At 40.2% G+C, this 144,179-nt stretch overlaps 2 protein-coding genes and 1 long non-coding RNA gene across 3 annotated transcripts in view; 1 reads left to right on the forward strand and 2 right to left on the reverse strand.

Annotated features, from left to right (window-relative positions):
- The window catches only part of ca11.S (carbonic anhydrase XI S homeolog), a 133,873-nt gene extending 128,212 nt beyond the window's left edge, over positions 1-5,661 (reverse strand). Inside the window, exon 1 of the mRNA XM_041571559.1 lies at positions 5,261-5,661. Coding sequence (XP_041427493.1) covers positions 5,261-5,324 — 64 coding nt within the window. The 5' untranslated portion in view covers positions 5,325-5,661. The remainder of the gene's footprint in view (positions 1-5,260) is intronic.
- Positions 5,662-16,838: 11,177 nt separating this feature from the next.
- LOC108697747 lies at positions 16,839-87,291 on the reverse strand. Its single transcript, XR_001932476.2, has 5 exons — positions 87,187-87,291; positions 44,230-44,407; positions 23,779-23,899; positions 20,246-20,318; positions 16,839-17,062 (listed from the first exon to the last, which is right to left on the reverse strand). It is a non-coding gene; the product is annotated as an uncharacterized LOC108697747 (long non-coding RNA).
- Positions 87,292-87,416: 125 nt separating this feature from the next.
- sult2b1.S (sulfotransferase family 2B member 1 S homeolog) lies at positions 87,417-106,361 on the forward strand. The gene is made up of 7 exons (XM_018228084.2): positions 87,417-87,500; positions 96,062-96,219; positions 100,724-100,932; positions 102,480-102,606; positions 103,924-104,018; positions 104,782-104,962; positions 105,956-106,361. The coding sequence occupies exons 2-7, from the start codon at positions 96,069-96,071 to the stop codon at positions 106,057-106,059; spliced, it is 867 nt and encodes a 288-aa protein (XP_018083573.1). The 5' UTR covers positions 87,417-87,500; positions 96,062-96,068; the 3' UTR covers positions 106,060-106,361.
- Positions 106,362-144,179: the final 37,818 nt, after the last annotated feature.

Below are 144,179 nucleotides of genomic sequence, written 5' to 3' on the forward strand. Positions count from 1 at the left end.
CAATATATATATACATTTATAACTTTTAAAAACATTTAAAAATAAATAAATTAAAAGCGATAACGAAGTCAGTGTTATGTCTCGGAATCCTTACCAGATGTGAAAATATAGCATGTGCAAGAGAATGTACAACTGTCCACAGCATTCCAAAAATAATGTTTTTTAATTGAAAACTGTATCTTGCGATGGAAGCCGGCCTTCCTGCAGATTATAAGGGATAATGTACCCCCTACTGTAAATGATAAGGATATTAGAAGTCACTGAGGGGTTGTTCTGTGACCATATAAAGGCACAAGGCTGCAGGCTGAGTTATACAGGGAACTCTGAGTATCACTCATGTATTATAAGGGATAATGTACCCCCTACTGTAAATGATAAGGATATTAGAAGTCACTGAGGGGTTGTTCTGTGACCATATAAAGACACAAGGCTGCAGGCTGAGTTATACAGGGAACTCTGAGTATCACTCATGTATTATAAGGGATAATGTACCCCCTACTGTAGATGATAAGGATATTAGAAGTCACTGAGGGGTTGTTCTGTGACCATATAAAGGCACAAGGCTGCAGGCTGAGTTATACAGGGAACTCTGAGTATCACTCATGTATGATAAGGGATAATGTACCCCCAACTGTAAATGATAAGGATATTAGAAGTCACGGAGGGGTTCTGTGACCATATAAAGGCACAAGGCTGCAGGCTGAGTTATACAGGGAACTCTGAGTATCACTCATGTATTATAAGGGATAATGTACCCCCTACTTTAAATGATAAGGATATTAGAAGTCACTGAGGGGTTGTTCTGTGACCATATAAAGGCACAAGGCTGCAGGCTGAGTTATACAGGGAACTCTGAGTATCACTCATGTATTATAAGGGGATAAAGTACCCCCTACTGTAAATGATAAGGATATTAGAAGTCACTGAGGGGTTGTTCTGTGACCATATAAAGACACAAGGCTGCAGGCTGAGTTATACAGGGAACTCTGAGTATCGCTCATGTATTATAAGGGGATAAAGTACCCCCTACTGTAAATGATAAGGATATTAGAAGTCACTGAGGGGTTGTTCTGTGATCATATAAAGACACAAGGCTGCAGGCTGAGTTATACAGGGAACTCTGAGTATCACTCATGTATTATAAGGGATAATGTACCCCCACAAGGCTGGAGAATCTTAACATATTTTACATTAAACTAAGAGATATCGACACCAGAAATTAAACTCTTTTACATCTATCAAAATATTGCCTTTGAAAGCTACTTATAACTTTGCCATAAAGTATTTGCACAATGCTGTTACATTACCTGTCTGATCCCCTATGTTCCTGTATGAGGGGGCTGCCATATTTGTGCAGCAGGAGTCTGTTAGCATTAGAAACTTTAACTGACAGGCTGAGATGGGACAGTCAGGTTGGCCAAACAGTCAGGTTTAGGAACTTCAACTAACAATAATTTAGATAAACAAACCTCTCAGCTGACCTATAGGTAACTTTTAATGTACATTCATATTTTAAAAAGTCGTTTTTTTAGTGTCAGTATCACTTTAATTACACTTACAATAAGTGAGAAAGGCAGCTCTTTATGCACATATTTTTTTGCCGTTTTACCCATAAGAGTGGATGATTGAAAGACCGTTGCGTGTTTACATGTGGGCTGCTTTGATTTTTTTGCCCAGGCTGCTTTTTACTCCCAGTCCGGCCCTGCCTGCTACCGAACCCCACCCAGACCTGCTAAATGGCCACCCTGTCCCCACTACCTGACCCTACCTGTCCTACTCTCACCTTTAACCCAAACCAGAAAACCACAAAACTGGAAGTGACGTCACCATTTACTGGAAATTACAACATGACATCACTCCAGATGAGGATCAACCAGGCCGGGGGGGGGAGGGGGTAATATTTTTTCACTCACAGAGGTGGGCAGTGGTGGATTAATGACATATGGGGCCCCTAGGCTACATCCACACTGGCCCCCCTTCTAAGCTACTGAGTGTCCAGCAGATCCAGGCACTTGCACACCCAAGCTCTCTACAATTGGAAAGATTCACCAATAACGTAACTACCCTCCTCACCCCGACAGTTGTGTGGTTTCCTTAAGGCGTTAGAGTAGTCTCCAGCGTTCCCAAAGGGGAGCGAGCCTCCCGCATCCCTGGTAGTTACGCCACTGGGGTTTGGAGTGCACCAGTAACATCACTGGATCTGCAAAAATACGGGAGCACACACCCAGTGCACCCTGCTAACTTTTCCTCCCAGCAACTCAAATAAAAATCAATATTAAAAGAAAAGAAAATAGATATGTCCCTATGATCACACTGGGCCTCTAAGCTCCAGCCTAGAGTAGTCTATGCATTAATCTGCCCCTGGAGGTGGGGGGGGGTTGCAACCTGCACCTGACCTGTGTATTAAAGCAGGGTACCCATGGACTACCTGCATGGTTAGGAAATAGGGGTTTTTCGATCTGTAACCCGACTGTGTGCCGATAAAAAGCAAAGATGGCAGCTTATTGGACCTTGTGTGGGGCCCTCCGATGGGCTTCCCCGATGTATATTTGGCCAAGAGTCAGGCAGATGTTGATCGGGCAGGGGTTGATTCGGTCCAGCGATCCCACTGCCCATATAACTCACAGCATCCCCTTGTCAATGAAGCTATTGTGACTTAGGGCCCACAATTGGATCAGCTCTATATCGCCCACCTCAAGGTGAGCATATCGGGGAGAGAGGCGCTCGTTTATCGATATCGCCAAACGAACAGATATCGATGTGTATGGCGACCTTAAGAGTTTCAGAGCTTATAAATTCAAGTTAACTCTATAGATACCTAATAAGCGGTTCATCAAGATGGCATGTACCAGGCTTTTTACCCAGTGTTTTCAATTTCCTCAGGCGTCTCCCTTACACCTGAGGGTATCCAAACAAGATATCAGGCTGGGCAGTATTTCAGTAACCAGACATCTTTCTCTGGTTAAAGTGTGCATCAAGAGAAAAAGAACATGCACAGTGTTGGAGGGAGGTACAGGCAATATTGTTTGAGTAGGTTAAGGGATTTCTCTGGCACCCAAAGGCTATAAAGAACAGTAGCTATAATGGAATGGCAGGAGGGTGTGAATAGCACAGTTTCTGCACTTTATTTATTTATAATCATTTTCTGCACAAACAGGAGACATCTGCAACGTGGGAATATCAAACACCTGAAATGCCCAGGCTGCCATATTGCTCTTTTACTAACCCACGTGGCTAATTGCAGCTTTGTGCTCATTTGTTTCTGCCTTAAATTGATACTGTCATGGGCAGGGCCGGAACTAGGGGTAGGCAGAAGAGGCACCTGCCTAGGGCGCAACGAAAGGGGGCTGCTGGGCAGGTAACTGACTTTTGCCTACCCCTAGTCCATGTTCGCTGCTCCTCCCACTTCTCCCCACCTCCCTCCCCTCAAGCGCTTTACCCCATCTCCCCAGTCACTTTCCCCGCCTCTCACCACTCCCCTCGGTCGCTTTGCTCTGCTTACCTGCCTCCAGCGATGTAACGCTCTCCCCTCCGGCGTTGTGCGCATATGTGCGCACAATGTTTTCAGGAGTGCGCACGTCCGTGCGAGCGATCACGGAGGAGAGCGTGGAGGGGAGCGCGGTGGCCACCCGGGTCGCCTAGGGCGCCCGGTTGGCTTGGCACGCCACTGGTCATGGGAGAACATGTTTTTTTTCAAAACGCATCAGTTAATAGTGCTACTCCAGCAGAATTCTGCACTGAAATCCATTTCTCAAAAGAGCAAACAGATTTTTTTATATTTAATTTTGAAATTTGACATTGGGCTAGACATATTGTCAGTTTCCCAGCTGCCCCAGTCATTTGACTTGTGCCTGCACTGTAGGAGAGAAATGCTTTCTGGCAGGCTGCTGTTTTTACTTCTCAATGTAACTGAATGTGTCTCAGTGGGACATGGGTTTTTACTATTGAGTGCTGTTCTTAGATCTACCAGGCAGCTGTTATCTTGTGTTAGGGAGCTGTTATCTGGTTACTTTCCCATTGTTCTGTTGTTAGGCAGCTGGGGGGGGAGGGAGGGGGTGATATCACTCCAACTTGCAGTACAGCAGTAAAGAGTGATTGAAGTTTATCAGAGCACAAGTCACATGACTTGGGGCAGCTGGGAAATTGACAATATGTCTAGCCCCATGTCAGATTTCAAAATTGAATATAAAAAAATATGTTTGCTCTTTTGAGAAATGGATTTCAGTGCAGAATTCAGCTGGAGCAGCACTATTAACTGATTCATTTTGGAAAAAAAATTTTTCCCCATGACAGTATCCCTTTACGATTGGGCACCTGGATAAACAGATAATCCCAAGGACATTACCACAAAAAAAAAACAACAGAGCAATTCAAATAAAATTGTAGTTCTTACATATCCCTGTATATGGCACTGCACTTTTATTGTTTCCTTAATGTATAAAGGCAAATTGTATGGGGGTATATGTACAGTGTGTTACACTCTTCCTGGATCTGTAGTGCTAATAAAAGCAACAGTTGGGCTCTCTGTGTAACAGAACTACAAATCTCAGCACTGATACAATATCTTAATTGACAAAGGGATGCTCTGGGTTATAAACAATGATGATGGAATTAGCATCTGTTTCTGTATATAATCCCTGGTTCAAAGGGCTTGCAATCAGTCAAGTAGTTGGAAACTCTGCTTGCAGAATAGCCAACCTGGGATAGCTCAGCTTCATTGAGAGGCAGGCAAGCTAATACATTTAGTTCAACAAGGCTGGAAGGCTGAAGGTTGGGTGCAAGGTGTGTTTTTCTTTCTTAACCAGACCTGTTTGCAGGACAGTCAGTAGAGATGAGGCCAGTCCACTTCAGCCTGTGAGGGGCACAGTAGTTGTTCAGCATGCAGCCAGATGTAGTTAAACTACAACTAGCAGCACCCAGACAGCAATGGCGAGCAGCTGTAGTTGAACAAAAGCTAGAGAGCTCGCACAATGCTGGGTATCAAGTGTCCCTGTAGGCATTTATTCCTCCTTATTATGCCAAAGGCTATTGCTCTCCTTGCTGCTTACCCACCCAGAAATAAATGTATTGCGCGCAGGGGAACTTGTGCTTGAAGCTTTAGTTCCGCGGGGCCCTGGGAGGAGCGAGATCCGCACTGTACTTGCCTGAGGCTCCGCTGCGCTCACAAAAGTTACACTGCGCTCCTGCCTACCCCCCCTCATCATCATCTCATTAGACTATTTATTATTAATTAACAGAGCAGAGAGGTGGGAGCACTTACCTGCCGTGTAGATGACAGCGCTCGCCTGCAGGATTAGCAGCGATCTCCAGAGGATTCCCGGCATTGTGTCTCTGCTTATCCCTTCATCTCCCGAGTGCGCCGCTCACAGACAGCCGGTTCCTCATCCGCACACTCTACAGCCTCTAGTTCTCCCTCTCCGCGTCTTTTTCAGAGAGATCTGCGAGGCTGATAAAACTATGGGATGTTCCTGCTGGAACAGTGAGCTTCTCCCATCCCCTCCCCAGCCTGTCCCTATCAATCCCGTGACAGCTCCTATGTCTTAGTGCATCTGCCTCCCAGTTTGATTTCTTTGCTTTTCTCCTCCTGCTTCACCCCCTCTTTATTTCCCTACTATCTTGGTACCTTGCACCCTCCCCTTATTCAATATGCTCCTTATCTCTCTCTCTCTCTCTCTCTCTCTCTCTCTCTCCCTCTTCTCCTCTTGCTCTTCCACATACATCACACAGGGATTTCCCCCCATTACTATAAATTACTTTTCCTGCTGCTACAGCCACTAAAGGGGATGTAAACCCAAGGAGAACACATGAAATACATTTTAATTCTTGGCAAATTTTATACATGAATTACATGTATAAAAAACACACGTCCATCAAGTTCAACTTTTTTTTATCCTATATATAACCTGCCTAACTGATAGTTGATCCAGAGGCAGTGTCGGACTGGCCCACCGGGATACCAGGAAAACTCCCGGTGGGCCCAGGTGTCAGTGGCCCTCATGTTGCTAAACATTTGGCCTATTTCATGGTCATTTCCCATTCCTTTATGGTAAAAAAAGAAGCTTAAAAATGGAAGTATAGTATAATAATAATAATAATAATAAAATATAGTAAGTAGACATAAAAGACTAGAAGAATTGACTTCAGAGAGGAGGAATAATAGTTTGGAAAGTGGGCCCATGGTCACAGTTTACCGATGGGCCCACCATCTAAAGTTTTCTGGTGGGCCTCCCAATAGTAGAGAGATGAGGAGAGCACACTTTAAGCATACTAATGCTGTGGTTATTTGTTTATTTGCCGACCACCAGTACACGACATGTTTCGGACCTGTGTGTCCTTTATCAAGTGTAACATACAATCAGAACGTGTAGGCTTTTTAAAACACTCCCCTACCATCCCCACCAGTGTTAAAGTGAGTAATTGGATCCAAAAAGAAGGTGGGCCCTTGGCATTCCAGTCTGACACTGTACAGAGGAAGGCAAACCCCCCCCCCCCTAATTTGAAGTCTCTCCGATTTGCCTCAGAGGGGGAAAAAATTCGTTCCTAACTCCAAAATGGCAATCGGACCAGTCCCTGGATCAACTTGTACCATGAGCTATATTCCATAACCCTGTATTCCCTCACTTGCTAAACAGCCATCCAACCCCTTCCTAAAGCTATCTAATGTATCAGCCTGTACCACTGATTCAAGGAGAGAATTCCAATCTTCACAGCTCTCACTGTAACAAACCCCTTCCGAATATTTAGGCGGAACCTCTTTTCTTCTAATCGGAATGGGTGACCTTGTGTCAGCTGGAAAGACCTACTGGTAAATAAAGCATTAGAGAGATTATTATATGATCCCCTTATATATTTATGCATAGTTATCATATCTCCCCTTAAATGCCTCTTTTCCAGCAAGAACATCCCCATTTTGGCCAGTCTTTCCTCATAGCTAAGATTTTCCATACCTTTTACCAGCTTAGTGTACCCTCTCTAATACAATAATGTCCTATTTTATCAGCTACAAGGACTCCAAGGTCCTTATCCATAATGGATTTGCCTAGTGCAGTCCCATTAAGGGTATAAGTGGATATTTTTACATCCCAGGTTCATGACTTTACATTTATCAACATTGAATCTCATTTGCCACTTAGCTGCCCAGATTGCCAGTTTGTCAAGATCATGTTGCAAGGATGCCACATCCTGGATGGAATTAATTGGGCTGGATAATTTTGTGTCATCTGCAAACACTGATAACTTACTTAGAATACCCTCCCCATAGTCATTAATGAACAAGTTAAATAAAGTGGACCCAATACTGAGCCCTGAAGAACTCCACTAAGAACCTTACTCCAGGAAAAAAATGTCCCATTAACAACCACCCTCTGTACCCGATCCTGTAGCCAGTTTCCTATTCATGTGCCAACAACTTCATTAAGCCCAACAGACCTTATTTAGTTTCAAATGCTTTGGCAAAATCCAAATAGATTAAGTCTACTGCTCCCCCGCTGTCCAGCATCTTACTTACCTCATCGTAAAAAACAATCAAATTTGTCTGACATGACCTATTCTTCATAAAGCCATGCTGATTTCTGCTCATAATGCAATTTACTTGGACAAAATGTTGAATGTGATCCCTTAACAAGCCCTCAAATAAATTGCCCACCACAGATGTCAGACTTACTGGTCTATAATTGCCAGGCTGAGATCTTAATCCCTTTTTAAATATTGGAATGACATCAGATTTCCTCTAATCCATAGATACAATACCAGATGAAAGTGAGAAAATCAGAAATACCGGCCGGTGCAAAGCTGAACTAAGCTCTTAGTACACAGGGGTGTTTGCCATCTGCCCCTGGCGCTTTGTTTACATTAATTTTAACGAAAGCTTTATGAATCATAGTCAGCTATTAACTAGATTGAGCTGAGCCAACAGTGCAGCTATGAAGTGGGCCTGGGGACACTGACTCCTATATTGTATACACTGAAGAAAAGAACCGATTTTCTGTATGAAACACTCTCAACCCACATCTTTTTACTATTAATATACTAAAAATTTTGGGGTTAGTCTAAGCCTCTGCCACAATGCACTCCTCATTTCTTATCTTTGACTTCCGGATTGCAGTTTTACAACATTTATAATAGTGTTTATATTTATTAAATGCAGCTTCTGTCCCCACAGCCACATCATGCTGCCAAAGAAGCCAACTGATTCATAGACCTATGAAGAAACATGCAAGAATTCTGCTATATTGTGGCAAGAGTCAGAACCAGCAGTGCAGTCAGAGACAAAAATATGTTGCTTTCAGTAGAAATATGGATGTTTTCCTTAAGCTAAACCAGGGTTTCTCTACCCAAGAAGGGATAGGACACTTATGCTTGTGGCCCTAGTTCTGATGTGCATCCAGAACCAGAATAAGTTCACATCTTTAGGGTCATGGTGCATCAAGCTCTTTAGGGTGCTTTCAGACAACTGCAATGTCTATGGGAGGGGGGCTGTTCCAGGCACTTTAAGGTCATGTTTTTTGTCTACTTACAAATGTGGAGCTTTAGGGTAAGGAAACATAGAACCTCCTTCTTTGTTAAAAAGAATGTCCAAAATGCCTTCCTATTGCAGCATAAACAATCACTGTGTTGAGTAATTATGTGCAAATGCTAGGCAACGTGGAACTAAATCCATGGAAGCCTCTTGTCATAGTTAATAAACAAGGGTATCCAGCCTACCACCCTCCAGCTGCCAAACATTTTGGGGATAAAGCACTTTGCATACTACCCTAAATATAATGGACAAAGGCAGAGTCAGACCGGGCCTGTGAGGCACTTGGAAAAACCCAGCAAGTCCTACCAACCCAGATCTGCTCACTGCCTGCAACTGTGGGACACTGGGAAAAACCCAGCAAGCCCTACCAACCCATGCCTGCTACTCGCTTGGGACTGAGAGTACTGCCACTCGCACTCCCCATCTTCAATCACAGCCATAAAGGGAAGCACATGCTCATGTGCATGGGACTTGGGTGAGGAGCCCCTGAGGTGCAGCAAGGGTGGGCCCGCAAACACCAGCCCCATATTTTTCTTCAGAATGGAGGGGCAGGCTGAGGCTTGTTTGTGGGTATCCCTTTAGAAGTTGCTGAACTTGTCCATCAAACATGCAAACTAGGGAGCACCAATAGGCATAGAATAACAGGTCCCTGCATTTACCACCTGTCTGTGCAGTTCTGTATATGGCTGTACAAGTACAAGTACAAGTGCCGGCTGCTCGTAAGTCCCTGAATGCAAGTGCTCTGTTACTGATGGCTACTGGACATCTGGGCAATAGATACTATACCTAGTTGGCCAGTGTGCCATTTTTCTGTTTATCTCTATAATTTATCCTCCCCCTGCCCACATATTCCAACCTTCTTAGCCCCCTAGCATTTCCAACTTCTCTTACCACCATCCTTGCTACTCCCTGCCCAACAGTGAATCCCATGTGCCTCATGTGTCGATAATGGATCCCTTCCGTCACCCCACACGCTTCCTTGATAATACAATTAGTGCAAAGTGTCTCTGTGTTTTTGTGCAAATTGAATAAATCAACACAAAATGAATAAAGCAACTGCCATAAATCAATTAGCTTCCCTGAAAATAAATGAACGGAGAGAAAATAACCCTGGAACCTATAATAATGAAATAAATCTGTTTAACGTGTTCTGAATGTGATTTAGCTTTACATTGTGTTACATAGTGTTATTATCTTGGCTGAATTTCATTACTGGATAAGCTGCATATTACTGCCTCTACTCCTTCCATATCACTCCTTGCTGTAGGTTAAAGGAACTCCCCCCGGTCTCATGAGACAGGAGAGAAGGGCTGTGCTTAAGGTGGATCAAGACTGCCACGTTGTCAGTTCTCTCTGTTATAGAGCACAGATTGCCAAATGAAAATAAGCTAAACATGAGAATACTTCACAATCATCCACTATGCAGTGACATCACAAGTATGATGTCATCACGCTGCAGAGAAGGGAAAATCTTTAATTGTTGTTTTTTCCCCTTCCAAATAAATACACTTTGTGCAGAAAGAGAAACTAGTTAGTGGTGAAAAACACAAGCGTGCTCCCTCCTAAACTTACTTGAGTTAACCCATGACAATCAAAGCAACACAAACCCTCTTTCCAAATATATCTCCAATCACATAGTTATTGCTATAGATGCGCAGACTAAGGGCCTGGATGAAATGAGTATTTGGATGGCCAGAGGTGCCAGCTTGGATCTTTTTGTCTTTATTTCTGATTACCTTCCCTTGTTCCTGCTCAGCAAGCAGCCCAGACCTTTGGGAATATTTGTATTAAACTTCTTTGCCAGTTCTTTGTTCTTTGAGCAGATTAAAGGAGATAAAAAAAATGTCTATGTCACTTCAGAATATCAGACTTTATTTAAAAAACACATCATAATTTATAATGCAATCTCTGAGATTCACAATTTCACCATGCAGGTGTCAAAGAGACTGATAATGTTATATATAGTTGTGCTGATATGGTTGGTCCCCTCTAGAAAGACTGTTTACTGTCTCCAGGCTGTGCAATATACTGTTATTTTTCTTTTTTTTGGGGGGTGGGGGAGTAATGGATCAGCACTAAAAAAAAATATGTATTTGGTGTAATGTGACTGCAATTGAATTGTCTGATGCCAGAAGAATTTTGCCTGCTTAAAAGCAGCATCAAAGTGTCCAAAATGTATCTGCCCATTATCTTCTATGTGAATCACTTCATGTGCTAGTGTTCATGGTAGAATGACATATCATTTTGCACACAGGTTGCAGAGGGAGTCACTTTTCAGAGTTTTGAGTAGAAGACATAAATGTGCTATTAGCCTTAGGAAGGTGTGTAATTTGGACAACAACCCAGTTGGAGCCTCAATGACTAGATCAAGATATGTCCACAGATTCCTCAGTTGTCAGGTTCACAGATAATTGGTTCCTAGTAAAGCCCACAATCACATAGGAATGGAAGTCTTCTGTGGTGGCCATATCTCATGTAATTGCAATATCTCTTACCTTCAAAGATATACCACCTTCGGCTACTCTAGGTGGCAATAGGCAAGAACCATAGTAGGACCACCTACACCTTTACACCCCTTCTGAGATAAGTAGAACTCTGTGAATGACACCTAAAGCTAAAGCTAAGGGAGCAATGTTTACCATACACGGGTCAACTCGTTGCGGTATCTGCCACTGACCAAATGGACAGACACCCTTTGACTTACCAAACAGGTGGATGGCAGCATTCTATTTTTTCATTTGATGTGGCTAGCAAGAAATAGGGACTAAAAGAAGTTTTGAAGATCTCAGGATATGTCAGGGGCCCTATAATGAATTTTCTGTGGGGCCCAGTGACATCTAATTATGCCACTGAAGCCTAACATAGTAGTAGCACATAGCATTAGATCAAGAAAACAATAGCAACTACTGTACTCTGATGTTAACGTCTATAGGTGACCAGCAAATAACTGCAGATTGGTTGCTATGGGTAACTAGAACCAGAGCAACCACACTTATCCTTAACATCACGGCTGTGTGACCTGCTGCCGGCATCTGCTATTACAATATCCTTCGACATTTGGCAGCTTTGAGGGAATGGCATTAGCTGTAATTCAGCAATGTGAGCAATGTCTGGAGGGCTGTAGATTGCATAGCCCTGGTTTATATAAATAATTTGACTCACTCACAAGGTGTTTTGCCCTACCATAACTAACACTTCTTTGTCACAGGGGTCGGCAATGTATGAAGCAGCGGTGCTCTGCCGACCCTTATGGCAGCGAGCAAGTTAAGATCTGACTCTCTGCTTCAGCTCTTTTTCATTTTTAATTCATGTCATTTCAATTTTGCAGGTGTGGATAAAAATTAACCTCTATACCCCAGAGATCAGCCTAAAGGAGAAACAGGTTGAAATAACAAGCCCCATTATTGTGACCTGCGGGAAGGTGACAGGAAAGAATGTGTCATCGTATTATAGAATTGCAGCCCTGTGCACTTTATATAGATCTTCATGCAATGATTGCCCTCTTGGGTAGAAATCCTGAAAAATACGGTTCCATTTAGATTGATAAGTCGAAAAAAAAGTACAAACTCCCACCATAGCTGTCCCTCTGCCAACCAGGGCCAACCATTAGAAATCACAGGGCCCCGTACAACAACATTTTTGGGGCCCCCTAAAGGTAAGGGCACAGGCTACTATTTTCGGGGAGATTGGTCGGCCAGCAACAAATCGTTTCTTCTTCGTGTGACTAATCTCCCTGATCTGTCTTCCCACCGGCTAGAATCTAAATCGCATGCGGGATGGCAATTCATTTTCCGAACTCGCCCCAAATTGCCTCACGAGAAAACTTTGGGCAACTTTGCGCAACTTCGGAATGCTGAAGCAATCCGACTGCCATCCTGCCAGCGGGAAGGCAGTTTGGGGAAATTAGTCACCACAGGGTGGTCCCAATCCCACACTGTGTATCTTTTGACCTAATAAAGAATACATAAATCCTTAACCCCCAAAATTTGGGGATTTTTCCGCAAAAAACGGGACAGTTGGGAGGTATGCAGTAGGGCCGCCAGTTTCTTTCCCACCAGCCCAGTCCGACCCTGCTGCCGCACCTGCCCTCCAGTCCCCAGCTACTCCTGCAGCGGTAAATGGTGGTGGTGGTAGGGTTTTCTAACAACTATAGAGGAAGCAGACCCCACAGTAATTTTGCACCCCCCCAGGTCTAATACCTTTATAGTTAGGTCAGTCCTCCCAGGCTTGTAATTTAGAATGCTATCTGTCAGCTAGGGCTTTTTTTTCCCAGCATCCAGGCAGCCGCCATAGCAGTTTGTGAGTTACTGCAGCAACCAGACAGCATTTTCAGTTGCGGGTCTGAAAGAAGCAGAATATGAAGTTAAATTAATCAGAGACAAGAAGAATATAAAATGAAGGGCTACTGAAAGCTGAATAGAATGGATTAATCAACAATGAACCAAAAGTTAATCTGAAGTTGATTTTCGCTTTTAACTGCTTACCTACAGCACCATCTTTTAATAACCTGACTACCAGCACCATAGATTTCCTGTGTCCAAGATGCCCTTTGCCTGCTGTCAGACATTAAGGTGGGCAAAGGTTTGAACTGCAGTACTTGGTGCATATGCACAAGTCAATACAAAACCCACCTGAGCATGTCTACTTGTTTTCATTTGTTTACCAGGCAGCTTTAAAATACTGTAAGTCTCTCATCATCTCTCAGCCTAAAAAGGTCTTCTATCCGAAATTGGTGATATTCCAGGGCTTGATGACAATTACTTTTCATAAACCCACCTTTTTCTTGGCCAACTAACTGGGGGGGGGATTACATAGATAATGCTAAATCAATAATTGCAGCAAATTAAAAATGTGTTTGCTAGACATTTGCTGAATATCAGTACACTGTACAGTTAAATCTCTATATGCGGCTCAGTAACTCTTGAATGTATTTCCCATGCTTTTTGTTTTTGAGTTCTCGGTATGTTTCTAACAAATGAGCAAAATACTGATTTATTATACGCCGGCTCAACATAAGCCATATCTTTGTGTATTTCCTCCTGTGCGCTGACTGCTGCCTCTGAAGCCCACAAAACTGTCAACTTTCTATTGATAAATAACTTCAGTTTGTGTGCCTATATATCCTGTATGTAACTATAGGGATTCAGGTAAATGAAGGACATAGTTGCCATTCTCCATGCTTCAGAATGAGCCCCCCACTGACAATCTCAACCCATGAAAAAGGACCCGGCCCCTGGTATGTGAACAACATACTTTAATAACTTAATTGAACTCCACAGAACAAAATACCTCACAAACTAGCACTCTAAAGTTACTATATGGTTCCCCAAATATTAAAAAGTGAACTTGCAAAAAATAAAAGGTTAAACATATAGTTTATTTCATATTTTTTTAACAATCTTGTGTTTGGTAAGTTTGATAAAAGGCTATTTGCAGCCTGAAACGTTGCTTATCCAGGTCCTGACAAGTGTTCCTAAATAAAGGCATTTTTATTTAACAAGATTGGTGGTGCTGTACTTCAAGAATTTTGATGCAAGAGGATTGGACTGTGGCCATCCAGGGTAAGTGCACTAGGATTCTTATGCATAAAGAATTAGGATCTGATTTAACAAACTAAGCAAGTTGCCCTTAATGCTCCAACACTTGTTCCTACCCACACACACAAAAAGAGTGCTTTTGAACTAGCAAGTGTGGATTTCCTTGCTTGCTGCAAATTTTAGCCATGGCAGTATTTTCTTTTTACCAAAATATAAATTCAGTGACTAATACTATACTCTGGATGCTATATTGTCTGGGTTTTTATACTCTTATACTCTTCAGATTAGGAGAAATCTTAAACTACCCTAGTTAAAAGTTATTGGAGGGCTTGAGGTACTGGTTTAGGTTAATTTTCATTAATAGAACCCTTCTTCAATAGCAATGTACAGTGGCAGAAATGCTGGGGGTGCAGAGGATGCAAATACACCAGGGGTCCTGCTGGCAGTTCCCACACACGTGAATCTGCTACAATGTTTGATTCTTGAGGGGGGTGGGGCACCCAGGGTAGTTACATTACTGTCAATGTCAACAATTCTTCCTTTCCACAGATAGTGCTGTCTTTTTGTGATGTGCAGGTCGGGTTTTTCATGACCCACACCCGTACCATATCAGCCTTTCCACCACCCAACTTCCGGGTTCCTCTTATAGACCCCGGCGATTTGCACCATTGATTACGTCAGAAACGGGGCAGGCCGAGCAGGCATGTGGCCATAAAACCCGTGGTTATCGGGCCGGACCGCACATCACTACTGACTTTCAATTTGAAACCTTCTGTATGCTAAGATACTTTTAGTAATATATATGTTACATTTAAATGTTGGCAGCAATAATGTTAATTTTGTATCTAGTTTGGGCTAAAACATAACAATAGCTAAGGGGCAGATTTATCAAGGGTCAAATTTCGAAGTTGAAAATACTTCGAAAATCGACCATCGAATTGAATTACTTTGACTTCGAATATCGAAGTCGACATTTTTTTTCATCGAATTTGGGTATCTTGCGGTCAAAGTAAAATCGTTCAATTGAACAAAATCCTTTGCATCGAACGATTCAAAGGATGTCAGCGATCGATCAAACGATTTTTCTTCGATTTCAAAAAACTTAGAAAACTGCTGTAGAAGGTCCCCATAGGCTAACATAGCACTTCAGCAGGTTTAATTTGGCAAAGTATTGAAGTCGAAGTTTTTTTTAAAGAGACAGTACTTTGATTATCGAATGGTCGAATATTCTAAATATTCTAAATATTTTACGAAGTCGTAGTATCCTATTCGATGGTCGAAGTATCCAAAAAATTACTTTTTTTTTTTTAATTGAATTTTCCAAATAGGGGAGGGGAATACAGAAAAGAAGGGAAGGGGGAGCAGACAAGGGAAAAAACAAAATCACAGCAGCAATTATGACCTCACATTCTGTGTACATTCAAAGACCAGCAATGTTTGTATCACACATTTATGGCAAGGTTAACATATGTATCTCCATCCAAACACCCCATATCTTTTCAAATTTTTCAGGTTGTCCTCTTGCCTCATACGTCAACTTTATTAGCGGCAGCATCTTATTAACATGGCCAGATTTCTTTCTTGGGGGGAGTAGGAGAGAATTTCGGATTTTTTTACTTCGAAAATTCCTTCGAACCTTGATAAATATGCTCCTAAATGTGAGTAACTTGATTTGATTAACATTGCTCTAGCAGGCCCATGAAGGGCAGTGCAGAGGTGAAAGTGAATAACAGATTGAAAGATTTTATTGACTTTTAAAAGTCCTTGCATTGGAAATACCACGAGATAGGGATTGTCTGGTGGATCAGCTTTGCCCCCATTGAATGAAGATTTTAGACTATGATGGCTGCACATCCTCTCAGCAGTGTTTGGTTGGCCAATCAAAAGAAAGGAGGGAGGGATTTAATGTATTTAAAAGGTTGTATCACTGTGGGATTGCATACACTTGATAAAGTGAAACATGTTGTGTTGTGAATAAAGACTCTTTTTGCAGCAGCACTTCTGAGCCTCATGGTATTTGTACCCACACATTGGATTTATTGATTAATTGCTCTGGATGGAAGCAAGGGTGTATGATACCAGAATTGAGCACATTTACTTAGCTTGAGTGAAGCATTAAAATAAAAAATACTTTGAATTTCGAAGTATTTTTTTGGCTACTTCGACCATCGGATTGGCTACTTCGACTTCGATTCGAACTAAAAATCGTTCGACTATTCGACCATTCGATAGTCGAAGTACTGTCTCTTAAAAAAAAACTTTGACCACCTACTTCGCCACCTAAAACCTACCGAGCACCAATGTTAGCCTATGGGGAAGGTCCCCATAGGCTTTCCTTGCAATTTCTGATAGAAGGAAAATCGTTTGATCGATGGATTAAAATCCTTTGAATCGTTCGATTTTTCCTTCGATCGTTCAATTGAAGGAATTGCGGTAAATCCTTCGACTTCGAAGTCGAAGGATTTAACTTCGTAGTAAATGTGCCCCTGAATGTCAACAATTCTATAGGGACGCGCAAAAAACAAACCACTGGTGCAAATCCTTCAATAAAGTAAAAAAAAAGTGTATTATATGCCAATATTATTGTTTCATTTCCTTAAAGTGTAAGTGGAAATGTTTTTTTCTATACAAACACAGGTAGGTGTAAGTTGATCTAAATACCACACTATGTCTGAATCACAAACTCATCAGATACATGTATAGCCAGGCCCAACATCAATCTCTCATCAGGGACCTTCTGTGTATCCTTTATGGATATCCATTGAAAACAAAATGTGCCAAAATAGTGTAATAGCATTTTAATAAGAAATAAATAGAAACCAAAATGAGATAATTACAAACAGATATTCATAAAAGCATGAAATCAAAAGTCTTTAAAATCCTGAAAACTTCTAAAATCCTCTACGCATTTCACGTGGCACACCACACTTCCTAAGGCAATGGGCAAATAAATTCGGCAGGTGTGAATTCTCCGCGGCGAATAAATTTGCAAAACTGGCGTGAAAATCTGCAGAAAAAATTTGTCTGTGTCAAAAATTTTTGAATGCATGTCGATCGTATCAAAACCGTTGCACGTCAACAATATTCGGACGCCCATTGACTTTGACTTGGGCGTTTCGCCCAAATTCCCCCAAATATTTAATAGGAGATCCCGGGGTGTAGGAGTCTTTCCCTGATAACTGTTGGATGTTACCTGAGACCACCAAAACTTTTAAGTAAGACCACTACCCAACAGGCAAATGGTAAGGCTGTAGTAGAGACTATGGGGTCAATTTATCAAAGAGTGAAGTTCCGCCACTAGAGTGAAATTCCGCAGCTCTCAATTCATTTCTATGGGATTTTGAAAGGCGTATTTATCAATGGGTGAAAGTGAAATTTCACCCTTTGATGAATACGCCCTTAAAAATCCCATAGAAATGAATGAGGAGTGGCGGAACTTCACTCTTAACTTCACTCTTTGATAAATGTACCCCTATATCTATATATACAAATGTCTGGAGGCACAGGGACCACTAATTAATTTGTGTCTAGTTCTGTTCCCAGTAGTATAATAAATAAATGTAACCCAGCCGAACACTGAGGTTGTCGTGTTCATGTTATTGTTCATTATTTCTCTACTAGCAATTACTGACACTCTTCTAAACTCTGTGTACGTTACATCTCCTTCTGGACAGCGAGAAAAGCTCTTCAGTTATAAATTTTTCCAATATTTTGTAATAAACTTTACCTGAGGATGTTATTAATTGCATCCCGGGCAGTGGGGGGTCTCATCAGCACTATTGGAATTCAATAGCATCTCTTTCATTTGCTGTGCAAACAACAAGATCCTGTAATGCTACCATGTCGTTTTGTTAGCTAGAGACTTGTGAGGCTGTGCACTGGCAAAGATAAAATGTCCCACTGCCACCCAAACTGTCCCTCTATGATTATCTCCTGACAGCAGCGAGTGCTACGGACCCGCCATTGATCACTTTTGATTCATTTTGCAATATTACCCAGTTTACCCGACACTTTTCCCAGAAGAAGAGAAAACTTTCTTTAGCAAAGATTGTTCTGAGTGCAGTGCTAGCTGGGCTTGAATGACCGGTAATATACAGAAATCCAGAGGTAGTTGTGGGAGCACGTCAAGACTAATGAAAGTATAACTAATTGTATGTGCGGCTGATCCGGTCAAATTGGTATCATACAAAAAAAAGATTAATTCATTCTCGTGCCCTAGAAACAACCAAAACGCATTAGAGGACTTAACTCCCAGGTAACTGTTATATCATCCACCGACAGTACGGTATGGGATGCGTTATCCAGAAAAGCGTTATCCATAAAGTTCAGAGTTATGGAAAGGCTGTCTCCCATAGACTCCATTATAATCAAATAAGCCAAATTTTTAAAAATGGTTTCCTTTTTCTCTGTAATAATAAAACAGTCCCTTGTACTTGATCCCAGCTAAGATATAATTAATCCTTATTGGAAGCAAAACTAGCCCATTGGGTTTATTTAGGGGCATATTTACTAAGCTCGAGTGAAGGATTCGAAGTTAAAAAACTTCAAATTTCGTAGTTTTTTTTTGGGTACTTCGACCATCGAATTGGCTACTTTCGACCTTCGACTACGACCTGGACTCGAACTAAAAATCGTTCGACTATTCGATAGTCGAAGTACTGTCTCTTAAAAAAAAACTTTGACTACCTATTTCAGCACTTTAAACCCACCGAGCATCAATGTTAGCATATGAGGACCTTCCCCATAGGTTTTCTAAGCTTTTTTTGAACGATTTTTCCTTCGATCAAAGTATTTGTGGTAAATCCTTCGACTTCGATATTCGAAGTCAAAGGATTTTACTTCGATGGTCGAATATTAATTAACCCTCGATATTCGACCCTTAGTAAATGTGCCCCTTAATGTTTAAATGATTTTCTAGTAGACTTATGGTATGAAGATCCAAATTATGGAAAGATCCGTTATCCAGAAAACTCCAGGTCCCCAGCATTTTTGATAAAGGGTCCCAAACCTGTTCAATGTAAAAATAAGTAATTATTAATCTATATCATAATATACCAGCACAATTAAAAACACCCAAACCCATAAAAATAATGGCACTGCAGATTTGGTTTGAGGGGCCCCTATATAACTCAATATTTGTTGAAAAAATAAATGCGTCCATGTAGTTACGATATTCCCGATGTCAACAATTGTGGGCTCCTCAAACTAAACCTGCAGTGCCATTATTTTTATGGGTATTTTTAATTGTGCTGGTATTTTATGATGTAGCTTAATAAACTGTATTTTATTTTTACATTGTAAGTGGACGATATTACAGTTACCTGGGGGTTAAGTCCTCTAATGCGTTTGGTTGTTTATACTGTACAAAATGTGGACACCCCAGGTCACTGTACACATTTTGTAATTACCAAAAGGGATTTTCAATGAGGATAGGATTGTATTCATATTCCCTGGTACCCTGTTTTACTAGTACAGGTATAGGATCCGTTATCCGGAAACCCGTAATAAAAATGATTTCCTTTTATTCTGTAATAATAAAACAGCCCCTTGTACTTGATCCAAACTAAGATATAATTAATCCTTATTGGAAGCAAAACCAGCCTATTGGGTTTATTTAATGTTGACATGATTTTCAAGTAGACTTAAGATCCAAATTACGGAAATATCCTTTATCCGGAATACCCCAGGTGCCCAGCATTCTGCATAACAGGGAAACAGGGAAGAATGGAAAACTATTCTGCAATGGTAGTTATTTATTTGCATTTAAAAGTCATCCATGAAGCCATCCATTGGAATACATAGGGCTAAGTCAATTGTTTGGATTCATACACTTTAAGAATTCATGAGCATTGATTGCTTGATGGTAGGTCCATATGTGACCAGTTTAATAAGATTTTTTTTGTAATAACTGCATTTTGTACTAGAGCTACACAGAACTGTAGTTGGAGGGCTTGCTTTGTGCTTCTCTAAAGTGGACCTGTTGTGTTGAAATATTTTTTTTCCTTTATATCTGAATTTTATATTCTATGACTTAATCCTTAAAATTAATTTTCTGGCACCGATTTCCATCATTTTCCGTAAAAAGCTTGGCACGGTTCTCAGGAGCTCCTGTGCTAAGCAACCACATGAAGCAGCTGAGCCCCCGTTTGCCCAAAGAGAGATAGAGAGAAAGGCATTGGTAATCTCATACCTCTGACATTCTTTGTTTGCCGAGCTGGAGTTCACTTAAGAGTGACTGCCTCAGACCCCTCTCTCTCTGAGACCTGCAAAGAAGCAGCTGCCATTATGCACAGAAATCAACCTCATTGACTAGTAGCTGAGATGAGAGAAATACCAAGGATAAATATTACCAACAAAGAGGCTGCCCAATCAGAATTCTCCAGCCAGTGGCCTAACTAAAGACAGTTGGGTCCAGGGGACTGGGGGCAGCATTCCATTGTCATGCTTTCTCCTGCCTTCACCACACCATTAAATCCATGTAGGTAGGGCAACATGGAGGGAGACCCCAATTTTTTTGCAATAGGGCCCAACATTGTCAAGCTTAGGGGTCCGTTTACTAAAGTGCGTTAAAAATATTCGCACAATATAGACAGAATTTTCGCCAAATATGTTATCGCCAGTTTACTAACCCGCGGTAAATATAAATTTGCGAATTTTCTTGCGCAAGAATAATTGTTCGCCAGTGTTGATAATTTTATTGCTATGACCTCGTTATATGGAAGGCAAAACATCGAGTTAAGGCTATTTCAAATAAAATGAGGTTTATTGAGTTTAACAAAGAATTTTTAATGGTTTTGCCTTGGGAAAATGATCATGTTACACCGAAGTGTCCCACGAGCATTTTGCCAAAGACACTCCACTTTTCACAAGCTTTTATAGATTAAAATGGGAGTACACATACATATGTTATATAACTTGAACCCTCCCAAAATGTTGGAAGAGGACTGATGTTCTTAACTACAGATATTGCACTGAAAATAGTTTCCTGCTTACAACTGTCCCTCAGCCTTGCAGTTCTTTATCTGTTAAAAGCAGACACAGGGAGGAATCAGCAAATGAAGAAAACACTTCTATAAAAAGGGGCCTCATCTAATATCTGCTGACACTCTGAATTCTGTCAGTAACTTACAAAGTGACCTCTCATCACTGGGTGTCATTAATAAGAGAATAAATAAATGGGGGAACATCACCCATCCCTTCACCTTTCCTGCCTTGGGCATGTGGTTATTGCTGAGTCAGAATGATAGGGGCATTTGTTATTAGACTTTATTGTTCTTACACTCTGACACATAACCATTTGTCCGTCATTGGAATAGGCTGTTCTCATATAAATGTGTTCATATAAAAAATATATTATCACCAGTTATCGCATTCGCTGAAAATAACGATACGTACACATTAACGCCTGGTTTACTAAACAGCGAAATGTGCTAAAGACAAAATGAACGCCAGAATCTTCTCGATACTTTTACCGCCACCTATGTAGTGGCGTAAAAGTATTTTTTTGGCCAGAAAATTCTCAAGGGGCAGGAAATATCCCATAGTACTGTTTTTTTTTACCCATCATTCTTTGCTGACAGGAGAGAGATCTGTAGCTATTGCTGACAGCATGTTTTGGCTTCTGCTTCTATCTGTTGCAACAGCAGCAGTTTCAGCTCAGAGGCTTATTATTGGCAGCGGCCATCACAGTCCAATCAGCCTCTTCACTTTTTTGGTTTCATTGTGATTGGCTACATTAAACTGTGCATTTCTATGAAGCAAAGAGATTGACTGGTATCATTTCTTGTTCCTATGATTCTATTGGCAGAAGGGTTTATATGATGCAGACATGTTTGGTTGGTGTTACTCTGGTAATGTTGTTGGATGGTATAATCATCAGTCAATAAAGTTTGAGTTTTGAAGGTGCATTTCTGGCCATAAATGTCACAGTAAAAATTGCCATAATAACCACCATAAAACAAGACTATTTTATAGCACAAATATTCACAAAAACTTAATTTTTCGCCAGAAAATTCGCAACTCGCTAAAATTACCGCTAACGTAAGCTGGTTCCTTAACGTAGTTATCGCAAATGATCGCAATGACTTCTGAGCGCATCGCTGTTTAGTAAACTTAGTTCGCTGCGAATATTCTGGCGTAAAAATATTCTCAGCGATAACATGCGGAAACTTAAAGTCAGATTTACCGCACTTTAGTAAACGGACACCTAAGTCACTGCCTAAAGCTGTTTTTGAAACTCAGCATAATTGTCCAATACCAACTAGACAACTGTGCTTGGCCTTGTTATTATTATGCTATTAGTGGCAGGGGTTAAACAAGGTGTGTTTTTCTTGGCCCCGCTGACATTAGAGAAAGGTATCTGGAAACCTATTATCCAGAAAGCTCTGAATTACAGAAGAGCTATGTCCGATGGAAATAATTCAGATTTTTTAAAAATATTTTCCTTTTTCTCTGTAATAATAAAACAGTACCTTGTTCTTGATTCCAACTAAGATATAATTAATACTTATTGGAGGCAAAACAATCCTACTGGGTTTAATAAATGTTTAAATTGTTTTCATTAGCAGATTTTATTTATAATTACGGAAAGGTCCCTTAGTTGGAAAACCTCAAGTCCAGAGCATTCTGGATAACAGGTCCCATACCCACACTTACAGTATGATGGATAGAAGCCTCTTCAAGCTCTGATTAGAGATGCAACAAACCCTCCAATTCAGCATTAAAGGAGAAGGAAAGTTTTCTTCCACTTGGGGGTGCCAAGTGTTAGGCACCCCCAAATGATTGTATATACTTACCTGAAACCCTTCTGCTTTTCACTGTAATGCGAATGCGCAGCCGCAAGAAGAAGCCGGAAGGGGATCACTCGGTGGTGCTCGCTGGAAGAACCCCAGGCCGGTGCAGATTTCTGCTGATAGGAGCATTGGGTTGGGGTTCTTCCACTGAGCACCACGGAGTGATCCACTTCCAGCTTCTTCTTTCTTCTCGCAGCTGCGCATGCGCATTACAGTGAAAAGCCAAACTTTAACTAAAAAGTTGGCTATTTCGTTCTACTGTGCATGTGTCTGCCCTGGGAAATTTGAAGAAAGAAGAAGCAGGAATAGGATTGTTCCATGGTGCTCGCTGGAAGAACCCCGGCCAGTGCAGTTTTCTGTTGATAGGAGCACCAGCCTGGGGTTTAAGGCAAGTAAATACAATCATTTCTGGGTGCCAAATGTTAAAAGAAGCCTTTCCTTCTCCTTTAAGCCAAATCCCTGTATCCTACTTAACAAAATACAAACCCTCAGCGCCTGAAAATGCAGCCAATTGTTTTGCTTTATACTTTGTTTGGCTAGGCCTTGGATTCGGCCCAATCCTGGCTGGACTTTGCTGAATCACTAACCGAATCCAAGATTTGGTGCATCCCTAGTTTTGATTGACCCATTCATACACCAAGGAATGACCTTAGTAAGCCATGATAGGGCACAATGATGCTCTGCAACTCTGATGGAGAGAAAACAGTTACAGTACAGAAGAAAGTACAATCCAATGTAATAAATTGCATAACTAACAATGGGTAGATAGTTAAAGGTTTCAGTGCTTATAAAATATAAATGTAATGGGATGAACAGAACACCTTGCTGACTGTTCTTGATTATAAAGTACTGCATATACTTTATTAAGGTTTTTATATAAATGTGCATAAATGATAAATTACACTAGTGCTTGGAACATAATGCAACTTACCAAAAAGGTTGTATAGGTCCCCTGTCTCATCAGCTGCCTATTGGTCCCTTCCAAACATTCTACAGATGCAGACATGGATATTTGCATATATTTTCATCTTTACTGTTGCATCTTGGCTCTGCTAATGAAACCAGGGCAGCCATGATCAGAAAGGGATTGTACATATACCGAGTGTATGACATAGAGAGTGGGCAGCAGCAAAAACTGCAACTGCATCTCAGTGTGTGTTGGTTATTTCGTAAGTGAGTTGTGTGAGACAGCAGCTGCTTCCTGATTATTCCAAGTCCCGCAGGTTTGGCTTTCTATGAGCTGCCCAATACATGAATTCATTACTGTAGAGTGCATGCTCTGTGGTGCACCATATTTACAGCCTCACACTTAATAAGCTCTGGGCTCCAGGGATAGGCACCTTTATCTACAGTCAAATGTTTATATCTTGAGAACCATGAAATTCAGATGTAATAGGATCCACAGCTTTCTTCTTATCAAGTGAGATCATTCAGATCTATGCAGGCTGATAAAATAAATAAATAAATAAATAAATAAAATAGGGACACAAAGAGGAACATACAAAAATTGGCCGATTGATTAGTACATCACACATCCCCTTGATTCAAACAGAATAAACACCAGGAGGAATCATCTGTGTGCTTATTGCTCAACAGGTCTAGTGAAATACACAGCAAATCAAGATAATTGATAGAGGAAGCAGTTTGTGGCAGGTGAAGAATGCTAGAAACAAGGGGCGCTGCATCAATTTGGATGGTGGAAATCTGGAAGGAACTCTTCCTTATAGAAAGGACTAGTGATGGGCAAATTTGTCATGTGAAAATTTTGACGCACGCGTTAATATTGATGCCGGTGTTAAAGTCAATGGGCGTATGAATAATGTTGACGTGCAACGTTTTTGATGCGAGTGACGTTTCCACTGCCCATCCAAAATATTGTGACACCGGTGAATCTTCACGAATTTATTCGCGGGTGGTGAAGCATGTAATTTTGCTGCAAATTTGCGCCTGGCGAATTTATTCACCCAACACTAGAAAGGACAGATACATGGAATACAATATTGCCTATAAAAATCTATTATGTGGAAGAGGTCGTGCCACTTTTTTTAGCATACTGTTTCTTTTATGGCATAGGGCCACTGGGCATGGGAAGCAGCACATCAACCAAATCCGAATTTGCATATGCAAATTGGGGGAGTGAAGGGGAAAGCATATGCAAATTAGGATTTGGATTTAGTTCGGCCGGACAGAAGGATTCGCCCAAATCTGGATCCTACTGAAAAAGGCCGAATCCTGTCTGATTCCCGAACCAAATCCTGGATTCAGTGCATCCCTACCAAGAAAGATCTAAAAAATTAAATTCAGCAGGTGAATACAAGTCCTTTCCTACAATGGCAAGCTTTCACCCATCTACAACAGCTGTGGCAAAAGAAAGCCTACCCCAAAGAGAAACTTTCTAACCAAAAACTCAAAAATGAATAGAATAGAATAAACCTAACTATGAATCATTTGCCTAGGGTACAACGCCATGGCCTATAACTCTATTTTAACCTATCTCTGACTATCTTCTTAACCATATACAGGGTGGCTATATTGATATAAACAAAATTGTCCTAGGATTTAAGTGGCCTTTAAGTCAAAAATAAGATAAGAAATGAGTGAACAGAGATGATGGTCCAACCACCAGCACAAATCTCTAGTAATACTTTAATGTTCTAATTATAAGTAAGTCAGACTTTGGGTATCCTTAGGACAGATTACCCCAAAACTTTTTTATTCGGTCTTAAGTTTTCATTTAAATGAGAAAAGAATTATAATTAACAGAAGTAGTAAAAATAACAAAAACAGTTTCAGTTCTGTCTAAGTACATAGTACTGTAATGTACTGTATAATAACAAAATGTTGCTATATGACTAAAGTTAAGTATTAATAGATAAAACAATGTTTGAAGAATTGTTGTCATGGAAATAGATGAAACAATCTGTTTGTAGAATAAATCAATGTTTCTAATGCTAAATGAGTAGTTCATTAGTGGTTGGAGCTTAAATCATCTTTGGAAACATAGAGGTATACATTAATCTTCTCTCTTTCCTCTGTCTAAAATATGTAAAAAAAACAAATTCATTTGGAGGTTGTTCACCTTCCAAACACTTTTTTCAGTTCAATTGTTTTCAGATTGCTCCCCAGAAATAAGGACTTTTTTTCAATTACTTTCCATTATTTATTTTTTACTGTTTTTTCAAAATCTAAGTTTAAAGTTGAATGTTCGTGTCTCTGGTGTTTCAGTCTGGCAGCTCAGTAATTCAGGTGCAGATTCTGAACAGTTACAATTTTGCAACATTTAGTTCATACATTTCTCAGCAGTATCGGTGGAATATTAGCAACAATTGTATAAATTCTAACATCTGCCTCTAATGACACTCAGGGATTCTGCACAGCAGGGACAAAGATAAGATATTTATCAACTAAATGTATCAATTTAGAACAGTTTACAGGATCGGCGACCCCCCCCCCCCTCCCAGAGCTGCTTGAGAAGGTGAAACATGACACTTTACACTTCAATATTAGAAAAACGGTCACACATAGAAAATAGAAAGTAATTGGAAAAAGTCATTATTTCTGATGATCTATCTGAAACCAACTGGTTGTTTGACGGTGAATAACCCGTTTAAGTGAAAAATTATTGTCCATTCTCATAGGGAGTCCATGTCTTGCCCCAGTTTCAAAGGCACCCACAATATTCTCTCTCTCTCTCTCTCTCTCAAAATGCAAAATATAGGTTTATTGGAACCACCAATAAATCGACATTTTGTTTGCTGAAACCTTTGCCTCAAAACTTCCTTGGAGTGCTGTCAACTCACCTTGGAGATATATATATATATATATATATATATATATATATATATATATATATATATATATATATATATTTATATTATATATTGAGCCTTTGATATATTTGTATCACATAACCCCTTTAAGTGGTTATTCATATTATCAAATCTATGACCCTCCCAACCTTTGATATCCTCCCAGCCAGTTATTTATAAACATATTATGCTTAAAAAAAAGGAACAAAACCTGCATTGTACAAGCATTTATAGAGAGGTGTGTTTATAATGATATCATGTAATGTCAGTTCTTTAGCAAAACAGAAAAGTTGTACCAATAGGATAGAATAGACACAGCTTGCTCCTGTCTCACTTATAAATTATTGCCCATCTGCCAAGCTGAAGTATGTAGCAATGCTGATTAGGATCCACTAGCATTTCACTGGGGAAAGTCTCTGGCAGTATTCATGGCTGGGTGTTTGAGTTGACACTTGTGTCACTGCCACTACAAAGCCTCGATTTTCCAGCAGCTGTAATTAGCACAGGGAAAATTGCCTGTCTGGCTTAGTTTTTAATAGTAAAGACAATGGCTCAACCTGTATGAGACTTTAATGGTGAATTGCTGCTCAACATGGTGCAGTGTTTCATAAGCCCACCATTCCCGTTAACTAGAAAAATACATATGCCATGTTCCCCAGTAATGTGCATAACCTGCCTTTATAGCTGGCTTTCTCTATATTCATATGAACACAGCGGGTGACATTTTCAACACCATCTGAAAAACCAAAAGCAATGTACAAAAGGTGAAGAGGAATGTGAGTGCAGGCTTGCAACCTGGATTTTAGTGGCACAATAAGGCAAGCTTTTAAAAAGTGCACCAGGCAAAAGTTCTCGAAAAGACAAAGTTACTATTATTCAATAATTACCCTTTAAAATGTATAATTCCCCATTTAGCAACCAGTGGAGGGATATATTATATTAAATAATGATAATACAGATGTAACCAGCGGTATCAAAGCATTTGATACAGTGTCACACAAAAGGTTACTGGTTAAATTAAGGAATGTTGGCCTGGAACATAGTATTTGTACCTGGATAGAGAACTGGCTAAAAGATAGACTACAAAGAGTGGTGGTAAATAGTGATGGGCGAATTTATTCGCCAGGCGCGAATTCGCGGCGAATTTGCGCGATTCGCGGCAGGCGAATAAATCCGCAAAACGCCCGTGAAAATTCGAAAAAAATGGGCGCCGGCGTCAAAAACGAGACGCCGGCGGCGTTTTGCGAATTTTTCGCCGTTTCGCGAATTTCGCAAATTTTTCGGCGAAGCGAAACGGCGCAAATTCGCCCATCACTAGTGGTAAATGGAACATTTTCTAATTGGACCAGTGTTGTTAGTGGAGTACCACAGGGCACTGTACTAGGTCCCTTGCTTTTCAACTTGTTTATTAATGACCTGGAGGTGGGCATTGAAGTTGGAGAACTGGGCAAGAAACTGGAAAATGAGGTTCAATGTTGATAAATGCAAGGTTATGCACTTTGGCAAAAATAATATAAATTCAAGTTATCCACTAAATGGCAGTGTGTTGGGAGTTTCCTCAAATGAGAAGGATCTAGGGGGTTTTGTAGATAAAAAGTTCTGGGCAGTGTCATTCTGTGGCTACTAAAGCAAATAAAGTTCTGTCTTGCATAAAAAAGGTCATTAACTCAAGGGATGAAAACATAATTATGCCTCTTTATAGGTCCCTGGTGAGGCCTCATCTGGAGTATGCAGTTCAGTTTTGGACTCCAGTCCTTAAGAGGGATATAAATGAGCTGGAGAGAGTGCAGAGACTAAGTGCAACTAAACTGGTTAGAGGGGTGGAAGACTTAAATTATGAGGGTAGACTGTCAAGGTTGGGGTTGTTTTCTCTGGAAAAAAGGCGCTTGCGAGGGGACATGATTACACTTTACAAGTACATTAGAGGACATTATAGACAAATGGCAGGGGACCTTTTTACCCATAAAGTGGATCACCGTACCAGAAGAACTTTCATTTGAAGCAACGTAGGGGGTTCTTCACAGTCAGGACAGTGAGGTTGTGGAATGCACTGCCGGGTGATGTTGTGATGCTGATTCAGTTAATGACTATAAGAATGGCTTGGATGATTTCTTGGACAGACATAATATCAAAGGCTATTGTGATACTAAGCTCTATAGTTAGTATAGATATGGGTATATATAATTTATGTGAAAGTAGGGAGGGGTGTGTGTATGGATGCTGGGTTTTCATTTGGAGGGGTTGAACTTGATGGACTTTGTCTTTTTTCAACCCAATTTAACTATGTAACTATGTAACTATGATATACAGTATGCTAAGCTACATCCCTAGTAGTAATGAGTGAAGTTTAAGTATCTGAATGATATGAACAGCCTTACGCATTTCATATCATTCAGATACTTAATCATAGGCTCTATCTGAATGATTTGAAATGCGTAAGGCTGTATCCTTGTGTACCAAAATAAATTACTTATGATTTGACAAGTCTGCCTGGAGGATTGGTCTTTGGAAGTGCCTGCTCTTTTTTTCTCTACATTGTGGTCCTGTGAGGATCCGCTTCCACGTTCCTTCCGGCGCAGGCGCAGGCGCGCTCATCAGGGAACCGATGCGCGTCAGCGCGCAGCGTTGGACGCCGGCGACGGTCGCCGACGCAGGGGCGTCAGCGACGGACGCCGATGACGGACGCACTGACGTCAGCTGTGCGACGCCAGCGTGATGACGCCAGTTTGGCGCCAAATAAGCTCTATTTAATCCTAACCAGTACTGTGACTCCTTGCCTGGTTATTAGGTTATTTGACTGAAACCCTAGCATTGTATTCTACTGATCTTCTGTGTTTGACCTCAGCTTGTTCCCGGATTGTCTATTGCCGCCTGCCCTGATCTTCTTGCCTGACCTCGTTTACAACTCTTCGCTGCCTGCCCCGACCTCGGCCTGTCTGACTTCGCTTCTGCCTGAACCCTCTGTACTTCGCTTCGGTTAGTCTCATTGGCTACTCGTCACTTCACTTCTCCCTGTTCCACTCCAGGTGGGTTAGTGTTGTGCGAGGCGCTTGTGGGTTCGTGTTCTACAAGTTCCTGCTCCTTCTTCGTTGGATTAGACGGTAAGCCTGACAGGTCCGCTCCCTCAGCTGAAGGTTCGGGGCAATGCACCTGGACCTCTTCTCACTAGGGATGGGCGAATTTGACCCTTTTCATTTCGCCAAAAATTCGCTGACACCGATTAAAACCTATGGGCGTCAAAAAAATGTTGTTGCGCGGTGAAACTTTTTTGACGCGCATCTTTTTTTTGTCGCACAATGCAATACAAGTCTATGGGCGTCATTTCTGCGGCAAAACAAGGCAAAAAATTCGCCCATCCCTACTTCTCAAACTTGAACCACATTCAACTGTAAAAAGAGTTGGGGAGCAATACAAGCATGAAAAAGACTTTCTGGGTGGTGCAAAATAAGGACTGTAATTGGTAATTTTCTAGCCCCATGGGTTCTTTTTGGCAGCACACCTGGGTTTTATGCAACCAAAACTTGCCTCCATGCTTGGAATTCAAAAATAAGCCCATTCCTTGAGACCATTGATAGCAACATCCAAGGGGTAAATAAAGGATGCTCACTAGCCACTGCTTGGGGATCACTGGCCTGGAGTGTATCTTTCAACTAGCTTTTCTAAAGATGTAGAAGCACTTGTTCCTGTAGCGTATGGTATCACTGATTATAACTGATATTAAGATCATGGCCAGTTTGTCAATCACACTGTAACTGGTCATAGGCCCTAGAAAACCATTACCATTATAAATACCAAATTGGAGAACCACAGCAAAAAAAAAAAAAAAAAAAAAATGTAAAAAAATTGGAAAACCACAAAAACGTTAATCTTATTGCTATTGTAAATGATCTTACAAAACCACAGTTCACATCATAACTAAAGTTACCAAATATGTCTACATCGGAATAACATTTTGGCAGTAAAAGGTCTTTTTGCAATTAGTTTTAAAACATTGATCTATGATCATAATCCTGTCAAACGTCCTGAAGCACATTTCCACTAAACTGCCACAAGGTATTTAATTTAGTGATTCACATAATATACTACTACTGCGGCAGAGAAATAAGTTATTTTGAAGAGCACTTTGCATTCTGGCAGTGATAGAGGAAGGGACAGCCGTCTTTGTTAGGGAGAGGTGAGGAAAAACGGTTGTGCCGCTGTCTACCTGTTATGAAGGAATCACAGCAATAAACTTCAACTGTTTAAGAGAAAGTCTTCCATACCTCATGTCTTAAGGTTATACATTAGAAGATCTTAGAGTTATACATAAGCCCTATAGATCATAATATAATAACAGGCATAACCTTTGCTCTAGATATAGTAACCATATCAACAAATAAGATATATGCAATATGACCTGATTGTTGTCCCCTTGGCCAACAGTAACTGTAGATCAGTCCAATTTGGCTTTGTCAAGGGTGGCCAAGGTGGATATTTGAATGTATGGTAAATGTAATGCTTTTCATATGCCTGGAGTCTCACATTGGGGGTGATTTCCATGGCTGCATAATGACAGTCACTCATGGCATAACCTTTTATTTCAGACTGATCAAAACAAATTGCTTATTTTTTGGTATTGGTAACTGAGTTGGTGCAATTTTGGAACATTAATAGATCAGTCCCTTTTTTGTGTGCCACCATAGTTACATAATAGTTACATAGTTAGATAAAAAAAAAAGACCAAAGTCCATCAAGTCCAACCCCTCCAAATAAAACCCAGTGTCCATACATACACATATTGAACCCTCCATACACTCACATAAACTATATATATATATATATATATATATACTAATACATTAACTACACATTTTGGTATTACATTAGCTTTTAAAATTATGTCTGTCCAAGAAATCATCCAAGCCACTCATAAAGGCATTAACAGAATCAGCATCACCCGGCAGTAAACTCCACAACCTCACTTTCCTCACTGTAAAGAACCATCTACGTTGCTTCAAATGAAAGTTCTTTTCCTCTAGTCTGAAGGGGAGGCCTCTGGTGCCATGATCCTCTTTATGGGTAAAAAGGTCCCCTGCTATTTGTCTATAATGTCCTCTAATGTACTTGTACAGTCTAATCATGTCCCCTCGCAAGCGCATTATTTTCCAGAGAAAACAACCCCAACCTTGACAGTCTGCACTATACCCCAACCTTAAGTCTTCCATCCCTCTAACCAGTTTAGTTGCACGTCTCTGAACTTTCTCCAGCTCATTGATTCTTAAGGACCGTAGTGCAAAACTGCACCGTATACTCCAAGTGAGGCCTTACCAGGGACCTATAAAGAGGCAAAATTATGTTTTCATGCCTTGAGTTTATGCCTTTTTTTTATTCAAGACAGAACTTTATTTGCTTTAGTAGCCACAGAATGACACTGCCCAGAATTAGACAACTTGTTATCTACAAAAACCCCTAGATCCTTCTCATTTAAGGAAACTCCCAACACATTGCCATTTAGTGTATAACTTGCATTTATATTATTTTTGCCAAAGTGCATAACCTGCATTTATCAACATTGAACCTCATTTTCCAGTTTGCTGCCCAGTTTTCCAATTTTCAATGCCCACCTCCAAGTCATTAATAAACAGGTTGAAAAGCAAGGGACCTAGTACAGAGCCCTGCAGTACTCCACTAACAACACTGGTCCAATTAGAAAATGTTTCATTTACCACCACTCTTTGTAGTCTATCTTTTAGCCAGTTCTCTTTCCAGGTACAAATACTATGTAACAACAAAAGGCTTAGAATACTCTTAAAGCAATGTCTTATGGGAAATATATTTTTGCTGGTCAAGGCTGATTTTTGGGGCTGAAACAAAGAGAACCTTGGTGGCGCCTATTAATTATTTAAATTAAGATTATCCAACATCTCACAAAAACAGTTAGGTAAAAAACCATAAAGTAATATGAGACTATTGGATTGATTTTAACAATTATATACTATATTTTATTATTATATTATTATGTACAATACTCCAATACTTACTTCACTTGTATGGGTATTTTTCAGAGTATTTAATGGAACACATTTCCATCATCAAGGGATATACAAGGTGAATCACTGGCCATACATTAATTCACATGCTCCACAATCAGTGGGTTCACACATGACTGTCAAGGGTACATTTTACAGTGAAGGTTCATATTTTTAAGGTCTCAGGGTCAGCTGAAACAGAAAGTTCTCATTAATATCTAGAAGTAAAGAAAGAAAAGAGCAGAATGGCAGAAGATAAGAACTTGCATATTAATGTAACTAATTTCTTTCTGTTTATCCTACAAGTGATATCTGAAGAAGAATGTACCATTTCTATAGCAACACAATAGATATCAACAATTTTGAAAGAGGTTGAATAGTTGCTGCCCAGATACCCGGTACAACAGTCACAGACATGGTGAGATTATTTACAGCCAGTATAATTGAATTCTCAGAGCTAATAGACCCATAGTCACATTCTCATCTCCTGTGTTTTAAGTTTAGAAAGCATGCAGCCCCCCCAGCCTATTATCAGGTGATAACCCAGAGCATGTATTATAAAATTAAAGCAGACGCAATAAAAATAAATTACATTTTCTCACTGCAAATTAAATTCCTTTGCTCGCTGTTCTATAGTTACGGATTTATTTATATTATAGTGTGGCCACACACAGACATGGTAGTGCAGTAACCTGTACAGCTATGTTATTTTGCTTTTTGACACATTGCTTGTACATTTTAAGATTATTTACCATGAGTGCAGTGAACAGGTCTTGAACATACTTTTTGCCAATTGTTTTGGTCATGAAAAATCAAAGGTTATTTCTTGAGCTAAACACTGCAAACAGGGAAATTGAAGCTACTCCATGTTTGGTTCTTGCGAGGTAGATGATTAGATTAATAGTGCACAATTGATTCCTGCTAACAAAACTGTCACAATAGAGAGATAAGGAAGGAGATTGTATTCTTGTAAACAAATTATCTCCATCTTTCTCCTGTTTAGCAAAAAAACTTTGCCAGGAAACAAGGGGTGGATACAAGGCCTAAATGGTCAACTTTAAGGTGTGGCTTGTTAATAATAGTACCTGGTTCGGCTTGTTCCTCATCCCGTGGTGCACCTGATTCTTGGATCTGAATAACAGCAAATTGTCTCAAGTGAGGCTTAACCATTAGTAGTATCAGGCTACATGGATTGGGGTGTCCACAAACTAACCAATATTAGATACAAAAACCAAAAGGGGCTTTAACGCCACAATACATGTGCCCAAAACGATCTAATGGTAATATTGTGACTTTGCATTTATTATTTTCAAAATCCTTCAAATAGTCTTCTCATACTAATGGGTTAATGTTTTTATTACACACTGGCATGCAATTTGTCCTATACCTGATTAACATAATCAGCTAATGGGGTTAACTATCCATATAGAAGGGTTCCCCTCCTTTCTCACATGCGTCGCTGCTTATTTTTAATGGTTTTAATTTGACTAATATGGCATGGTGGTGAATAAAAATCGCTTTTTATTTTATTTTGATGTGTAATTACTTATATTACCATTAGATCGTTTTGGGCACATGTATTGTGGGGTTTTTGTATCTGATGCTTGGCTCTCTTTTAGCTTCCTCTGACCCTTATAAGTTGTATGTGGTTCTGAAAAAGTAATACATTTTGCCTAATACAATTTTCTTCTTGTACTTCATTTTGGTTCCAAAATCTTCTTGACACAAATCACTGTCCATTTGACCAATCTAATAAATAACAGGGTAAAGTCAAAACATTTATATGGCCTCCTGTTGTATCTGCTCTATTTTTGGGTGCCAGGCAAATGACTTGAAACAGTCTTTAAATAAGTGGTATATTCATTTGCAAAAGTATTAAAAAGTATAAAATAAAAAGGGAACAGACTAAGATGGAAGAAAGGGAAATGTACAATGGAAGGGAGAGGAAAGTGCCTAACTAACAAAGTATTTACAAATGCTCTTTATATACCTGGGGAAGACAATTCAAACAAGCATTCTACTCTTTTCCCAGGACAGTCATTCCCAAAAAACAGTCCCAACTAATCAGGTTGATGTTAACTGTTTTTGGAGATGATTCATTCTCTTCTTAGACAGAGTCAAATCAAGCTAGAATTTACTGTATATCAAATCCCAGGGCCGGATTTCGAGCTGCAGCACCCCAAGGCCGCATGGTCTCAGCACCGGCCTCTTCTGTTACGCACCCCCCGCCACTGTCGACGATACATGGTCCTAGCGCTGGCTGCGCAATGCACGAGCGTGATTTCAATCACCGGAGCACTGTGGCGGCTTTGAGTCCCCAGTGCTCCTTAGGGATGCGACTGTGTGGCATGGCACCCCAACATTTTTGCCACCCTAGGCCCGGGCCTTTGTGGTTTGTCAAATCCCATATAATCCAATGCTCCAAGTATCCGTGTAAGCAACAGTTGGCATTATTTTGGGGAAGAAATGAAGTTCTACTAAAGATGATGTTGACCCTACCTTTTCAAACAAAATACCAGTCAATATTGTTGCTCTTATGGGAAGGCCTATTCACCAAATTCAAATTTGTGAAGTTTAGGTTTTTTCTTTTGAAATTTCAATAAACTTATCAATTTTGATTTTGTGCTTATTTATGGAAAAAACTCCAATTTAAAAAGATGGATCAAATAAAAATGTGATTCACGTTCTATTAATGATTTTAAATGGGTTTACATACTCTCAAAAATAACTAGAAACATTCAAATTTAAATTGAAAAAAAAAAAACGCTTAAATTTTGCCTCTGAAAACTCCCATTGACTTCTACATGAAGTCAGCATCTTCTAGATGCCAACATTTTACATTCAAGCTTTTCAAATAATAATACAGGTATGGGACCTGTTATCCAGAATGCTCGGGACCTGGGGTTTTCCGGATAATGGATCTTTCCGTAATTTGGGTCTTCATGCCTTAAGTCTACTAGAAATTCATTTAAACATGAAATAAACCCAATAGGCTGGTTTTGCTTCCAAAAAGTATAAATTATATCTTAGTTTCGATCAAGTACAAGCTACTGTTTTATTATTACACAGAAAAAAGGAAATCATTTTTAAAAATGTGGATTATTTGGATAAAATGGAGTCTATGGGAGACAGCCATTCCGTAATTCGGAGCTTTCTGGATATTGGGTTTCCGGATAAGGGATCCTATACCTGTAATTATAATAATAAATCCTTAAGTCTTCTGCTGTATAGTCAGCAAACATGCAATTACTAAATGCCCTAACACCCACAAACAAAGGATCTCACACTTTTCTTGCACACTGAAAAACCAAACACAAACTTACCAATCCTATATAAAATGTAGTCATTTGGCCATGTTACTATGTTACAGTTTATTGTTAATCCATAGGGGCACATTAAAGGAGAAGGAAAGCTACCAAGGCAGTTTATTGCTAATAGATTAGCCACAACAGTGCTAGAATGAGCTAGAAAGCCATTTTTATTCTTTAGAATGCTTCTCCATACCTGAGTAAACAGCTCTAGACACTGTCTCTGTTTGTTTACGATAGCAGCTGCCATATTAGCTTGTTTTGACATCACTTCCTGCCTGAGTCTTTCCCTGTTCGCTCATAGCTCTGAGCTTAGATTACAGCGGGGAGGCAAGGAGGGAGGGGGAGAGGATTAAACTGAGCATGCTCACGCTTGGGGCAAAGAGGTTTAAAGGAACAGTAACACCAAAAAATTTAAGTGTTTAAAAGTAATGAAAATATCATGTACTGTTGTCCTGTACTGGTAAAACTGATCTGTTTGCTTCAGAAACTCTACTATTGTTTATATAAACATGCTGATGTAGAGCAATGGCGGAAATTGAAAAACAGCTATATGGCACAGGTTAACGAATGGATAACAGATAACACCATTAGACAGACAGAGTTATCTGCTGTGTAACTTGAGCTTTTTCACCTTTGAATGGCTGCCCCCATGGCTACACAGCAGCTTATTTATATAAATAATAGTAGAGCTTCTTAAGCAAACACAACAGTTTTACCAGTGCAGGGCAACAATGTATTATATTTTCATTACTTTAAAACACTTTTATTTTTTGACGTTACTGTTCCTTTAAGCTGAAGGCAGGAAGTCTGATACAGAAGCCCATGTGTACACAATAGAAGGAAACAAATGTGGTGTTTCTTTTGACAAAGGACGCTGAGCAGCATTACTTTTAGGGTTTACTAGTGTATTTATATAGACCTTTCTGATAAAGCTTACTTAGTTTTCACCTTTCCTTCTCCTTTAAGGAAGAAAATTAAATTTCTGTACAAATTCCATTATTATAGGATAATGCACAACGCTGCACCATGTTGGTGATATTTCATTCAAATGGATTTTATCTTTACAATAACTGTGACCAACAGCCTCAGCATTAAAGCTATACAATCTCATAGTAAGATATAAGAGTGATGTGTAGTGGATGAGTAATGCAATGTAGGAGTATCTTTCCATTTGTCATTGTACTGGAGATGATAGTTAGGGTTACTGCAGTATTGAACTTTTGGCCTAACAGAACCCAAAGATTATTGTGTTGCTGTGTGTGATGTGGAATTTCAATGGCATTCAGTGGCTGCGTATAATGTTATGATGTAGTGTTGTAACGCTGCTGGAATCAAAATCAACTCGTCTATCCCTCTCCAAGAATATACTGCATTGCACAAAACAAAAAAAGGTTAATTTCAGCAAGAAGGGGAACATGATGACATTTATTGCGATAAATTAATAATTTTAAAACTCGGGAGTCCTTGAATTCTCATCAACATTTTAGGTAAAAAAAAAAAAAAAAAGAGGGTGGAAAAAAAAATCAATGCATAAAAATAATATGCATGGAGTTCTGCCAATAAATACGGCGATTTTCATGATTTAATGCACGACAGAATGATTTAGTGTAAATACGAACAAAACACTCTCAGGAGTGAGTCAGAGAGAACACTGCGAGAGTCGATTTCTGCCAAGAGAAACATAAAATGTGAATTTGATGATAATTTGGAAACAGAGAAAAATGGAGCGGCTGCATAGGAAACAAGAACAAGTTACACTGCAGTTTGTTACACTCAGTATGTGTCCAGCTTTACAGCAGTGCTAAACTTTCCAGACGTGTCAGGCTTTCACACTGTGCAAACTCAGCACTACAATTCTGTGTTAGCTTCTCAAACTGGGGATCTTCAGTAGTGTGCCAGGCCTTTATATTCTGCACACCCAGCTCTACAATGGTGTATCTGGTTTTTCAGACTGGGCATCAGTGTGGGATTGGCCCACCAGGATACCAGGAAAACTCCCGGTGGGCCCAGGTATCAGTGGGCCCTTTTGCTTCTAAACATTTGGCCAATTTCATGGTCATTACCTATTTCTTTATGGGAACAAATGCATAAAAATGGAAGAATATAGTAAGCAGATATAAAAGACTAGGAGAAAAAAAGTGGTTGAGTGAGGAGAAGTGGAATAATAGTTTGGAAAGTGGGCCCACGGCATCCCATTCCGACACTGCTGGGCATGGCCAGGTCTGCAATAGCATGACAATCTTTCACACTGTGCACACTTAGTACTACATTACTACGTCAAGTTGTCAAATTGTACCTCTTCAGTTGGCAGCAGTGTGTCAGGCTTTTTACACAACGGCGTGTCAGGGTTTTAAACCCAACAACTCCCTATATTGAGCACAACAGCCTGAAGTGGATAATAACTGACCAACTGCTTGAAGATGGGAAACAACTTAAGTTTATGGGGAAAGACAAGCAAGAAATAATTTGTACTTCAGAAATAGCCAGAGAATAAACCTTGCTGGCAATGTGACAGATTTTTATGAGCTACAGAAGTCTGATGCTTTATAAACATGCCCCTAAACACACAGTTATTACCTTTTAATGACACTGTATATATTCTCATATATTTTCACCACGCTCTGCCTCCACCTCATTACAGATTGCTAATTTAATTTATGATCATGTGTGCCTGTGGTTTATTATGGACTATACCATTCAGTCATTTCCAGTGCTCACAAACTGCCGTCCAGCAGTTTCTATACAAATCTTCTTTATCTCATTGTGAGAGCTGGGCCTTTTCTGCACGTTTACATTGTTGTATAGTTATGTTGGGTTGAAAAAAAACCCCAAAGTTCATTCCAATAATAGAAAAATTTTGTTGATGTTTGATTTACTTTAAAGACTTTTAATAAATTCTGGATTTTGCTCTGTGGTGGGTAGCCAAGCTGTATGGGATTTACCTGTATGCATGTCATATAGTTATAATAATGGAACAAAAGTGATGGCAATTGCACCAGGCAGCTTTGGACTGAGGTTCTAGAAAATCATAGACCATGGGATCACTCTCAAAATTATCTATCCCTCTTTTAATTTCTCCTCTTTGGGTATAGCAGCGGGTGACTTCAAACCAGCAATTGTGAGAAGGAGTGGTGTCAGGTGCAATATTTGTTTTGTGTGGCCTTCAGCACCCTTATCACTTAGCCTGGCTCTGGACCAGGGTCGGACTGGAGCCTTGAGCCTGCAAAAGGAAGGGCCCTCCTGGCAGTCCCTGGGGTCCCCTTCCAACCTCCAATTCCCTTCCCCGGCTGGGGCAGCTGGAGGAGTAGGTCTGGGCCCATGAGTGCCGGGCCCCACTTGGTTTTTTTCCCGGTGCCCTGCCAACCCGGTCCGACCCTGCTCTGGACAGTTTTGTAGTTTGCAGTTCTGGTAGGCCAGTGCAACAGTGGCATATGGTCTGCCCAGAGCAACAAGATATTTGACCATCTGCTTTTCTTTTCTTGAGTAATACCATACAAAATTTACAGCACCATTGCCCTTAATGACTTCTTCCTGTCTGTTAGGTATAAAGGTACAGTAGTTAATGTGATAAATGTCACAAAGTTTGCTCCAAGTCTTGTAACATACAACAACCAGTTTGCAGGCGCCATTTGCTGATACTATTTTTGAAAAAGCAGTAAATGGTAGTTATGGGTTACTAGCCCTAGAACATGCAGATTGTTTTTACTATCACCTCATAAGAGACAGATAAGAGAGGCTTGGATGATATATTGAACAATCATACTAACCAAGACTAGTGTGATCTTAAAATCCATATATATGAGCCTATAGAAAGATCTGTATTAATGTGTGTATATACATGCACTGGGTGGTAGTTTTGCATGCTACAAAAATGTCCCGCGAGTGGCAAAAAATGCCATGCGGAAAACCAAAATTTTTGTAGTAGACAAAAAAGTCGCTCATGGACTCTAATGAATTTTGCAAATTTTTTACTGTTTCGCAAGTTTGGTCATAGTTTTTGGGCGAAACAAAACGGGACAGATTTGCTCATCACTACTGAGGGGGTCATTTGGAGGAGTTGAACTTAATGGACTATTATCTTTTTTCAATCCAAATTAACTATGCAACTATTTAAAGGAAAACTAAACCCTAAAAATTAATTTGGCTAAAAATGCCATATTTATATAGTGAACTTCTTGCACGAGGCTAAAGTTTCAGCTTGTCAATAGCAGCAATGATCCAGGACTTCACACATGTCACAGGGGGTCACCATCTTGGAAAGTGTCTGTGACACTCACATGCTCAGTGGGCTCTGAGCAGCTGTTGAGAAGCTAAGGTTAGGGGTGGTCACAAATCAAGCAGAAGATTAGGTTGGCTTGTAATATAAGCTGATGCTACAAGGCTGATTATTAAAGGAGAAGGAAAGTCTTCTTCCACTTGGGGGTGCCAAATGTTAGGCACTCCCAAGTGTTTGTATTTACTTACCTGAAACTTTGGGCAGGTGCTCCTATCAGCAGAAAGCTACACCGGCCCAGGGTTCTTCCAGCAAGCACCACTGAGCGATCCTCTTCCAGCTTCTTCTTTCCCAGGGCAGACGCATGTATAGTAGAACGAAATAGCCGATCTTTGAGTTAAGGTTCAGCTTTTGGCTCTACTTCGCATGCGCAGCCACAAGAAGAGAAAAGAAGCCAGAAGATGATTGCTTTGTGGTGCTCACTGGAATAACCCGGGCCCGCTGCAGTTTTCTGCTGATAGGAGCACCATCCCGGGGTTTAAGGTAAGTATATACAATCACTTGGGGGTGCTTAACATTTGGCACCCCCAAGTGGAAGAAGACTTTCCTTCTCGTTTAAATTCCTATGCTAGTTGCACTGGTTTCTGTGCTGCCATGTAGTAATTATCTGTATTAATTACTAATCAGCCTTATATTGTGGCATTTCTATTCTATGTGTACTGTATATTGTGAGTGGGTCCCTAAGCTCAGTAAGTGACAGCAGCACAGAGCATGTGCAGTGAATCAGCAGAAAAGAAGATGGGGAGCTACTGGGGCATCTTTGGAGACACAGATCTTTACTGCTAAAGGGCTGTGGTTGCCTTGGGCTGGTACAGAAGCCAAAATATAATATAATATATATATATATATATATATATATATATATATATTTATATATATAATGTACAACAAATTTTGCCTACTTCTTTAGTCAAGCTTTAGTTCTCCTTCTCCTTTAAAGGAATTGTTCAGTGTAAAAATAAAAACGGTGTAATTAGATAGGCTGTGCAAAATAAAAAATGTTACTGATATAGTTAGTTAGCCAAAAATTGTAATGTATAGAGGGTGGAGTGACTGGATGTCTAACATAATAGCCAGAACACTACTTCCTGTTTTTTAGCTCTCTTGGTTTGCACTGACTGGTTACCCTGGTTACCAGGCAGTAACCAATCAGAGACTTGAGGGGAAGGGCACATGGGTCATAATTGTTGCTTTTGAATCTGAGCTGAATGCTGAGGATCAATTGCAAACTTACTTAACAGTGAATGTCCCATGTGGCCCCCCTTCAAGTCACTGACTAACTCAGAGTTAGAGAGCTGAAAAGCAGGAAGTAGTGTTCTGGCTATTATGTTACACATCCGTCACTCCAGCCTTTATACATTACATTATTGGCTAACTAACTATATTAGAAACATTTTTTATTTTGCACAGCCTGTCTATTTACCCAGTTTTTATTTTTACACTGAACTGTTCTTTTAAGAGGGCAAGGTCTATGTCTGAATGCCACTTGTTACATATATTATATATAGAGAGAGCTGCGAAATTTACTTAGATTTTTAAAAAGAAAATGACCAATGCCCACTGTGCATGTAGGTTTAAATATGAACCATTTGCAGGTATGAAATGTACCCAAGTCTGCCCTCTATTGGCTAAAGGCATTCTGAGTAAGGGAAATGATGTGGCTCTCTGATAGATAATAACAGTAAAGCTAAAGTTTTTCCATGTGCCGAATCATTTTGTTGTGTGGATGCTCCGAGGGGAAGATTGCACGGTTAAGTCAAAAGAACAATGCATTTTCAGCTTGGAAATTGCATTTTCCCTACCATTTTTCTGAGTTGTAGCCCTGTTTCCTAAGGCTTGCATCATCCCTATCTCACTCATCTATAAGATTTGATTTTATCTCTATCCGTCTGTCTGTGTTACAGTGACACCAATAGCATTAAGGTCACCTGCTCAGTGTCGGACAGTTTCCTAACCTCCCATTGCTTGTATTCAATTCACGAATGCTAGGCGTATAATATTCCGCTCATACCATGCTGATCTCAAGCTATTTTTTTTGTGTCTGAATCCACTTTGTACTGCAAAACATGTTATTGTTAGAAATGTATTTTCCTCTGTAATTCCCTTTTGCTTCAATGGTTGGAAAGAAATATGAACATTTGGTATGAAAATGGTATCCTTGATTTTAAGCAAAACACTTTCATTACTGAGCTGTGCAAGCATACTGCAAAGTCAATGATTTGCACACATGAACTTTTATTTTACCCACAATGCAGCATGTTTTTAGTCTTTCTACATTGTTATACATATTGATGACATGGTTCCTTGCATGTTTGTGTGCTATTCTGTAAATTAAAATCTATCTTCTATCTATCTATCTATCTATCTCTCTCTCTCTCTCTCTCTCTCTCTCTCTCTCTCTCTCTCTCTCTATCTATCATCTATCTATCTCTCTCTCTCTCTCTCTCTCATCTATCTATCTATCATCTATCTATCTATCTATCTATCTATCTCTCTCTCTCTCTCTCTCTCTCTCTCTCTCTCTCTCTCTCTATTATCTATCTATCTATCTATCTATCTATCTATCTATCTATCTATCTATCTATCTATCTATCTATCTATCTATCTATCTATCATCTATCTATCTATCTATCTATCTATCTATCTATCTATCTATCTATCTATCTATCTATCTATTATCACTCTCTCTCTCTCTCTCTCTCTCTTTATTATCTATCTATCTATCTATCTATCTATCTATCTATCTATCTATCTATCTATCTATCTTCTATCTAAACGTTTTGACCCAGTGAGCCCATGGGGTAATAGTAGCAAATAGAACAGAGGCTAATGATTTTTGCTTGCAGAACTGGCACTAATGAAAACATTAGAGAGAAACTTTATTAAACAATGTCAGCTTTTTTCTGCTGGAGACTGAATTTTTTTCTCCATTAGAATGTGGAAGTCCCTGTTGTTTGATAGCAAGATAGGCATAGTCAGTTGAGTAGTTTGATTACTTGGGTCACTGCAATATATTCATGGGGCACGGAGTTGATGCAAGAGGGCAGGTGTTTGATGCAACTGAATTTTTTAATTTCTCATTACAGTGACTGATCAATCATCAATGGGCACTCTGGGATATCAGCAGCTTTGCAACACAGAGCATGCCCTCTGCCTATGCTGAAAACCATGTGCTGAGGTTTTGTTCACAATTGCACAAATAAAAAATGAGAATGTTAACAGCAAATTAACTATTCCATATCTTTCAGTAGTTTAACGCTATTGCAAATGATTGGGCTGGGCAACCTTTTGCCCTACAGATATTGTTGGACTATGGCTCCACTACAGTTGCCTAACCCTGCTTTGGAGCAGAAGCCTTTCATGTTTACAGGACAACAAAACCCTTGTTAAACCCTGCAGAGGCCTCCCGAACAGCACCACTGTGGATGCCCAACACTGTCCACTTTTCTCTACTGGTCATAAAATGAAGACTAGAATAATGGTATGAACAGCATATCTTCTACCTCTTGATGCCCTCTTCTCCCTGATCACTAACGAGGGGCATGTGAAGTCTTAACTGGCTTCAACTACACATGAATAGGACATCAAGTCACCCCTCAAGATTAAGTAGGCCTGTGTATTGTGACAAAGATTTTGCCCAACTGATATTTTGCCTGGAATCATCAATATACCCATTAGACAGATGAGGACCTAATCCTGTAGGGGAGGCCTTTTCAATGAGTATAATCCAATCACTGGCATAAGGGCCAAACGAGCGGATGTATTTTTATGTATCACTATCTTTAGCACGCAATAAGTTAAGAAAGCTAAGCAAGAAAACGCAAAAAACCCCAAAATCTCCAGCAGTTTGTAGAATATAACTCCATGTATTTCATTAGGGAAAATTACCCAGAGCTTATTTAAAGAGCAAACAAAATGTAATATAACACCGACACCGGCAAACTGGAAATCAACAGATTGTAGAATTGTTTTTTCTATTACCTGACCGTGAAGCAGCACACAGAGCCCGAGCAAGTCTAGCGAGCAGTGATGTTATATAAGCTTTGGAGACAACAAAGATGTGTTCTTCAGTCGTGACAGCAGCCTGGGATGCCTAGAGAAATGTAGCAGTGCCTACAGAGAGAAGGCTGTTATCTGGACCAGAATGTGTATCAGCCACCTGTCAACACACAGAAATGCACTTAAATTTCACTAAAGCCCATGCATTGCTTTAATTACTAAACTTGCTTTTACTAATTACATGTAAAACCCCTATGCAAATAGCATTTTATTTGTTCTCCATACACAACGATACAGCAGCCAAGAAAAGACTTGGGTTCAAAATTGTTAATGACATTAATTTAGTCTTCCCTAAAGGGGGAGTAAATTGACTACATTTTTAGACTGAACATAGTGCATTAGTAAACACTACTGTTCCCCTGGCACAGAACTCTGGGGCCCAGCTGCACTCTCCACCTTATGCCAGATACAAAATCTGGTGTCAAGGGTGACCCGTCCTGCCCATAATAAATGAACCCCATGCGCTTAACAATCAATATAATAGTCAGTTAAATTCTATAGGTATGGGATCCGTTATCCGGAAAGCTCCGAATTATAGGAAGGCCATCTGCCATAGACTCCATTTTATCCAATTTTTAAAAATGATTTCCTTTTTCTCTGTAATAAAAAAACAGTACATTGTACATTATCCAAACTAAGATATAATTAATCCATATTGGAAGCAAAACCAGCCTATTGGATTTTTTAACGTTTACATGATTTCATACATCATTAAGATATGAAGATCCAAATTACGGAAAAATACGTTATCCAGAAAACCTCAGGTCCCGAGCATTCTGGATAACAGGTCCCATACCTGTACTAATTTCCCTTCACCCTCTGCCCCCATCTGATGTGACTGGCTTCCTTGGAAGGGGCAACTCTTCAGTTTGGTAGTAGGGATGTCGCGGACTGTTCGCCGGCGAACTTGTTCGCGCGAACATCGACCGTTCGCGTCCGCCGAATGTTCGCGAACGTAACGCAACGTTCGCCAATTTGGGTTCGCCTTAGCTGGCGCTTTTTTTTGCCATTTCTCCCCCAGACCAGCAGATACATGGCAGCCAATCAGGAAGCTGTCCCTCCTGGACCACCCCCACACCCCCTGGACCACTCCCCTTCCATATATAAACTGAAGCCCTGCAGCGTTTTTTCATTCTGCCTGTGTGTGCTTGGAAGAGCTAGTGTAGGGAGAGAGCTGTTAGTGATTTGAGGGACAGTTGATAGTAACTTTGCTGGCTAGTAATCTACTTGATACTGCTCTGTATTGTAGGGACAGAACTCTGCAGGGATTTGAGGGACATTTTAGGTTAGGTAGCTTTGCTGGCTAGTAATCTACCTTCTACTGCAGTGCTCTGTATGTAGCTGCTGTGGGCAGCTGTCTGTCCTGCTGCTGATCTCTCATCTGCATCTGTTCTTCAAACCACTGCCACCTAGCTGTGTGAGCTTTTTCACATTCTGTCTAAATATCAATAATAATACCGTCTCCAGAAACACCACCTGAGTGACGTAGTGTGATTTCTGCCCTTTACAGCACAAAACGCAGCGCTGTGTCAACAATGGATTTTTTAGAAACATATTTGCCCTTGATCCCCCTCTGGCATGCCACTGTCCAGGTCGTTGCACCCTTTAAACAACTTTAAAATCATTTTTCTGGCCAGAAATGTCTTTTCTAGCTTTTAAAATTCGCCTTCCCATTGAAGTCTATGGGGTTCGCAACGTTCGCGAACCGTTCGCATTTTTGTCCGGACGTTCGCAAACATTTTCGCGAACATTTTTTCCGACATTCGCTACATCCCTATTTGGTAGTGACTTCCCTATATCCATGGACAATTAAATTAACCAAGCCTCACAGGTTTAGATTGTAAGCTCTATACAACAGGGACTCTCTGCACCAAAAAACATTCTACATATGTAGTTCAAACAGCTGCACCCATTTCCACAAACTTTCAGTTAAATGAGCCCCATGAAATTATGGAAGCACTGGAGGTAAAGTACATGTAAGTATGAGGAGCACTTTATCCAAACTACTTTGTAATTTGCTTTGACCACCTTTTTAGATGAACCGTTGACAGTGCAGATTTGCATAAGTGAGGACAAAGCTATAGAATGTAAATCAGAGGAGAGAGCATTAGATGTTGTTGCAGGGTGACAAGTGTATCAAATTCAGCACTTGAATCTAAAGGTATATATTATATTTTGATTGATCAGTGTAATCACTGCGATCAGGAAGCGCTCTAAGAACTTTGAAAACTTTAAAAATATACTCCGTTAACTAATATGCTCTTCCATTCTTCATTTAAACATGCAGGAGAAGCCCATTATTTAGCTCAAAAATGGGTCTACCAGAATTGTAATTGTCAATAGGGCAAAGCAAATATGGAGATTTTTCAGTATTTAGAACATAAAACCTTGAGATGATCCACCTAGAGGGACATTGTACAGTTGTGTTCAAGACAGTCGTCAGCGAGAAGGTGACACCACCAGAAGGTTTTAGCTACACAACTTTAGTGTTATGTTAATATGCCAACCACTGGAAAAGAAACTGAGGGTAGAGAAATATATCCTAATTATACAACAACATCTCTGGGTTTTATGTAATGATGGGCGAATTTGGCGGGTTTCACCAAAAAATTTGCGAATTTCCAGTGAAATTCGCGAAAACAGCGAAAAATTTGCAAAGCAGCACCGGCATCTAGTTATTGACGCTGGGGAATTTTTGTGGCAGTTTCGCAATTTTATTCGCCGGCGGCGAATCACGGGAATTCGCTGCGAATTCGCGCCTGGCCAATAAATTCGCCCATCACTAGTTTTATGTCATATTTGCCTGTAAAGTATTTTTGAAAAAAAAAATGTTCAGCCAAATACCCTTCCTGCACTAACAGGTGCAAAAACAGGTCTAGTAACCCACAGTAAGCAGATGTTTGCTTTCAAGAAGACCTGTATATAGTTCCTGATGATTGTGATTGGTTGCTGTGTGGTTACAGGAACTTGATCATATTTTTCATTTGTTATGATTGCCTGGTATTGTGCATAGTTTGATATGTTAAACTGAGAGTTGTGGAGACTGGATCTCCATAGATACTGGAAAACTCAACTATGGATACATAGATGGTAATATAATAACAAGAATGGTAAAGTAAAGTTGAAGGTACAACACTCTATGTACACTGAAATTGAGGGTGATGATTATTATTATTATGGTTGAGTACATTGAAAAATAAGCTGATACCTAGACATAAAAGATGAGGAGTGAAACATTTCTCTGATTACCATAGTAAACATGGTGTAAGTCCTGGGAACCTGAACATTCTGGTACCAAAAAAGGTTTAATTGATATTAAATCTATGGCTATAGAACCCAAGTTTTAAATGTAATAAGGATTCAAAAAGAGAATGCTCTGGTAATTTTAGTATCTCATATGTAGTACTAATGTGTCTCATATGTGATTGTTACTAATATGTGGTATGAATTTGGGTGCTCAGAAGAAATAAAAATATGATTAGTAGAATAATAGAGGAAGACAATTAAAACATATTTGAATTCAAACAAGCCAACTGAACAGGTTTGGACTAAGGTTCAAGTAGACTCTGGCATTTCACAGAGACCCAGACAGCCCCCCCCCCCACAGGTCCATATAACAGTGTCTATGGCATCTTACAGCAGCCCCTCTGTCTATGGCATCTTGCCAGTCTGTGCCTGCCACTGACTGTTTAAAAAAAATAAAGGGGTTACCTTCAGATTTAGTTAGACTACTATCTCTAATTATAGAGAGCTGATGTATTTATTTAAGCTGGTTTCAAAATCTGCCAGGAAATTATTGACCAGTAGGTCTGACCCCAATAGCAGGGGAACTTTGTGAAGAAATATGAACCTAAACAAAGACCAGAAATAGGGTAGGAATAACATCATTGTTGCTAACTGGTCTAATACTGATTATATTCAATACTGATAAGTCCATCATTATATTGTTTCCTAGTGAAAAAAGGAAAGCTATTTACACATGCTAACTACAAACCCATTTCCTTTAGTAGAAGTTCTATGGTACTTGGCTACTGTCTGGAAATAGAGCCACTGTTCTCTATAACTGCTTGTCCTCTTCTGCTGGCATATGCGTAATGACAGTATTTAATTGCGTTTTAAATTTATAGACATTATGGGGGCACATTTACTTAGATCGAATGAATGATTAGAAGGAAAAAAACTTTGAATTTCAAAGGTTTTTTTTGGCTACTTCGACCATCTAATTGGCTTCTTCGACCTTCGACTACGACTTTGAATCGAACGATATGAACTAAAAATTGTTAGACTATTCGACCATTCCATAGTCAAAGTACTGTCTCTTTAAAAAAAACTTCGACCATCTACTTCTCCACCTAAAACCTACAGAGCACCAATGTTAGCCTATGGGAAAGGTCCCCATAGGCTTTCCTAGCAATTTGTGATCAAAGGAAAATCGTTCGATCAAAGAATTAAAATCCTTTGAATAGATTTTTCCTTCAATCGAATTGTGGTAAATCCTTTGACTTCGATATTCAAAGTCGAAGGATTTAACTTCGATGGTCAAATATCGAGGGTTAATTCGACCCATAGTAAATGTGCCCCTATTTGTTGCATTACCCGTGCATCATCATTTTCAATTACCTACAGACGACAGGTTCTATGATATATGTCTATAATAGTGGTATGTGGTTGTATATTTGATACAGGTTGGCAGCACCAAAACCTTCCCTCTGTTTAGCAGAAGCATACAGCACCTTGTTCGATTAAAATGCGTTAATTACCAGCCTGAAATGTCATGCGCTTCTTCTCTACAGTGTATACTAAGGTCTTTGGCCATTAAAAGTAAGTGCAATTTATACAGTATAAAGAGGGATTATAGAGCTGACTCTGAAGTTTACAACATTCCTTCTGTATATCATAACTTGTTGCCAGTTTTGACTTTCCTCCAGCTTTCTACCACCTCCACTAGTTTTGGAATCCCCTTACAAACCAAGAAAGAATGATCCCATGTCATTATGGGAGACATCAGGCATAAGTAGCAGAAACAGCCTGTGCAGACACATTCTGTCCCATTAAACTGTATATAACGGCTCAGTACAAAGCACAATTCACCTGGATTATAGTAGGCCTTTTATAATGAAAATCTTATTCATGAAAATCTAAGAAATCATGGATTTCTCTGCAGGCATACATGAGTTATTTATTTCCATAATTTTGGAACTAAAAATTACATATTGGTTATACAGTATAAGGCAAACCTGCCCAGTAATGCTATGTTTATTTCTCCATATCAGGTCTTACTTCTCTATTTGCTTGAACATACAAAAAAAAAAAAAAAAAACAAAAAAAAAACACCCTTGGTTCTTCGCTCAGCATTTGCTCAGAGCTCATTAATGTTTCTTGTGTGTACAGTCAATTATTATTTTATTTATGAACAGCGAGTGGAAATTCCTCCAGTGCCATCTGCCAAATGTAACCATAGCTGAACAGTGTGTGAGATGCAAAGAACTGCTTGGGGTACACAGTTTTAAGGGGAATAGTTTTCTATATTTTCTATATTGCTTATCTACAGCCCTACTGTACTGTATAATGTCTGCATATTTCTGTTTCACTTCTCCTTCTCATCTTTACTTTATATCACCACAAGGTGGCAGTGTACTGCTATATACATTAATAAACCTAGCAAAAATCACCAATAATGAAGCTTGCAAGAAAGATGCAAAACAGATATTTCTCCCCTAAGTTTACTCATTATTCCTCTTTATTTAAGCTGTTTATTCAGAAGGATGGCAGCAGACTTACACTAAAGGGTTGTCATTTGCTTTTCCTTATACTGTACGAGAGCCAAATGCTAGAATTAGTAATAGTAAGCATATTTTTCTATTTGCCAAAGTAATTCTCCTTAAAAAGCCTTTAAACAGTGAACACATAATAGGGATGGATAGTTACTTTTATTTCAGAACAAAATGTAATCAGGCTGCTGGGCTGGTGCATAATAATAAGGATGTTGCTCTAAGTGCATACTACTTCCAGACTTAAACCGTTAAATGGGCACAGTTATACCACTGCTATTTTATTGTGAGCATATCTGGCAACATGTTGAAATGACAGGTGATTTATTATCTAGGAGACTATGCAAACTTTAAAAGGAACTGCACCCAAATGAAAATTGGAACGATGAAATAAACTGTAATTGTAAGCATTGTTCCAAAAGGCTTGTATATAGCTCTGCTATTGAAATCAATATCTGTCTTGGGACCCAATGACCCACCTAGGGAAGCAGGGCTTGACGGGTCCTAGGAGAAGTACCACTCCCCACCCCTTTGTTGTAAGGGGTGTTTGTTGTCGCAGTTAGCAGAGGGTACCTTTCAGGTCCAGACTGAGAATTAAAATAGGCCCTGGCATTTCAGGTACACAGAGGCCCAACCAGCCCACATAGAGGCCCAAACAGCCCCCACCAGCCCACTAAATACTGACTTTCTATGGCACCTTATAGCAGCCCCTCTGGCATTTGCCAGAACCCACAGATTGCCAGTCCGGGCCTGGTACCTTTACAAAGAGCCCCAGGGGAAGTTAAAAATGGGCCTGGGTCCTCATAGGAAGGTAGGCAGCCCGGTTTAGGGCTCAGGTAAAATTGAGCAGGAACCAATCTTGCCAGTTGGGGCACAGTCACCCCCAAAGGTTGGGTAAAAAAGTTAGTTATACAAACGGTTTGTTAAAAGTTGTAAATGTTATACATGTTAAGTATGATTATCGCTTTGGTAAATAAACAACTGCGGCCATCTCTTTCCAAACCAGTGGTGTGTGTGTATCATTGGGACAGGAGGTATGGGGTTGGGATAGAGGGGAGGGGGTCAGTATAGTTGTATGCATAAAATTGACGCGCGTCAAAATTATTCGGATACCCATTGACTTTAATACATTTGGACAAAACAGTCACGCATAGAAAAATTGTTGCATGCTTCAAAATTGTCACACATCAAAATTATTTTGTTGCCAAATGTGTTTCACGGATTTTCCTCATTTTGCCCAGATTCGCCCATCACTAGTTCTGTCTCATGTGGCCCCCTTTCAAGTCGCTGACTAACTCAGAGTTAGAGAGCTGAAAAGCAGGAAGTAGTGTTCTGGCTATTATGTTACACATCCAGTCACTCCAGCCTTTATACATTACATTTTTGCCTAACTAACGATATTAGAATTTATATTATATTATATTAAATTAGAATTTATTTTTACACTGAACTGTTCCTTTAATACCCTGCTGGACTCCTGCTGTGCCTGAATCTCACATACCAATATAGAAAAAAATGAGCAATGCACGGGCACATTTCATAAAAACCTCACAGATGCTGTGCATATGGGTATAGGCCTAACATTACAGGCACAAAAAAAGACTCATAACTCTGCACCAACATCAACCAGGTATAGGACCTGTTATCAAGAATGCTAGGAACCTGGGGTTTTCCAGATAAGGGATCTTTTCATAATTTGGATCTCTATACCATAAGTTTATCAAAAAATTATTTAAACATTAAATAAACCTATAAGGATGGTTTTGCCTTCAATAAGGATTAATTATATCTCAGTTCACATCAAGTACAAGGTACTGTTTTATTATTACAGAGAAAAATTATTATTTTTTTACACTTTAATTATTTGATTAAAATGGAGTCTATGAGAGATTGCCCTCCCATAATTTGGAGCTTTCTGGATAATGGGTTTCCGGATAACATATCCCATTCCTGTATAATAGAAAACAATCTTTATATAGAATTAGCCATCAGGGTCGAACTGGGCCAGCGGGAAAAACCCGGTGGGCCCCCGGCTCTTGTGGGCCCAGGTCCGCACCCACATGTGGCTCTTAATGCCGCGACCCCCTTTGTCGGAGGACGCAGAAGAAAACTTTGTGCATGCGCACAACCAGGGCTCATTCCCCCAGCATTATGTCTCACTGCAAATGTATAAACATATAAATGTTTGTAAGGTTTTGAGGGACTAGTGGAGCTCATGCCATTACATTGGGGTATAAAAGTACAATAATAACACAAAAGCTAACAATGGGCCAATTCACCCTGAAAGTAATGTTCAAGCAAGCTGTAACCCTGTCGACACTCCTTCGGTCATGTTACACTCGTCTGGCGCTAACCTGATGGCAATGGATAAATCTGAGCCATTCCGCAGTGGTATTGGGAGAGACTGTGTACTTGGTACTTGTAACGCAGTGCCTCCACCTAGTGGAATCCGGGAATGCACCTACAGGTGGCCCCACTAGGAAAACAGTAATAATGCACACACAGTAGTTGGTAAGTAAAAAACTGTTTATCTAAAATAAATGTAAAAGGCAGCTAATACATACTGTACATGTGGTACCCCACACTACACCCCCCCCGGGGCATGCTCCCCATTAAGAGGCTGGGTGCCACCCATAATAATTTGTAACACCTGTATCTAACCATGCTGTCTTCTTTGCAAGATTGGTACAGTCTTGGACAGTTTGCATGCTCATAAGGGCCTTCAGCAAGTTTCATAACAAAGAAGGTATGCAGTCCTGGGCATTATGGTTCATTGCCATTCTCAATAAGTTTTCATGTCATAAGGGCCTTAAATAAGTTTGGTACAACACCTAGCAAGCTCATTAGGCCTTTCAATAAGCTCAGAACAATAAGGGTATGCTGTCCTGGACATTAGGTTCACAGAAGGTCTGCCGGTTCTCTACAGTTTACATGCTCATTAAGGCCTTCAGTAAGTTTGGCACACCAAAGCTATGCAGTCCTGAACAGCTTTCATGCTCAATAGGGCCTTCAGTAATATCACTACAATGAGGGTTTGCACTCCTGGACAGCTTGAATGGTCATTAAAGGGTTACTGTCATGGGATTTTTTCAAAATGAATCAGTAAATAGTGCTGCTTCAGCAGAATTCTGCACTGAAATCCATTTCTCAAAAGAGCAAACAGATTTTTTTATATTCAATTTTGAAATCTGACACAGGGCTAGACATATTGTCAATTTCCCAGCTGCCCCAAGTCATGTGACTTTTGCTCTGATAAACTTCAATCACTCTTTACTGCTGTGCTGCAAATTGGAGTGATATCACCCCCTCCCTTTCCCCCCCCCCCCAGCAGCCAAACAAAAGAACAATGGGAAGGTAACCAGATAGCAGCTCCCACAAGATAACAGCTGCCTGGTAGATCTAAGAACAACACTCAATAGTAAAAACCCATGTCTCACTGAGACACATTCAGTTACATTGAGAAGGAAAAACAGCAGCCTGCCAGAAAGCATTTCTCTCCTAAAGTGCAGGCACAAGTCACATGACCAGGGGCAGCTGGGAAATTGACAAAATGTCTAGCCCCATGTCAGATTTCAAAATTGAATATAAAAAAATCTGTTTGCTCTTTTGAGAAATGGATTTCAGTGCAGAATTCTGCTGGAGTAGCACTTTTAACTGATGCGTTTTGACATGTTTTCCGATGAAACATGTTTTCCGATGACAGGATTCCTTTAAGGTCCTCAGTAAGTTTGCAATAATCAGGGTCTGCAGTAATGGACAAGCTTGCATGCTGATCAGAGCCTTTAGTAAACTAGGTACAATGAGGGTCTGCAGTCCTAGACAACTTGCATGGTCATTAGGGTCTTGCACATTAGAACCTTCATTGAACTGTACATTACAAGGAGGTGACAATATGCATTGATCACTACATGGATGCATACATGGTCAGAAATATATAAAAATAAAAAAAGCAAAGCAAATGAACTTTACTTATAGTTTGAATAGGACTGAAGACTGTATTTTTGTAACATATGTTTCCCCCCTGTGCAAAGAACACATTGCGCCTCTTGTGTCTCTTTTAATAAACAGTTCCTTCATTAGGCAGGAGCTGTAGAAAAGTGATTGGCAACTAGAAACCGTGAGAAATGGAAGGAAGAGAAATTAGAAGCATAATGCCCACATGCAGGCATTGAAGGGAAAGACAATAACGTACAAGATGAGAGTTGATTTGTAGAGGCTATGAAAGAGGTGAGGAAAGAGATCACACAGCAAAATGCGTGGGAGGATGAAGGCCAGATAAGTAATCAAGGTAGAGGTTATATTCAGTACCTTTATTATATATTTCTTCCTACTGAAAGTCCATGCTGAAATGATTTCTCTCTCCTATTAATATCTTTAAATCCAAGGGGGGGGTCCCTGTCCATAGAAATGTGTCACAATGGAAATGTAATTTTCTTCTTACTGTTTAAATTTGTTTATCTTGCACAGAACAGTGGATTGATGTTCCTTTTATAACTTAAAAAGGTCCCGTACCTTCAATTATAGCTCAAGAAGAAAACCCCTGTTGTGATTTACCCTGCTACAGTTTGGGGTTATCAAAATTTCTCTTGATTAAGGGTTTCTTTTTCATGTTTTATGCATTTCTAATTAGTGCTCAGCATTTGCTAATTTTATACAGTTTTCAACCCCCATGGAGCTTTCTTCTTTTGCCTCGATAAGCTTTCCTATGTCAATCACTGTGCTGATAAACAGTAGATTACAGATAAGCTATCAGACCAGTGTAGAGTGAATTATAATTATTGCTTTGTAGAAAAGACGGAGACTGAAAAGGTTAGTATACAACTATATACACCAAAATGAGCGAAATAAATAGAACTTATGCTAAATGTACTTTCCTTCCTATTCTTTTAAAGGAATAGTTACACCAAAAAAATTAAAGTGTTTTAAAGTATTTAATATACTTAGAAGAGTATCTGTTTTTTTTACAAATAGAGGGTTAACTTACCAAAGTTAACAGGGATCCGGGTACTCATGCCCGCCTAGACCATCAGCTTAGGGATGTGATGAACACATTATGGGGCAGATTTATCAAGGGTCGAAATGAATTCAAGGGAATTTTCGAAGTAAAAAAATTAAAAATTCAAGGTAATTTTTGGATACTTCGACCATCGAATAGGATACTACGACTTCGACTTTGAATTCGATTCGAAGTAAAATAGTTCAAATATTCGACCATTCGATAATCGAAGTACTGTCTCTTTAGAAAAACTTCGACTTCAATACTTCGCCAAATCAAACCTGCTGAACTGCTATGTTAGCCTATGGGGACCTTCTAGAGAGTTTTTGAAAGTCGAAGTAAAATCGTTCGATCGTTCGCTGAAATCCTCCAATTCGTTCGATTCGAAGGATTTAATCGTTCGATCGAACGATTTAACTTCAACCGCAGGATACCCAAATTAGATGAAAAAAACTTCGATTTCGATATTCGAAGTCGAAGTATTTCAATTCGATGGTCGAATTTCGAGTAAAATCGTTTGATCGTTGGCTGAAATCCTCCAATTCGTTCAATTAGAAGGATTTAATCGTTCGATTGAACGATTTTACTTCAAAAGCAGGATACCCAAATTAGAATAAAACTAATAAAAACTTCTACTTTGATATTCGAAGTATTTCAATTCGATGGTCGAATTTCGAAGTATTTTTAACTTCGAAATTCGACCCTTGATAAATCTGCCCCCTAATGTTCAAATACAGGCTGGCACAAACCAGGCATCATTTAGAGAATGGTGCAGTTAAAAAAGTAGTTTATTTAGGAAAACACATCTCAATATACAGCCTTACGCGTTTCATGCTGTGTGAACACTTGCTCATAGGCTGAAACAATACTGAACATGCATTGGTATTTAAATAAAAACACTCCAATCACCGACAAAAGGAGTATTACACATTTTTTGTTAAAAAAATTGTTTAAATTGCAATTGTGAGACTTCAGACAGCTTAACAAAAAATGTGTAGTACTCGTCCTTCAGCCTTGCGCCTTTATATTGTCACTCCTAGGGGTACATTTACCAAGCGGCAAAAATTCGCCAGGTGAAAATTCACTCCGACAACGCTAATTCACTAAAATGTGAAGTTGCCTCCAGGGCTCCGAATGCTGGCAAATTCTCTCTAGCGTTACTTCGGCAATGCGAGCAAATCAAAGCAAAGATGCGGTAGCGTTCAATTCTGCCTAGCGCAACTTTGTTAGAGGTCTTTTCTCAGGCTGATTTGCATACGGCAGGATATTTAAAATTGAATGGACGTATATGTTGCAGCAAATACATTACATTACACAAGTCCAGAGAACCTTAAAAAAGAAAATAGAGTTGTTATAATGCCCTACAAATGAGCCCACTGTATAGTTTATGTTCCATATGTTAGAAAATGCATGGGGGAAGCCGGTTAGCCAAAAGAAAATTTGTAAGGACTTTTGCAGCCTATCACTCTGAAAAAAGGAAAAGACGCCAGCGTTTTTTGGACTTAGAAACTTTTTCCACTAAAAAAATATAATGTAAATGAGATTGAGGAAGATCTATGCATTCTGGGCTGAGCTGGTGAAGGCAAGTCTGGCGAAAGAGGTAACGTTCAGTAAAATCCGCATCTTAGTGAATTTGCGGAGTAACGTCCATTCGCCAGAGTGAAAATTCGCCAGGCGATAAGAGTGCGAATCACCGCTAGCGTCTATCTCCTTCGATAGCGAAGTGACTTCTGAATCTGCAAAATCTGCAAAGTCCCTCAAAAACGGTAACGATGGCGAATCTTCGCCAGCTTTAGTCACTTCGCCCTTTAATAAATCTGCCCTTAGTGTATTTAATTAATGTGAACATTTTGTAACTTTTTTATGCAAGCCAGTGACTAGACTAGAGTACAGGTCTTCATTGCCAGTGTACTTTATCTACTGTCCTGTGGTTATTTCCTTGTTGATAATGATAATTTCAATATTTATAGGAGAACTAAGACTTAACTAAAGAAGTAGCTAGAAATGTTGTACAATTTATAAGGGGCAGATTTATGAAGGGTCGAAGTGAATTTGAGGGAATTTTCAAAGTAAAAAAATTCGAAATTCGAAGTAATTTTTTGGATACTTCAACCATCGAATAGGATACTATGACTTCGAATGTACTTCGACTTGAAGTAAAAATCGTTCGACTATTCGATAATCAAAGGGGCAAATTCACTAAGCGCCGAAGCGCCGAACGCTAGCGTTACTTCGCTAGCGTTTGGCATTTTCGTTACTGCGCAAATTCACTAACGAACGCTGGCGTAGTTTCGCTAGTGTTACTTCGCACCCTTACGCCTGGCGAATTTTCGCTAGCGACGTAACTACGCAAATTCACTAACTTGCGCAGTGTACTGAACGCTACCTTTTACGCTAGACTTCCTTCGCCACCTCAGACCAGGAGAAGCGCTATAGAGTAGATAGGGAATTCTTCAAAAAAGTCCCAAAAAACGCTGGCGTGTTTTCTACATTATGGGTGATAGGCTGAAAAGATCGAAAAAATTTTAGGGGCTCCCCTCCTTCCCCCCTACATTTCCTGACTCGTGGCAACTTACCTAGACAGTGGGCACATGTGTAGGGCAAAATAAAATTTTTATTTGATGTTTTGAAGGTTTTCTAGGCATTTGTAGTGCTGATACGTATTCCTCTATTGAAATTTGAATTTGGCGCCGTATGCAAATTAGCCTTCGCTAGCGTAACTTCGCTTTACTAAGCGAGTCAACGCTAGCGCAACTTTTCAACCTTACGCTACCCCTGAGCGCAACTTCGGATTTTAGCGAATTTGCGAAGCGCTGGTCGAAACTACGCCTGGTGAAGTGTGGCGAAGTGCATCGAAGTTACGCCTGGCGCAACTACGAATCTTAGTGAATTTGCCCCAAAGTCTCTTTAAAAAAACTTTGACTTCAATACTTCGCCAACTTAAACCTGCCGAAGTGCTATGTTAGCCTATGGGGACATGCCAGAGCATATTTCTAAGTTTTTTTTGAGTAAAAATGATGGCTGATCCCAATCTTATTTATAGGGAAAAAATATAAATATATAGGAAGGCTGGTATTTTTTTCCAGATAAGGTGGCAACCCTAGAACCCACTGAGCATGTAACACTTTCCAAGATGGTGACCCCCTGTGACAAGTTTGAAGTCCTGGATCATTGCTGCTATTGACAAGCTGAAACTTTAGGCTGGTACACAAGTTCAGTATATAAAACATGGCATTTTTAGCAACATTCATTTTGAAAGATATGTCTAAAGGTATCAATACAGGAGCTAATATTGGCTGCCACATTGCTGCTTATTGCCATGGGAAAGGAGCCAAACAGGATGATACTGAGCCATACAGTTCTTCCCTATGTGTTTATTATATACCTTGCATGAGTATTAATTGACAGATGTAGGATTTACTTCAGCATAAGATTACAGTTATGAAACTACCGTATGTGATACAGGTATGTTCCCAAGAACTATCAAGGATTTCCGTTTCAGAATGATTGGAGATAAAACCAGGAAATTCTCTTCGGGGAATATACAGCCCATCTCTGTTATTATCAGTTATTTTCCATCAGACGTGGTACAGAGTACAAACACAAGACTTTGAGGCCAACACACTACAGCAGTTATGTACTTAAAACACCCAGTGGTGTGATGATTCTAATGTACAGGGTCAGTATGAGGTTTGAAAAGCATATCAGAGATATAGCAAAATATTGACTGTGTCATTGTCTCCAGATTTATAATGATTAGCCAGTACTTATTTACTATTCTATTAATAATTTCTTTATCCTGTATAGATTTGCTTTATCGTTTGATCTGTTGCTTGTTATCATGGTTTCTTCACAGACCCTAGGGAATATCTGTTTTTCTTCAAAGTTAGAAACGACAATGACGCAATAAAAGCGTAAGTGATGATAATCTCCCTTTAATGACAATGGCCTTTTGGCGAGTTGATGCATGTTATGATGCACCAGAGATACCCTTTCATTTTATGCTGCTTTACATTTAATCAAATGTTATAAAAGGAATAAACGTATGAAACTACAGGGGTGCTTTAGGGGCAAGGCAAACCTTGATGCTTTTTTTTTTATTTTTTGATGCTTTAGGGGCAAGGCAAACCATGCAGAATGGCAAGGGCATCATGCCTGTCTAGGCATTAAAGGGATCCTGTCACCAGAAAACATGTTTTTATAAAAACGCATCAGTTAATAGTGCTACTCCAGCAAACTTCTGCACTGAAATCCAATTCTCAAAAGAACAGATTTTTTTTTATTCAATTTTGAAATCTGACATGGGGCTAGACATTTTGTCAATTTCCCAGCTGCCCCTGGTCATGTGACTTGTGCCTGCACTTTAGGAGAGAAATGCTTTCTGGCAGGCTGCTGTTTTTCCTTCTGAATGTAACTGAATGTGTCTCAGTGAGACATGGGTTTTTACTATTGAGTGTTGTTCTTAGATCTACCAGGCAGCTGTTATCTTGTGTTAGGGAGCTGTTATCTGGTTACCTTTCCATTGTTCTTTTGTTTGGCTGCTGGGGGGAAAAGGGAGGGGGTGATATCACTCCAACTTGCAGTACAGCAGTAAAGAGTGATTGAAGTTTATCAAAGCACAAGTCATATGACTTGGGGCAGCTGGGAAATTGACAATATGTCTAGCCCCATGGCAGATTTCAAAATTGAATATAAAAAAATCTGCTCTTTGGAGAAATGGATTTCAGTGCAGAATTCTGCTGGAGCAGCACTATTTACTGATTCATTTTGAAAAAAAATGTTTTCCCCATGACAGTATCCCTTTAAGTACTGGGCTCTTTTTGTACCTGTGTGTCTTGTGTGCTTTATGAACATTTTGTTATATGTGCATTTACTGTATTAGTGACCTGTTAACTGACACAATTTATTGCTGTAAAATTGTAGTGAAATTGAGAGCTGTATTTTAGTAAAATACTGGATTGTGCCTCTATGGCCCTATAGCTGCTATGAAAATTTGCCTCCAAAACATGTGTACAAGTTATACTAATACCTATAAAATAAAGGTGATGTCAGAGCCCCAACATAAAAATCCATCTAGGTTGCATGACATGAAGCTCCCCTGCAAGTATATCATTCTGCATGCAGGATCTTCATTTGAGTGTCTGTAGGCTAACCTTGTTCTCATCTGTGGGTACCTAGAATTGGCATTGTTTTTATGTAAATCATTGAAAAAGACCTTTAGCACCTGAAATGTGAAAGTTAAAATATCCTGAACATCCCACAAAAATCTTCCTCATCTTGTTGAAAGGCAACTGGGTTTCCAGCTGTAGCGCCATTTGATGTATTTTTTAGTGGTGAATGGGATGTCAGGCATGTGTGCATGTGTGTGCATGTGTGTGCGTGTGCGTGTGTGTGTGCGTGCGTGTGTGTGCGTGTGTGTGTAGCAGCTAATGAATTTTGGGAAGCAAGTAAATAATTTACAACATCTACTGTGGATATGAATGAAAAGACTTTTCTTGCAGCGTTAATTTGCCCTGGAGACAGCTGATAAATTATACATAACAGAGTTTATTTTATTTATTTTTTAAGGCTAAAGATATTTTTTGTATTTCCTTTGTTGCTTACAGACACTGACTTTTTTCCTTGCATTTTAGATGTTTATTATTTATGTGGGTGCTGGCACCACGGCTGCTTTATTTACTTGTGGAAAGGAAACCGAACAGGGGCCTCTAAAATGCAGTTCTTGATGCCTAGATGTATTATTGACCTCATTATTTTATGAACAGCAAACACATGGGCAACCGATCGTCTCTCATCTCGGCTATGGCTCGGCAAACACTGTATCAGGGCTGTACTATTTATTGTTTACAGAATTATAGTATGCCCGTTTACTTAGCTGAAGTAAACTCAGCTTAAAGGGATACTGTCATCGGAAAACCATGCAGAATGGCAAGGGCATGATCCCTGTCTAGGCATTAAAGCATTAAAGGGATCCTGTCATCAGAAAACATGTTTTTTTAAAAACACATCAGTTAATAGTGCTACTCCAGCAGAATTCTGCACTGAAATCCATTTCTCAAAAGAGCAAACAGATTTTTTTATATTCAATTTTGAAATCTGACATGGGGCTAGACATATTGTCAATTTCCCAGCTGCCCCATGTCATATAACTTGTGCCTGCACTTTAGGAGAGAAATGCTTTCTGGCAGGCTGCTGTTTTTCCTTCTCAATGTAACTGAATGTGTCTCAGAGGGACATGGGTTTTTACTATTGAGTGTTGTTCTTAGATCTACCAGGCAGCTGTTATCTTGTGTTAGGGAGCTGTTATCTGGTTACCTTCCCATTGTTCTTTTGTTTGGCTGCTGGGGGGGAAAGGGAAGGTGTGATATCACTCCAACTTGCAGTACAGCAGTAAAGAGTGATTGAAGTTTATCAGAGCACAAAACAAACTGTGTCCGGAGGGGGGTGGGGCTGCATGGCTTACACCTGGGCCCAACGCAGCGTTACTGAGGCTGCCAGTCCACATAGGGGCTTCCAACCAGCAAATCACAACACTTATTTGGCACCCCCAGGTAGCTTTTCATTTCTTTTTAGATTTGGAAGTGGCTCACATGTATTAAAGGAATGGGACCCTCATCCTAAAGTGTGCCTTTTGTGTGAGATGGATGGCCTGCCATCTTATCAATGTCTATGCTATCTACAACTGCTATTTAATTACTTAAAAAAACTATATTGCTGCAATGAAAATCTAGTTGAGCTCAATCAGTTAGTTTTTGGAAGAAACAAGTTAATGATGTATTACCTAAACAGAAGCTGATCTTGATGCCATTTGGCGAGTATGGCTAAATGCCTAACCTCTGTAAAAAGCTTGCCATGCACAGCCTCCTTTCTTTTTTTCTCTTTTTATGTTATCATGAACAAAACGTCAATAAAAAATGATAAAAACATTTGGTGCAACATGCAGAGTGCCACCCTCTTAGCCTTAATGGAGCCCTGTACTTAATACCTGCCATAAGCACATTGTGTTGGTAGTGTTCTCTACTTGTGCATCCAAGGGGAAGTTGACGTTGTTTCCAAAATAAAAAGAGATTCTCTAGGAACAAAAGAATCAACTACATTTGTGATTGTGAATATGCACTTATTGTGCCTTTCCTCACTATTGTTGCTGTTGAACCTTTTCTACAGAATGTCTTAAATTTTGCACATATCATTCTGGCCTTAGGGGTAGAGAACCAACAATCATGGCATTTATTAGCCAAAGTAATTAAGTCAATAAGTCAAAATTTACAAAATGATATGCAAAATGCAAGTATTTGCCCTCCATTTTGCCTGTGATTGATGCGACAATCTTTGGGACAGGGTACAAAACATGGTGTTTTGTACCTATTTTCTTTACTTAGTAAAAGACACCCTATGAGGATATGGTAAAAACTAGTGATGAGCGAAAAATGTACAGATTCGCCAGCAAAATTTTTGCAAAACTGTGTAACAAATTTGCCACATGCTTTGTTTCGCTTTGCTCGACAACACAAAAGCAGCCCCAAAGCAGAAACAAATGGCCATAGACTCTAATATAGTTTGCTACAAAAATGACACGCAGCAAAAAAATATTCACAACAAAAGATTCACAAATTTTTCGTAAATTGTCGGGTAAGCAAAATGGGAGAGATTCGCTCATCACTAGCAGAAACATAGACATAATTTGCCTTGCACAAAAGATCAATAAACATTGACTGGTCTACTGCAGTTACAAATTAATATTAAAAAAGCTTAATTTTATCACATAAATAGTCGATAAAATTGAGAGAAAATCAGATTTTTTTGCCGAATTGCTCCATTTTTTAGGACTTTTCACAAAAAGCCAGAATTTTTCAGATTTTTGGCCTAAATCCAGCGCAGACCCCAGAAACTTCCAAATAGGATAGGGGCCTCTCCAATTGACTTATATACAACCACGACAGGTCTGAGATGGCAGATTTTTGAATTCTGACTTTTTGGCATTATAAAAATTCTCTAACAATTTGAATTTTTTTTCCACTAAAAGTTCTGTTATTAAGGCAAACTTTACATCATCCCAGAATCTTGTGTCTGCGCCAGAATAGGGTACCTAACGTCCATGGCCTTGCAAGGCTACACAGTTATAAACAGTAGGCAGACAGGGGACATTACCATTATATTAAAATCAACTATGTATGTATATTTTTATTTGTATGGCGCTCCTTAAGGGCAAAGCACTATACAGCACAATAATAAATTAGAAGTAACAAACAAGTGGTCATTGAAATAAAAAGTAACAATAAGTGCATTATTAAAACTACAATTCACGTAAATATAAAATAAAATTATAATACTGATTAAGTGCTCAGTGTCAAGGAGACAAAAGGTTGGAGGACCCTACCCCGTAGGGCTTAAAGTCTAATATTTACCCAAATGTAGTGCAAAAAAACAGAGTGACTTCCTGAACTTGCTCAGTTTTTCTGCACTTAATTGCGTGAGTTTGCTGCAAGTAACTGGTTCCACAGTGTAATGGTTTTCTAAGGATTCTAGGAGTCCTTCAGGCAGGGACTGATTATGCTCACTGGAGACAAGGGATGATAAAGGAGCAGGATCAAGAACAGGGTGATGTGGGCAAAGAATCAAGGTCAAGCAGGATAGGGACAGTGAGAGCAAAGAGAACAGAACTGGAACAGAGCAGGTGGAGACCCACTGACTGAATGGAGCAGAACAGAGATTGGAACAGAACTGCAACAGGACTGGAACAAGGGAAGGACTATGAACATGGAAAGAAGCAGGAACAGAACAAGACCAGGAAAAGAACAGGTTATGGTGCAAGATAACAGCAAGAGCTGATATAGGGCAGAGTCAACCAAGCAATAAAGCTGGCCATATGTAAAGATTTTTAAAAGATCTTTTCGTTATCATGACACCACGATTATCTTGAAACAATCATTAAAATGTACAATTTGTCCATCAACTAAAAAGACCATTCAAGTGATATTGCCAGGAAAACTGAGGCTAGCTGCCTGCTTGGCCCTGCAAACATAGATAGATTGCACTGGGGGCGATACATTTTTTTTTAACCTGGCTGATAAATGTCGGACGAAAAAATTGTAAGATGCGTGATCGTTCGATTCCCACTAACTTCACGATAATTTGACGGATTGCTCAGACTGCGCTGAAATCCATCGTTCACCAACGAAAAATCTTTGCATCTATGGGGACCTTATGGCTGCGTTCCCTGCCCAGATGTGATGATAAGCAACCAACAACCAGGATGTCCCAGGTTCAAGCTCCAGCAGAGCCTCACACACAGTTTTTTCCCATGTTGTATCATATAAATATATTGAGTATCTTGTAAATATTAATAAAAAATATTTGTAAAATGTTTTCTTACAAAAGAAAAAGGGTAGCAAGCTGTAGTACTGGGAAGTAGTTGTTAGACACTATCAGATAAAGTTAAACATTTAAGGCCAATTTTAAGAATGTTCTTAGTACAACATGGCACCGAAAAATACTTCACTGATGAGTTCATTAAATGTGGCTAGATAAATAAATTATAGTAAGGTGATTACGTTGCTAATCAAGTGGCCTCTGTTCCATGTAATGTAAGCAAAGTGGTGGCAATAAGTTACACAATCACTGATCAATAGTTACTCTGCACAGCTTCATGGTCATCTACTGTAACTGCACCATTCAATAGAGTGTTCTACTTGTAGATCTTCTGTTCTCCTACATTTTTCTTGGTGGGAAGGCAATGGGACAGTTTATAATCTAACAGTTGACATAGAGCCTTATTTATAAAGCATCAAAATGGTACTTCACTTATTTTGCCCCAAAGAAGTTATTTTTCTATCTTCCATTGGTAAATAGGATTTCACCAGTCTAGTGAAATTCCACAATCTACCCAAAGAAAGCATCTACTGCCTCTGCAAGCACCAAGGGAGGCACTTTTTTTCTTTAGTACCAACATCCAGTCATAGTGGCCCGTTTTATGTTTTGAATTTGCACTGTAGAAAGGCAAAAATGGAACAATAGAAGAATGAGGTCCCCACCCTGCCTGGGGCCACATTTGATCTTAATCACTCTCTTCCTTGCTCTAACTCAGTTATCCCCAACCAGTAGCTCATGAGTAACATGTTGCTCTCCAACCTCTTGGATGTTGCTCACAGTGGCCTCAAAGCAGGTGCTTATTTTTGAAATCCAGTTGTATAAAAACAAGGTCAGACTGGGATGTCTGGGGCCCACCGGGGCTGCTGCCTGGGGCCCCCCACCCCAGTCGCAAGTGCCACTACCACCCATCGCAAGTTGAAACACCCCCCCAGCACATACCTTATGCATGCCGGGTTTGTATGCGCCAGCTCGGGCACTGGGAGGTGCTAGGCAAGAGTGCCACACTTCCTGTATAAGTTTCCAGCAGCGGACCTGGGTCGGCAGGGGCCCAAGAGGGCTGGGGCCCACTAGGTTTTTGCCCGGTGTCCCGTTGGCCCAGTCCGACGCTGTATTAAAACCAGGTGCACTGCCAAACAGAGCCTCAATGTAGGTTTGCAATCTACATAGGGGCTACCAAATGGCCAATCAGAGCACTTATTTGGCACCCCGAGAACATTTTTCATGCTTGTGTTGCTCCCCAACTCTTTTTTCTTCTGAATGTTGCTCACGGTTTCAAAAGGTTGGGGATCCCTGCTCTAACCCATCAATATTACCAAGTTGCTGAGGCAGTAATTATTGTTTGACAAAGTGCTGTTAGTTTCTGATTTCTCTGTATGCTAACATTTCACCTTAGGTGTTTGCCAATATACAGTATTTGTTCCTTTCCCCTGAAGAATAACAATGACGGGGGTTGTTTATCCTCACAGTAAGTTTTGCTCAGCATGTCACAGTTATTAAGGATAAACAAATTGTGTAATCACTCTGGAGTCAATGGAAATGTAATTCTCTTGCACTGATGCCAGCATAGGGAAACAGACTTTTATAAACATGTTCATGAATTTAGATGAGAAGCTTTAGTTCTCAGACTAAACAACTGTATAATATACCCTTTTTAGAGAACTCCAGGCTGTATGCTTCCATTGGAAGAAGAAGAAATGCAAATGAGTTTGTGAGTCGTGTTGAGTTTAGAAAAAATTGATTAAAGAACAACCAAAACCAGAAAAAGAATTAGGCTTGAAATAGTGTATACTATGTTTAGGGTAAACTCCAACCCAGTGATATAGCATTAAGTACTACTATATGGTTTAAATGCTAAATAAACCCAATAGGATTGTTTTGCCTCCAAAAATGGTTAATTATATCTTAGTTGGGATCAAGTACAAGGTACTGTTTTATTATTACAGAGAAAAAGGAAATCATTTCTTAATATTGTAATAATTTGATTAAGATGTAGTGGATTGGAGATGGCCCTTAATTCGGAGCTTTCTGGCTAAAGTGTTTCTGAATAACAGATCCCATACCTATATATCATTGTATTAAAGACTCCCAAGAGTAGGGATGTAGCGAACTGTTCGCCGGCGAACTAGTTCGCGCGAACTTCGACTGTTCGCGTCCGCCGCAAGTTCGCGAACGTCGCGCGACGTTCGCCAATAGGCGTTCGCGTCAAAATCGTTCGACCATTCGATCGCTAAAATCGAACGATTTTCGTTCGATTCGAACGAAAATCGTTCGATCGAACGATTAAAATCCTTCGATCGTTCGAATCGAACGATTTTCGGATGTTCGAAGTTCGCGAACAGTTCGCGAACTGTTCGCATTTTTTGCCGGTGTTCGCGAACGGCGTTCGCGAACACATACTCGGCGGTTCGCTACATCCCTACCCAAGAGGTCTGTGGCCATAAAAAAAGTGTAAGGCAGCAAGCAAGTGCATTTATACAAGTGCATTTATACACAGCACCCAGGGGTGATTTTTAATAAACCCTTGTCATTCTCAGCAAGATGTAAGTACATAATGGTTTATAATACACAAATAAAAAGTTTTGGAGACAGTGGGGCTCATTTATAAACTTGCGCAGTGCAGGATGGTTTGCACTGTGAATATATTTGACCTGCTCATGGTTATATTTATAAAGCTGGATAAGAGCAGTATATGTAATGTGCAAACAGAATTGTGAATTTTTTTTCGCACTGGGAATGTCCATCAGAGCTTTTTAAATATGGCAAAAATCACAAATTGGGAATATCTATGCCCACACTCTGCAACTGAGTTACGCCACGACTTGGTGATGATGATGGAAAAAATATTCACAAAACAGTTTTGCAAATTGCAAATTTAAATGACTGCCAATGCTATTTTCATGCACAACAACCTCGCACAGCGGGCGCACTCACGCAAACACCCGTCTCATTTGCAAGCTATTAGCAAACATTTCTGCTCAATGTGAATTCACAAAAAAAATGGAAAGACAGGCACAGCAGTGCAATATCTTAGCGCTCAAGAAAAAACATGGGAAATATAACGATGCACTGTTACTTTATAACTGACCCCTTGTAATTTTAGCCAACAGTAAATACCTAATAATAAAGTGGCAGGCAGTTAAGAGATATGTTTTTATTATTTGTATTGCGTTCCCTAGCTGTTGTGCAGTCAGTATGGGGAGAACTGATCTGACAAAGATACAGAGAAAAAGAACAGTTTCCAAATCAGCTGTTACGTTCATATTCTGTGCTGGGAGAGCTAAGAATGACATTTTTATACAGTAAGTGCATGTAGTAGTTATAGGGTTATTTATTCATGCAGGTACAATTGATTTCAGCAGGCAGATGGGGGTTGTTAAATTATGCATCTTTCATTTAGTTTTCCACAAGTTTCTCTTATTTTGTATTTTCTTAAAGTCAGTATTCGTGAAACCCACAGGCATCTGCACTGACAATGCATAAGAGTAAATAGCCCGACACACAGCAGGTATGGCTGTTCTACTACAGTGTGGTTCATACATAAGTGCTGTGTGACTGTGCAGGTGCCACTGCATATGATAAGTGTTTAGAATAATGGCACACAACGTGACTGTCCATATGATTTGTAGCTACATGGATCTCAATTCCCCTCCCCTATACACTTTGAATGTAAATCGCCTGGTTTAGTAGGTACCGTTATCCACAAAGATACACTCAACAGTGTAAAATCTAAAATTGTAAGACACAAAGTAAAGATGCAAGTAGGACATATTTATCACGTTAGTAGGTTTTTCACAGGCCTGGCTAGTAAATGACCAGCTAAATTCATGGCCAGTTTTGGAGTAACTACCATACAGCAGACCCTGAAATTGGGGAAAGGGGGCCCAGGTTGACAATGGGGCAGACCAATGTCAGACTGGGTGTAGGGTTGCCACCTTTTCTGGAAAAGAATACCAGCCTTTCTATTAGGGATGCACTGAATCCAGGATTCGGTTCGGGATTCGGCCAGGATTCCACCTTTTTTAGCAGGATTTGTATCCTTCTGCCAGGCTGAACTGAATCCTAATTGGCATATGCAAATTAGGAGTTGGGAAGGGAATTCGCAGGACTTTTTCGCAAAACAAGGAAGTAAAAAATGTTTTCCCCTTACCACCCCTAATTTGCATTTGCAAATTAGTATTCGGATTATGTTCGGTATTCGGCTGAATCTTTCTCGAAGGCTTCGGGGGTTTGGCCGAATCCAAAATAGTGGATTCATGCATCCCTACTTCCTATATATTTATCTTTTTTTCCAGATGGCAACCCTAACTGGGGGTTTGGGGTCCACAATCCTCATCCCCTTGATGAATTTCGCTCCTCCAACTCCCTTTTGGGTACCTCCTCTCAGGTCCGGACTGAGAATTAAAATAGGCCCTGGAATTTCAGGTACACAGAGGCCCAAACAGCCCCCACCAGCCCACTAAATGGTGACTTTCTATGGCACCTTATAGCAGCCCCTCTGACATTTGCCAGAACCCACAGATTGCCGGGCCTGGGCTCCTCTCTCTCTCTAGGTATCCTAGTTAGTGGAGGGGGGGTGGAAGCTGACCCCCAGACTTCTAATCTGTGGCCCCTAGTTAATAAGGTTAATAAACCAATAAAGTAGCAGGAAATTGCAGGAAAATCTATTAGTAACGATAAAATGTTTCCAAGAAGAAAGTGGATCAAAAAAAGCTTAAAATCAGCTTGGTATGAGCGGAATATTATACGCCTAGCATTCGTGAATTGAATACAAGCAATTGGAGGTTAGGAAACTGTCCGACACTGAGCAGGTGACAGATAGTGAGATTGACCTTAATGCTATTGGTGTCACTGCAACACAGACAGACGGCGAGAGATAAAACCAAATCTTATAAATGAGTGAGGAAGGGGATGGCGTGAGCCTTAGGAAATAGGGCGACAACTGGAAGAATTGGCTGGGAAAATCCAATTTCCAAGCTGAAAATGGATTCTTCTTTTGATTAAACTCTTCAGCCCACTGCTGGGAAGCTTTACTCACACCTTGTCATGTTTCCTAGAAATGTATTAGTGGAAAAGTTTAATTACATTAGTTGCTAAAATGAGACATTTAAAAAAAAATCTAAAATGTCAAGAAAAAGGGTAGCAATTCAACGTCATCAGGACACACAAGCCCTCTGCTATGGATAGCGCTGTCAGTATACAGAGCAAACTCAGGCCACGGTGCTTGTAAGGACATGAAGAATTCATTGATGTAGTAGCAAATTAGTACTGATTACAGCATAATGTATGTACACCTGTCTTACGTATTCACACATCCTTATAAGGATGGGCCTTGGAATATTTGCCCTTGCTTTATATAGATACTTGGGGGGTGCATAGCCAGCCCCACTGGAATACTCTCTCTCTCTCTTTGGGGGCAGATTTACTAAAGATCGAAGTGGCTAATGCTAGCGACTTTTCACCAGCGTTGCCACCCGTAGTGACAAATCCAATTTACTAATAGGCGCAGGTGCCAATTCGCTAGTGAAACAGACCGTCGATAGCAGTTATTCACCCTCTACCGCCAGGCAACTTTTCACTCTGGCGAATGGATGTTACTCCACAAATTCACCAAAACGCCGATTTTACTGAACGTTACCACTTTTGCCAGACAAACTTTTTTTGGGTAACCAGATTTTTTCCACACATTTCCTAACATATGGAACATTCGTTTTACAGTGGGCTCATGTGTAGGGCATTATATTAACTCTCTTGCCTTTATTAAGGTTCCCTGGACATTTGTAATATGAACCGGTAACTTAAACCATTTGCAGCAACATTTATAATAAAGACGTCCATACAACTTTAAATTCCCCGTCCTATGCAAATTCACTGCATGATCACTAGCGAATTTTCGTTAGGCACAAATGAATGCTAGCGCATCTTCGCTATGACATGCTCGCACAGCCGAAGTAACACTAGTGAAAAGTCGCCATCGGTCGACGCCCGGGACGAAACTTCGCATTTTAGTGTATTTGCATATTCATATCATATTTTCGCATGGCGAAGTGGTGCAATGGGTGTGAAGCTGATGCTGGTGAAAATTCGCCCGTTAGTGAGTCTGCCCCTTTCTCTCTTCCCTGGACTCAAAATGCTTTACAGCAAAGAAAGCATTATAGGCGCACAGGATCACAAGGAATGAAACCAGGGTCTTTAGCATGAGATCCCACAGACACATCTGTTTGTCACACCCTGCATTGACTCAGACTGGATGACCTACTGTCTTCTATGGAGTTTACTTGTCACTGCTCTATCTGAACAGACAGATGGGCTCTTAGTCTATGCTGTGGTCAACTATAGTTTCTAGGTAGGTATAGTGATTTCACCTTTGGTCAGTTTGGCCACAGGTGCTCAGAGTTCACCATTTAACAAAAGGTTATCTGGCCTCTCCCCCCCACTACCTTGCCTTTTAAGTTTTAATCTCCTCCCCTCTGATACCTACCCTGAGCCAAGGGGAGTGGGTTGAAAACAACCAACTAGAGAGACCCTCAGCAACAACTAACCCCAAGAACAATAGGTTTCACCATTATGAGTTGCCACCTGGCCGGTAATCTGATCCCAGCCTCCCTCCAATCCACCCTCAACCCACCTTCTTTCTTCCCTTTTTAGCTACAATACCTACCAAATCATCTCATGATTCCAAGCTCCACATCTTGGCAACTCCCCCTCATTGTCACAGTTCCGCCCCGTGACATCACTTATCTACCCATTTATGTCACAACCCGCCCCCTTACCTGCCCTAGCCAGTAAAGCAGTGGCAACCCTATTTGCCATCAGTGTGGCTATAAAGACCCATGCCTTCCACTTACAAATATCCCATTCAGGTCAGGCTCGCTTACTTACTTACCCACTATGGTTATAAATTCTCTACTGGCTCCTTCCCTGCTATACTTTTGGCTCCCTTGCTTGCCCCTATGGGAGTTGCTGGATTTTCGTGAGGTAAAAAACTTGGTGGAACCCAAGTAGCTGAGGGCTAGGCCGGAGACCAAAGGTGGCTATTATAGGCAGAAGAGCAGGCAGAGACCAGAATCCTTGCCACTTCCCCTGTGGTTTTGCCATACGTGAAATTGTTGGACTAACACAGCCAGGGGTCATTTATCATGTTTAAGGCAATTCAGGTTTCTCTTAAATGATCTCCAGCTTCTCTCTCCTGACTTCAAAAGCAGTAACAATGTTAGCATTTTATATCACAGAGAAGTCATAGTAACCAAAAGCCCTGAATGAAATCCCCAGTGAAAATTGTGATTTATTGAGAGAGTACTAAACATGATGAACAAATAGGCCCAGCAAGCAACCATGGCCCTCTGTCTCCTGTCCCACATGCTGCGAGATACATATTTATTTGTGTTCAATGCAAATTGTATCATACAAGCGTTTATAAAGGAGCCACTGACAGAATTAAATATTTTCTTACTAACCTTTAACCTATTCTCAGGAATTTAACTGGAAAGATTTATCATATGAGAAGATAAATATGAAGGGATTTAATTAAATGATAAGGCAAAGTAACAAATGTATGGGGCCAACTGATATTTCATTGCTACTGTCTAAGTCCCTTCAAGTTTTATGGTTTCAGTGGTGAGTAGAGGAAGACCTTGGTACAGTTGTCTTGGAACTTTACGCAGCACAGAGATGGGATAAGCCAACAGGCGCAAAGTTTATCTAGAGAATATCCAGGAAAAGGCAGGATGGTGTCTGCATACCAATGTAGTCTGCTGTTTATTTGCTTTTCTTATCTCAGGAAATTACAAAACAAAAGCTTGTGCTTGCTATATGAATACAGTAGAACCCCCATTTTACGTTTTTCTGGGTACATGGGGCAGGGTCGCTACTATAATGAGGCGGCCTGAGAATCTTGCCTCAGGCAGCAAAAATTGGGTCAACACAAGGGGCGACAGTTGAACCACTGTTATATCTGCAAAGTACACTACGAAATGAAGTTTGGGAGTTGCGAAAAAGAAAAAAAAAGGTGCTTGTCCAATATTAGCGTTTGCAGATTTGCGCCTTCAGTGGCCTCCTGCCGCCCTCGCTTGTTTGGCTGCTTGAGAGAGAAGAAAGCCAATCGGAGAGCTGCTCGGTGAATCTGCATGCGTACGTCATCTGTTCCCGACGCTACCCACACAGCAATCTCATGAATTCTTCACCAGGGAATTGGTGATCTACAGTTACACGGAAATCTTCCTCCTGTTGGCAGGTTTTATTTAGCAGCGACCATATCTTTAGGTACAGAATTTATCTAGAGATACTGGTTGGGGAATAATTTTATACTTGCTACCTGTTATTTCTCTATTGTGTCAAAACCCAAATAAGTATAAAAGTCATCACTTGCCCATATATTGTGTCTATATACAAATGTACAAAAGTACTACTAATGTTTTGTATAATATTACCAAAATAAAATGTTGGCTTTTGTTTTTTTTTTCTACAAACGAATTAATAAATAATTGTAGCTTAAGTTAAATAAAATACACACGTCCTCTGGTCCATCCATGAAGTTCAACCTTTTTATGTCAATAAAGTCAACCCTAACTGCTAGTTGACCCATAATTGAAAACCCTCTCTTCAATCAGATGAAAGACAGGTGAAAATGCACCTTTAAATAACTTTTAGTTTGATGTAGAGTGATATTCTAAGACAATTTGCAATTGGTTTTAATTTTTTATTATTTGTAGTTTTTGAGTTATTTTATTCAGCAGCTCTCTAGTTTGCAATTTCAACAATCTGGTTGCTAGGGTCCAAATTACCCTAGAAACCATGCACTGATATAAATAAGAGACTGGACTATGAATAGGAAAGGTCTGAATAGAAAGATGAGTAATAAAAAGTAGCAATAACAAAACATAAGTAGTCTTACAGAGCATTTGTTTTAGATGGGGTCAGTGAGTCCATTTTGAAAGATGGAAAGAGTCAGAAGAATAAAGCAAATAATTTAAAGACTACAAAAATGAAAAAATAAGGCCAATGGAAAAGTTGCTTTGAATTAGCCATTCTACAATGTAATCAAAGTTAACTTAAAGGTGAACTACCCCTTTAATTTCAGAATTTGGAGTATCTGAAAATATTAGAAAAAATTTAGAAGGTCGCCCCAACACGAAACGCAGAAAATCAGCAAGAGACATTGAACAATGGGTCAGCAGGAATATGGCACCAGAACCGGCACCTTGTGGATAAGCAGTTGTCATAACACAATAGAAGGAGAGACACTGTAGTATGTGGACACCTACCTGTCCAGCATTTACTCTATTGCTCTTCTGAGAATGCTTTCCACTAGATGTTGGATGTTGCTGATGGGATTTGCTCCTACTCATATGTAAGTTGTGCATTTATGAGGTTCAGAAATGGCTTACATTTGGTGGGTTCTTTTACTAAAATCCAAATTTTTCTGACTGATTAATAAAAAAATCAGACCAAACTAGAATCTATGATTTACTCTTATTTATCATAAAAAAAACCACAAGAAAACCGGGTTGTCAAAAACGATGAATTTTTTGGATTGTTGCACGAAAACTGCAACTTTTTCGGATTGTTGCTCGGGAATTCCGCACTTTTCGGATTTGACAAACGATTTTTTTGTGAAATCATCAGAAAAGCCCAAAATATTTGTATTATCGTATGAAACCCAGCGCAGACAATAATATCTTAAGATACGACCTCTGGCATATACAGGACCTTGACAGGTTGAAGATAGAGTATTTTCAGATTCTGACTATTTGCTGCCTCGGGGTTTAATAAATTTTGAAAAAATGTAAGTTTTTTTTTACACTGAAAATTCAGATTTTAGTATAGTGTTTCGCATTTGGACTTAATAAATAACCCCCTCGGTGTAACAATTCAACCGATATGTGTTTAGTTGGGCTGAGATGAGAAATCTGTGCAGACCAATCGTTTCTTCCACTCCCATTTCACCAAATTTATTCTGTATGGACCTGATTTTTGTGCATGGGGGCAATATTGTGTTGGAATAGGAAAGGGCCTTCCCAAATTAGGAAGGACTGAACTGTCAAAATTGTATAATGTAGTGGCTCCTCTGTCAATTACAGGTGTGGCTTATAGAGACAATTCCAATAATTACAAGGGGTGTCCGACTTCATATTAATACCCTTAGTTTTGGGATGGGATGTTGGACTGGCAGGTGTCCACATACTTTTGGTAATATAGTGTACCACCATAAGAAATGCTGATGCAAGGGGTTGTGGTTTCAATAACTTATTTATATAAAAGGAAGATTTTCTGCAAAGCAGCTGAAAGCAGAAGCAACTTCTCTGATCTTCATTATCCAACTGTGACGACACACAAAATAAACGTTCTTATGCAGAAGCCGAAGTGAGCACGCAAACGCACAGGGAAATGCTAATTATCCGAAGAACTGAAAGTCCAACACAGGCAGGTGGCTGATAATACCAGGATCGGATGCAGCTCTCTAAATATTCCAACACGTTAAACTCTTTCTGGTGCCTCGGCAAACACCGGCCATATGTGTTGCTCGGCAACCGCAAAAATTTTAGCTGAGAAGATGCAACATTTAAAGAACAAAGAGTTTTAATTATTTATAATGTTGTTTTTAATGAAAGCTGTGCTGTAATTTCCAGTTAGTGTTTTTTTTCCCCCTTCGGTGCATTCCACAGATAGTTTTATTCTACCTGAAGTTAGAATTGGCAAAAGCCAAATTAGAATTCCAAGCAGGATTTGCACTGGTACCCGCCTCCTTGTTGAACTGTAATTAAATTGATGTGTTTTACATCTAGTTCTCAATCAGTCCCTCGGAGAGATGCCGTAAATATCAACAGTACTTTTAAAGCATACACACATTCAATTAAATTGCCTTTCAGCCATGTAATATGTTTCAATAGTTGCAAGATAAAAAGGTGAGGTTATTGTACAATACCAGTGCTAGGAGCGATAATAAAATAACAATATTTTGTGTGCCCCCTCTCCCCTAAGTTAAAACCCTAGGGGAGAGGGATTAATATCCTGGGCAACCACTTGAGGCAAATTGTGAACCTTGTTGCTTGGGTCATTATACGTCTTCCAAAATCTTTGGTCTATAACTCTGCATCTGCAGCCATGTCTGAGCCATTCCGATGTACCAATATACTGACACCCTCCAGGGTTTCCAACATTTGTTCTCCGTTGACACCCAGTTAATACCACCAATAAGCCAATAAAAGTGCATTTCTCACATAAGGCCCTGAACTATGTTTGTTGTGTGGGTTTCACCACACCCCAAAGCAGGACATATAAATAGTGGTGGAACTACTAGGGGTGCGATTGCACCAGGGTCCGCACCCCCTTGAGGCCTGTTGGAGCCTTGCACATGGCCAAATCTGTAACAAAGATTGTGTCTGGAGGGGGGCAGGGAGCCCGGTTGTACATCCTGCACCCGGGCCCCGCCAGCGGTAAGTACATTACTGCATATAAAGGGGTATTTATGGTTCAACCAGGCAGAAGTACAGGGGCACTAAGAGGCGCAAGAGCTTTTTTTTGTATTTTGCAAACTGCTCAAGAGCCCATAAATAACCCCATATAGTGTCAAAAATAATTACTTGCCATTGCAATTTTCCTGTATTTTTGAAGAAGGAATGTGCCTCTAAAAGTTGTTTTTTGAATCAATCAATCAATATATATATATATATATATATATATATATATATATATATATATATATATATATATATATTATATATATATATATATTGTTCCCAGAGTGGCAGAAGGGTTAAAGGATAAGAGTCATCCGAAAAGAAACAATGATTTGGATACAGGACAGTAGCAGGAGAGGGGGTGAGGTGCAATAATATATATTATTATAATATTATAGATATTTCTCTCTATACAGATATATAGAGTGAGGCAGAGTGTCATTAGCAATGGAGAGGTGAGTGTGGGGGTAACTCAGCAGAGTAAGAAGGGAAAGGGTAAAAGAGGAGAGTGAATAGAGTGAGGCCATGGATAGGAGGGGGATACAATGGAGCAGCAGGGCAAGGATCTGTCAGGGTTAATGTGCTTTGTTGCAAGTGCACTGAGAGAATGGTTGTAGGCAAAAACCACAGCCAACCTGTACCTTAAAGTAGAATAGGCATTGGGATGGTCCATTATTTGAAGGGGTGCTGACCATAAGATGTAAGTCTTTTATAAGCTTATTGCAGGCTTAATGGTAATTTTAAAAAATGGTTCATATGAAAAAAGAACAACACGATGCATATATATATATATATGTATATATATCTATATATATATATATATATATATATATATATATAGATATATATATATATATATATATATATATATATATATATATAGCAAATTTGAGTACAGTGCACACGGATAACCGAAAAAAGCAATGCCTGTGTGCTGGTTACATGTGTCAATAGTCATAGGCAAGAGAGAAAAACCGCACCAACAGGTCTTATACAAAATAGAAAACCTTTTATTCAACGTTTCGGCTCGACCGCTGGAGCCGTCTTCAGGAACAAAAAAGATTATATATATATATATATAATATATAATATATATATACACACACATATGGCAAGAGAATATCCTTTATTAAGTACAAGTCCATGCAGTGCCGGGTCGAGGCACAAGCGTCCAAAAGGTTTGTGCTCTGCACGAAAAAAAAGATTTGAGCAAGCATGAAAAAAAGATGTGCACACATGCGCGTAAAAGAAGGACGCATGTGTGTAAAAAGACGAGAAGGACACATGCGCGAAAAAGAAGAGAAGGACGCATGCACGCTTTAGGACTGAGAGAGTGCCGAGACAGGACTGGACTAGGGGGTAGAAGGCAGAGAAGGTACATGCCTGGTGCCACTCCAGCTTTGCGCCCTAGACACCTGCCTACTCTGCCTACCAATAGTTTGGCTTGGAGTCCATGGAGGGCCCCCGATTGCCACTGTGGACGGCCATGGGTGCACATTTCTTATGGTATGTTTCCTGGTATAATAACATTATGAAAATTAAGTTATAAATTACCCCCTCCATCTCTGAAAAAAAAGCCACCCGTGAATTCCAATTTTAAAATTTCTCAAACATTCGGATTTTTGTTTCAGCAACTGAGTTTCCAGCAGGATTAACCACGTATACATTATTTATGTGCATGAGGGATGTCAGTTTCATGTGCGAGTTGTCTGATGGAATTCGGAAGCCAGTAAATAATTTACAGCGGCAGGATTTACTGAGGGTATGAATGGAAAGGCTTTCCTTGTAGTATTCATTTGCTCACATGCCGGAGACGCATAAGAAAAGTTTTCCTCTTTTTAACATAACATACATTTTGTAATTCCATGGCGAGTTTCTAATATTTTTCCCTAGTAATTTTTAGTCTCATCATTTTTGCAGATCTATGTTGGCACACACAAAAGAAAAGGGAAGAAGATCTCCAAAGCGTGCAGCATAAATATGCAATGAACTGTCCTGGTCTTGCGAGGAAGGAAAGCCAGTTCTGGTTATCTCTGCTAGTGATGGGTGAATTTGTACCGTTTCGCTTCGTCACGAACTTCGCAAATTTCCTGTGAAATGGGCGCCGGCGTCCAGGGCCGGATTTAACGAAGCGGCGCCCCAAGGCCGCACAATCCATACCCCTGCTGCTTCCGGTGCGCCGCCCTGTGTCCGCAGGGTCCTAGCGCCGGCTTTGGCGCTCGCTGAGGCAGAATCGCTGGAGAGCATTAAGTACCCAGTGCTTAAAAGATGTGGCTGGGCGGCGTGCCGCCCTAAAAATTTTGCCGCCCTAGGCCCAGGCCTATGTGGCTTTGCCACAAATCTGGGCCTGCCGGCATCAATGGGCGTTTTGCTAATTTTTCGCCAGTACAGTGGGCGTCCATTAATCGTTGCCAACGTCAAAATTGCAGAAAATTTTTCTACGCCGGTGAATTTTTGCCAGCGAATTTTCTATGCAAATTTGCGAGTTGATTTTCCTGGCGGCAGAGAGTGCAAATTCACCACGATTTCGCACCTGGCGAATAAATTCGCCAATCACTAATCTCTGCCATTTGCCTCAGCTTTGTTAAATGCTTTTGGAGTTAACTTATTTCATATCTATCATATAAAGATTATTATTATTTATTCTGTAGACAGGGCTGGGTTTTCCTTACTTCATGGTGGAGTGTTTAGGGTGACAATCTTTTTCATGTTAGGGGTGTATGGTCAGCGTCTGATCCCTTGCCCAGTTGCAAGATGAGATGCATGCATGGTGTTCTTCTACCCACAACATACTATTTTTCCCCAGAATTCTAGCATTATTTAATGCGCGAAAGTTTGAACACATTTCTGTGGTTTTTATGCATTGTTATTTTGCTAATGAAGGTGAATTGTTCTTAAAGCTGCAAGTCACAGTTTCCCTAAGAGACCTGCTTATCTTAAATTGCTACAATTGTTTTCTGCTTATCTTAAATTGTTTCAAAAGAATCTAAGTGCACCTGCCACATATTCTGGGCTCTCTGCCAAAGTTTTAGAAACTTTGTATCTTTTTTCTGGCTATTCAGTGCAGGAGATCAAAGAAAAAGTCGGGACATTCCTGTAACAATCCAGGACTGTGGGTTGAGCTGTCAAAACCGGGACTGTCCAGCGAAAAATGGGACAGTTGGGAGGAATGGGATTGTCCAGTGTCAACAAGTGGTGCAAATAGCATCATTTTCATTTCAGCATTCTTGTAGCAACAAATAGAATGTTAGCATTCAATTCCATAGTTGTAAGTAAGCTGTGTATATACTGTAGGTGCAACATGCGGTGGATGTAAAACCTCCTCAATAAAGGGTTCCTTTACCCCAGTCCCTGTACATGGCACTTTTTGCAGAAACAATTGTTATTTTGATGCAAGGCACAAGGACAGAGGGATGTGTATGGATACAGATACTTTTCTTAAATAGCATTAGCATGAAATCTAAGGGACCATTCACTATGATCCGAGACAGACATAAAAAAGTGTGCACTTTCAAAGAGAACTTCTGTCTGGGGTCTAGCTGCACTCTGCACCTAGTGTAGGATATGGAATATGGCGAGAGTCATAAAGCACAGTGTTAGCTGGTATACGGCTGTCCTATACTCATAGCCTGCTATATGGCAGCTGGTAAGTACATGACACTTCATCTGAATGAAGTTAGGGATCAAGCAAGGGTCTGGAGAGGGGTTTCCATGTGCCCCTCCTCTGATGAAAAGAGAACTGATATATGCAGGCAGCACTCTATGAATTGGGGGATGCCTTTATCTGTCAATATTAAAGGAGAAGGAAAGCTACCGAAGCAGGTTATTGCCAATAGTTTAGCCACAATAGTGCAAGCTATAACACAATATTTATTCTGCAGAATGCTTTACCATACCTGAGTAAACAGCTATAGAAGCTCTCTCTATTTGTTTAGGATAGCAGCTGCCATATTAGCTTGGTGTGATATCACTTCCTGCATTTGTCTCTCCCTGCTCACTCATAGCTCTGGGCTCAGATTACATCAGGGAGGGAGAGGGAGAGGGAGAGAGAGAGGAGCAAACTGAGCATGCTCAAGCCCTAGACCTGGAGGTTTAAGCTGAAAACAGGTAGTCTGATACAGAAGCCCATGTGTACACAATAGAAGGAAAGAAATGTGGTGTTTCTTTTGACAGAGGACTCAGAGCAGCATTACTTTGATTCTTTACTGGTGTGTTTATATAGACCTTTAACTTAATTTTAGCCTTTCCTTCTCCTTTAAGAAAGTCTGGGAACTAGATTAACTTGCACATATATACATATATATATATATATATATATATATATATATATATATATAATATATATATATATATATATATATATATATATATATATATATATATATATATATATATTGGTGCAGAGTTTAAATGTTCCTGGCATGCCATACCCAAATACAGAATTAACGACACATTGTAACAAGGTATGAGAGCCCTGGGAGGAGTTAGTTTATTTACAGTATGCAGACCACAGCTGTACCCTAAAAATCCATATAGTGCAAACGCTAGAGCCCAACACTCTTCAGCATAAATGGTGTATTGGCAAGTATCTGTGCAATCCGCAAGCATCTTCAGCTGTCATGTACAAAATCTAAATGTGTATTTTGACGGAATCACTCAACGCTGATTTCAAACAGCCACTTCTCTGCCATCTAGTGTCCAAAAGAAAGAACACAATACAGTGCATGACAAAAATGCATTAGGAATAAAGCATACAAAGATGATAACAAAATATTAATCTGTGTAAAAGCTGAACTGAGAACAACAGGCTTTAAATCCAAAGTAACTGACTTTGAAATAGATCTCATGCCCTGTAGGGAAATGGGACGCAGGGAACTTTGTGGCTTGTGGGAAAACACAGACCATTTGGCTGACAAAATGCCTTGAAATGTGAAAAGGCTTGAGTTTGCTTGCTTCTAGCCAGTTAAACTTTGTAACTACACTAACCTGTAGAACTAACTACTTGTAACTTGTTAGTAACAGGAAATTTCCAGGTTTTAGGATTCAAAACTATTTCCAAGCAATTTATTTCGCACAGGGCGAGATATTTTCCATGAACGATAAAACCTCCTTGCTGTGTGACATTTCCCTATATTCTCCCACCACAACATTTAAGAAGTTCAGAATTATTGTCTCTGTGATTAAATTACAGCTAATTAATCTGCTGTGGAATGCTGGAAAATATAGTTCTCAACTCTGCAGGAACCCTGAAAATAATACTCAGTTTGAATCCTTGAATTTAGGCAGCAACAGGATTATTTTGTATTTGAGATGAGTTAATAACAATTGGACTCTGTGTTTAGTGAAAGAAGCTTTAGTATTTGGCAAGGAAGGTATTTCATACAAGTGCTCCTTGTATTTGGAATTCCATTCCTGAAACCCTCCGGAGAGAATCCTCCTTCAATATCTTTAGAATTAAACTCAAAGACTAACTCTGGGAGCACCTGGATCATCATCATCATTTATTTATATAGCGCTGTCAAGATACGCAGTGCTTTGATAACACCTGAACTGGGAACTGGCACTTATATGGCAGTGTCACAATACCTCCCAACATTCTGGAAAGGGAAAGAGGGACAAAAAAATTTGTTGCGCGGAACGCATCAACATTTTTGGACCACGCCCCTTTTTTGCGGCCACACCCCACAATTACCATGCCCATTTTACAAAGTTTGCCAGGTTATGAAAGTTTGAACACATTTCTGTCATTTTTCTGTTTTATTACAGTTTTACTAATGAAGGTGAATTGCCCTTTGAGTCTAACAAAACTGTTGCAAATGTATCTTAAGTATCTATTCTGGGCTCTCTGCCAAGAGCCAATTAAGTTAGGAACATTGTATCTTCCATTACAAACACAGGACTGCTGGTTGAGCTGTCTAAAGAGAGACTGTCCTGCTCAAAACGGGAGGAGTTGGGAGGTATGTGACCTTCCCTATAGGCTAACATTGAGGTTCGGTAGGTTTTAGGTGGCGAAATAGGAGGTCGAAGTTTTTTTTAAAGAGACAAATAGTCGAACGATTTTTAGTTCGAATCGTTCGATTTCGAAAGTTGAAGTCGAAATAGCCAATTCGATGGTCGAAGTAGCCAAAAAAATGCTTCGAAATTCGAAGTATTTTTTATTCTATTCCTTCACTCGAGCTAAGTAAATGTGCCCCTAAATGTTGGTGCAAATGCTTGAAGTTACCACTTTTTCTTACAAATGTCCAGGGAACCTTAATAAAGACAAGGGAGTTAATATAATGCCCTACAAATGAGCTCACTGTAAAATTAATGTTAAGAAATGTCTGAAGAAAACCGATTACCCCAAAAAAGTTTAAGTTAGGACTTTCGCAGGGAATCCCGCTTAAAAAAGGAAAGGTCGCCAGCGTTTTTGGAACTTGAATTCATTTTTGGCACACAGGATATGATGTAAGTGACAGAAGATTGAGGAAGATCTAACTATTTTTAAGCACTTCGCCTGGTCTGAGGTGGCGAAGTCAACTCTGGCGAAAGAGTTAAAGTTCAGTATAATCTGCACTTTAGTGAATTTGCGGAGTAGCGCCCATTCGCCGGAGCGAAAATTCGCCTGGCGATAGGGTCCAAAACTGCACTCTGGGACGCCTGTTAGTGAATTGGCGATATCCCCGCGGATGGCAACGCTAGTGAATTGTCGCTAGCGTTAGCCACTTCGTTCTTTAGTAAATCTGCCCCTAAATCTCCCAACCCAATGGCCTACAACAGAAGTGGTGGGCCCAACTAAACAAGCAAAGAGCTCCATGTTGTTGTTTTTTTTTATAATGTTACATGTTACATACTTGCACAATTTGCAACTAGTATCTATTTCAACTTTGTATCTTATCACTATATCCTATTTGTATTGCAACATTCTATGGGCAAGTGTGCTTATTCAGCAAGTCTTATAAATGTGGGGCAATACAATTAAATTTGTTTAATTTAATTGTGGTGGAGGAGTTTGCTGAAGGAGTGGTCCCTGTAGCGTGTAAATTGGTAAATGTAGATAAGGGGCTTGTTATGACTTGAGGCATAGGATGCATAGGCTGTTAATCAAAGTTATCGGTTATGCATACAGTATCTATTTGAAGGATTATTTCTTATTTTGGTCCCATGTTTAATTTTTTGTAGTCTGAACACTTGCACTTTATATACAGTATTTCTTTTATACCACTGGAATGTCACATTCTGTTGCATAAACAGAAAAGCATAAGGCTTTTATTAACCTTGTTTTCAGTAGCGCTTTACATATTGCATATTCATAATCTGGTTCTGACTTGAGAAGCTGTATAAAAAGAATATAAACTTTTAAAGAATTAAAAGAATTACGTCCAGACCTGGATTTACAAACCTGACGCCCTTAGTCTGGCAACACCCCTCACTCCCGTTTCACCCTCTTCCACATTCTCTTCACCTTTCCTTCCCCTTCCTCCTCCCATTTTAATCTCCTAAATCCGGGCCTGATTATGGAAATATTTATAGATATTTGTTTTTGCCTGGTACAGATTTGCAGATAAATTTGAATTTTAGCGACCATTTTTGTGACTCCATTTATTGATGCCAATTTTGCAATTTTGGAATTTTTCCATGGTTTTCCAAATTGTTCTGCAAAGCAAAACACAAAAGAAACTCAACATTTCTTTCCTTCTATTGTGTACACATGGGCTTCTGTATCAGACTTCCTGTTTTCAGCATAGACCTCCAGGGCTAGGGCTTGAGCATGCTCAGTTTGCTCCTCTCTACCGCTCCCCCTCCCTTTTCCTCCTCCCTCCTCTCCGCTATAATCTGAGCCCAGAGCTATGAGTGAGCAGAGAGAGAGACCCAGGCAGGAAGTGATGTCACAACAAACTAATATGGCAGCTGCTAGCCTAAACAAATAGAGAGCTTCTAGAGCTGTATGGTAAAGCATTCTGCAGAATAAATATAGGGGTATATTTAGAGTGAAGTTAATATTGAAGTTCCGCCACTAGAGTGAAATTCCGCCACTTCCCATTAATTTCTATGGGGTTTTTAAAGGCGTATTTATCAAAGGGTGAAATTTCACTTTCACCCATTGATAAATACGCCTTTCAAAATCCCATAGAAATGAATGGAGAGCTGCGGAATTTCACTCTAGTGGCGGAACTTCACTCTTTGATAAATTTACCCCCTAGTGTTCTAGCTTGCACTATTGTGGCTAATCTATTGGCAATAAATTGCCTCGGTAGCTTTCCTTCTCCGTTAACAAGACTGGAATGGAGTCATGCACATGGAAATTATTTTGGCTAGAGAATGCACACTTGTTTTTTTCTGGATATCATTAACATGTGTGCATTGACAGGCAAGGGGGGGGGTGTTAATCAGTTTTCTCTGGTAACGTCGGCTAGTGGAGAAAAGACGTAGGGGGAAATGTAACGAACGTGGTAAAAGCAAAAAAATTTACTCAAATAAGAATGAAAATTTTCTGCATAATATTGCTGCCTATAAATAAAGCAAATCATATAGTAAGTTAGGCTGAATAGGACACAGGCTTACTGAGTTCAACCCAAGAGTACAGACTGTTTGGCCTGTAAAACATCAAAGCGATTTCAGCTTTGCTTTTATCGATTCTTTACAAGTGGCTTTTCTATGAATCTGTCCAAAAAGAACTTTGTTTCGGTGTATTTTTCATGCATTTTGTACCCAATGCACCGAGCACTGTAATAAAGATAAACTTTGTATTTTTCTGACATGTGCAAAGAGCCAGAATTTTGTCACTCACCCAAATGACTCAGGTCAATTTGCATACGGCTGGTAATTTAAAGTTGTATGCAGGTCTTTATTATAAATGTTGGTGCAAATGCTTGAAGTTACCTCTTTCCTCTTACAAATGTCCAGGGAACCTCAATAAAGACAAGAGAGTTAATATAATGCCCTACACATGAGCCCACTGTAAAATGAATGTTCCATAAGTTATTAAATGTGTGGAGAAAACTGGTTAGCCAAAAAAAGTAAGTTAGGACTTTTTCAGCCAATCCTGCTTCAAAAGAGGAAAAGTCGCCAGCGTTTTTTGGAACTTTAATGCATTTTCGGCTCACAGGATTTGATGTAAGTGACAGAAGATTGAGGAAGATCTAGCTACTAGTGATGGGCGAATTTATTCGCCAGGCGCGAATTCGCGGCGAATTTGCGCGATTCGCGGGAAAAAATTCGCCGGCGTCAAAAAAACGGGCGCCGGCGTCAAAAACGGGCGCCGGCGTCGGAAAAACGGGCGCCGGCGTCAAAAACGGGCGCCGGCGTCAAAAACGAGACGCCGGTGCCGTTTCGCAAATTTTTCGCCGTTTTGCGAATTTCGCGCGAAATTCGCAAATTTTTCGGCGAAGCGAAACGGCGCAAATTCGCCCATCACTACTAGCTACTTTTAAGCACGTTGCCTGGTCTGAGGTATTGAAGTCCACTCTGGTGACAAGGTAACGTTCACTAAAATCTGCACTTTATTGAATTTGCGGAGTAACGACCTTTCGGCAGAGGGAAAAGCAGACTGGCAATAGAGTGTGAACGAACGCTAGCGACGGTCTCTTTCACTAGCGAATTGGCACCTGCTCCTGTTATAATTGGCGATGTCAATGGCGAATTCTCACTAGCGTTAGCCACTTCATCCTTTTGTGAATCTGCCCCCTGGTCTTTTCTACTTTCTTAGCACAATTAGTGTTAATTTGTGTTAAACAGCGGTCCTAGAGTTCTAGTACCAGCTGGATACATACAGTAAAGCCTCCATTTTACATACCCATGCAGTATGATAGGATGAGATGCCGCCTAGTGATACTTCCCATTGGTGTAAATGAGTAACATCCCCTGTGATTCTCAAACTGTGGGACTGTTCTGAGTTTGTGTTTCACCGCGTTTGATTTGGTGCAACATGCTGCATTTTCTTGTGCTTGATGCTCATACAGAAACCAGTAGTATACAGGCTTGCATTTGGAAAGGAACTGATAAAAAACACACCTAGCTGTATTTAAAAAAATGCATATAAACACAATATATGCACTTTAAAAATGGGACAGTTGGGAAGTATGCAAAAGTATCTTAGCTTAGCAAAATGTTCAGATAAATGTTTCATATACCCCTTTTTATATTCCTTAGGGCTCTTACATGCAGGCGTTTGTTTGGGAGCGCAGGAGTAGACGCACTGAATTATTGTCAATGGGGCTGTACTCACACAGAGACATGTAAGCGCCAAACGCAGGTTGGGACACAGCATGTTGCATTTTACCTGTGTTCGGTGCATACATGCGTCTGTGAGAGTACAGCCCCATTAGCAATAATTCAGTGCGTCTACTCCTGCGCTCCCCTGCGGCTGAATGGAAGAAGGCATAATGCAGGGGAGCGCACAAACAAACGCCCATGTGCAGTGTCGGACTGGGTGGGACATCTGGGCCCCAGGCTCTTGTGGGCCCCGCTGGCCCAGATCCGTTTCCCAGTCGCGCGTGACCCCTCTTTGTCAGGGGTTGCGGCAAAATCTAAATTTCACACGTGTGCATTAGCGTTGTGCAGCGCGCATGAGCCCTAACGTGGCGCTGCACTCGTGCACACTGACGTGCATACAAATACCGGCACCAGAGTGCAGAAGCGGCAGGGTGTGTCGGAGGGGGGCCCAGGGCCAGTAGCTCCGGTGGGCCCCAAGTCCCCAGTCCGACCCTGCCCGTGTGTAAGAGCCCTTATATGTTCCCCTAATCTGGACTTTAACTTTCTCGTAGTATTTTGTCGTCTCATTTTCTGTGCTTCAAATAATGTTCATGGTCACTTAATCTGTGCGCTTCACTTTTCTCCCACTCACTAATTACTGCACCTGTTTTATATTGGCTGCTTTTGGTGCCAAATCTGTTTGGTTAGGGTTTAAATGTTTGTGTTTCATTTCAGTCTGTTGGTTTGTCCTTGAGGAAGACCACTGTTTAAGCTCAAAACTTATTTCTTTGTATTAAGTCCCAGTGAATGTTCTTTATTTTATTTGACCAGCACCTGGGAAGTTAACTAAATTTTTGCAGGGGTGTGCTCCTCTCGAGTATATATAACACGCACGCACTTTTTTTCTGTAAAATAAAACAGTACCTTTACCGCTGCACTTTATATAACCGAACATATTGTTAATTCTTATTGGAAGAAAAACCAGCTTGGATGGGGTTTATCTAATATTTGAATGATTATAAGCAGATTTAAGGTATGGAGATCCAAACTACAGAAAGACTCCTTATCCAGAAACACCCAGGTCACAAGCATTCTGGATAAAACGCTCCCATACCTGTATAGAATGTGGTCCTTCCTGAAAGGCAACACCTCTATCCCCCTTTCGTTGCACTTTTCTGTCAATACAGCTTGTATTTTTTCCAAATTCCATCCTAGAAACTGCAGCAACTGCACACACTCCAATGAGGAATGTCATGTGACTAAAGGGAGGGTTGCTGGGACTGCCCCTGTGCATGGCCTCTTGCACTAAATAAATGAGCTGTCTTTCCTTTGTGCCAGATTCTCTAGGAAACTCACAGGCTGGGACTCTGATCCTGCTGGACTGGTTCACACAGACGTGTTCCTTTACACTCTCGCTCTAACGCTTGGGTAAGTTACTGATTTTTGGAAAAAATGCACTATTGTGATTCTGTGTTATTTTTTTTATCTTTTTTTTTTTTGCTGTCTTATGGCTATAAGGTATCAGTACTGCCATCATAACATAACTTTGCAATACTTCTAGTAAAGTATCCTAAAAGAAACAGCCTGCCATGGGAAGGGGTTAAAGTTCTCTCTTCCCTTTTATAAACCCAGACAATCAGAGGAATTAAATCATAAGAGCACCCCTCTTTACCCTTGGAAAATGAATCAGTTAACCCTCTGATCTACAGTTGGGGGGTGGTATATGGACTGGATGATTTCTATATCACATAAATATATAGGGCCAACAATAATGTCTGAGAAGCTGCACCAAATTGACTTTGACCCTCCCTGAGACCAATGAGATTAGCACTGGTTTAAATCAGCTGAGTCTGTGTTCCTCCAGGTAACAACAAAGTTCCAGATTGTCTATTTGCTCTATTGGACATGTTTGCTGAGATGACAACAACACAATCAATTGGACAGGGGGCAAAGATAAGAGCAAGATTATGCACAAGACTCTCTAGACTGCTATAGGGCCATGAGCTACTGTAGGTGATCTGTGTGACCAATTAAATCAGTGTTTATTTGGTAGAATAAGTAGTATCTCTGAGAAATACACTGAAGTCCCATTTGTCCTAATACATGTTTGCAGCCACTAGTAATATGCAAAGAGACTTGTTATATTGTGCCCTTTGTGATGACTACAGGTACTTTCTACCTGTTATCCAGAATACTCGAATACCTGGGGTGTTTCAGATAAGGGGTCTTTCCGGAATTTGGATCTCCATTCTTTAAGTCTACTTAAAAATAATTTAAATATTAAACATAATAGGATTGTTTGCCTCCAATATGGAGTAATTATATTTTAGTTTGGATCAAGTACAAGGTACTGTTATTTTTTTACAGTGAAAAAAATATTGGTTTATAATGGAGTCTATGGGAGATGGCTTTCCCGTAATTTGGAGCTTTCTGGATTATGGGTTTCTGGATAATGGATTCTTTCCCTGTGGTAATTGCAGTGTACCACAGCCCAGCTGTAGCATTGCTTCCATGCTGTAATAAACTAGGGAATATGTAAGGTAAGCAGTCAGAAGTTTGCTTTCCAACAGGTCACCAGAGGATACTATCTGCTGATAGTTGCTATGGGTTATAAATTGTATATAGCACCACAAATGGACACAGTGCTCTAAAAGGTGCAGCTATTGTAAATTAGACAGTGAGAAATACATATGAGAAAGAAATAATACTTAAGTGCTAGCAGATTCAGTACACATTGGGAATGAGGTCCCTGTCTTCAAGTGTCTACAATCTGTTGGAAAGGGGTAATAGAAACATAAGTTGGGAGAGGTACAAATGCACAGGTCAAGTGTGACTTAGTTAAGTGTGACTAGGTTAAGGTACGTCTACAGTGTAGTATAGCAGCATATGTACCCTACCAGGACAGTACAGTGTTTCCTGCAAAAAATAAAATCTATAATCCCAAATCTGGTATTTTTGAGTACACCGTAATTGTCATTGAGTAAAGCCTTTATAAAATGCTTTTACTGGCCCTTATTGTGACTGCAATTCTTTTTCCAAAGTATTTTCTTTTTTAAATGTCTCCGTATCATTGTTGCAGCCAACTATGTTGTACTTGGACAGGACAGTGCCTCAGAGAAGTATTAAATAGAGAAGGTCTTGGCTTCTATAATAAATCTTGTATTATCCTTGACAGTTTGCCCAAGACAAGGTCCATGTGTTTCCACTATACATTGGCTGACGGATAGGGATGTAGCGAACGGCGGAAAAAATGTTTGCGAACATATTCGCGAACTTGCGTCAAAAATGCGAACGGTTCGCGAACGTCGCGAACCCCATAGACTTCAATTGGAAGGCGAATTTTAAAAGCTAGAAAAGACATTTCTGGCCAGAAAAATGATTTTAAAGTTGTTTAAAGGGTGCAACGACCTGGACAGTGGCATGCCAGAGGGGGATCAAGGGCAAAAATGTATCTGAAAAATACATTGTTGACACAGCGCTGCGTTTTGTGCTGTAAAGGGCAGAAATCACACTACGTCACTCAGGTGATGTTTCTGGACACGGAATGTGAAAAAGCTCACACAGCGAGGTGGCACTTGGTTAAAGACTGGGCAAACAATGCCTGCAAGGGCAACGTATACAGTAGTGGATACGGAATATATTATTGCTGCTGTATCACTCAGGTGATGTTTACGGACACAGAATTATTATTGTTATTTAGACAGAATGTGAAAAAGCTCACACAGCTAGGTGGCACTTGCATACCTCCCAACTGTCCCTCTTTTGACCACTCAACCCCCTGTCCCTCTTTTGTACTGGAAAGTCCCTCTTTTCTCTGAACTGAACAGCTAACTTAATTAGCTTTTGGCAAAGAGCTCAGAACAGCTAACAGGTGCAAATAAGATACTTTGTAACAATTTTGACTCTGGTTGGTGCTGGTAGTGGTGAACTACTAGGAGGAGCAGCACACCAGTCCCACTCCCCAACACAGCTAGACTAATAGCACTGGGCTCTTATAGTAGCAAAGTAAAAAAACAAAAAAGAAAATAAAAGCAGTCCTTACAAGGACTATTGGGTTACAGGCAGCAGTCAGCAGATGAGAGATCAGCAGCAGGACAGCTGCCCACAGCAGCTACATACAGAGCACTGCAGTAGAAGGTAGATTACTAGCCAGCAAAGCTACCTAACCTAAAATGTCCCTCAAATCCCTGCAGAGTTCTGTCCCTACAATACAGAGCAGTATCAAGTAGATTACTAGCCAGCAAAGTTACTATCAACTGTTCCTCAAATCACTAACCGCTCTCTCCCTACACTAGCTCTTCCAAGCACACACAGGCAGAATGAAAAAACGCTGCAGGGCTTCAGTTTATATATGGAAGGGGAGTGGTCCAGGGGGTGTAGGGGTGGTCCAGGAGGGAGAGCTTCCTGATTGGCTGCCATGTATCTGCTGGTCTGGGGTGAGAGGTCAAAAATAAGCGCCAGGTAAGGCGAACCCAAATTGGCGAACGTCGCGCGACGTTCGCGAACATTCGGCGGACGCGAACAGTCGATGTTCGCGCGAATTAGTTCGCAGGCGAACAGTCCGCGACATCCCTACTGACGGACTGGACTTTTGCTTTGGAACTGAGCCGGCTCTGAGGGCTGTTGTATATCAGACTAGGAGGCTGTCAGTTTTAAGGATAGCTTTAAAAGCTTTAAAAATGGGGGGAGAACGGCAAGTAGGTGAGATTGGGCCATGACCATAATAAACACGTGAGGCCTTGGAGAAAAAAAAAACTGGAAATATCTATTGCAGGCATCTGATGTTGCATATTCTGTGTAGTACCATGAGGAGTACTTGTATTAATATTTTTCCACTCTGTTCCCAGAGTGACTGTTCCCACTCTTCCCAGTGTTACAGTAACTAAATGATCTCAGGCTTGATTAACTTGGAGAGCAACTTGGGTCTCTCTCTTCTGCTTGTGTTGTATTTGTATATGGCCTACACTTTACTGTGCAAAATAAGATCCTGTGCCACAGATCACTCATTGCCCAATTATGGCCAAAACTGATGTCCGTGATTCTTTATAACCGGGGGAAAAAAAAAAACCCTACAGAATTTAATTCATAGGATAAACACGTATTTACACCTCTTTATAAATCCCTGGTATAATAATAAAACTCTGTGCGTGCTGTTAGGATAACAATTTATCATGACTCCTGAGTGTATGTGATCGAGACATTTGCAATTTACAGCATGGTACAACTTTGGTTCCATGATCCACATCAAATGCAGCTGGAGCAAGGACTTGCATCCCACCTCAACAGAATAAACGGTGTTCTAAATAGTGATGGGTAAATAAATTCGCCAGACGCGAATATGCGGCGGATTTCCGCGTTTCGGCACCAGCGAATAAATTTGTGAAATTGCCGCGAATATTCGCCAGTGTAAAATCTGATTAGTCAGAATAGTCGCGCGCATAAACATTGTCACGTGTCAAAATTATTCGGACGCCCATTGACTTTAATGCATTTGGCCAAAATAGGTGCGTATAACAATTGTCGCCGAAATTGACACTGTTGACCGTTTCGTGGGACAAATTCTCCCATTGCTAGTTCTAAAGTCTCTTTTCTATTTCAGTAGCACCCCTATATAACAAATGCTTATCAGTAGCACCCCTATATAACAGAAAATGCTTGTACAGAAGGAACTATTAAATGTAGCGCCATAACCCTATTAAAGGAGAACTAAACCCTGTAAATTAATGTGGCTAAAAATGCCATATTTTATATACTGAGCTTATTGAACCAGCCTAAAGTTTTAGCTTGTCAATAGCAGCAATGATCCAGGACTTCAAACTTGTCACAGGGGGTCACCATCTTGGAAAGTGTCTGTAACACTCACATACTCAGTGGGCTCTGAGCAGCTGTTGAGAAGCTGAGCTTACTGGCATAACTGGTTTTGGTCAGGGTGTGAACTATATTATCCCAGATTTTTAATTTTGAATATTAATACTGTGTTATGAAAAGTGCTTGTAGGCACTATAGTATGTGTATGTCACTTAGGTGAGTGTAATTCTGCATCCATTTTTTCCCTACTTGTTTAGATGAGCCCACTAGTGTTTTCATGCAGGGATTAGTATGCACCAGAAAACACTATTTTTACATTTAAAGTATGGGAGTATTTACCAGACTATAAACCAGATAATTTCATATTTAATGTGTTACAGACTATTTTTGCTGCTAGTATCTGGTAGAATCCGCTTCAACCTCTGAGCTACATGGCTCTGTTTTGTTGATCTGGAAATGAACACAGTGCTTTTTGCATGAAATAGCTTCAGGAGGCACACAAGTAGAGACCTGACAATTCTTCTGCTTTTGCCAAAATGAATGCCAGTAATGTGACCAGCTGCATTTTCTTAAATGTAATTCAAATCTACATTATCTGCTAAAAGTTCAGCAGTCTGCTTTCAACAATCACATCATAAACTGCATCAGTGTTACAATGGGGGGGGGCACTGTACACCTCCAGCTGAGGGGCTACAGGATAATATAGAATCTATGTTCTGAATTCTATGGTTTTTATGCAGTTTTGGCAGTGCTGCTTGTTTGTATTGGCTGGATCCAAGGGTATCCACATTTTTCAAGGACTGTTGGCTATCTTTGTTGATATTCTTCATGGAGTCAGGGCAGTTTGCGCAGTGTTGTCTTTGGAGGAGACCCAGACAAGAGAAAACAAGTCAGCAATGACGTTTACTACAGGAACAAAAGGAAAAAACTCGTTCCTACCCAACTGTATCTCTATAATATGCCTTATATGTTAAAGGTGTGGTTCACCTTTGAACTAACTTTTAATATGTTATAGAAAGGCCAATCCTAGGCAACTTTTCGATTGGTCTTCATTATGTATTTTATATAGTTTTTGAATTATTTGCTCTCTTCTTCTGATCCTTTCCAGCTTTCAAATGGGGGTCACTGACCCCATCTAAAAACAAATGCTCTGTAAGGCTACACGTGTATTGTTATTGCTACATTTGTTTACGACTCTTTCTATGCCGGCCCTCTCCTATTTATATTTTAGTCTCTTATTCAAATTGGTGCATGGTTGCTAGGGTAATTTGCACCTTAGCAACCAGATTGCCAAACAATCAAACTAGAGAGCTGCTGAATAAAAAGCAAAATAACTGAAAAACCACAAATAATAAAAAAATGAAGACCAATTGCAAATTGTCTCAGAATATCACTCTCTACATCATACTAAAAGTGAACTGAAAGGTGACCAACCACTTTAAGTAAAATGCTAACCACCAACCACAGTCGTGTGTAATGACCATTCCGGGTTCCCGGGTATTACAGGTGTGCAATGGTGATGGGGAAGGGGAGAGCAGAAGCGGAGAAATGTAAAAGGAGGTAAGATTGCCCTAATCTGATTATTTTGTGGTAAATGAGTAGCAAAGAATCCCTTGTGTGTAAACCGCTCTACCTGGAAGCCGGGGCAGAACAAGGAAAAAGGCAACACTGGTGTGGTACCTTGGCATGGGTATATTCCTAGCACCCAGTTTCTCGCAGATGCTGCTGTAAACTCTAGTACAGCAATACCCAGGGAACCGGGTTAAAGGACCTATGGTAAAGAGTTCATTCTGTATGGTAGGTACTTTATACAAATTGTGTAGGAATTATTGGGGCTTGAGTGGGTGTCAAAGTGTGGACAATGAAATCTGTTGGTCAGTGATCCCCAACCAGTAGCTTGTGAGCAACATGTTGCTCTCCAACCCCTTGGATGTTGCTCCCAGTGGCCTCAAAGCAGGGGATTATTTATGAATTCCAGGCTTGGAGGCAAGTTTTGGTTGTATAAAAACCAGGTGTACTGCCAAACAGAGCCTCAACATAGGTTGACAATCCACATAGGGGCTACTAAATGGCCAATCACAGCACTTATTTGGCAGCCCAAGAACATTTTTCATGCTTGTGTTGCTCCCCAACTGCTTTTACTTCTGAATGTTGCTCACGGGTTCAAAAGGTTGGGGATCCCTGCTGTTGGTGGATGAGTATGAATGTTTATTGCATTTTGTAAACTGGATTCAGCTTACTTCAGTCTTATTACAGTTCCTGTGCACTAATGCAAATCCTGCTAGGAATTTAAATTTGCTCTGTAAATCCATCTATTTTTTCCCACTATAGGCATCACACCAATCTTTTATTAGTCCCTTAAATGTTGAATCTACTAAACTATCTGCAAAACAAAATAATGCCGGCGTGGAGTGAGGAACCATATAAACTGGTGTCCACATTCATGCATTATCCTATGTCACATTGCAGTTCTGTCATTAAAGATGTCCCTTGAGTGTACAGTTTGTGTACAGATATTTTACATATATAAAAATGATCAATTGTATGCCAGAGGTGGGAAATAAGGCTCCGGCTCCAGGACACGTGTGCTATAAACCATCTTAATGACTAGTTTAGCTTTTGGGATCTATGAACATGGATATCTACTGTATATAAACATGAACACTGCCCTTCTTCCGGTGTGCTTGATTTTCTCGGGCAGATATCTATGGGGAGGCAGTCAGGTAGGGCTGAAGGCCGCCTTCCCCAAACTGGCCTAGAAATAACCAACTCACTCACCATCCATTTATTTGTTGAAATCTTTTTGGCCACAGCTTTATTGCACTTAACAATAGATAACACATATATAAATTTTATACTAACTACATTGTAAACATACAAGTAAGAACAGTGATGTATCATTAACTTGTATTCCTCTGCAAGGCCCCTTGCAATGGACCCAATTAGGTGCATGCAAATATGCAATCGTACCAGCCACAAGCCGCTTGTGCCTTCCAGCATGATGGGTACGCTGGCTTGCATGCTACCACCAATACAACATACCCTCCCAGAGACCAACGCTCTTAAAGCGGAACACCACCAACCAAGTTCCATTAACCAACTAGGGACTTGGTAAAAAAAACTCCAGCTTCTCAATTAACTCTCCCCATTGCCAGGGACCCGCTGCCCGGCTGTGACAACGGTCTATCCCCTCTCATCACATCCTAGTTAGTCAGCCCAATACTGTCCCCAAACATGTGCCCCACAAACCTCATTGGTTAGTCCTATAAATCCCCTTAAAAACTCCACCTTCCAACTACGTCACTAAACCCACTACTAATCCCCTGCAGTTTTGTCCCACCCCTGTCATGCACCCTTTTTCCAGTACTGTCCCGAGTTTCACTAATCAGCAGTATAAATCTGCTACTGTATGGTCACCTTACACTTCTAAAAAGAACTATGTGGTGGAGAAGAGTCAGAGCTCTGAGCCCCAACAAGAAATGTACTAGAAAATTACCAGGACTAGGTTTTTAGAGAAGAGGAGCAACCACTTAGAAATTGACACTCTCAACTTTATGGGCTCTACTTGTTTATTAAAAAAAAAAAAAGGAAGAGTAGACAGCCACCCAAAGGGAGTGTGCAAACATTACAGGAGGAAACCGTAGAAACCCTTTGATATGAAGTAATGGCAATAGGGTGAAGAAACCACAAACAAGCTGAGATAATAATGTGAAAAAGTCCTGGGAAACTAGAAGCAGACAGGATAGAATTTAATTGTAAAAGATCTTTGCACCAGTTTTTTTCACAATGTTCCTGGCTTCATAAATGTGATATACACTTACACGTTCCTATTTAGAGTGGCTGCTTGCTGAAAAAGTCATGTACTCATTGATGTACACTTACATTGTTTATTTAGAGCATGTAATTATACATGCTGAACATAGGCTTATATGTGTTATGGGTCTATACGTTTTGCCCATTTCATATAGGGCGGTCAAGAATGATACTTGATGCCAATGTTATTAATAGGAAAGAAGAATTACTAAGAAAAAAATGCCGGTATTTTCTGTCAAAAAAGGTGACAACATTAGACAAATCGTTACAAAAATACTATAAGCAGATGTCTTTTATTGCACAGTTTTTGCTGACTATACAGAACATGGTGCTTAGCTTTAATTTGTAATTTTCCCCTTCCATATCAGAGTGAAGATGGAGGATTTTCAGATTTCCCGGGAATACTTGACCTTTGAAGGAATGAGAGTGCCTTCCAATGTCCACACAGTGGAGAGCTTAACATATGCATGGAAAGAGTTTGTAACACGCGATGATGATGTTTTTAATGTAACCTTCCCTAAATCAGGTAACAAGTTTCTTATATAATATCTTATAGTTCTGCTAATTAACAATTCTATGATGGGATTAGGTATAATACTGTATATAGGTATATGGTTTCCATTCATCCAGGTCATGGTAAGCCCATGGGCGATCCTGGGGCTGCTGCCGCCTGATGCCGCCTCGCTTCGCGTTTAAAAAACAGCGTTGGAGTGGGTGCATCTCAAGTCAATGAGCGCCATAGCTCTCTCTGCACTAGTGGAGCCGAATTTTTGGGTTAAAACCCAGAAATTCGGCTCTTAAAGTTACAAGAGAATGGTTTTTGCTGCCGCTTGAGGCAAGGTTCTCGCCTTGTAAAATATGTAAAAATTCATCATAAAAACACTCCCAGTACATCAAAAATTTAAACCTTGGATCATGCGTTTTGTGGCATCTCTCCACTTCCTCCGATTGCTTCTGAGGAAGTGGCGAGATGCAACGAAACGTGTAAAGTGGATGATCCAAGGTTTAAATTTTTGATGCGCTGGGAGTGTTTTATGATGGCCTAATAAAGGAGAAATTTTATCTTCACACTTCTCCTGTTGCGCGTCATTTTTTTCAGCCTTCAGGGGACGGGCTAAACATGTAGCATGGAAAGGATTGTTGACGGAAACGTACACCCTCTATTTGGTCTTCACGTATTAAAGGTTCTCACCTTGCCTCGTGGCAGGAGTGGCCCTGGGTAAACCCCATCTAGTAATTATAGATATTTTGAACACTGATATATATATTGATTATTAATTTTTTGCTGGGGGACAATATAACTGCTAGCAGGGCCATAACTAGGGGTAGGCCGAAGAGGCACAACTGAAAAAGGGGCACCAGGCACGTACCTCTTCTACCTACTTCCCCTTGTTTGGACCCTTCTATCCCCCAACTCTGCAGCTCTTCACCTATCTCGATGGTCTGAATGCAAATGCAATTTTCCGCGCCCGCTCTTTTACGTGGCCGCGCTAGGTGGAAGGGGACATACCCGGCCGAGTTGCCTAGGGTTCCCAGCCAGCCTGGTCCGGCATGGACTGCTAGAATTTGCAGGGGTAGAGCCCCCCTATACCATCAGTGGGTACAATATATGCACAGGCATGCAATCCCTTATCTGGAAAACTGTTAGCTAGATTTATTATTAGCTAGAATTATGGGAAATCCATTTTAAGCAAACAAGTATAATGTTTTAATGATCAGTGTTGGTTTACTATTTTCCTGAGTTTGAGCACAACCTTGAACACACATTTCCAGCACAGAAAATCACCAGGTGCATTTAGCCTTAACCTTTGCAGGACTTGGCACACTAGGGCTCTGGGTTTTTTGGAAAGGAGGGTACGTTTTTTTTTTTTTTTCTTCTTCTTGTTTTGTCTTTTTTTTTAAATATTTATGTAATGCTAATCTGGGCTATTCAGACCACAGATAGTTAGTGTCCAGCTATTGGTATGAGCATCGGTTACACTGCAACTTACACAACAGGGTCAGGGCCTTCGCCAAGTGGAAACTTTAAGGTGTAATGCAACTACAACATACAGGCTACTGTACATAAAAATAGATCGATGCCAGGAGGTTCTTATGATGAAAACAAATGGGGATTAATTTACAAAGCAAAATGAAAGTGACCACAGGTTTACTCACGCAGGAGATGAGGAAACAGCAGGTGATATTCACTGAGGACAAATCACATGGTAAAGCCGATGATTGTAACTCCCATGATTCTCTGTAGTCAAGTGCACATCAATTCCCAGAAGACAGATATACCTTTGTGGGGATCGGGATCACCAGTGAAGTAGTTAGGGAGACGAAGTCTAAAGCCTGTCCACTGAGTCCCTGCACTAAAGGCAAAAAAAGGAGCCTTTGGGAAGCTACTTCTTGCTACCAATCCTCGATGGAGTGACAACTGCTCGTGCTGCTTAATGCTCTATGTCTTACTCTCCTAGAGAGTCTATTACAAAAATGTCCCTAAGATAGCTGTTCCTCGTTCACGGGGTTGCCTGGTCCCCAACTTACTCACCAAAGGTACAGGTCCCTTTGGGGCGATGGCTTTACTGGGGCCTTGGTGATCCCAGGCTCAATGGGAACACTAAGCTGCACAGACACCAGGAGCCAAAGAGGAAGAGGCAACTCCTTTCCAACACTATATGGAAGTGTGTCAGGAAGTGGTCATTACACCTTTATTAATAATAATAATTAGTGGTGTATTAAAATAAATGTTACAGGGCTTATACCCAATAACAAAGGAGTACAGAAAGAAGGTAGGGATTTAACTCTCTAGGGTCATAGCAATCCTATAGGTCCCTACATATACAAACCTGATCAAAAGAACAATTGCAGTTATGTAATAGTGCTTTACCTAATCTCATAATGCAGACGCAGTTAATCCTCAAAGCATGATTCTGTTTAGAGCTTCTTATATTACACAAAGTTCACATTACACCAAATAAACAACAGGAAGCATAGGTTAAAGGAGAAATAAAGCACAACAAAGAATGAGGCTAGAAATACTACACCTTTGGGGGAATGTAATAAAAATCGCTAACGGAAAAACTATTCGCAATGCGAAAAGTTATGCCTTTGCGCGAACAAATTTTGCTTTGTGCGAATTTAATATAGCTTTTGCGAGCCCGGAAACAGTTTAGCGACCACTTCCGACAGTGAAAGACCGTTTGCGAATTTTATAGTTTGCGCCAATGCGCAGTCAATGTAATAAAACTTCTTACTGAAAAAGTCGTTATGTTTGCTCCAAAAGATTACGACACCTTCAAGCACTTCTTATGAATGCGCAATTAAAATTCGCAATGCGCAATTAAAATTCGCAATGCAATAACAGTTTAAGGAACAATATTACATTGCGAGATGTGGATTTTTAGTCTTCTTGGTGCGAATTGTTTTGCTCTTTGCTACTTTTATTACATTCCCCTGCTTATGTCTTGAGATTCTGTGCCAGCAGAACTTCCCCTCACAGCCCTTTGGCAGTGAAATGTGTGCCTCCATAGATCCCCCCAATAGCTCCCTACTTTCCTATATACTTTTCCTCTGGTTCACATGTTCTGCGCTGCTGTTCTTTACCTAAGGTAGTCTTTGCAGTATATATACACATGGTTTCAGGGGCAGTATGACAAACTCACTTGCCATATTGATAGAATCGGACCGGAGACTGTTCCAGCTTTAAAAATCCCTGTATCTCCTGTGCAGCTCCTGTTCTTTAGCTAAAGGATGATGGGATGCATGCACTGGTTGATTCTCAGTGCTCCTAGTGTGTGTACGCATGCGCGTGATGGGTTGCACGCAATCACCAGCCAGGGGCACAATTGCATTCTGGCCTAGGGGAGCACTGATTTGAAATCCGGGATGGCATTGTACATCAGAGTTAATTATCAACCCTGTAGCATCGGTTTCAATGGTACATGCCAATTGGGCAATGTTTCGATCTTGCTAGCATTTGGCAATTAGCTCCTACTCTTGAATCAACATTCTTCTGTGCACACAGAGTTGAATACAGTGCCGAAATACATACGCAGGCATTTTGGAGCTGAAATTCGCTTCATGTGTCTGTACCCCGGCTAACACAGTGGCTCTGAGTGCAGATACAAAAGAGCACTGATTTAAATGTAGGGGCTGATTCTTGGCCTGTGGTATCCACAGGCTGAGGATCAGTCCAGTGTGGCCATAGCCTTAAACAGAAATTAAAACTTGCTAAGCATAAGGCTTGAAAAAACTACCTTCTACATACATCAGCCTAGTGGTACAGTGGGCCTCAAAGCGTGTGCATGCTGCACATGCTTGGTAACTTTTTAATTCTCTATGAACATTTTGGTAACATATTGCAGTTTTTGCTTCAGAAGCACTACTATTGTTTATATAAATAAGCTGTTGTGTAGTAACGGGGGCAGCCATTCAAAGGAAAAAAGGCTCAGGTTACACAGTAGATAGCTGATGAGCTCTGTAGAACATAATGGTGTTATAATGAAATGTATACTGTGCTAAGAAAACATTACCTTTTAAAGGAGAAGAAAAGGCTAAAATTAAGTAAATTTATCAGAAAGGTCTATATAAATACATCAGTAAACTCTCAAAGTAAACCGCATTTATTTCCTTCTATTGTGTACACATGGACTTCTGTATTAGACTTCCTGTTTTTAGCATAAACCTCCAGGTCTAGGGCTTGAGCATGCTCAGTTTGCTCCTCTCTCTTCCTCCCTCCTACCCTCCTTGCTGTAATCTGAGCCCAGATCTATGAATGAACAGGGAGAAACTTAGGCAGGAAGTGATATCACACCAAGCTGCTACCCTAAACAAACAGAGAGCTTCTAGAGCTGTTTACTCAGGTATGGTAAAGCATTCTGCAGAATAAATGTAGTCTTATAGTTTGCACTATTGTGGCTAATCTATTGCCAATAAACTACTTTAGTAGCTTCCTTCTCCTTTAATAAGAACACAAGCTGAAATGTATAATGTAGATGTCATGATTATTTTAAAATTGATTAATAATGGCATCAAAATAATTTCAGGCACAACTTGGATGCAGGAAATTCTAACACTCATTTACAGCAAAGGAAACCCCACACCAGTAAAGACAGAGTATAGTTGGGATCGTGTCCCTTGGCTAGAACAATATACAGGTCGAAGCAAACTGGAGAACAGACCATCCCCAAGACTCATCACATCCCATCTCCCTTTTCATATATTTCCCCAATCTTTCTTCAAGACAAATGCCAAGGTGAGTGGGATTATGGGAGATTTGTTGACCATGACAACAATTACATACAAATTATTTTTATAGTTTGGGCACTTATTGATCTTTTAAGGCATTGCTATATTTATGTAAGGCAGCAAATTGCTTATTAGTGATGGGAGAATTTCCACGTTTTGCCGATGCTGGCGACGATTACCGCACGCCCATTGATTCTTCGTGAATTCTTCGCCGGTTTCCCGAATTTGTGCCGAAGCGAAACACAAGAAATTTACCCATCTGGATTGCTTTTGGCTTCCCCTACAGTGCACAAACGCTGATCTCAAATATAATGACCAATGTATCCCTTGGTGCAAGTGGGATTGTAATTAAATATCAAATACTTGGTGCTCATGATCCTCCCTAGGTCCCAGGGTTGGTTGCAGTTGCAGCCCTTGCAGTTACATATTTGGACTAAATTAAGATCATGGGTAGATTAGAATTTTGAATCATTGGATGCCATACAAGCTGATAATTATACTATGTGAACATCTGTATGTGTTTTAGTGGCAAGTTTAAAGGAACATTGACATCAAAAAATGAAAGTGTTTTACAGTAATAAAAATATAATGCAGTGTTGCCCTGCACTGGTAAAACTAATGTGTTTGCTTCAGAAACACTACTATAGTTCATATAAATATGCTGCTGTGTAGCAATGGGGGCAGCCATTCAAAGGAGAAAAGGCTCAGGTTACACAGCAGATAGCAGATAAGCTCTTTAGAACATAATGGTGTTATCTGCTATCCATTAATTAACCTGTGCCATAAAGTCTTTTTTTCAATTTCTGCCATTGCTACACAGCAGAACTATAGTAGTTTTTCTGAAGCAAAAACATCAGTTTTACCAGTGCAGTGCAACACATACCTCCCAAAAAACGGGACAGTCCCGCAGTCCTGGATTTGTATTGATATGTCCCAAGTTTCTCTTTCATCTCCTGCACTGAATAGGCAGAAAAACATACAATGTTTCCACTTAATTGGCTCTTGGCAGAAAGTCCAGAATAGATACTTAAGATACTTTTATAACAGTTTTAGATAAGATGAGAACAAAGACACACAGCTGAAAGGGCAATTCACCATCATTAGCAAAACTGTAATAACACATAAAAATCACAGAAATGTGTTTACATTTTCATAACTTGCCAAATTTTGTAAAATGGACATGGTAATTAGGGGGTGTGGTCACAAAATGGGCATGGTCAAAAATTAACCAACAAATTTAATTAACCATAAAAATTAAAACAAAAAGTATGGCAACCGTACATTATATTCTCATTACTTTAAAACACTAATTTTTTGGTGTTACTGTTCCTTTAAGACACAAATTACCTTTCTGATATGTTCTTCCCAGGTTAACATTAGGGATAATACATCAGCCATTTTAACACTGTATGGTATAGATATAGTATAAGCAAGCCTTGATTTTGTTTACTAATAATAACATTTAACTACGGTATGTGTTAATGCCCATAAAATAGTTTATACCATTTTTCCATATGTGCATAAGAATGAATTCAACCTTATTTCTGGTTTCAGATTATCTACACCATACGAAATCCAAAAGATGTCTGTGTGTCTCTGTATTTCTTTTCCCTGATTGCTCAGTTCTTGGAATACAGGGAAGATTTCCAAGAGTTTGTCTCCTTGTTTCTAAGTAAAGACAGTGAGTAATCCTTTCCATTTAAATGCATAAATCACAAAACAAAGTATCCTGGATTAATTGGACCTCGGCAATATGTCTCTATTTCTGTTTTACCTATATAACTAATTTCCCCGTGAAGCCTTCACCAACAATATTAGAGATTTATACGATTTTACAGCATAGAAGTAATCAAGCTATTTTTGAAGAACCTAGCAATATTCATTGATTCTAAGTTTTCAAATTTTGGATGCTCAACTTGTATTTCTTCTACTACTGAAGAATGCTCAAAGCCAAATCCCAAAGAACTGTAGTTCCCTGTAGCTAATGATACTCAGGTTAAAGATCCCTGACATGCAAGTCATGTCCACCTTTTCCTTGGCACTGACAAATGTGATCAGAATCTCTGAAATAATCCAGCATCGTTCAATATTCCATTATTCATTCATAGACGGGGACATTCTTGAGGTTCCTTATTAGCCTATGACTAAGTGTCCCTGGTAGACACGAAACGCTTCAGGCCTTTGTGCTTCACTATGGAGAATAGAATGTAAGCCTTTTAACCTCTTACAAATCTGACTCCGGCTTTACAATTATGTGAGTCCAGGCTTGTGCCAGCCTCTTCTGATGTTTCTTGGTGTCTACTCACTTTGCTGAAGGTCTGGGGCATGTGCACCCAGGCCCACCGTGTATAGCTCATTCAACGTATTAAAAAAACTGCATATACTGTTTACATATTTGTATAGTTTGAACAGCAATATCCTCTAGCTGCAGTCCCCTAGCTTAGAGGATACCCTCTCCTTCTCCAATTCTCCACTATACTTTTCCCATGCTCTCCAGCACTTAAACTGGTCATACACAGGCCATTTGAAGATACCTGTACCAATTTGGCTAGTTGAACCAGACCGATTACACACACCATCATTTCCATCAGTCTGTCCACACTATTTACCCAACTAGCAAAGACAACTTAAACAATAATAATCCTCCTTATTTTCCTAGGGAATGCAGTAGATTTTTACTTTATACTCAACCTTTAAAGTACGGGGAGAAAAGTTTTTTTCACCTATCTATATGTACTTTCATCAGATCATCCCCTGTCCCAACATACAAGCTAGCTTATGCCTGTTTTAATGCTTGGTTATGAAGTTGCCTGCTCTGATCCATGCCTTGAATTTCTAGAATGGGGAAGATACTCAACTTTCCATGTGTGTGGACTCACCACTGGGAGACTGTACAGTCTGGGGTTTTTAGTATTATGTGTTGCATTTGACAGCTGAAGAGCAGTTTCTTATACTCTTGTGGCCTGCAAAACAATATGGGTTTCTTTTTCTTTTCCAGTGTTCTACGCTGGTTGGTTTGATCATATAAAAGGGTGGTTGTCATTTAAGAACAACCCAAATTTTCTTCTTCTGACATACGAGGATATGGTAAAAGTAAGTAATACATCTGTTCTGTTGTACAACTGGGAGTCGTTTCCTGCTTGTGGGAATTCTACAACTATGAACCACCTTATCTGAAATCTTCAAAGCCTGAGACTTTCCAAATCAGAGGTACATTAAACCCTGGTTTAACCTCTGCTGCCTTCATTTGGGGGTCAGAAGGGAGGAAGACAAATGGAGTCTCATAAACCTGTCAATATTCTCACTTTTGGAACAAATTATCCCATATTTGGGAGTGGGTTGTGGTCTTCTCCACATTCTGTTTTTCTCGAAGTCCAAATATTGGGATGCCAGGTAACTAATACTTTTTTTTTTGAAGGAGGTTTTTTGCAGCTTTCATTTAAATTGAGGAATAAAATTTTACATTTGGAAAGACATCCAACAATAGCATTCATTGATTTTTTTTTTTTTTATTGGCCTCTATGACTTTATGAACCAGAGCAGGGTGGACTTGGAGAAGTGCCCAGACTTGGCCAGCCTGGAGGCTAGTTAGAATGAGATATGTGATGAATGTGTATTTCCTTTCCTGACATAGTTGGACTGATGACTTAATTGCTATTAAAGTTAAGCAGCCCTATGTCTGCCTATATTTAACATAGGGAGTGTCTTTTTATTTGTGATCTCCGTACAGTAAAATCATGGTATATGCATTTGTTTTAATGCCATAACAGTCAAGGATAATGTGTAAAGGCGTTGCCAATTTGATTTTGTTCTTTTTTACTTAACCTAATGCACCAACTCATGTTTCATATTTTAGGATCTGAAAAGCAATGTGATTAAGATCTGTCAGTTTCTTGGAAAGGAGCTGGATGATGCTGCCATCAATTCTGTTGTGGAAAACTCCTCTTTCAAAGCAATGAAGGACAATGAAATGTCCAACTACAGTGCAGTGCCTGACTATATATTCAGCAAAGCAAAAGGGACATTCCACAGAAAAGGTACAAGAAAACTTCCTTTAAACTATGCAATGCCCTGTTGTTGGCACTCAGCTTGGAACAGAACCTCCAAGGGACGACCAGATAACCTGATATTAAAGGGCACCTATCACAGCCAAAATCAAACACATATTAACAATCTGACCAGTACAAGCTAAACACGTTTAATCAAACTACATATATAGTTTTTTGAAAAAACTGCAGGTTTTAAAAAAATCCCTTACTTTGTCAAATGGGTTCTTTCACTGAGGGAGGCCATACTGAGACTATAACAGAGACTCTAATATACAAATTTCAGGAGCATGCTCAGATTGTAACACTGCTTTGAGTATTCTACCCAGAATGCCTTGTTTTAGTAAACTCCTCCACTAGAAGTATCAGGAGATTTCCCTATCTTGTCCCCTGCTGGTGATGTGATGTTATGCAAATGAAGGGCACACACTAACTTCCAGCAGGGGGCAGCACTACTGAACAGCAGCTAACACACAGGTTTGGCTGATTTGAAAATAGCTTAGAAGGGTTGATAAGCAACAAGGAATTTGAACTGAGCATGTGCGAGATTTCAGAGCTGCAGTTGGCTGGGAAGATATAGGTAGGAGGAGCCAGTGAAATCCAAGATGCCTGCCTCAGCTAGAACTGCAGGGGAGATAGGGGAGATCTTGCAGAAGGTATAGTGAGCATTAATAATGATTTACATTATACAAACAATTCTAACTGTTTTAAAAATCAGATTTCTTGAACTTTCACAGTGTATTTACTTAGTAAATGATTTTGGTCATGATTGGTGCCCTTTAAGGGCCCTCTTTCAATATTCTATATCTAGATGAGCACAACAATGAAAAGCTAGAGGTGCCGTTGTTTTTCATATTTATGGGGTTATATGTCAGACATGCATGTGAATGAGAATAATGGAAGTTATTTTTTATAATTTAACTGTTTTTAATTTTTCTAGTGTTAATGTGTTGTTTGCTTTTTCCTTGTGAACTTGTGTTCTAGGTATCAGCGGAGACTGGAAGAACTATTTTACTCCTGAACGAGAAAGAGAATTTGATAAGATTTACCAAGACCTCATGAAAGATATCAACCTCCAGTTTGCATAGAGTGAATCATACAAGAACTGCATCCATTTTTCGAATATTCTCTATAACCTAATATGTATATGTTTCTGTTATTTTTCCATAGCTTTTTCTACTACGAACAGTGTAATATAATAAATTATGGATATAACTTGAGACTTGAGTATTGACTATAGTGTATGTGTGAATGTGATAGGGACCTTATATTGTAAGCTCCACTGGGGCAGGGACTGATGAGAACAATGAACAATCTCTGTACAGCATTGTTTATCTTGTCACCTTTATATTAACGAAGAATAATAATAATAAATGAATCATTAATATGATGGGATGTAGAGTTATGTGATAAGTATTGTTGGATTTATATGTGCTTTTATGTAACCACTAGCAGTAAAGCAGATTATATAGACATAGAAGGTTGAACTTGATAGATGTGGTACCTGTCACAACCTACTGTAACTTACTATGTTACTAACTTTACTATAATTAAAGGACAAACAAACCCTTAATTTAAAAAATCCCTACCCTATATAGACCCCCCCCCCCGGGCAAATGCCCCTAAGTCTTTACTTACCCCTCTGTGCAGATTCTGTCCAGCGGAGTTCACAGGCGCCATCTTCTTCTCTTTGGAATGAGACTGACGAAGTGGCGCATGCGCAGTTGGAGCAATTTTCGGTTTCACGACAACTGCGCATGTGCCAAAGCTCACAAATTTTCCGAAGCGCTGGTCTCGTTCCGAAGATTACCAAAGCGGCTGAAAACGGTGCCCGTGAACTCCGCTGGACAGTATCTGCATGATGGGGTAAGTAAAGAGTTGGGGGCATTTGCCCGGAGAGGGGGGGCAGCTAGGCTGGGGGGTCTACATAGGGTAGGGGTAGGTTTTTTTTTTATTAAGGGTTTGTTTCTCCTTTAAAGGGGAACTATGAAAATGTAATATACGTTTCATCTTGCTGAAATAAGTAACTTTATAAATACAATCAATTAAATATTCTGTACCGTTTATGAAATAATCAAGTTACTCTTCACTCTCCCCCTCTGAGTGACCTGTCTCTCTTCATTTTGTCTTCATGCAGTAGGTGGAATCCGTTTGTGATTGACATTTAGGTCTAAAACATCATTAAGGGGTTGCACCCTTAACCTAGGAGCTCACTCTTTAAAAATAACCAGCTCTGATGGAAATCCTGTTTCTCTGTTTGCAGGGTGTTTGCCAGAGTCTGTTATTTTCTTACATTTAGTTTGTGCTGGAGTTGGGTATTTTAGTTATTCTGCTAAAAAAGGGAGCCCCACTAAAAGATGTGTTAGACCTACCTGTCAATCAAAATCTGACCCAGACCTCAGCATGAAGAGAGCGTGAAGTGAGGTGAAGCTTATATTAAATATATATAAATGAACCCCTACTCATCGACCAATCAAGTTGCTTTTTGAATTTAAAAGGAGCCTAAGGGCAAGAGTTATTGCAGGGGATCCGTTGCTCTTTGCTTCCTTTAGCGCTGCTCCCTTTCACCTCTTGAATGATGCTTAAAGTGATGGGGTGGTAGCAGCTGCCTATGTCCCATCCACCTCCTACTTGAAACTGCTGCATATAGAAACCAGCACAATACTTTGCACTCCATATTGCAGAAGAGTTAAACAGCTTTGCACCTGCAGATAACAACATATTGGAAAGCTACAAAGTGATAAAAGATGTGCTTTGTCCCACCAACATAAATACAGCCCTATGTGTCAATCAGTTATTTTTAGCTCCACAAATTTTGCAACTTTATTATTACATTACCCACTTCATGTAGTGTAATTAGGTGGTAAAGTTCCTATCTCTACCTTTGAAGTGCTATAAGATAAATCCCGGGGAGACACAGGAAAAGTCTTCCTATCTACACTTGCTTACAAGCCTTCTATCACATATATCACATAGTGGGTTTTCCACTAAACATTACTGATAGATCACTGCAATAAACTTTATGAGCAGAGATTGATAAGGCATTTCACAATTGATCTTTATAGTAGAGTCCTGCACGGAACCAATTTCTAAGACCCAAACCCACAGCCCGCATATTTACCAATTTTGATCCGCTACCCGACCCGGACCCGCAAATGCCTTATCCACAACCCGACCCGCCGGCCACCATCAAACAGGAAGTGATGGTGCTGCGAACCGGAAGTGACGTCATCAAACAAGTTTTGTAACATTTTAAAAGGATAAATAAAATAAAAGTAAACTATAGACAATATTACATAAGATAAGAAATTTAGATGAGACCCTCAACCCAACATGCGACCCGCAGTCCCGCATCTATATCCCCCATGGAAAATCCTCCCCTCATTCCGCAGGGTGCCCACTTTTTTTGCGGGTAACCCGCGGGTACCCAACCCGCTGTAGGCAGGGGCGCTACACCAATGAGGCAAGTTGATCCACTCGCCTCAGGCGGCAGCGCCCCCCTGGTTGCCAGGGGCCGCAAACATGCCGTTCCTGGTAATGAAGAGCCAAATTTCCGTTTTTCAACCCGGAAATTCGGCTCTTCTAGTGCAGAGAGCGCAATTGCGCTCTCTGCACTAGAGTCATGCAGCGCCCTGACCCCCTCCTGCGCAGAAAATGTGAGCCCCGTGAGGAGGGGTCGGGTGGCAACGGAAGGCAGCCTCAGGCGGCATAAAGGCGCAGATCTCTAGTTTATAGTACAAATTTACTGAGAAGCCAGTGAAGATATATATATATATATATATCTGTTCTGCTATTATCTATTATCTGTTTTCATATCTACAGAATCATGTGGCTTGATAAACCTGCAAGCAATTCCAATCAAACTGCACTTGCTCTTTAGTTCACTTTTGTAGTCAGTTGCATATCACAAGGGCTCCTCCACAACATACATGTATTTTCCCAGTGACAGCACTCCGGATCATTTTCATTAAAATTGCCTTTACTTACTCATATTTCTGGGCAGCAAAAAGATATGCAATGTTTTCGAATGGCACTCTTCTCTTTATCAAGCATTATCAAGCTAAACCTGCCCCAGGGTGTTCTGTAGTGATGGGCGAATTTCTTTGCCAGGCGAGAATTTACGGCAAATTCCCGCGATTCGCAGTGGGCGAATAAATTCGTGAAACCGCTGTGAAAATTCGCCAGTGTCAAAAAAATGCATCAAAAACGGACGACGGCGCCCTTTTGCGAATTTTTCACCGTTTCACGATTTTTTCGGCTAAGCGAAATGCCCCAAATTCGACCATCACTGGTGTTCTGCTTATGTGCATCGACATAATCCATCTTTACCGCTACCGTTTCTCTAGTTCTCCTCCCATCCTCAGCTACCCTCTTCTCATTCATGTTTTATTTTGAGTGCTGTGGATAAAAGATTTGCAGATTCAGGTTGGGGGCATGGCTATGGGGTGGGTGCCAGTTATTTTTTTTTCTAGGTGCTCATTCTTCTTGGCCCCTCTTAAATCTTCCAAATGTGAAAATCCTTTCAGTCTGAGGATGTGACCTGGGCATCTATGTCATTATATGGGGTGTGGCCTAATGGTTTTGGGAAACAACCAGCAAGAAGTAGCTAAAATGTAATATATAAAAGATATACAGGTATGGTATCTATTATCCGGAAACCCGTTACCCAGAAAGCTCCGAATTACGGAAAGGCCGTCTCCCATAGACTCCATTTTATCCAAATAACACAATTTTTTTAAAATGATTTAATTTTTCTCTGTAATAATAAAAGAGTACCTTGTACTTGATCCAAACTAAGATATAATTAATCCTTATTGGAAGCAAAACCAGCTTATTGGGTTTATTTAATGGTTACATGATTTTCTATCCAAATTACAGAAAGTTCTGTTTTCCGGCAAACCCCAGGTCCCGAGCATTCTGGATAATAGGTCCAATACCTGTATATAAAATATATAAAAGAAAAAAAAATCTATTACAAAATCCATTATCATTATATTTAAGGTGCATGATTTTTTTTATGCCAGATTAATGCCAAACATAACACTGTTGCATTAAACCAGTCTTGAAAAGTTTGAGCATGAAAAATGGTCCAAACTGCTATGTTTTCACTTTATCCCACAAGTTGCCGATGTTACAGATGTATTGAGAGTGCAAAAATGTACAGGTGTATATATTCTGGAGGGGTCTTTCTTTAATAATTCAGTAAAATACAGGAAATACTGCATGCGCTACTGTAAAGTTGTAAAGGTTATCAAACATTCCATTTTTTTTTCATGTCAAAGGGGAAAAGCTTTTTTTAGAAAATGTAAATGCATTATCATTGACCTATGGAAGGTATTTCCTAGGAACTGAGACAAGATCATGGTAATTGCATTCCATTGCTATTTTAGTTGCAGAAATACCTGTAATGAGCCTCTAGGTTACACTCTGACCTACTGTAGCTGCTTCTTCTTATCTTGTTGTGAGGCAAATAGAAATGGAATAATAGAGATGGAGGAGGACCCTGCATCTGAGGGGAAGAGCCTGATAAGGAGCAGGAGACACATTTATTATAATATTTATTTTTCTTCCATTTCGTTAGATGTACAACATACAGTACATGGTTGGTGACAAACTAGTAGTTTGCGATTCAGTTTCTTACTGAAATGTCCTGAGTTTCTCTTTGATCTCCCGCACTGATGCCAGAAAAAGATACAAAGTTTCTGAAAGTTAATGAAAATAAGAGGCTTTTTGGCAGAGAGCCCAGAACACTGAACAGCTGCACTTACACTGCACAATACATTTGTAACAATTTAAGATAAGCAAATAAATAATTTTAACTATTTAAGATAATCAAGTCTCTTGGGAGTCTAGCAGCTTAAAGGAGAATCGCAGCTGAACTGACAAATAACATATAAAGCATGGCCCTACAACTCGCAGAAATGTGTTCAGACTTTCATAACCTGCCAAATTTTGTAAAATGGACATGGTATTTGGAGGGTGTGGTCTTCAAATTGGCTAATGTTTTGTCCCTCTTTATATTTTTCAAAAGTTGGGAGGTATGGGTATGAGACCTGTTATCCAGAATGCTTGGGACCTGGGTTTTTTTAATTTCTGTAATTTAGATCTTAATACCTTAATACCTCTTCTAGAAAACCATTTAAACATTAAAGAAACTCAACAGGCTGGGTTTTATTTCTAAGGATTAATTATATCTTAGTATGCATCAAGAACAAGATACTGTTTTATTATTACATAGAAAAAGGACATCATTTTCAAGAATTTAAATTATTTGGAGGAAAAAAATCTAGTCTATGGGAGACCGCCTTTCCATAATTTGGAGATTTATGGATAATAGATACCATACCTGTACTAATATTGTTGGTGTCCTATGGTTTACTCTGCCTCTGAACACATGATCCCAGCACAGGAAGTCACATTATTTCTTGGAATTACATGCCTTGTATAGCTGTAAAGCTAAAAGTATTTTTATTGGAAATGGCTTTTCCGATTCTTCACTGGGCTGAAGAAAATACTTTGACTAAACCCCTCTAATGCATTTTGGAGGAATTCACAAGACAAGCAGACATTTAAATCCAGAGTTGTAAATCACAGCAACAACCAGAGATGTTGCCATAAGTGATGGGCAAATCTGTCCCAATTCAATTCACCAAAAAACTAAGCCACCCCTTTCTCACCTATTATTCCCAAAGAGTTTTTTCCATCCTGCACACTGACACACAACTTAAGCTGGCCATAGACATACGATTTTCGGGCCATGTGTGGAGTGTCCCGACATTTTTCGTGCCATGGTGATCAGTCGTTCAGACGATCGGACAGGTTCGAAAATTTCTGCCGGCTACCGATAATATCTCTGCATGTATTGCCGATATCAGTGGGAGACTGTCACCAGCTTTTGTCGGACCTATCTTTCATACGATTGCTGTCAGGGGCAAAACATCGTCTGATTCGTTCTTTTACTACTTTATTTGATCTGAATAGTTAGTGGCAAGTCGGAAAATGTGAAAGTAAATCTGCACGTCTATGGCCAGCTTTAGTAGCCACTTCCATAATACCTGATTCAGACACGTTCCTCAGTCCCAGCTAAAGTTAAGCATCACTTTCCGACTTTTTGGGGTTCAAGCATCTCTATGACATTGCTGTGCTGGGAATTCAACTATGGTTCCAACAATATACTGTATATGCTAGTGTTGACTTCAAATCTCACCCTTACTGTCCACCAGACTGGAAAAGCAATTTTTTTGAGAGGAAAAGAAAAAGGATAGTAAAACCCCCGCATTCTCAAATGAAACAATTAATTAATATCGAATTTATACCTTGAACAAATCAATTAATAGGAATTAAAGGGATACTGTCATGGGAAAAACATTTTTTTTTTCAAAATGAATCAGTTAATAGTGCTGCTCCAGCAGAATTCTGCACTGAAATCCATTTCTCAAAAGAGCAAACAGAATTTTTTATATTCAATTTTGAAATCTGACATGGGGCTAGACATATTGTCAATTTCCCAGCTGCCCCTGGTCATGTGACTTGTGCTCTGATAAACTTCAATCACTCTTTACTGCTGTACTGCAAGTTGGAGTGATATCACCCCCCTCCCTTTTCCCCCCCCAGCAGCCAAACAACAGAACAATGGGAAGGTAACCAGATAGCAGCTCCCTAACACAAGATAACAGCTGCCTGGTAGATCTAAGAACAACACTCAATAGTAAAAACCCATGTCCCACTGAGACACATTCAGTTATATTGAGAAGGAAAAACAGCAGCCTGCCAGAAAGCATTTCTCACCTAAAGTGCAGGCAAAAGTCACATGACCAGGGGCAGCTGGGAAATTGACAAAATGTCTAGCCCCATGTCAGATTTCAAAATTGAATATAAAAAAATCTGTTTGCTCTTTTGAGAAATGGATTTCAGTGCAGAATTCTGCTGGAGTCGCCCTATTAACTGGTGCTTTCGGAAAAAAACATGTTTTCCGATGACAGGATCCCTTTAAGTGCCTTTGCTAAAAAATATTTTATTACTTGTTTAAAAAACCTTCTAGTGAATTGATTAAATGTTAAGCAAATTTCAAAGAACCAACCACAAGCAGTCTGAGACTGCAATCAATTCAGCACTAGCACTTTATAAGTTATTAGCATTTCGAATTAATTGTCAACGGACACTGGATAATCTTAACACTACGTTAGTACTAGCAATTTTGAATATATACTAAAATAGCAATTTTCTGCCTTTTGAATTGGTTGTTTGAAATTTGCTTAACATTTAATTAATTCACTAGAAGGTTTTTTAAACAAGTAATTAAATATTTTTTAGCAAAGGCACTTAATTCCTATTAATTGATTGGTTCACGGGATAAATTAGATATTAATTAATTGTTTCATTTGAGAGTGCGGGGGTTTTACTATCCTTTTTCTTTTCCTCTCAAATAATTGATAACAGTAATCCATGCCTCCGACTCTCCACGAGGTAATAGCATTATTAAATCATAAAGACTGCCTTCCTTCTTTGTTTTTTGGAAAAGCAAATTGGCATGATCTCCAATTTTATTTTCTTCAGAGCAGACTTACTAAGTTATAGAAAGGAACGTTTTGGGTAAGGACGATTTAAATAGAACATCTAGGGCTAAATGCAAATGTTGCCAAGTCTTTTGTGCCCATAGAAACAGATAAAGATCACAACGTATTCAGCGACCCAGCTAGATATTGACCCAAAACTGAGAAAGGTGAAAGCAGTAACCAGTGGAGAATGAAACCTTTTCTCTGACATTGCCTCACATTAGCTGTGTTCCTGCTCTCGGAATTTCAATAAAATCTTAAAAGCATCCAGTACACTTGTGGGAAAAACAAGCGACCACAATGTTAGTTAACCCTCCTGCTTCCATGCCGCACAGTTTTCTGATGAATCCGCAGAGGCTTATTTAGAAAGCTGTGTATTTCACTCTATGCCAAAAACATTGACGTGCACTATATTAAACACACACAGCCCCAACTTTGCCAATAGTATAAACCTTCAGCATTGGATTAAAGTCTCATACATATGTAAATAATATACACAATCAAACATTTTGTCATTGAATTTTTGTGTAATTGTGTGCCATTATTCTCTGTGTAATGTCCAAACAAAGTTTGCTCCATTTGTAACTGTAGAGGAACACTGTAGGGAATTTCAAAATCTTTATGACCTTAAACCTCTATCCCAATATTGTATTGAAGCCGATTTATCTGACTTTATTTAGGGGCCGATTCACCAAGGGTCGAATATCGAGGGTTAATTAACAATCGATATTCAACTGGGAATTAAAATCCTTCGACTTCGAATATCGAAGTCGAAGGATTAAGCGCAGATAGTACGATCGAACGATTGAAGGATTATTCCTTCGATCGAACGATTAAATCCTTCGATTAGAAGGATTTTAATCCAACGATATATAAATATCCTTCAATCAAAAAAACTTAGGAAAGCCTATGGGGATCTTCCCCATAGGCTAACATTGAGTTCGGTAGGTTTTAGATGGCGAACTAGGGGGTCGAAGTTTTTTTTAAAGAGACAGTACTTCGACTATCGAATGGTCGAATAGTCTAACGATTTTTAGTTCGAATCCTTCGATTCGAAGTCGAAGTCGTAGTTGAAGGTCGAAGTAGCCCATTCGATGGTCGAAGTAGCCCAAAAAACACTTCGAAATTCAAAGTTTTTTTACTTCGAATCCTTCACTCGAAGTTAGTGAATCGGCCCCTTAATGTGCACAAATTAATTAAATATTATGGGGGATGCTTTGCATTCTCTTTAAAATGTTTGATATTCATTTTATTTCAACCAAAACTGACATTGTTAACAACTGTGATACACATATTGCCTCCAATATAATACAGCTTAGGGCTAAACTTCCTTTTCATTGATTCACAAGTTGCTGATTCCTGAGATCAAGTCATTCAGGCTTGTCTACAGCTGGTAAAGCCATTGGTGGGGACCCAGTGGTATAGTAGACTGACAGACCCAATTGTATTGTTGTGTCTTCGAACCATATGTCATTGGGGTACAATGGGTCTCAAGAACACTGTCCTACCTATACCCAAAAGGTACACAAGCAACGTCAAATAAATGAATAACAAGAAGGTTTGTGAAGATAGTGCATGTAATATCAGCTACAGGATTATCATTATTTTTTTATTTGAAAGTGACTGTACATAGGGCTTTGCTACTTGTCTGATTCTGTTTCAGACTACTTCTTTCTGTTCCTTGTGGATCTGAATCATATTCTTGCCAACCGGAGTTCAGTTCGGTTTCTGTCTTTTTAGGTGAAGTTGTGCAGCTCGATGAGAAATGAACATAACATACAAAGGTCAAATAAATCCGCAACTAATCTGCAACTTCTGCTCCTTTTAACCTTCAGGAGGATCATAAACTCTACCATAGACAGTGTATGAATATTATTACTGGCACTACCAATTTAGTTTGCTTTATGAAATATGTTAATTCCTACAGCCACTCTCAGAGGCAAATGCTTAGTTGCTTACAGACCGGTTACTTTTTTTGTCTCTATGATATGTTGTGCTTAATTGAGTTCGAAGTGGTGCAACAAGTTAAGACAGAGTGGCACATGGCCACTTAGCAAAAGTAAGCACTTATCTTTAGACAGACTAAGGGCTCTTACACACTGGCGTTTTTTCCTGCGCTCCCCTGTGTATGCGGCAATCGCAGGTGAAATGCAACATGCATTTGGTGAGTACAGCCCCCTTCACAATAATTGAGTGCGTCTTCTTCTGCGCTCCCCTGTGGCTGAACAGAAGAAATCGCAATGCCAGGGAGCGCCGGAATAACTGCCCACAATATGGCTTCCAAGTATCACTGTATTGCACAAATAAGCTACATTTTCTGATTACTATTTTGGCCCTATGTCATAAAAATGGTGTCAGGCAACAAAGAAATTGTGTAAGAGAAAACAACACTTATTTTTCCATCCAAGTTCCATGTGCATAGAAGAAGAACACCAAGGACCCTGACATCAGTAATGGAAACCTTTTCTTACCCTTTATTAACAAAGCTGACTAAAATTGATGTTTCTGGAGTAAGCTCACATCATCATCATCTTCTTCATAGTTTATTTATACAGGGCCAAGTCATGCAGAATAAATCCAATTGCGCAACAACTTCTTCCCGATTGGTTTTCCCAGCCAGAAGGTCTTTATTAAAATAATAGCAGACAGGGAATATCTTCATATAGATGCAAACAGACCAATATACCTTATGTAAAATAATCTGTTTTGTATATTTCTTACCATGAATGTAGTCCATTATAAACGTTATTACAATATAACATTGTTTTACAGGAGAAGGAGGAGGAGAAAAAGGCTAATCCACTGTTTTTTGCACTAAAGACAAAGGAACACTGTACCCTGAGTTTACAGATTATTTGGGGCTAGCAGATATATCTGAAATGTAATCCCTTTTTGGCACCTGCACTCTGTCTTGAAATGGAAATACAAGAGACACATGTCTTTTCCTTCCTGCTAGTATCATATTTTCTTTAAGATAACCCACTACTAATGGGTCCCAGAGCTGATTCTTGTTTGTTCCGATTCTGCAGCTCACACAGGTCCCTGGAGATTTTATCTGATATTTTCTGGCAATCTGTTGTGTGTGTTTTTTTTGTGCAAAAGAATTGTAGAAACCAGCTGTGATTTTCCCCAGTCCAATAATAAAAAACAAATTGGTAACTGTAACTCCTTCAGCATCATCTCATATACGGTATATACCAGGCCAAGGACTCCCAGGACGTACTCAATTGCCAAATAAAAATATAAATGTAAATGTATAATGTATAGATGCACCAATGTCAGCAAGTGCCATTACCTATTTCTCACTCTCTGTGCCTTTAGAAAGTAGACAGAAGAACATTAAAGTATATATATATAGTAATAGTCAAATAGACTGGACTTGCTGTATTTTCTTTTTCCTTGAAGTCATTTCACTGGTCATCCGACTGGCTTTCTCAATTCACAGTGACCTGTACAAAAATATTTGTGGTTATATACCCTGGATTCTTACTATAATCAGCATAATCTGTAAAACCAGCATGGGTAGCGATGGACAAATATATTCGGCTGGAGCGAATTTGTACTGAATTTCTGCGTCAAATTTTTTTTGTTAAAAAAGGTTCCCATAGGCTTCCTAACAATTTCCTGATCGAAGGAATATCCTTCGATCGATGGATTAAAATCCTTCGAATCGTTCGATTCGAAGGATTTAATCGTTCGATCGAACGATTATTCCTTCGATCGTTCAGTCATAGGAATATCACAAAATCCTTCGACTTCGATATTCGAAGTCGAAGGATTTTACTTCGACGGTCGAATATCGAGGGTTAATTAACCCTCGATATTCGACCCTAGGTAAATGTGCCCTTAATAGTTACAAAAAAAAAATAGTTACTTAAAATATTTTATGGGGCAAAAAAGATTTCAACTGCAAATCCGAATTCCAAATCTCATTTTAACTGATCTTCTAGCTGGCTTTTCGGAGAACTCTAGAAGAGCATATTGCTAACATATTTTGGAATTATAAAGATAGAGCAGATGGACGCTGTCAGCAACTCACAGCATAAGTATGTTGTTTTTTAGCCAGAATATTTAAAAAAATCTTAGATTAAGGTTCTTAATCTCTCAGATAAACGAGAATAAAAAAGACATTTTAGGCAAATTTATAATTTATAAATTTGCCTAAAATGTCTTTTTTATTCTCGTTTATCCTAGAGATTAAGATTATAAATGGAAATTATAAAACGTCAACCACATTTTTTTTATGGCAATCTTTTTTTTAAAAAATAATAAAAATAGAAAAATATTTTTTTTTTTGAAAACTATAAAATTGATGAGCAGAATATTCTACTACGCTATTGTGCAATTCATTGTTCCGTGTGATTAAAAAGGATTACACACAATAGCTGGTAGGACTGCATATCCTAGTATTGCTATATAAATAAATGTATTCATACGTAGGCAAAGTTAACTGTTCTTGTCTCCCCGGGGTGCAGGGATATGATCCATTGGTCCTAGGGCACGGCACACAGGTGCTTCATTTCCTGTGCAAAATCACAATCCCTGCTGGCAACAAACATTGTAAACCCCAGAAATTGCTGTATTTAAAAAACATTAATCACTTAGGGGCCGATTCACTAAGGGTCGATTAGCGAGGGTTAATTAACCCTCGATATTCGACTAGGAATTAAAATCCTTCGACTTTCGAAGTCGAAGGATTTAGCGCAGATAGTTCGATTGAACGATCAAAGGATAATTCCTTCGATCGAATGATAAAATCCTTCGAATCGAACGATTCGAAGGATTTTAATCCAACGATCGAAGGAATATCCTTCGATCAAAAAAAGTTAGCCAAGCCTATGGGGACCTTCCCCATAGGCTAACATTGACTTCGGTAGCTTTTAGATGGCGAACTAGGGGGTCGAAGTTTTTTTTAAAGAGACAGTACTTCGACTATCGAATGGTCGAATAGTCGTACGATTTTTTTTTTTTTGCTCAAGCCAAGTTTATTAGGAATCACAGATACATACAATCAGCATTTCCACGTTATCAAAAATTGCAGAACATAAAATACAATAGACTTCCAGAAGTACATATGAAGTAAAATCAGCCATAGTTAACATTTACCAGGTACAATGCCAGTGCCTAGGATCACACATCTTAACTATACGCTAACTCAGTGTCTAGCCATAACTGCCAGCTTCCCCACCTCCTAGGCAGCAATCCGCTTCTGGTTAGAATAATCTTTTCTTTATTAGCTACTGTGGTAACTGCCTGATGCCAGAGCATAACAGATGGTGGAGAGCTGCTCTTCCAGTTTAGTGTAATTTGCCTCCTAGCCTGGAACAACGCTCTAGCTATCAACTGCTTATGTGCACTCGGGGTACACTCCCCGATGTCTATGCCCAAAAGGCAAAGGCCCGGGTCAAGAGGCAGCTCCGAGCCCACTACGGTGGAAAGGTGGGCCATGATTCCTTCCCAGTAGGGCCGCAATTGAGCACACTGCCACACTGAATGCATCATGGTGGCCTGCTGTGATGCACATCTTAAGCAAATGGGGGAGACATTGGGGTAGATCTTATGCAGCCTCACTCTGGTGTAGTAAGCTCTATGTAACATATATACCTGTAGCAGTCTGTCATTGTAGTTGTATGACACCTGTTTTGAAGCTCTGAGAGCCTCCACCCACTGACTATCAGTTAAATAGGGCAGGTCCCTGTCCCAACCCTCCCGTGCCCGCAGCGGGTTGCGTTTAACCATGGACTCCTGTATTAACTTATACATCCCCGAGAGGAGACCCCTCTGGTTCGGCCTCTGGAGGGTTGCTATGAGCTTAGAAGTAGCCAACTTAATAGGCTTTGCCTTGTTCTGTTTGAGCAAGGCACTTCGGATTTGTTGGTAGGCTAGCCATTGGGAATTGGGTATATTAAATTGAGATTTTATTTCAGTGAATGGTTTTGGGGAGTCACCTGACCACACATCCGCTATACTGGTAATGCCATTCCTAATCCAGAGTTGAAAGGGAACAATACGGGCCAGATGTGGGAATTTGACGTTATCCCACAGAGGTGCATGGGGGTCAACTTGCTCAAAGGCTATCAACTCGTGCACTTTTTCCAAGGCCCTTCTCTGTGTCAGCAGGATGTGGTTCCCCCCTTGGCCTTTAGCCCCCAGGATTGCTCCCCATGGGAAGACAGTAGTATTGGATGCTCCCTTCCACAGCTGGTGTAGCGGTGGGTAGTGGTTCGGCTGCAAGATTGTAACCAGATGAGTAAGTTGGGCAGCTAAGAAGTAGTGTAGCATATTGGGCAGGGCCATTCCCCCTTCATCTCTTGGTCTGGTAAGAGTCTGGAAGTTCAGCCTTGGCCTGGATTTACCCCAAATAAATTTCTTTAGCAGCCTATTTATAGACTCAAAGGTCCTGGAGGGCACCCACACAGGGGAATGCCATAATGGATACAAGATCTTGGGCATGACCAACATTTTAATGAGCTGTATCCGCCCAACAGGGCCCAGGGGTAGATGCTGCCAAATTTTGGTTTTACCCACCAGCCAATTTACCTGTTTATCAATATTATTATTACAATACTGGTGCAAGTCTCTGGTTATCACAATTCCTAGGTATGTGAATTTATCAACGATGGGCATTGCAGTGTTGCCCACCTGCTCCTCCACTCCCAGAGGGTCTACTGGGAATAGAACCGATTTCGTAGGGCTAACCCTAAGGCCAGACAGTTCCCCAAACAGTTTGGTAACCTTCAATAGGTGCCCCAAAGAGGGCCCCCTGTCCCCCAAGTATACTAGAGTGTCGTCAGCATACAGCTGTATTTTTTCTTCGAGGTTATGGGTTCTGAACCCTACGATTCCATCAGACTGCCGGACAGCCTGTGCAAAGGGCTCGATAGCTAAGGCGAAAAGGAGGGGGGACAAGGGACACCCCTGCCTGGTTCCCCTTGCAAGGGCGAATGACGGAGTAAGCGTGGAGTTAACCCTGAGCGAGGCACGGGGGGAGTGGTATAACAATTTGACAAGGCTTTGAAACCTGGGACCTATCCCAAATTTTCCAAGCACTCTCCAAAGATAAGGCCACTCGACTGTATCGAAGGCCTTAGCTATGTCTAGAGCTGCTATGGCCCTCTGCCCTGTATTTACATGTTCAGTGGTTAGGTTAACAAACAGCCTTCTAGTATTGAGCACTACTGATTTCCCTGGGATGAACCCTGTCTGGTCAGGGTTGACTATCAATGTAACAACTTTTGCAAGCCTTTTGGCAAGTAGTTTGGCAAGCACCTTAACATCCGCCGTCAGGAGAGATATGGGCCTATAGGACTCACATAGCTTTGGGTCTTTACCCGCTTTGGGAAGTAAGGCAATCGCCGCCTCATACATTGACACTGGGAGTACTCCGCGTTCTAGGGCGGCATTAAAAGCTGTCAAAAGATGGGGGGCTAAAGTTTTAGCATGCCTCTTGTATATCTCAATTGGTAGCCCATCGGCTCCCGGGGCCTTGCCATTGGGGAAGGACTCAATCGCTTCGATCACTTCCTCTTTGGTAATGGCATCCTCTAGGAATGCACTATATTGAGGGGGCAGGATGGGGATAGTTAACCCATCGAGGAATGTATCTATGTCTTTTATGGGCCTTGTGAGTTTGGATGAGTATAGATCCGTGTAGAACTGAACCAGCGTACGGCTTATTCCGTCTGAATCTGTTACATCGTTACCACTACGATCTGATAGGGCTGTTATGGTTGGTGGAGTGGACTGCTGTTTAGAGAGATGGGCCAGCATTTTACCAGCTCTCTCCCCCTGTTCATATATGTGAGCTTTGGTAAACAGTTGTTTTCTCTGCGCTTTTTGAGTCATAAAATGGTTATATTCCTGCTGTTTGAGTTTAAGGGCTGCAAGGTTTTCCGCAACAGGCTGTAGGGTCGCCAGCTGTTCCGCAACAACTACTTCACTCTCCAAACTATTTTGCCTCACAAAGCTTTGTTTTTTAAACGCAGCAATTTCTGCCCCTAGCTGTCCCCTGAGATAAGCCTTAAAGGCATCCCATACTATCAGAGGATCAGTGGACCCTTCATTGATAGTGAAGAATTCTTGTATTGTGGCTTCCAGCGTATTTTCATTATCTAAGATGTTTAGCCAAACCGGGTTCAAGGACCACCTGGGGGGCTGGCTCGAGGTTTGGATCTGGATCCTCAGCTCTAATGGAGAGTGGTCAGAGATCCCCCTGGGGAGGTAACGCACTTCCTTGATAAGCAGCAACAGGGGACTAGCCATCATTGCAAAATCAATTCTAGATAGGGAGGAGTGGGAATATGAGAAGCAAGAATACTGCCTGATGCCTGGATGCATATATCTCCAGCTCTCCACCAGGCCCAACTCATCTAGGAGGAGCTGTAAGTCCCTCTTTTTGTATGGTGCAATTTGACCTGGCTTCACCATTTTGTCTAGGTCAGCGTCAAGTAAAGTATTAAAGTCACCCATGGCGATTGTATTGGCATGGGGGTATAGTGCCATGAACTGGGCCAGGGCCAATAGGCATTCCCTATCAAATGGAGGGGGGATGTATATGCTGGCTAGGATAAGTTCCTTATTGCTAATATGGCAGTGCACAAAAACGTATCTACCCTTAACATCTGTTTTAAGCTCATGCAGCACAAATGGCACCGTTTTGTGTATTAACAGTGCCACGCCAGCGGAGTAGTTGGAGTAGGTGGAGTGGTAGGCCCAACCCACCCAAGGTTTTTTAAGGGCCAGGACCTTTCCCCCCGTCAGGTGGGTTTCTTGGAGAAATGCAATTTTAACCTGGTTCTGCTTGAGGTGATCAAGTACCAGCCTCCTTTTTATAGGGCAATTAAGACCTCTGACATTCCAACTAATTAGTTTGGTATCCATTTACCCTCTGCTTTGGTGTAGCAGTTGCATGCATATACAGTGGACATCCTAACTGAATTCAGCTTGAGCATTAACATTAGTAGAACGCAAATAACAGTACCAAACATTCCCCATCTCGCCGCCCCACCCTTTCTACCCCATCCCCAACTGGGGGCAGAATTAATCCCTGAAAAAAACATAGTGTGCACGGTGGTGGCCAATACACCTGACCTTATACACAGGCCGTGAGCTGTTAGAAAACACATAGTCCAGCTCAGTTCAGGTCGCCTCCTCTCTCCAGCCCAGAGGATATTGCCCCTTCCAACCGGACAGCACTGAATACAATGGACGGATACTATACATCCTTGTTATAGTACGGTGGCCTCCAATGTCAGTGATTGTCATATACATGGTGACGAGAAAAGAGCAAAAACAAATTGAAAAAAGGGGAAGAAAAAAAAAAAAAACAGAGAAAACGTATCAACTTGCAAAGAGAAAAAAGAAGACAGTCCAGCAGCCGTAGTTGGTTACCTTTACCGTCCAGAAGCATTCAGGCATCCTCAGCTTATAGAGCCGGAACATTTTGGGCATCCAGCCAGTTGCTCGCCTCTTGCGGCACCGTGAAGAAGTACGAGGCCCCGTTTTGTATGATCCTCAAGCGAGCCGGGTATAGCATAGCGTAGATCATTTTTGCGGCTCTCATCCGCCGCTTAACCTCAAGGAACTTGGCGCATTGGCGCTGGACTTCAGCGGAATAATCAGCATAGATAGAGATCGAAGCCGCTTGGAAGGACAGGGCGTCTTGTTTTCGCGCCATCGCAAGAATGGCGTCTCTGTCGCGTGAGTTGAGCAAACGGGCTATCAGTGGCCGCGTTGGAGCTCCAGGTGGTCCAGGCCGCGTCGGGATCCTGTGGGCCCTCTCTATTGCGAATGTAGTGGAGAGGTTAGTTCTGTCGAACTTCTCCCGCAGCCATTCCTCGATGAAGCTCTCCGGCTTATCTGCTTCAACTTTCTCGGGGAAGCCCACAAAGCGGAGGTTGTTGCGACGGAGCCTATTCTCGAGGTCGTCGATTTTTGCGATGCTGTTGGACGCCAGTCGGTGCGCCTCAGTTATGCGCTCCGGCATCGGTGCACATGCATCCTCCAGGGTGCTTACCCGCTGCTCCACAGCCGCCGTTCTCTCTCTAACCTTCTGCAGGTCCTGCTTTATTATCGAGAGGTCCAGCTTTATTTCGTCTGTTTTAGCATTTATGAGGGTAGTACATGCATCTTTGGATTCCCTTATCTCTTGTAATATCTCCTGTAGCGTAGGTTCAGCCGCAGGCTGCATCGTGGGAGAGGAGGGAGGGCTCCTTGTCGAGGCATGGGCGCCATCTTGCCTGTCCCCACGGGCAAATTTTTCAAGCTTACTGGCTGTCCCTGAGGCCCTTTTCTGGGCTCGGTTCTGCCCCATTAGTATCCTCTGGGGTAACTGCAGCCAGTCCGGTTCGTCTGAAGCCGTTTTGGAAGGATTAGGGTAAGTTCAGATCAGAATTATGCGGGCCCAGAGAGAGGAGCAACTCGCGACACGTCTGCTCACATCTAGCGTCAGGCCACGCCCCCAGTCGTACGATTTTTACTTCGAATCCTTCGATTCGAAGTCGTAGTCGTAGGTCAAAGTAGCCCATTCGATGGTCGAAGTAGCCCAAAAAAAACTTTGAATTTCGAAGTTTTTTACTTCGAATCCTTCACTCGAAGTTAGTGAATCGGCCCCTAAACTGTGCGAAAATGACAAGTTATTTTTCGGGAACTTTTCCCACATGCAAATAAAGATACAACACCATTTAGATAGAACATATATATTTTTGACCATAGATTTCCATTCATGTGGACTATAACACCCTTTTAAAGATAGCCTTGAACCTTCCTGCTTCCCAGATGATTTACATGATTATCTAAATTGGAATTAATATTATGGTGCCGATAAAAGCAGTGCAAGCGCTTCTTCCTGGTGTTGTGTTAAAGGTGAGGAGATCCAATACCATTGCTTTATTGGCGAAGCACAAGTTGAGCCTTCAAGAGGCAGATAAGAATGATAGCACCGACATGTCACAAAGAGTAATTCAAATATTAAAGATAATGTCGGGTCAAGAGCTGGAGGGGAAATACTCAATGTTTATTGCTCTCTGGACTTTGGTCTCTATAAAAGGGTAAATTAATTTTACTGCATTACTAGTTATCTGCTATGCAGCATGATCTTGTTCAGACCTGTATCTCTCATAGCAGTAATTTAGGACTGTGAATGAGTAAATGAGAATTCAAATACAGATATTAAAACTTGGGAGAAGCAAATTAGTGCAGGAGGATTTCTGCCAGACCAATATCTGATATATAATCACTTATGTGATACAGCACCCCATGAGTGGTAATTGGCGAATCTATGCTGTTTCGCTCTGCTGAAAAATTAGCAAATTTACGGCAACTAATTTGCGAAATGCATTGAAGTCAATGGGCGTCAATTTTGCCGCATGTCAATTTTGACATGAGTGGCCATTTTTATATGCATGACTATTTAGTCCAAATGCATTAAATGTAATGGGCATCAGAATAATTTTGACGTGAGACAATTTTTATGCATGCATCAAAAAAATTTTTAAGAGCCAGAGTTTTCGTCTGCAATTGTCGCCACAGTTTCTCTAATTAATCTGCTTGCGGCAAAACACGGAAATTTGCAGCGAATTTGTGTTTGTCGAACTTATTCGCCAAAATGGGCTACATAAAGATACAGTTTGTATATTTATATAGTTTTCCAATATGAATGCAATTTTTCCAATATGAATTTGGAGCAATATAGTTCCATTCCCTTGTTATATAGTACTAGGGTAATACTGGTGATTAATACAGGTATTGGATCTAGTATCGGGAAACCTGTTATTCAGAAAGTTCCAAATAACAGAAAGGCCATATAACATAGATTCCATTAAATAATTCAGAACAAAATGTTTCCCTTTAGTAAAAAGACAGTACCTTCTAGTTGATCCAAACTAAGATTTAAGTAATTATTTTTGGAAGCAAAAGAAACCTACTGGGTTTATTTAATTTGTAGGTGTTTTTTTAGTAGGCTTAAGGTATAAAGATCCAAATTAGGGAAAGATCCCTTATCCGGTAAACCTCAGGTCCTGAGCATTGTGGATAACAGATCCTGGGCTGCCACTGGACATGCCGTTCATACCCCTTGAAAACATCAAAAATGCCAGTGAGAAGTGGGACACAGTTCATGCTGCTCAGTGTAATGTTAGGGCCAGACGGGGCTAAAATCTGCAGAGTCTGTTCACGCCAGAGTCGAAAAAAGGCTTCTGGGTCGAACAGACAAGAAGATTCGCCTAGTGGTCAGGGGCTGAAATCAGTCTTTTAGTTAATCGGACAGGTTAAAAGATTTTTGCCGGCTAACGATAATTTCTCTGCATGTATTGCCTATCTGATGATATTAATGGATAACTGTCACTTCTATTTGTCGGACATAACTTTCGTACGGTTGTTGTCAGGGGCAGAACATCATCTGAATTGTTTTTTTACTACTTTATTTAATCTGAATGGTTAGTGACAGGTCAGAAGGTTGGGACATCCGATCGTTTGTTGGATACAAGGGTAAGTTTCCTCGTGAGGCGACTTTGGGCGGCTTTGGAAAACGAAGGGCCGCAAGTGCCATACCATTTCTTACCGAAGCAGGTCCTGAGTCCCCTTTGCTAAGTGAAAGGTACTGGGAAAACTCTTCTCTGGCAGTGCCTCCACCTTATGGGATCTGGGAATACACCTGCAGGTGGCCCCATTAAGAAAAACATTCAATACACCCACTTGCTTTATAAAAAAATCAACTTTATACAAAGAAGTAAAAGTACAAATATGCATTTAACTAGCATGACCCACTATCCTGGTGAATCTATGCCAGTCCTATCCTGGTAATTCCCTACCAGGCAAAGTCCTGCATTACTCCATTGGAAGAATAAGAGTCTCAGTCCCTTATCCCCAATGAGTACAAATGTCCAGGTAGCGCTACTTTCCCAAGTACCTTTCCTGATGGACAAAGTACTGGCTCCCACGTGGCAGGCACACAAACAGCCTGTGACACAATAGAAACCCCACTGGATCTTTTCCCTTTCCTCTACTCTCCCCAGGCAGAATCACCTGAGGGCTCACACAAAGAGCTGGCAGGCTCACACAGAGCGGAAACAGGTATCCACAGCGATGAGATTCTTTATCCAAGAAATGCAGCTTTGCTGAATCCATAACTGAACTGTAGCTCCTAGCACTGTCTATAGCACAAGCCTTTCCACATCCAGTTTGTAAAATCCGGAACTCCAGACCCCCTGGTCGAGCTCCCAGGCATGGGGTTGTCTACCCCAGAGGCTTCCTGCCTCTACATCTTGGCTGCTGAATTCACTCTCTCCTCCAAGAAGTAACATCCAGCAGTTAGACAGCAGAAATCTGTAATCCTGGGTCTGAGCACATGACTCTCCATTTATAGTGGTGCAGCAGCGACACCCTGTGGCATACTCCAGTATCTGTCATGCTGCATCAGCACAAGGGCTCTGGCCCCATGTCCAGCCCCTGGGAAACCCTGTAGCTTAATCTACACAGGGGTTTCCAGCCATGAAGCTCAAAAACGGAGGGGAATTAACCCTACAGTTCCCTACACCTTGCTATTATGATCTGATGCAATTCTGATGCAACTTTTCATATGAGCAGAATAAGGCATTTTGACACATTTTTCATCCGGAGTGGAGCAATGGGGATTGAAGCACAGGAGAATTAAAAAACGATCTCAAAATTTTTAGGTGCTTTGTTAGCATAAAAGAGAGTGATTTCCTGTGGGTGACAAAGTACCAATATTGTTAAAAATATTTTTTTTAACTTTAATTGATTACTGTTCCTTTTCATGCAAAATGCAGAAGCACAAAAGTGACAATGGGTATATGTTATACTGTATGTACATCAAGGATCATATGAACACTGGTGCTTACTTTTTAGACAGAAGGGCCATATTCTGAGACAAGCAATTTAATTCACACTGTTTTGTCAGCTAGTAAATTGTTGAATCTGTCTTCTATAACAAATCTTGCTGAATCGAAATCTTAAATACATGGCAGTTCAATTTAGTTTTTGGCTACAGATAAAAATCTGTAGTCAGAGTGAACCCAATGAGATATCCAAAGCTTAGCCACTTCCTGGTCTTCATTCCTAGGTGTAATTTCAGGGAGATACAAATAGAGTTTTATAACACATGGCTCACATGACATAGAATTTGTTTTATTGTACAAGAGATGATCAGTGTCTGACTGGAGTCCCCCACCCTAGATGCAAAGCCCCCCCCTGCCCATCTGCCCGAGCCGTAACCCCCGTCGGGCCCCCTAGACCTACCTTCTTACTCTTGCAGGTGCATCGAGGGCCAGGGAGGGAGGTCAGAAACTGCAAAAAGGCTTTACACATGGAGTAGGTCTAGGCCCAGTCCTATCCTGGAGATGATAGTATTAAAAATCTAGTGCCATGGTGGTTGATGGTAAGCAATCTAAATAAAATTACTAGATAAACCTTGTTTAAAATAACAGGATAATGGTGTCTGCATCCATTTCATGTCCTCATAAGAAATGACATACAGTAAATAACTGTTCATTGGTTCTCAGCAAGCAGATCTTATGCTGGAGCTAACAACATTCATACATTATAGAGTTCATATCCTAAGAAATGGGAATCCTTCAAATACACATTCAATAAAAGAAATCATTAACAAACTGTATTCCAAAGACTTTCTTAAGGCGCTTATCTATAGATCAGCCTGAAAGCTGTGTAATGTACAATTTCATACCTAGCCACAAACTCCGAAACCATCTTATAAATTTTACCCATGTACTAATTTATATACAGCTAATTTCTTAATCCAGTGAGAAGGATAGGGATTTTTATTATAAAAATACACTCACATTAATTCATCAAACATAACATAATATCAGCAAATCAAAATGCCACAAACTCACCCAAACACCCTCCTGCTGCATCTCTCTGTCCATAGGCAGCAGTCTAAAACCCTCCACCAAACCACCAATTCACAAGGCCAAACTTGCAAAGTCTTGTTTTTGTCCATATGACCTTTATACCACCCCAAACACAAAAACGATAGTCAGAAGAAAAGACTTGTTTGGTTCAATATTCCCCTCCCTTCTCCAAAATCAGGGGGGAAGGATAGGGAGACAGTAAAGGTAAAAACAAAATGATTCCTAAGTGTTGAACATAGATGTATATTTGTAATGCTAGTTAACAAGGAACCCAGGGAAACTGCTGGTAAGTATCTTTCAGCAGGGCCAGACCAAGGGGTAGGCAGGGTAGGCAACCGCCTAGGGTGCAATCACTGGGGGGTAGGGTTGCCACCTTTTCTGGAAAAAAATACCAGCCTTCCTATATATTTATCATTTTTTCCTATTATTAACATTGGGATCAACCATCAACCACACACGGGCCGATAAAATTTGCCTACAGACTGAGTCGGCAGCTTATTGGCCCGTGTATGGGGCCCCCCGACAGGCTTCCCCGATTGAGATCTGGCCGAAAGTTGGCCAGATCTCGATCGGATGGGACTAAAAATCCCGTCGGATCGCGGGCGCATCTGTTCGTTGATGCGGTCCCGCGATCCAACCGCCCGTTGCTATTCGTTAGGATCTGATCGTTGGGCCCTAGGGCCCACGATCGGATCAGCCCGACATCGCTAAATGAGTGGATCTCTCCGTGTATGGCCACCTTAATCCGAATTTTACATTTTTTTTTCCTTTGTAATAATAAAACAGTACATTGTACTTGATCCCAACTAAGACATCATTAATCCTTATTGGAAACAAAGCCAGCCTATTGGGTTTATTTAATGTTTACATGATTTTGTAGTAGTCTTAAAGTATGGAGTTCCAAATTATGGAAAGATCCATTATCCATAAAAACCCCAGGTCCCAAACATTCTGGATTACAGGTTCCATACCTGTACTTGCATCATTACCACACCCATTACTGTTTAAAAAGGAAACCTGACATTATTGATTATACAGGGATAAATAGTGATGGGCGAATGAATTCACCAGGCACAAATTTGCGGTAAATTTCCTGTGTTTCGCCAACAGCGAATAAATTTGTGAAACTGCATTAAAAATCCTCTGCAACAAAAAAATTGTGGCGCATCAGAATAGTCGCGCTCAATACAATTGTCACACGCCAAAATTAGTTGGGCGTCAAAATAGTCGCTCGCTTCAAAATTGTGGCACATCAAAATTATTTTGATGCCCATTGACTTCAATGCGTTTCGTGAATTTATCGCCGTTTCACAAATTTTACCTGGGTTTATATGTAATTCCTCCCACAATCCATATATTTAATTATTATTTTTTAAATATATGTTTATAATATAATTAAAAAAGTAAAATTTAGAAGCTCCATTCAATTCCCCATAGATTAGTAGCCCGGTGGAAAGAGAGAAGGCAAAGCTTTAGGAACTCTAGGTGGCAATATTACTTCCACATGGAATGGAAGCACATAGAGATTCATATTACAAAGTCAATTTACTGTTAGGCCATTGTATATAGAATTGATAAAGGTAAGACCTGGAAGTCCTTTTTTTTTCTGTCTGTTTTTCCTTTACACAAACACTATTCCATGATAGATACCACATTACAGACAACTGCAAGACAATATAATATGTCCAGATGGGTGCTTCTTGAAACTGTTGAAGAATTATCGCAACACTATAAGGCACTACAGCTTGCACCAGTGGGTACTGTTGTCTGCCATTGTAACCAGGGGCTCTCCGCCAATGCGGCGAGTTGAGGCGCTCGCCTCAGGCGGCAGCGCCCCCCCTGGTTGCCAGGGGCAGCAAAAATGCCGCTCCTGGTAACTAAGAGCCGAATTTCTGGTTTTAAACCAGGAAATTCGGCTCTTCTAGTGCAGAGAGCGCATTTGCACTAGCGACGTGGACCCCCCACCGAACCACATCTGGGGCTGAAGGTGAGTGCCGTGGGGAGGCGCGGGCGGCAAAAACGAAGGCCACCTCGGGCGCAAATTGGGTAGGATCGCCCCTGATTGTAACACAACATGGAAATGCATCAAGCTAAGATGGGGTACTGCTAAGAGCTACCATAGACCATTGTAACACTAGATAGCAGTGCAGTACAGGTATGGGACCTGTTATCCAGAATGCTCGGGACCTGGGGTATTCCGGATAATGGATCTTTCTGTAATTTGGATCGTCATACTTCAAGTCTACTAGAAAATCATGTAAACATGAAATAAACCCAATAGGCTGGTTTTGCTTCCAATGAGGATTAACTATATCTTAATAGCAGTCAAGTACAAGCTACTGTTTTATTATTACAGAGAAAACTTGGATTATTTAGATAAAATGGAGTATATAGGAGATGGCCTTTCCGTAATTTAGAGCTTTCTGGATAGTGGGTTTCTGGATAACGGATCCCGTACTCTGGATAATGGGTTTCTGGATAATGGATCCCGTACCTGTACAGTTTATTAATGTATGCAATTTCTGATACCAAAATGGGTGGTTCGTACGCCATGTAACACTGCATGGCACAATAGAGGCCTGGAAAATGGTCTTTATTGGACCTTTAAATAAATATTTAATAGGTATCCATAATCTTCATAAAACCTTTCATTGGCTCTGCAGAATTTGGAAAGAGTTCTTGGTAAACAACATAAAATTCGCACAAGCGTGCTTATGAATTCCTTTAAGCGTTATTAATAATATTTTGCCGTGATAAACTTAACCCGTCCAACCACAAGATTATTCATACTGTTTTATATATTAATATTCCACTCATCAGCGGGAGGATAAGAAGTGGAACACTGTCTCATCGCACGTTTGATAAAACATGACTGACATGCTGAGCGGAGGCTGATCAAATCATAAATCAACTTGTCGGCAGTAGCGCTGCGAGGAGTTATGTTTATGTCCCCTGCTGCAGGGGTGCTTCACCAATGAGGCGAGTTGAGGCTGTCGCCTCAGGCGGCAGCGCCCCACTAGGTACCAGGGGTGGCAAAAATGCTGCTCCTGGTACTTTAAGAGCAAATTTCCGGGGGAGGGGGGGCAGCAGCAACTGCTGCTGCCTCGGGCGTCTGAGGGGCCAGGATCGCCCCTGCCCTGCTGAGTAGCATACAGGCGGCATCCTTGGGAGGACAAGAAATAATATTTTCTGAGCTGTTCCAGCAAATGTTACTCTTGAACAAAAATACAGTGAACTGATTCTCTGTACAGCTATTGTCAGTGCTTATAGGATAATATTTCAGGGAGGGTGCCGCACTACCTTCTCTCAGTGGAAGCTTTGTGATTGTGCCACTAGATTGACCTGTGTAATTGTGGACATGATAATGACAAAGAATGCTTACGCAGGCATGATATTTACATAATAACTCTCTAGGATTGTTCGTTAAAGGGATACTGTCAAGGAAATTTTTTTTTGATGAATCAGTTAATAGTGCTGCTCCAGAATTCTGCACTGAAATCCATTTCTCAAAAGAGCAAACAGAATTTTTTATATTCAATTTTGAAATCTGACATGGGGCTAGACATTTTGTCAATTTCCCAGCTGCCCCATGTCATGTGACTTGTGCTCTGATAAACTTCAATCACTCTTTACTGCTGTACTGCAAGTTGGAGTGATATCACCCCCTCCCTTCCCCCCCCAGCAGCCTAACAACAGAACAATGGGAAGGTAACCAGATAGCAGCTCCCTAACACAAGATAACAGCTGTTAGTGGAAGTAGGGAATCCGCGCTCTGCCAATTAGCACCTGATGAATGAATGCATCAATCCTCCCGAACAGATGTACCGAACATCCCAAACAATTGAACTTTCAGTAGAAGAGAGGAGAGCACTCTGACGCAGATTAACTGCTTGTGATTAATATTTATTTAAGCTGCTATACACAACATGTTTCGGGCTGTAATTGCCCTTTCTCAAGATAACAGCTGCCTGGTAGATCTAAGAACAACACTCAATAGTAAAAACCCATGTCCCACTGGGACACATTCAGTTACATTGAGAAAACAGCGGCCTGCCAGAAAGCATTTCTCTCCTAAAGTGCAGGCACAAGTCACATGACCAGGGGCAGCTGGGAAATTGACAAAATGTCTAGCCCCATGTCAGATTTCAAAATTGAATATAAAAAAATCTGTTTGCTCTTTTGAGAAATGGATTTCAGTGCAGAATTCTGCTGGAGCAGCATTATTAACTGATTCATTTTGAAAAAAAAATTTTTTCCCGTGACAGTATCCCTTTAAGATATACTGACATGCTATTCTGCCCAGACTTAGCCATCTTCATATTTAGTTCCATTTAATTAGGAGTTGCCATCCACTTGAATATTAAGATTCCAATGAAACAGTAGCCTCTAATGTGCAGATTGTAAAGTGAAGGTAAGAATAGTTTGATTAACTGGAAACATGCAGAATTCAATTTTATAGAGTCCTGTTTAAGCAATTGTTATTCCTTTTTTCTCTCGGTAATAATAGAATAATACCTTGTATTTGAGGGTAACTAAAGCCTGCCACACACTTAAAGGAGAACTAAATCTATATATCTCAACATTTGAAAAATGGAAAGAGGGACAAAAAGATCTGCTGCGCGTAGCGTGGTGAAAGTGTTTGGTCACGCCCATTTTATGGCCACTAGTGATGGGCGAATTTATTCGCCAGGCGCGTATTCGAGGCGAATTTGCGCGATTCGGCGCCAGCGAATAAATTCGCGAAACGCCCGCGAAAATTCGCGGAAAAAATTCAAGTCAAAAACGGGCGCCGGCGTCAAAAACGAGACGCCAGCGCCATTTCGCTAATTTTTCACCGTTTCGTGAATTTCGCGAATTTTTCAGCGAAGCGAAACGGCGCAAATTCTCCCATCACTAATGGCCACGCTACCATACCAATTTTACGAAATGTAAAAGTTACATCTGTCATTCCTTCTCAGGCAGGCGTTGTCAAGGATACAATGTGGAAATTAACATTATCCCTTTGGGAAAAGTCTAGAAGCAATAACAATAGCAATGCTTTTGACCATATGAGACAAAACAATGATTTTTTTAACCCTATAGGGGATACCGACAAATTCTGGTTACTTTAAGTTACTAAATAATTCGCAGGACATACACAGCAGGGGGTATAATTTCTTATTATTTCAACAAATACTCTTACTAAGCTTTCAGGTACCAGATTTATGATAGTACCAGATTTTTTAGACAGTAAACATCTAAATACATATATAACATATATCGTATAGTATATGTATTAAACATATATTCTGCCTGTTTTTATTTTTAATTAAAAATAGTTAAGTTGCTTTTATATGTACTAGAAATAGATTTTGTTTACTTTTCCCTGAACTGCCTCCCCTTCTCTCTCCATGTAATGTAACAGGGTCATTTTTTTTAAATGGGGATGATGGGCTCTCTATAAACAATCCCCAACTTTACCTAATATTCAGCCTTTGCTAGTGCTGGATAAAAAGAGCAGTTCAGAAATTAGTGGGTTGATCTGTGGACTCAGGCCCGGATTTGTGGAAAGGCCACCAAGGGCGGCAGGATTTTAGGGGGTAGCATGCTCCCCAACCATGAGCCAATCCCCAATTCTCGGGTCCCAATGATGAAAATTTGAATGCATAAGGGGGACAGGGGCGACGAATGGCAGTGGGCCTAGGGGCAACCACTATGTAAATCTGGACCTGTGTGGACCTCTAATTTGCTTTAACCTTTTGGAAACAATGGCAGAACCAAGAATTTGGAAACTAAAAGAGGTTTCAGTTTCAATCTTTGCCCTGTTTATTGCTTGAAACCTCAGAAAGCCACATATATTGTATCTCTTAAAGGGGTGATTCACCTTTAAGCTTTCCATAGACGCGACGATTCTTCTTGCCGAACGACCGATTTTAGGGAAGTCCGACCAATCCTTAGTGGGATTCGAACGATCGTACATCTTGCGATTTTTCGGCCGAGATCTGTCAGGAAATTGATCGGCCAGGTCAAAAAATCTTTGTCGGTCCCAGTGCAATCTCTCTATGTTTGCAGGGCCAAGCAGGCAGCTCCCCTTTGTTTTCGTGGCAAATTGGTCTTTTTAGTTGATGGTAAATTCGTACGATCGTTCTGAGAAGATCGTGGTCTCAGGATCAGGATCTGATCTTTTAAAAATCTCAACATCTATGGCCAGCTTTAAGTAAACCTGAGTATGTTGTAGAATGGCCAATTCTAAGCAACATTTCAACTGGTCTTCATTATTTGTTTTTTATATTATTTTTAATTATTTGTCTTCTAAATCTTCCCAGCTTTCAAATGGGGGTCACTGGCCCTATCTAAAACACAAATGCTCTGTAAGACTACAAATACTGTATATGGTTATTGGTACTTTTTATTACTAATCTTTCTATTCAGGCCCTTTCCTATTCATATCCCAGTCTCTTACTCAAATCAATGCATGGTTGCTATGGTAATTTGGTCCGTAGTAACCAGATTGCTGAAATTGTAAACTGGGGAGCTTCTGAATAAAAAGCTGAATAACTCAAAACAACAAAAATATAAAAAAATGAAAGCCAATTGCAAATTGTCTCAGAATATACCTCTCTACATCATACTAAGGGGCACATTTACAAAGCTCGAGTGAAGGGTTCGAATTAAAAAAACTTCGAATTTCGAAGTGTTTTTTGGGCTACTTCGACCATCGAATGGGCTACTTCGACCTTCGACTACTACTTCGACTTCGAATCGAACGATTCGAACTAAAAATCGTTCGACTATTCGACCATTCGATAGTCGAAGTACTGTCTCTTTAAGAAAAACTTCGACCCCCTACTTCGGCAGCTAAAAGCTACCGAAGTCAATGTTAGCCTATGGGGAAGGTCCCCATAGGCTTGCCTGAGATTTTTTGATCGAAGGATATTCCTTCGATCGTTGTATTAAAATCCTTCGAATCGTTCGATTCGAAGGATTTAATCGTTCGATCGAACGAATAATCCTTCGATCGTTCGATCGCAGGATTTGCGCTAAATCGTTCGACTTCGATATTCGAAGTCGAACGATTTTAGTTCCTAGTCGAATATCGAGGGTTAATTAACCCTCGATATTCGACCCTTCATACATCTGCCCCTTAAAGTTAACTGAAAGATGAACAACCCCCTTAAAATCAATGAATAGACTCTGGCAATTTAAAAATTCAAATTCGACTATTTGCCACCTAAAACTTGACAAAATCATGTATAAGTCAATGGGAGAGATCCAGTCCTAACATTCAAGTTTTTTTTCAAAGAAAAAACTCGATTCGAGTTTGGTCGAATTTGAATCAAATTTGCTTCGGTGGTTTTGGGTCTGTAAAATTCATCTGAGTTTACAAATATTCCATTTTTTTTTTATAAATAACCCCCCAATCGAATTTAGAGCAAAATGTAATTTATTAGAGTTAAAAAACTCACAAGAATTTGAAATCCCACCCTTGAATGTTTTACCTTATAATAACAGTTAATAACAGTTAGGGGCAGATTTACTAAGCTCAAGTGAATAGTTTGAATGCAAAAATATTCGCATTTCGAAGTATTTTTTTGGGTACTTCGACCATCGAATTGGCCAAATTCAATCGAACTCAAATGATTCGAACGATTCGAAGTAAAAATCATTCAACTATTCGACCATTCAATAACCGGAGTACTGTCTCTTTAAAAAAAACTTCAACTTCATACTTCGCCACATTAAAGCTACCGAAGTGCAATGTTAGACTATGGGGACCTTCCAGAGCACTTTTGTAAGTTTTTTTTTTAATCAAATAAAAATCATTCGATCGATCGCTTAAAATCGTTCGAATCGTTTGAATCAAATGATTTTTATTTGATAGTTCGATCAAACCTTTTGCGCTAAAATCCTTTGAATTCGATGATCGAAAGTTTTTTAACCCTTGAAAATCGACCCTTGATAAATCTGCCCCCAAGATTTGATGTTTACGCATTATTACAAGATGATTTATATAATATGCTCCAAAATTCTGCACATTTTCCAAGGTGTAATGTCAACTTAATTGATTTTTTATTCTCTTTCTACTGGTTGTGGGAGGGTTTTTGAAGATGTTTATGTGCCCTCAATGCCTTTCAGAAGATGAAAGAACCGAAAAAGAAGAAAAGAGAATTGAAAGCGATGCTGACTTTGATCTGTGATTGTTCTTATTCTGTTTGTAAGTCTTTCCTTTTATTTGTACCTTTAATAACCTGTACATAAAACCATAATACATGATTGTGATCCTTTACATACACTTTGAATCACATAGTGTATCACCAGCAGCAATAACTGGGACCATGAACAGCTTAGAACAGAAGTCTCAATGCATTTCAGGCTTAGACCCTTCATTTGGGGTTCAGCTAATGTCTGAGTGTCCCTTAGGAAGTAGCAAAGTTACAGATACATGAACACAAAATTGAAATAGTTATTCTTTTTGTATCCCATACAGTAACTAAGCTTCCTACTTAAAATCTTACCCAAACTGACCCCCTCCAGGGAACCACAGCAATACAGTATTAGAATACTAATCAGTGGATCTTTAATACTGTCCTTGTTACTGATTTCCCACCTTTGTGCACTTTTGGAAAAAAAACTATTTCTTCTTTCTTTTCTTTAACTTTACATGGCACATTATAGCGATTTCTCCTTCTGCTTTTTATCCTTTTTTATCCCTTAGGGGTGGAAATAATGTGCTTCTTCTGGAACATTGTCTTGAGTGGTCCATTTAAGTATTCCATTGGTAGTTTCACTTCCATTCTGATTTTCATGGCTTCTTAAAGTGAATATATATATATATATATATATATATATATATATATATATATATATATATATATATATATATATATATATATATATATATATATATATATATATATATAAGCCCAAGTTTGAAAGCACTCACAGCAGATTTCATCAGTGTATAAAAAGGTTTATTCACCGCTTATGTGAATTATGGTTAGCACCCAGCTGTGATACGTTATTTGGTGAGTGCCGTTATATGTGGAATTATATATATACAGGGCCGCCATCAGGGGGGGACAGGGGGGACAAGCGTACCGGGCCCGGGCATGAAGGGGGGCCCGGCAGCGCTGCATTTTTTTGAAGATCCGGGCCCCCCTTACGAGCGCCCGAGCCGTACGTCTTGCCTCTTCAGTGCCGAATGCGGAAGTGCCGAAAAGCCGAAGCCGATGCGACGAAAAGACCCGAAGTCACGGAAAAAGCCGAAGTCACGAAGCGCCGAAAAGACCCGAAGTCACGAAAACAGCCGAAGCCGAAGTCCTGAAGCAGCGCAAAGACCCGAAGTCACGAAAACAGCCGAAGCCGAAGTCCTGAAGCGGTGAAAAGACCCGAAGTCACGAAAGGAGGCGAAGTTGAAGTACTGAAGCCATGAGTTCAATTCTACTGAACACCAGTTTGTGTTTTTTTTTTTTAATCCCCTGGCCACCAATGTATTATTTTAATATTCTATAGGCCCCTGCCACCAATCTTTTTTTTAAAACTTTTGTTTTTGGGGCCCCAATTTTTTTTTTAACTCGTAAGGGGCCCCTTGCCACCATTGGTTTTTTTTGGGGTTTTTTTTTAAAAAAAAATTTATTTTCTTTTTGGTGGCCCCAAATTTTTTTAACTTGTAAGGGGGCCACCAGTTTTTTTTTTTTTTCAAAAAAAATTTTTTTTTTTAAATTTTTTTTGGGGCCCCAATTTGTTTTTAACTTGTAAGGGGGCCCCTGCCACCATTTTTTTTTTTCTCCAAATTTTTTTTTTGGGGCCCCAATTTGTTTTTAACTTATAAGGGGGCCCCTGCCGCCAATGTTTTTTTTTTTTTCAAAAAAAAATTAATTTTTTTTCAAATTTTTTTTTGGGGCCCCAATTTGTTTTTAACTTATAAGGGGGCCCCTGCCGCCAATGTTTTTTTTTTTTTTCAAAAAAAAATTAATTTTTTTTCAAAATTTTTTTTGGGGCCCCAATTTGTTTTTAACTTAGAAGGGGGCCCCTGCCACCAATGTTTGTTTATTTTTTAGTTTTTTTTACATTTTTTTTTGTTGGGGCCCCAAGTTTTTTTTAACAGGGGGCCCCTGCCACCAATGTTTTTTAAAAAAAAAAAATTTTAATTTTTTTTTTTTGGGGCCCCAATTTTTTTTATAAGGGGGCCCTGACCATCAATAGCTTTTTACAACTTGTGTGGGGGGGGGGTTACTTTTTTAGCGCTGATGTCTGTGTGGTCTTTTAATTGCGATGTGGGCGGGATATGGGGCGGAGCTTGGTCGTCAGTGTGGGCGGGGCCCAGGGGGCCCCAAAAATTTTGTTGTACGGGGCCCCGTGATTTCTAATGGCGGCCCTGTATATATATATATATATATATATATATATATATATATATATATATATATATATATATATATATATATATATATATATATATATTAAACTGTGAAGGAGTCGGCACTCTCGTCACTAAGTACAGAAATGCCTGGGTGCAGCGTCCAAATTTTACAAAAAAGGTCCGCACTCTCAGGTCTTAAAAAATAAATAAAAATGTTTATTGACTAAAGGACTATAAAGAACTAGTCCTTTTGTCAATAAACATTTTTATTTATTTTTTTAAGACCTGAGAGTGCGGACCTTTTTTGTATATATATATTTATAACATGTATAGATCAGTATCACTTTTTTAAAATTGTCTGCAAAGTTCCTTCTATTTTTAAACAGAACATACGGGAAGATTATTTGGCTCCCAATAAAATGAACACTACTGTGCATAAATGTTAAAGGGCCTTGGAAAAACTCAACCCACACCCAAACCTAACCCACAAAACCTTAACCTACACAACAAAAAGTTGGCACTGTAGGACCTATGTCCAACCTGTGCCGCGTCTTCTCACTTTGTATTCCACTTTTGTGCACCCTCTGATTCCAAGACAGGGGCAGTGGAGGCATGTAATTCCCCAGTCTGACCCACACCCAACCGTAACCTGCAATGGTTAGCCAAATTTAAACCTGAACTCACCCAACTAGTGGTCAACCCAATCATCACTAGTCTCCTTCCTCTATAGCTATGCCTCTGTTCTGACGGTACTTTTAGTAGTACCATTTTGACCTCGTGTAAGACAAAACTCAGTAAAGGAAAACCTTTAGTATTAGTCAGGCAATTTATTCATACATAATACAACATAACAGTTTTGTCTGGGTAAGCTGTTGGAGTAACACACAGAATGTCAGCCAAGGACTTACCAAAGACACACCTCTTGGTCCAGGCGTTATATAGCTTTCAGAAGGCATTTTCAGTAATTGTGACAAGGGGTTCACGGAAATACCATACATGGTCTGGCGAGGAGACTTACTGGCATATATATTTATACATTCCTGTAACATGTGCAGTTTTGCAACATAAGAGATTTCTGGTTCCAACTGTCCACAGTCTCGCAATCAGCTATTAGCTAAACATAGCCATTGTGGTACAGACAGCTATTGAGCAACACTTCTGCAAAAGGGCATAAGAGACATGCTGACACTATACTGACACTCTGGAATCTAAGTAACAGAGTGGAGATGATTTATTTGTATGGACTAGTATAAGTTATATGAGTGACCATTGTCCACAGTAGACCATTAGCCCTTATAGTCCATCCTGCCTTGGGCCCTATAGCGTTATGGCGTCATAGAGGGCGGGGGTGACAACTATCAACCCTCTGACACTAGCCATTCGTCCGTCTTAGGATTTAGACCGTTCCAGATATAATTTTCAATGACAGTTCATCTTTATGAATGTTAAAAAAAAGAGAAAAAGTGCTGTTCACAAACTCAAGGGCAGTTTGAAAAGTGCAATTTTTGAATGCATATTTTTTTACCAGCAATGCAGCATTTTTACACTATAATACCGCTTTGATTGTGGCTGAGTTCCAAGTTGGGTCCATTGCAATTGCACCTGCTATATCACGATAGAAGCATTTTAGAAGAGCATTTTAGTTCCATGCAAATACATCACTGCCAGAACACACTTTCTTTTATAGCATTGCTTCTGATTCACTGGGCACAAGTCCGATGCCCAACCTGCTATGGGGACCCTGAACCTAATGCCAGGTCCAGACTAGCAGTAGATCCCTAACATCAAAAGAGAAATAATGTAGGCATTGGCTAGTGGAAGTTCAAGTTCCTTAATGAATCATATCAACACAGTATGTGTTCTCCATTGTGCCCATTTAAGTGCTCCCACAGTTGCAGATGCTTTTGTAAATTAACCTTCATGTCTTCTATTGAGTCAATCATTATAGAACATAAATATCCAATGATTTTTCTATTTTTCTTTCTGATTTGCATTTTCTCACATCATGTATAAAAAATAAAATAAGGAAAACAGTGGAAAAAAAGTTTTGCCTTTCCCCTCAAGTAAGTTTTCTGTTCATTGATCCCTTTTCCAATAAAATAAAAGGATTTTAATGAGCCGACAGACTTCTGTAGCATCATACAGTTTAGCTGCCAGCCTCTCTCTTCTTTCTGTGAAGCCAAGTTCACTAAAGTACCGGTAGGCTCTAGAAACGATCTGTGCCGAGTTTGAAACCGAGAGTATTGATTGCTTTATTAAATAACAGTTCTATTATGCACACTTGACTTCTAAAATAGATGACGGGAGCCTGAAGCGTTATCTAAAAGGAGAAATCTCGAACTTGCTTCATTTATTGGTTTAATAGAAGAAGTTTTGCAAGAGGATAGAAAGGCACCACTCCGGTTAAAAAGAAGGTGGTTTATTGCAACAGGTCACAAACCAACATCACCTGACGAGTTTCGGGAGCAGCTCCCTTAATCATAGGCTTACAATACAATATACAACAGTGACCTCTATAGGAATTACAAAATAATACAATGTAAAAAGCATGTGTTATCCAATATGTCTTATAATGAATTAACCATATAAATACCTGATTAAAAAACTCTTTATTAAACCTTTTAAAACAAAGTGCAGTTTAAAATAACCACAATGCCCTCCAAAGGGAGCCATTGTGGCGGTTAGCTGAGACATGTGCCTAACTTGGTAAATTTTAGGTTTTAGGTTTCTGCTGGATCCCGCATCAGAACTGTATGTTAAATAGGGGTTACATAAAATGAGCCAGTACTGGTGCTTAAAAGCTTCTGTAGGTCAATATATGAATAAATAATTTTGTTAAGTTAACCTTGCTGCAGGTTATTATAGGCCCGTTCTAGTGCTTATGGGCTTCTATAGGTCAATATCGAAATTGTCAATTTTTTAAATTAACCTTACTGCAGGTAATTATGTTATTGGATATTAAGGGGGTTAATTTAAACTCCGAATGCAAAAATCACGAAAAATTCATGAATTTTTAATTATAAAATCGGACTTTTAAAAAAATCACAAATTTTTCAGTAATTTATTAAACCCCGAGGATGGAAAAGTCAGAATCTGAAAAGCCGGCATCTTAGACCTGTCGAGGTTGCATTTATTTTGGCAATACCCCAAAGTTTTCAGAGTTTTCGGGCAAAATTCGAAGTTTTCGGGTGCAAAATCTGAAAAAATTGTGAAAATCAGATGTTTCATTATTTTTTCGGAAAAAATTTCGGGAAAGTGTATTAATAAATAAGCCCAAAAAACCTGTGCAGATTTGGTTGGAGTTTATTTCCGGAAAATATTGAGATAAATTCGGACTTTGATAAATAACCCCCTAAGAGTTGAATATTATTATATAATAGAAACAAGGATGCCGACACCATTTGACCTTGAAGGACCGTATTGTATGAAACAAAGAAATGTCCATGCAGCAGTGGAAATGAACAACTACCTGGTAGACTTACTTGTTCCATTCTGCATACAATACATGGCACAGCCTGTGTGTGTTAAGTGTGCGGCTAAGTGGCAGATGAGATTCAATGTTGATAAATGTAAAGTCATGCACCCGGGATGTAAAAATATGCAAGTCACGTAAACCCTTAAAGGGATACTGTCATGGGAAAACATGCTTTTTTTCAGTTAATAGTGCTGCTCCACTGAAATCCCTTTTTGAAAAGAGTAAACATATTTTATTACATTTCAATTTGAAATCTACATGGGGCTAGACATATTGTCAGTTTCCCATGTGCTTGGAGTCCTTGTAGATAATTAACTTGGTGGTAGCAGGCAATGGCAGTCAGCAGCATCAAGGGCAAACACAGGGCTGCAACTAGGGGTAGGCAGAAGAGGCACGTGCCCATGGCGCAAAGCTTGGGAGGCATCAAGTACGTACCTTCCCTGTCGTCTACCTCTAGTCCAGCAAGTTTTACAAATCAATTTTACAGTATATGATGACATAACACTGAATATAAAGGATTTACATCTATGTACCCTTTTTACCATTACACTTGTCTCTTCTGCATTCCCTTGTTGTCTTTCTGCCTGAGTCTGAGTAAATATCATCTATGCCATTGCAGTAAAGATATTTTACTAATTTGTCACATGTAAACTGCAACTAAATAGTAAAGCCTCTTGCCTTGTAACTTTGCAAACCTGGGCCAACACAATTTGACCTGGGTGCTATTTTGGAAGGTAATGAAATAGGGAAAGATACCAGCACAATGCCTCCAATATATATCATAAAAATTGCATGTATGGAGTATAAGAATGTAAAAAAATGTAGGGGGAAAAGAGGAATGAGCTGCCTCCTTTGTGCTTCTTGGAATGTCTGTTCCCTCCTAGATAAGGTATTTGTAAGGGCCACTCACCCTGGTGGTCCAGTGGGCCGGCGGGGATGCCCGCCGTGTGGTGTTGCTCCTTTGGCGTCTTGTGATACACTGCCTTAGGGCGCGTGTGGCGCGCACTTCCAGTTTATCTGTACACAATCACGCTGGTGTGATTGTGCAATGGCGCAAAATTCAAATGGTTTAAAAGGCGCATTTGGGCTGCAGTACTTTGCCTGTTATAGGTTTCCTCATTGTGAGTTCCTGGTGCCTCTCTGCTATCTAAGCTTTTGTATTCTGTGTTCTGATACTCTATTGTGACCCCTACCTGCTACTGACGATCCTGACTTCTGAATCCTGACCCCTGCCTGATAACCGACTCCACTGTATCTGAATCCCTTTCTGATTGATCTCCTGGTTTGACCCTTGCCTGCCTGACTCCGTTTGTACTCTGCCTGCCCCAACCAACCCAGCCTGATCTGACTACACTTTCTAACTACGCCTTGTACCATCACCGTCTGCCTAAGTGACTTGCATTACCATCGTGCCCCTTTGCTTGTTCAGAACCCCTCGCTTGGCACCTCTCTTAAGACCTGGCGGCATCCGATTAGCCAAGGGCTCCTCCCAAGGTGAAAGGCGGCTGTTAAAGGTGGAAGCAAGAGCCAAGAACAGGGTGCGTAGCATTGGTACTGAATTTAGGGTGCCGACCGTGACAGTACGGTATTTCTCTTCTCCTCTGAAGGACCGGACATTTATGAGTAGGGAAGGCTGTAGTGAGAGCATTTTGCTCTCCCGAGTGATAATAAACATACTTTCAGTTTAAAACCTTTTACAGGTGTCCATTTGCAAAGTGATCACCTCACTTCTTAGCAGAAATACTTCTACTAGTTTTTTGCTGACACTAGGGTTGCCACCTTTTCCAGAAAAAAATATTGGCCTTCCTATATATTTATCTTTTTTCCCTATTAATAATATTAGGATCAACCATCATTTTTACCGGCCAGGCTGGTAAAATACCAGCCAGGTGGCAACCCTAGCTGACAAATATCTCAGGAGTAATTAGAATTGCATCAAATCCTGGAT

This window comes from Xenopus laevis, chromosome 7S, assembly GCF_017654675.1.
Source record: "Xenopus laevis strain J_2021 chromosome 7S, Xenopus_laevis_v10.1, whole genome shotgun sequence".
Taxonomy (NCBI): domain Eukaryota; kingdom Metazoa; phylum Chordata; class Amphibia; order Anura; family Pipidae; genus Xenopus; species Xenopus laevis.

Bases quoted from the DNA above. Each gene is read 5' to 3' on its own strand.
- sult2b1.S (XM_018228084.2), top strand. From the start codon at position 96,069: ATGGAGGATTTTCAGATTTCCCGGGAATACTTGACCTTTGAAGGAATG. The intron at 100,933-102,479 runs GTGAGTGGGATT...TTCTGGTTTCAG, and splicing joins TCTTCAAGACAAATGCCAAG to ATTATCTACACCATACGAAA. The intron at 104,963-105,955 runs GTACAAGAAAAC...CTTGTGTTCTAG, and splicing joins AGGGACATTCCACAGAAAAG to GTATCAGCGGAGACTGGAAG.